This window comes from Chenopodium album, chromosome 26 (assembly GCF_948465745.1).
Source record: "Chenopodium album chromosome 26, dcCheAlbu1.1, whole genome shotgun sequence".
NCBI classification, from domain to species: domain Eukaryota; kingdom Viridiplantae; phylum Streptophyta; class Magnoliopsida; order Caryophyllales; family Amaranthaceae; genus Chenopodium; species Chenopodium album.
In genome coordinates this window covers 1561622-1704594 of record NC_137859.1, presented here as the reverse complement: position 1 = coordinate 1704594, position 142973 = coordinate 1561622, and the positions used below count along the sequence as shown (strand labels likewise).

The 142973-nt window shown below is 34.6% G+C and overlaps 14 protein-coding genes and 2 pseudogenes across 19 annotated transcripts; 10 read left to right on the top strand and 6 right to left on the bottom strand.

Moving 5' to 3' along the window:
• Window positions 1-7404: 7404 nt before the first annotated feature.
• Window positions 7405-8735, bottom strand: LOC145618332 (chitinase 2-like). The gene has a single exon (XM_081673110.1). It carries the CDS (start codon window positions 8668-8670, stop codon window positions 7777-7779), a length of 894 nt encoding a protein of 297 aa, XP_081529236.1. The 5' UTR covers window positions 8671-8735; the 3' UTR covers window positions 7405-7776.
• Window positions 8736-13926: 5191 nt separating this feature from the next.
• On the top strand, window positions 13927-20655 carry LOC145616276 (kinesin-like protein KIN-5D). The gene is made up of 23 exons (XM_081670972.1): window positions 13927-14140; window positions 14479-14729; window positions 14835-14964; window positions 15096-15251; window positions 15361-15837; window positions 15970-16067; window positions 16158-16314; window positions 16429-16498; window positions 16633-16709; window positions 16803-16856; window positions 16968-17048; window positions 17164-17275; window positions 17460-17546; window positions 17637-17812; window positions 17908-18069; window positions 18152-18259; window positions 18362-18520; window positions 18599-18682; window positions 18888-19093; window positions 19188-19289; window positions 19395-19504; window positions 19588-19739; window positions 20180-20655. Exons 2-23 carry the CDS (start codon window positions 14545-14547, stop codon window positions 20399-20401), a joined length of 3165 nt encoding a protein of 1054 aa, XP_081527098.1. The 5' UTR covers window positions 13927-14140; window positions 14479-14544; the 3' UTR covers window positions 20402-20655.
• Window positions 20656-22000: 1345 nt separating this feature from the next.
• On the top strand, window positions 22001-27926 carry LOC145616413 (uncharacterized). Of its 2 annotated transcripts, XM_081671125.1 has the most exons (4): window positions 22001-22333; window positions 22525-26737; window positions 27008-27071; window positions 27788-27926. In XM_081671125.1, exon 2 carries the CDS (start codon window positions 22662-22664, stop codon window positions 26676-26678), a length of 4017 nt encoding a protein of 1338 aa, XP_081527251.1. In that variant the 5' UTR covers window positions 22001-22333; window positions 22525-22661; the 3' UTR covers window positions 26679-26737; window positions 27008-27071; window positions 27788-27926. The 2 variants fall into 2 exon arrangements, with proteins under 2 accessions (XP_081527251.1, XP_081527250.1); XM_081671124.1 differs by lacking the exon at window positions 27788-27926 and having other exon boundaries at window positions 27008-27291.
• Window positions 27927-27936: 10 nt separating this feature from the next.
• Window positions 27937-36558, top strand: LOC145616130 (putative respiratory burst oxidase homolog protein H). Its single transcript, XM_081670831.1, has 23 exons — window positions 27937-28835; window positions 29669-29831; window positions 29926-29974; window positions 30071-30184; window positions 30256-30353; window positions 30475-30631; window positions 30749-30865; window positions 31006-31134; window positions 31235-31313; window positions 31456-31514; window positions 32906-33218; window positions 33553-33715; window positions 33826-33874; window positions 33972-34100; window positions 34217-34366; window positions 34806-34921; window positions 35033-35150; window positions 35325-35422; window positions 35523-35685; window positions 35776-35892; window positions 35999-36127; window positions 36242-36320; window positions 36449-36558. Exons 1-23 carry the CDS (start codon window positions 28625-28627, stop codon window positions 36556-36558), a joined length of 2910 nt encoding a protein of 969 aa, XP_081526957.1. The 5' UTR covers window positions 27937-28624.
• A 1577-nt stretch (window positions 36559-38135) lies between these two features.
• LOC145616129 (putative respiratory burst oxidase homolog protein H) lies at window positions 38136-43089 on the top strand. Its single transcript, XM_081670829.1, has 9 exons — window positions 38136-38353; window positions 38456-38539; window positions 40119-40236; window positions 40363-40454; window positions 40917-42156; window positions 42310-42426; window positions 42533-42643; window positions 42777-42855; window positions 42980-43089. The coding sequence occupies exons 1-9, from the start codon at window positions 38136-38138 to the stop codon at window positions 43087-43089; spliced, it is 2169 nt and encodes a 722-aa protein (XP_081526955.1).
• Window positions 43090-51472: 8383 nt separating this feature from the next.
• Window positions 51473-56093, top strand: LOC145618701 (putative respiratory burst oxidase homolog protein H). Its single transcript, XM_081673481.1, has 14 exons — window positions 51473-52172; window positions 52375-52537; window positions 52644-52692; window positions 52800-52913; window positions 53025-53831; window positions 53936-54031; window positions 54109-54224; window positions 54320-54422; window positions 54573-54664; window positions 54824-54980; window positions 55083-55199; window positions 55315-55443; window positions 55533-55611; window positions 55851-56093. Exons 1-14 carry the CDS (start codon window positions 51761-51763, stop codon window positions 55958-55960), a joined length of 2544 nt encoding a protein of 847 aa, XP_081529607.1. The 5' UTR covers window positions 51473-51760; the 3' UTR covers window positions 55961-56093.
• Window positions 56094-68192: 12099 nt separating this feature from the next.
• Window positions 68193-68994, bottom strand: LOC145618605 (embryo-specific protein ATS3A-like). The gene is made up of 2 exons (XM_081673381.1): window positions 68864-68994; window positions 68193-68771 (listed from the first exon to the last, which is right to left on the bottom strand). The coding sequence occupies exons 1-2, from the start codon at window positions 68969-68971 to the stop codon at window positions 68319-68321; spliced, it is 561 nt and encodes a 186-aa protein (XP_081529507.1). The 5' UTR covers window positions 68972-68994; the 3' UTR covers window positions 68193-68318.
• Window positions 68995-70982: 1988 nt separating this feature from the next.
• Window positions 70983-81610, bottom strand: LOC145617398 (phototropin-1-like). 2 transcript variants are annotated; one of them, XM_081672097.1, is made up of 23 exons: window positions 81233-81610; window positions 79470-80240; window positions 79150-79332; window positions 78183-78274; window positions 77316-77568; window positions 76884-77121; window positions 76693-76763; window positions 76391-76497; window positions 75737-75786; window positions 75490-75594; window positions 75183-75242; window positions 74997-75086; window positions 74741-74817; window positions 74569-74653; window positions 74197-74277; window positions 73827-73930; window positions 73329-73378; window positions 73114-73220; window positions 72860-72982; window positions 72530-72581; window positions 72070-72182; window positions 71749-71889; window positions 70983-71307 (listed from the first exon to the last, which is right to left on the bottom strand). In XM_081672097.1, the coding sequence occupies exons 2-23, from the start codon at window positions 80171-80173 to the stop codon at window positions 71209-71211; spliced, it is 2985 nt and encodes a 994-aa protein (XP_081528223.1). In that variant the 5' UTR covers window positions 80174-80240; window positions 81233-81610; the 3' UTR covers window positions 70983-71208. The 2 variants fall into 2 exon arrangements, with proteins under 2 accessions (XP_081528223.1, XP_081528222.1); XM_081672096.1 differs by lacking the exon at window positions 81233-81610 and having other exon boundaries at window positions 79470-80264.
• A 4405-nt stretch (window positions 81611-86015) lies between these two features.
• On the top strand, window positions 86016-88930 carry LOC145616128 (cation/H(+) antiporter 11-like). Its single transcript, XM_081670828.1, has 3 exons — window positions 86016-86210; window positions 86611-87660; window positions 87767-88930. The coding sequence occupies exons 1-3, from the start codon at window positions 86016-86018 to the stop codon at window positions 88928-88930; spliced, it is 2409 nt and encodes an 802-aa protein (XP_081526954.1).
• Window positions 88931-93163: 4233 nt separating this feature from the next.
• LOC145618395 (uncharacterized) lies at window positions 93164-94135 on the bottom strand. The gene has a single exon (XM_081673168.1). It carries the CDS (start codon window positions 94034-94036, stop codon window positions 93461-93463), a length of 576 nt encoding a protein of 191 aa, XP_081529294.1. The 5' UTR covers window positions 94037-94135; the 3' UTR covers window positions 93164-93460.
• Window positions 94136-101620: 7485 nt separating this feature from the next.
• LOC145618212 (GDSL esterase/lipase At2g31550-like) lies at window positions 101621-105354 on the top strand (annotated as a pseudogene). Its single transcript, XR_014107871.1, has 3 exons — window positions 101621-102245; window positions 102868-103129; window positions 105027-105354. The product of XR_014107871.1 is annotated as a GDSL esterase/lipase At2g31550-like (transcript).
• Window positions 105355-106564: 1210 nt separating this feature from the next.
• LOC145618259 (exocyst complex component EXO70B1-like) lies at window positions 106565-109042 on the bottom strand. The gene has a single exon (XM_081673035.1). It carries the CDS (start codon window positions 108814-108816, stop codon window positions 106909-106911), a length of 1908 nt encoding a protein of 635 aa, XP_081529161.1. The 5' UTR covers window positions 108817-109042; the 3' UTR covers window positions 106565-106908.
• A 1300-nt stretch (window positions 109043-110342) lies between these two features.
• LOC145616337 (PRA1 family protein B3 pseudogene) lies at window positions 110343-110966 on the top strand (annotated as a pseudogene).
• A 450-nt stretch (window positions 110967-111416) lies between these two features.
• On the bottom strand, window positions 111417-117538 carry LOC145617656 (sorting nexin 2B-like). 2 transcript variants are annotated; one of them, XM_081672380.1, is made up of 6 exons: window positions 117390-117535; window positions 116131-117232; window positions 115809-116018; window positions 115327-115587; window positions 113767-113853; window positions 111417-111807 (listed from the first exon to the last, which is right to left on the bottom strand). In XM_081672380.1, exons 2-6 carry the CDS (start codon window positions 117193-117195, stop codon window positions 111727-111729), a joined length of 1704 nt encoding a protein of 567 aa, XP_081528506.1. In that variant the 5' UTR covers window positions 117196-117232; window positions 117390-117535; the 3' UTR covers window positions 111417-111726. The 2 variants fall into 2 exon arrangements, with proteins under 2 accessions (XP_081528506.1, XP_081528505.1); XM_081672379.1 differs by having other exon boundaries at window positions 116131-117538.
• A 2063-nt stretch (window positions 117539-119601) lies between these two features.
• On the top strand, window positions 119602-131216 carry LOC145617664 (N-terminal acetyltransferase B complex auxiliary subunit NAA25-like). Of its 2 annotated transcripts, XM_081672391.1 has the most exons (19): window positions 119602-120004; window positions 120842-120998; window positions 121074-121192; window positions 121296-121370; window positions 121915-122008; window positions 122098-122216; window positions 122595-122665; window positions 122993-123131; window positions 123549-123724; window positions 124832-125034; window positions 125444-125574; window positions 126650-126726; window positions 127230-127304; window positions 127446-127638; window positions 128204-128323; window positions 128400-128538; window positions 128995-129032; window positions 129116-129376; window positions 130057-131216. In XM_081672391.1, the coding sequence occupies exons 1-19, from the start codon at window positions 119846-119848 to the stop codon at window positions 130744-130746; spliced, it is 3036 nt and encodes a 1011-aa protein (XP_081528517.1). In that variant the 5' UTR covers window positions 119602-119845; the 3' UTR covers window positions 130747-131216. The 2 variants fall into 2 exon arrangements, with proteins under 2 accessions (XP_081528517.1, XP_081528518.1); XM_081672392.1 differs by lacking the exons at window positions 119602-120004; window positions 120842-120998 and having other exon boundaries at window positions 121101-121192; window positions 121300-121370.
• A 5825-nt stretch (window positions 131217-137041) lies between these two features.
• Window positions 137042-139305, top strand: LOC145617451 (laccase-3-like). The gene is made up of 6 exons (XM_081672157.1): window positions 137042-137146; window positions 137256-137407; window positions 137496-137740; window positions 137831-137959; window positions 138072-139004; window positions 139120-139305. Exons 1-6 carry the CDS (start codon window positions 137042-137044, stop codon window positions 139248-139250), a joined length of 1695 nt encoding a protein of 564 aa, XP_081528283.1. The 3' UTR covers window positions 139251-139305.
• The last annotated feature ends 3668 nt before the right edge of the window (window positions 139306-142973 follow it).

The window sequence follows — 142973 nt, the reverse complement described above, 5'->3', positions numbered from 1 at the left end:
GCAGATTCTATAAATTCTATTTTTAGACAGGCTCTTGATTGTTGACTAAAGAGTAATTAGGTTTCAAATAATTTAGTACTAATATAAAGGTTGTTGTTTCATAAAATATTGCCATTATTGTTTAATGTCAATATATTGATGTTTTCATTTACTCACTAGTGTGTAGCCCGAGCGTTGCACCGGTTGCTATTTAATTAGACCTTGTGATTATCAATTATATACATTTATTTTCATTTTTATAACATATTTTATGATTGACTTAGATGGTTAAGTAACTATCTTTCTTATAAACTAGTTAATTAACATTTAAGTAGGGTGAAGAAAAGCTTACATGGCTGCACCCATTCAATTATGCAATTGAGGTAGTTTATTACTTCGTATCTAGGATTGTAAAATCTTACCTACCAAATATAAATAAATAAATAAAATGTACAACTTTATAATTGATCAAAATTTAGCTGTCATTATTATCTCAAAGACATAGTTATCTTTCTAAGCATGCTTCTTAATAAAAAGATGACTCTGTTGTTGCTTTCTTGATGCATGCTTGCTACAACTTTTATTTTTTAATCCTTTGTACAAAGTTTTACTTAAATGAAAATCATTAAAGTGTTGATTAAACCATTTATTATAACTTCAATATCCCAAATAGAGTATCTAAAACTTGAAATAGATAAATTATTTTCCCATAAATTGTTTGTGTAGGGGACCTCATTCAGCTCAGTCTCAGTGGCATCAGATTCACTATAATTTCAAAACGGGCCGGGTACCCACCCATATAAGATCTAAGTAAAGCTGGAAAACAATATACAGTGAAATGATGTAGAATATGGACTTTGAAGCAATATAGATATATAGGCAGGTACATTACATTACTAGATGATGAATATGATAGAGAGCAACTAACTAGATTGAAAGTACCTTGACGTTTCATTACATGGTTGGGCAACGACCATTTCACAACCAATCCGCTTCCAACTTCCTTTTTGCATGAATACTTACTTGCATTACATTACACATGGAGTAGAGTACAACCCTTTTTTATTTCACTGCACACACTTTCGATTAAAATTGAATTCACAATAAGGGTCTGTTCTCATACGATTATTTTCATTTCAGTTCAGTTCAGTTCAGCTTTTAATTTCCTTCTCTTATAAAATATTTAGTTTAATCAGATCTAATAAGTTCAGTTCAGTTCAGTTCAATTCAGTTTAGCTCAGTTCAGTCAATGAGAACAGACCCTTAAGTGTTTCCTCCGTTTTTTATAAGTGTAACATTATGACTTCATAATATCTTATGTTGTGCAATCGTGGTATAAGATATTATAATATAAGATACTCCGTAGTCGGTATTCTAAAAAAGTTATGTCAAAATAAATAAAAGTTAGAAAATATTTTTTTTGTTATTATTATTTTTATTGATAAAGTTATTCGCTTTTTCAAAAAAAAAAATGTAATAGCCAAATCCAGTCTGAAGGGGATCATATTATAAAACTTATTTCATGTCCAATAATACATTAAAATCATACAAGTATAAGGTTTAAAGCTACTCTAAAATTGTTTTATGTTTACTGATCTAATATTATTGTACACCCCATGAACACAAATGTACTTAAAGTTTTATTTTCCCTTTTAACCCATGTTTTATTTTTATATTTATTTTAATTTATTTTTCATGGTTTGTCTTGTCACTTTCATATAATTTCATTCCCTCCCAATATATTTTTGTCATTATAACAACTTGATCATTTGATTTGTCGCCCTATCATTGGAACGTTTTTCTGACATTAAATGATGGAGTTTTTTGCTGTTGATCTTGTTCATTTTTGCCAAATTTTTCTTAAGATTTCTTATCATAGATAGTCGTTTAATCATGACTAGAATATGAGAATATTGCAACATTATTAGGGTTTTGTTAATAATGACTACTAGAAATTGAAAATAATTATTCACCACACATTAGTAAATTCCCTTATTATTAGTTTTATTACTACTGTGCTACAAGAGAGAAGAAAAAAAAAAGGGAAAGAGGAAATATAATACAGTACTTCGTATAATGTACCACATTACGGAGTATTTAGTATTAAGTACTCGTATTTTGCGATCTCGACAATAATCATGGACATACAAATCAATATTAATGAAGGTAAACAAATTAAAAAGGGGTTATTATTATTCTAATTGTATATAATATACTTGTATAGTTGTATGTGACATTAATCTACCACATATAGTACTCCGTATTTGTTTCCACTAATTACTTTCAATTTTTCAAAAGTTATCAAGTAGTAGATCATGTTTAAATTTAAAATAGCCTGTAATTGTTAGTTGTTTCCATTAATCCATTAATTATGTTAATGAGTTGTAGATTATGCGTTTATTGAGATATTAGAATATTAGGTCATGGGTTTCATTCCATCACGGTCTTTACGGATTCCTCTAATCTTGTTACCCTTCTTCGTGGAGATGGTCACGGAAACATTGATTACCTTTGGCTCATCCGCAAGATTAAACGACTTGGAGAGACCTTTCGGTATTGCAATGTTCATAAGGCAGATCGTCACCGTATTCATTGTGCTCATCAAGTCGCTGCAAAAGCTGCTGGTCATTTAATTTGCTTTAGTATTAATATGTAGTGTGTTTTCTCCTTTGTCAAAAAAAAAAATAAAAAATAAAGAATATTAGATCGATAGCTTGTAAGTTGTAATGTTCTAGTTAGTATCTCGTGGGACACTATAAAAATATAAGAGAGCAATATGTAGTGTATGCCTAACGTTGGCCTAATTAAAGAGTTGAAGTGGAAGTAGAGAAGAGTTGAAAGGCAATATGACCAATTGACTAATATATAGTTTGGTAGAGTGTTCATTATGAATGTTTCTTGGGCATCATAGTGAGTAGGTTTGAGATTATGACTATACATATTATTGCTCCAAATGGTTTTAATCAATCTGTTTTTAGGTGAAGTTTGAGATATAGTTTCAATTAGCTTTCTCCATTTTAATTAATTAGGTCCTTCCATACTTGCGAGTTGCTAACATGAGTAACCATGATGAACCCAAAAGGTGGACTAATCCATGCAAAGCTTGATTATTAGACAAAGCTAAAATGTATTTCGCAAATCAATTGTGGAACACTAATCTAAATAAATGAAGGATGCAGGAATTAAGTCAGTTTGTATACGTACTAAAATAAGTCATTACTGACGTTATTGATGGACACTTCTCAATTTTTTTTGAAAATTTTTCCCGCCAAACTACTTATACCATCATTTTCTTTTTCATTTTCGTGCTTTTAGGTTCCAACACTCACTTCTTTAAAATTACAATGAAATATGATTACTACATGTTTTCCAAATAATGTGTAATAAGAACCATCTTCATAAAGCACACGAGTCTAACCTAATTATAGCTAATAGATAGGGGTATTGTTTTCAATATTAGCATTTTAAAAAAGATCTTTTCCCCAATCTTTTCTCTAGACTTTTAGTGAGTTTGGTCAAATCTATTAAACTTACGCTATATCCGCCACCGATCTAAATTAGTAATAATAATACGTAATTGTTATCTTTGAGAGTTGAGATGGTGATTGTAACATTTAACCTATGCCATTACATCATTTATTTCATCACTATAATTGGATAATTCATGACATCTATAAGTTTGATTTTATTTACTTCCTTCCTTTTTTCCAACAAACCTAATCACTAGTCACTACTTGTATAAAAGGCCGCATGAGCTAAATTATTTAAAGATGGTATTCGTTGTTACCTATTCACCATGTCTTTGTTTATACATTTCTTAATCAAAAGAAAAAACACCCATAAATATACAATACATCTATCTGTAGGTGTACCCAAAAACGATTAAGAATATATGATAGTCACTACCATAAATCTCAACTGAAATGGAAAATTTGGTTCACAATGACAAGAGTAAAGCTATGTATTAAAGGAAAAAGAAATTAGAAACATGTTCCTACCCCTATAATCCTAAAATGTAACCTAAGTTGAATAAATGCATACCCTATTCTATTGAGACTCTTAGCAGGCGCAAAGAGAAGGTGGTTTGTGGGCCTACTTTTCAGACTTTCTAGAGGATTATTTTTTTGAGGTGATTTGATTCTATTGCAATCAAATATGATAGATTGATAGTTAATATGGGCTTTCTCTGGCCCACTGGCCCAATATTCCGTCCAGTATGTTTGTGTTTATTTTGTCAAAATTAATGGGGTCAACAAGTTAACATTGACAGCATTGTAATCATTGAATTTTTTTTAATTTTAATTTTATTTTTCTATTTTTATTTTGAGAAGTCACCATGTGTTGGTATTTTAGTAACGGCAAATTCCAAACACAAGGCAATGCTGTTTTCATGAGTTCAACACAATATAGTGGATACCATAAAAACATGTGGATGTAATCACTTGTACTAAGGCCTGTTCACATTTACTTAATTTCAGTTCAATTCAACTCCAATCAATTCAATTCAGTTTAGTTCAGTTCAGTTCAGCTCGTAATTTTCCTCTCTCATAATATATTCAATTCAGCTCAGTTCAGTTAATTCAGTTCAGCTCCAATCAATCCAGTTCAGTAAGTGTGAACTAGCCTAAGCTTTTGAAAGAAGATGCATAAGAATTGAGTTGAATCTCGCCTACATAAATGTGAAAAACTTAAAAACTATAGGAAATTAAGAAAATCCAATGCTTGGCCAATATATACCCTATCAGAAAAAGTAATATTTATACAAACATGTATTGTAGTGAGAATAAAACGCTCTTTCTTCTAAATTGATTGTATTCATTTAAAGTCCAACACACACAAAAAAAAAAAAAGTAAAAAGAAATATTAAAAAATAATCGACTATGTACTAATGTGCTAACTACTATGGAGTAATTTGTAGTATTTCATACTGTAATGTTTTCAAGTAATAACTGGAGTAGAAAATGACAAATAGTATGATGAGTAATAATAATAAGAAATTGAAGCCACAATAATAAAAATAATGCATTGATATTCGGATCTTTTAAGATAAGTCAATGCATAATTTGTATAAATGGTCATCTGAGCTTCAAGCCTTGAAAATTCAGCAATTAGGCAATGTGAAAAAATCCCAAACAGACACACTGTTGTGCATTATGGCTTTGTAACAGCAATAACAGTACTCCGGATTTGCAAAATCTATTTGTCAAATATGTCCCAATTCATTTTTAAGTCTGTAATAATATACAAAGGCCCAAAGTAATGATCCTATCTTTTACTTGTATCTTCATTTTCCATCCGTTATGTAACGAATCTTTAAGCTTTATTATAAAGTAAGAAAATGAGAGTCACAAGGATAAATGATGTGGTCACACACAATTTATATGTATAACTTAGGAGTAAATGCATAGTAATATTAAGTATATTAGTGAAATACGAGTATATGATCAAAGTTACTATTCATATATATGATCAATTGTGTAAAAATAAATTAAAGTGTTACAAATTTACGGATCGAAGAAGGTAATAATTGATTGATCGGGTAGGTTTTTTTTTTCAACAAAGATAGTGATAGCATTGGAGGATAACAATTAACAAGGTCCAAAGGCCAAACAATAATATGCAGTAACAATCTTATATAGGAATTAAGATGGAAAAAAAGAGTCAAACACCATAGGCCGGTGGATTTAAGCATCCAAGTCAACGCCCCAAAATGAAAAGACAAACTTTTAAATTGAGTATATTTGTGATTTTCTGATTCTTTTTGAAGAATTTTAATTGCTTTGACCTTTCTTTTTTACTCAGTTTTACAGATTGATTGCTTTGACCTTTTGTTGCCTACTTGCCTTTATATTTTTTCATAATGTGACAACATTATAACAATGTATAATTTGAAAGACTTTGGTTAGTTTCTGACTTTGACATATTTCAATACATTGGTGAAGAATCAACAAAAAAAACAAGTGTCACCTCAATCAAAATTAAGTTGCTACAACTAAATTTATTTAATTTAAGTAAGAAAACGACTTTTTTTTTCTTTTTTTTTTTTAATTTTAGAAAAACGAAAACAATTTTTTATTTTTAACTAAATTATTATCCTTGTTTATTTAAGTAATTAAAATTTAGTCAAATAGGGTCAACGTGCTCTATAACATAGTTCCATAACCCACATTTAAAGACAAGAACAATATCATAAATTTAGGATTAATTGGCGCGATAATATAAAACACCTCTTTTATATCTTTCTCTTTCAATATTAGAAGGTTCTAATCTCATCAACTTTATTTGTTTCGATGGCGAAACATTTCATTTCATATGACACAAAATGTGCATTGAAGACGTACATTTAGGTTAAGATGGATGAAGATGAACTATCAAATCATGGAGCAAAGATATGTATGTGTGACTTACTATTGAATTATTCGACGCAACCTTTTTGCTTTCAACATATTGATCTCTATCTTGAATACTTCATGCCCTCAAATCATAGCAATAAAAGACTACCATGCATGATAAGAAAAGGACAGTCATTTTATTACCTTTAGAAAACAAAGATTAACAAGTAAATCACAAAAAGGCATTCATCTTTGTGTGATTTCTTGGGAAAAGGGTGTCAAATTCCACTTTCTCCTTCCAAGTTAAGATTCGATCTATTGAAAAGAAACCAAATAAAATCTAAATTAGGCACCTTACATCTAATGATTTATCACCATTACTCTAGTAGTCTTAATCAATACACAACGAGATTATGACAATGTAATATTCATCTTTTAAAAATAATACATTGTATTTAAATTATTTTTTCAATAAGTTTTATTAAAATAGATTAAATTTTAATTTAAAAAAATAATTAATATTCAGTAAAAATTCCATTTATAAGATTAAGGCTTTGATTGATTGATTTAGTAAAAAGTAATATAAGTTTAATTGAAATAATATAAGTTTGACAAATAATATGAGCAGGTGGAGAGAAGAGAACAGTGCCAAATTGTTGATTGAAAAATGATACCGATGACATGATGAGAGGAGCCAGGTTGATTGAAAGTTTTGCAATGTAAATATCCATAAATAAGGCCCAATGACCATCCAACTCACAAATGAACAAAGCCCAAATTGATAAACCTAATGATAATCTATCCAATTCTATTTTACGACACTATTAGGAATTGACAAAGCCTATATTCACAAACATTTTTTTTTTTTTTTTGGTGTTTAGAGAGCCTCAAGAGCAAACGATAAGAACTCTAACCATTTGAAGTCTTGAACCACCCCTCACTTTCCCCAAATTCACATACTTGGTAGTTTGTATGTAAATGCACACTAAAAGTAGAAACTTTAAAGAAGGAATTTAGAGTTGAGAACTTGAGACTAGTATAAATGATTTACTTGGCATAATTAATACACTCCAGGATACACAAATCAAAAGAAATTTCCAAATTTTATTGACTAAAGACTGTTTCAATAAATACAAGTACCTCTTATTATGTTCCAATAAATAGAGAGGATAGCATTAAATTGATTATTGAGCACTAACCGTTAATCGGTTACACATTGACGACATAGAAAACTAGAAATAACTTAAAACAAGCGTACATAGCACATAGTCACTAGAAATTGTTGTATTCCCAGGTGCACGGTGCATCCGAGTGAGTAAACATATACCCTTGGATGCACCGTACACTCGGGTGTATATACCAATCTCTCCATAGTCACATACTAATGTCACTCTTCGAAAAGGGTAAGTACACTACATGTAATTACCATAATTCAAAAGATAATCAAATGAAAATTATAATCTAATCAAGGAGAAGCTAGCAATTTTTGACCCTGTTTCTCATATCGAAAACCCAAATTCTTTGATTCATCAGCACACCAAACAAAAATCCCATAAAGTTGCTGCCTTTTCTTAAGCATCTCACAAGCTGAGAAAAACCCTTTTCCAGGAGCTAATCCTTTGCTACCATCACTAATAAAACTTGTTAAAATCTTACCCCCTTTATAATTCTCCCTTTGTTGCTCAAAATAATCGATAAATTGAGGAATTGTTGTACTATTATCATACGCATAAAACTGGAAATTAACATAGTCTATAACATGCCCATATTTCTTCCACAAAGCTTGGTAATGACTTTGAACATCTTGATCATCAAATGGAGCAATTGATGCATATTTCACCAACCCTTTTCGTTTAAGTATCGATATCAATTGTCCAATACATTCAGCAAAAGTCTCAGGATCGCCTTTGAAGTGCTCATAATCGATGTCGATACCATCGAGCTTAAAGTGTTCGACGATATGCGTCAATGAAGAAACAGCGTTTGAAACCCAGGAATTGATTGATTTTGGCTGGAAATAAGCTGGGTTGTTGAAGATACTGTCACCACCTAAGCTTAAACCAACTCTAACATTTGGGTATTTGTTTTTAATGGAGGAAACTTGGGTAGGAGAGAGATTTTTGGTGTCCCAAAAGATGTTGAATTTGCCATTTGTGGGAGTTGGGGATGATGTTGAATTTGTGTAATCGATTGCAAAAGAAAGAATGAAATCGAATTGAAGATTTGGGTTAATGGGTACATCTGAAAATTTGACATTAGTGAATTCTGCTCCTATGTATTCTCTGAATAGTTTGATGTTTTCTGCTTTGGTTGGTGAAAGGAAGATGGTGAAGATGATGAAGATTAGTGTTAATGACATGGTTTAGGTTTGTGAATGTTTAATCTGGAAATGGTGGAACTAACCTTTATACTCCATATAAAATATTAAAGAAATTAGAAATGCATAGTTAAAATTAAATTTAAGTTATAAAAAAAAATGTATGAAGGTCAAAATTTGGACTTTTGAAAGTGTAGAATTGTCAACCGACAATGGAATGTTCAATGTTGAACCATGGGATTGATGGATATGATATTTCGCATCCTAACGATTAATTACGGAATTTGAAATTGATTTTGACACACTCATTGTGAGAATACTACTCGTATTTTCTATAATTATGCTACAAGTAAAGAGGTGGCCAAAGTTAATTTTGATAAATTAAGGGTCTGTTCACATTTACTTAATTTCAGTTCAGCTTCAATCAGTTTAGTTCAGTTCAGTTCAGTTCAGCTCCAATCAATTCAGTTCAGTTTAGTTCAACTCCTAATTTCCCTCTCTCATAAAATATTAATTTCAGCTCAGTTCAGTTCAGTTTAGCTCCAATCAATTCTGTTCAATTCAGTTCAACTATAATCAGTTCAGTTCAGCTCAATTAGTAAATGTGAACAGGCCATAAGTGAAGGAGTAGATTTAGGATTGTTTCATCTAGATTAATATACTATGTATGTTGTTTCCCTTATTTGAAAACAATAGGTACACGTCACACATGGGTGAATATAAGGAATTTTCATACCTATATAATTCTTTCATTTGTAACCATATTAATTGCATATCGTGTTATAGACTAATCCATAAATCATTAATCAGTAGTCTATACAATGATAGGTTAAACTAAGATGATCGAATTTGTGACACCCGAAATTATGAATCAATTAATCAAATCGGCCTTCAAATAATATTGAAAAATGATTGTTTTGTACGTGGTTATGGACCTTATGGCCCAATTGTTACCACACAAAAAAAAAAATTAATGCTCCTTCCACTATTCCACTAGATCATTAATTCATTATATTTCATTTGGTGGAAGTCTCGTCACTTTTATTTAGAGAATAGTTTTCTAATTTGTATGAATTGTATCCTCCTACTAGTAGAGCTGACAATCTCTAACACGATACAATAATATAACAGAAATCGACATGACACGACACAAAATCAGCCCGAACACAACCCATTTAAAATAAGTACTAAATTGTACAATTATCTTACTAGTTTTTGCTAGCTCTACTCCTTAGTCTTCTCAATAAGCTACTTGTATATGCCACTAGTAAATTACTAATACATCAATAACATACTAATTAGAAAATTTTTACCTAATTGAAAGATGACTAAAATTTAGTTAAATGAATTGAAAGCCTATCGATACATGACAATGAGGGCAAACTAGATTGGTGCAGAAATCACATGACGTGATGATTGGAAACCAATTTAGAGATTAATTTTATAATTTAAATACTTATAATCCAGAAATTAATACTCCCGCTTTAAATCAAATGTTAATAACAATCTATAATATTACCTCAATCAAATTTAGGGACATGAGTTGGGTTTAAATAGATCAAGCCAGATCAGGTATATTTTAAAGCCGAGTCATGCTAAAGTATTGTGTCCGTACATGTCGAAATCTAAATCGGGTTTTCTTTTGGATCAGATAAATTTCAACACCTCATTATTTACATGGAGTGAAGAGTACGTTGCGGAATGTAATTATGTACTGTATGTACACGATTGAGTAGCAATGAAGTTATTATAAGAATGTCATCGCAGTATCGCACGTATTCCCCCCACCTGCTGCAGCATGCAAGTATGCAACAATATGAATGCCCTTTTTATCTATAGCCATGTGACATGTGATATTGTGAATTTGTGAGTTATCTACTTATGTTAGTTTAATTCCAAATGAATGTTTCACCTCTTTTCTTTCTTTAAATTCTATGAGAGCAACTCACCAACGAATATTATTCCACCTACTTTATCTCTCATGCAAATCATCGTATAAAATACGAAGAGTATGGTTTTTTATTTTTTCCCCACTCTTTTATTACCCCCTTACATATAATATAGTACTCGTGTGAAGGTGTAATAAATATATATCTAGCCATTAAAGATCGACTACTCAAAAATTTGTAACACAAAGATAATGTAACAATTGAGGTAAGAGTCTTACTTGTGCGTCATTAAAAAAACAACTAAAATTAACTTTTTTTTAAGGTGATAACACTACATATAATTACTATCCACATTCATGAGAAAGGGGATGATAAATGTATAGACAAAGTGAATCATTCAACGTATTATAGGGTCGGTCTGGAATCGTTTTTAGTGAGATAAAACTAATAAGGTCCTGCAAAACATCGAAAGTGTATTCTTTTTAATGTATAAATTAAAAAATAAAATTAAGGGTTTTTCTACATACTATCCTTGAGGTATTCACTTTTCTAAGCTGTGCCCATCCATTTTCAAAATTCTATACTGTAACCCCAAAGTACCTTTAGTGTCTACGATGTAACCCTGCCGTTAAGTTGCCGTTAACTATTACCGTTAGTTTTATGTTGCCTCCCTCACACCCTCACGACCCAGCCCTAAACACCCTAACTAACGCACCCAGCCACCGCCACACACCAACAACCACCACACCTGGCACAACCGCCACACACCAACAACCATGAAGAAAATTGAACCCAGCCCTAACCCTAACCAACCCCACAACAGCCACTGCCGGCAGCAGCTACTAGTACTCCCATACCCACCTACTCCAGCCGATGCACCACCTTAGCCCAACCCCAAACTCCGCAGCTGACGCACCACCCTAGCCCAACCCAAACACATCAGCCCCAACCACTATCGCGCAAAACCACGCACCCCTCTTTTCCCTCACCCTTTAAACGGCCAAATCGACCATTCGGGGTTTCAATGGTCGATTCCGGCCATTTTGAGGGTGAAAGGGTAAAGGATTGGAGTTTTTTCGTCCTTTAGGGTTCACGCATCAGATTTTTGGTGGTCGAATCGGCGGCGAATTATTGTTCTTTCGGCGGTGCTTTGTGCTGGGTGTGGTTCGCAGGGTGGGTGCGGTGGCTTGGGTGAAGTTCGGTGGCTTGGGTGAAGTCCGGTGGGTGGTTCGCTGGGTGGGTGGGTTTCGAGGAGGGAATGGTTGGTGGTGCGTGGGTGGTTTTGCAAGAGAGAGGGGGGTTTTTTTTTTTTTTTAAACACAAATTTTTTTAACAAAAGTTAACACCAGTTAACTTTAGGATTAGTGGGGGGTTATATCGTAGACACTAAAAGTAGCTTGGGGTTACAGTGTGAAATTTTAAAAATGGGTGGGTACAGCTTAGAAAAGTGAATACCTCGGGGGTACTATGTAGAATAACCCTAAAATTAAATTAAATGATAGGGTATTGTGAAAATTGAATAGTACGGTGTACAAATATTTGGCCTTGTTTGATAAAGAGCTTTTTGGAAAGCTTTTAGCTTATTATTGAGTATAATTAGATGTTTTACCATTTTAAAAAGCTAATTTAGGTGTTTGGTAAACAACTTATTTCAACGATCCGAATATCAGTGTATTATAATATGTGATATTCAATATTTGTATATAAAAATAGCGTAATATGATCGAACGTACAGAAGTAGTATTATACTTTAGTGTAGGTACAATATGTTTTACTTTGGGAAAATTTGTTTTGCTTATCTTTTCCAAACATACAATATAAATATAATTATATAAATAAACATGAACATCAGTCGTTTAAGAATTAAGACGTTGATAAGAAACATGTAGTGTAAGGTATATAGCATGTGAGTATGTGACTGTTAAGTCACTCTTTCCATGTAAATTGGCCATATGCCCCAAGGCCCGCAACCCTGCAGTGTCAATTACATCTTCACTCCCCTTTCATTCTTGCTCCCCTTAAAGACAATCGACAAAGGTCCATCCCAATCTTTTCTAATCACTTCTTTTAGATGTTTTGGCACTTTGAGACTTGGTGGTCCTTGGAACAATTTACGATTTCCTAATTTTCTCATACGGAGTATCATACTAATAGTCTCAGTTTATATGTAGATTATTTATTTAATACGGAGTACTCATTTTTGCATGGATCTCTATATTTTATTTACAGTATATGAAAATATCATTACATTCTTATTGGACCTTCATTTGGATTTTCAACCTGAGTTCAAATGACTTCTATCTAGTCGGGGCAATCAAATTTGTTTACATCACTTGTTCTAACATGTAATCATTTTTAATTTTTTGCATTATTCAAATAAATAGACCCTCGATCTCTTGTTTGATTGATGGACATATGAAGTTATGATGGATCTTAATAATCATAATTCACTCTGATGTTAAGATAAAACTTCATCTGGCTTAACCATACTCGTATTATCGAGAAGAAAAACTAGTCATTAAAATAAATTTCATTGAGACTAATTAACAATATTCAATTAAACTTTTTATGTATGTTCCTATTAAAAATCAGGATTAAGTTTCACAAGAAGAAATAGCCAAAGGTAATTGAGGCTTAAAGTCCATGTGTATATATATATATATATATATTTTTGACGGGCATGTGTATTTACCATTATCTCTATGGCTCTATCCCATAATTGATGTGCTACTATTTTAGTGATCCACATAAATGTTTATTGTTACCTAGTAGCATGCCATTACACTTTACACATGCATTTTTTATGGTTATCTGTAATTTTGTATCATGTTTTAAATGTCATAAAATATTGCATTTGTCTATTTTTATTTATTATAACACACCGAATTTTATACCTCATATAAAATGAGTACCTAAATACGTTTCGAATTTTATTTATTCCCAATAAAACTATTTCAACCTTTTTTAAAAAATTACACATTTACTCTATTACCCTTAATTCCGGTAAAAATATAAAAAGGATAACGCTTTCCATATAAAAATGAACACTATAATATTGGTTGAGGAAGTAACTTTTATGGAGAAAATTGCATAAATTTTTTTTTTTTTAAGAAAAGAAATTACATAAACTAATACTCCAATGATTATAATAATACAACTATACAAGTACAATTTTTTTACGTATATATTTTAAAATTCACATGATACTCTTTTTTATTTTTGTCTATTTCCACTTTTCAAAAAATTCAAAAACGACATCCACCAATTTTTATAACGGTCACAAAACCAAATATTCAAACGGACCACCTAATTCTAACGCCCGTTATTTCCCTCTTTAACCCATCTTCTTAACGACAACCCCCCTTCTTAAGTAACGCCGTCAATTTCTTGCCCTCTCTTTTGTAACAAACTCTCTCTTTAATTTCACTTTCCTACTTTCTCTCTCTACAAATTAAATATAAAAAATAATAAAAAAATAAAAAAAAATAAAATCACCAACTCATCATCTTCTCTGTTTATCTAACACAGTCCCACGCAGTCACATTCTTCCTTCATTTTGAATTCTTCTCCTGCAATTTTCCAACCTTTTTCTGGATTTTTGCCGGCCATTTTTGTTATTCAAGGTTTCTCTCTCTACATTTTCTCTCTCTTCTTATTATCTATTTTTTTTTTAATATTTTTTTTTTTGAATTTTTTTGATGTATTGATCGGAGTTGATTCAGTCGTTTTCGATCTAGCTGCAATGTCACTGTTATTAATCCATGTTGTATTTTTTTTGAAGAATTTGTTTTAATATTAGCTGTTTTTTTGGTTGTTTTCTGCTTATGATTGTTGTTTGTAGCTGTTAAACGCATCTGTAGTTTGAATTTTTGATTTTAGGGGAAAAAATTGAAAATGTGGATCGATTGTAGTAGTTAGGGTTTTGTGTTTATTGATCAATTTCTGGTATTGTTGATTTCAGTGTGAAATTGTTGAATTGATTATACGAGGAATTGTATTTGAGATTTTGTTGGAGTGAATTTTGGTGATGGAGAGGCAGGATAGCAGAAGGAGAGGTGGTGGTGGAGGAGGAGGAGAGATTAATACCGTGTCGCCGGCTCGTACACCGAAGTCCATGGATAAATCTACCAGAGATCTGAGACCGGATACCTCGAATTCGAGTAAGAATGATAGAGAGAAAGGTGTGAATGTTCAGGTTATTGTGAGATGCAGGTGAGATACATTTGAGTGAATTAGTTTCTAATTGTGGAATTTTAATTAAATTAACATAGATTTTATTGGGAGAATTGATTTTTAGGGTTTTTGATGTGATTTTAGGCCTTTGAATGAGGATGAAAGGAGACTGCAGATACCTTCTGTGATTACTTGCAATGAGATCAGAAGAGAGGTTTCTGCTGCTCAATTAATAGCTAATAAGCAGATTGATAGGACATTTACTTTTGACAAGGTAATGCATTTATCCATTTTCCATAATTATTGAACTGAATTTGGTTTGCCTTTTTTGTTTAATTGTTTCCATTGCATTTGCATTTTGGCTTTTGTAATTAAAGATGACAATACTGGTGCATTGGATTACAGGTTTTCGGTCCGACATCGAAACAAATTGACTTGTTTGATCATGCTGTGTCTCCCATTGTTTATGAAGTGTTGGAGGGGTATAATTGCACTATCTTTGCCTATGGTCAGACAGGTACTGGGAAGACATATACTATGGAGGGAGGAGCTAGAAAAAAGGTTGCCAGCTTTGCCTTTAACAGTTTTGTGAATTGTTGAACTCTGAATTGTAGTATTTCTGTGATGATGGTTGTTAGTATAGCTGATAATGGTTTTTTGGGTTTTTCAGAATGGGGAATTCCCGAGTGATGCAGGGGTTATTCCCCGATCAGTTCGCCGGATTTTTGACATATTGGAAGATCAACAAGCTGAATACAGCATGAAAGTTTCCTTTTTGGAGCTGTACAATGAGGACCTAACTGATCTTCTTGCCCCTGAGGAATGCTCAAAGTTCATTGATGATAAGTCCAAGAAGCCATTGGCACTTATGGAAGATGGTAAAGGAGGTGTGTTTGTCCGAGGCTTGGAAGAGGAGATAGTGACTACTGCGGACGAAATTTACAAAATCTTGGAGAAGTGTTCGGCCAAGAGGCGTACTGCAGAGACACTACTCAACAAACAAAGTAGTCGTTCACACTCTATATTTTCTATCACAATTCATATTAAAGAGTTTACCCCAGAGGGTGAGGAAATGATCAAATGTGGAAAGCTTAACCTTGTTGACCTTGCTGGTTCGGAGAATATATCTCGTTCTGGTGCTAGGGAGGTAAATTGCTAATTGTATACTGTGGCTATATGATAACATTCTACTAAAATTTAAAATTTTGAAGATTTCTTGTTCAATCACATAACACCATGTTAGACACAAAAGTTAACAATATAGGAATTTGTTGGACAGGGTCGAGCAAGGGAAGCTGGAGAGATTAACAAAAGCTTACTTACACTTGGTCGATGCATCAATGCTCTAGTTGAACATTCTGGTCATGTTCCATTTAGGTATGAATTCAAGTGGCCAGTTCATTTTATACCTAGTCAGCTTTCTCTTTTAATGTCTTCTACTTATTAAGAGAGTTTCCTGGTTATCAGAGATAGCAAATTAACAAGACTATTGAGAGATTCCTTGGGAGGCAAAACCAAGACATGTATAATTGCAACAATAGCTCCATCAGTACCTTGTCTGGAGGAGACCCTTAGCACTTTGGACTATGCATACCGTGCAAAGAACATCAAGAACAAGCCTGAGGTCAGTGATCTAATGACTTCTGTTTGCTGAGTCATGCTTATTAGTTTCTGTATTACATCATGTAATGGATTTTGGAGGTACAATATTAAAAAATTCATTCAAATACTTTTTCAGGTCAACCAAAAGATGATGAAGTCTGCATTGATGAAAGATCTGTACTATGAGATTGAACGGCTCAAGCAAGGTCTTATTCTTTTGCCTCATTCTTGTTAATTTTATCTATTATTACATATTCTTGCACCACCCTATGTGTTCCAAAATGAGAAATTTCACCTGGAGGCAATTATTTGAACCTATGTGTGCTTATTCTTAAACCAGAGGTCTATTCGGCAAGAGAGAAGAATGGAATTTATATACCACGAGATCGTTATCTTCAAGATGAAGCAGAAAAGAAGGTACATCTTCCACTCTCGATTGATATATAACTTGAGAGTTTGGCGCTAGCAATTTAACTTTTTATTAACCATCCTGTGATTCAACTTATCCAGGCATTGACAGAAAAAGTGGAGAAAATGGAGCTAGATATGGACTCCAAGGACAAGGTATATGCGATGGCTTAATTTTAGAAGTGTCGTGTCTTTTGACCTTCAAATCACTTATGGACTCAACTGCATGATGTTTACTAGTTGCCTTGTCTTTTTTGTTTTGTTTAGCAACTAGCGGAACTTCAGGAGCTCTATAATTCTCAACAACAGTTGTCTGCAGAGTTGAGCAATAAACTGGAAATGACTCAGGTATAATAATTGTAAAGCATACTACTAGTGATTATACTATAATAGATTAGCATTACCTATCCTTGTTGCTTTACTCTCTCTTCTGTTAACCCATTATATTGATGTATGCCACCAGAAAAGGCTTGAGGAAACTGAGCATGCATTCTCTGATCTTGAAGAGAAGCATAGGCAAGCAAATGCAACAATCAAAGAGAAGGAATTTATAATAACTAATCTCCTGAGATCAGGTGAGCAAATTTGAGAATTTTTCCTCAAGCATTGTGTCCCTAGAAGGTGGACTTGTGTTATTATGTTTGCTTACTGGTAGTTTCTAATAATCAAGTTTGCACTTTTTTTTTAGCTAAATAAATCTCTTATACATTGGATTTAGTACGATGAATATTGACGTAAAGTGTGGCATAATTATTTCAGAAAAAGCCCTAGTTGATCGGGCAATTGACCTTCGGACAGAATTGGAGAGTGCTGTGTCAGATATCTCTTGCCTATATGCGAAAATTGGTTGGTTATCTGAAAACTAAGAATGGTTCAATCAATATGTTTGTTATAAGACATATTATAATAGCTGTTAATCCTTAATTTGGGTTACAGAGCGGAAAGATAAAGTTGAGGACGGGAATAGGACCCTTGTTCAGAAATTCCAGTCTCAGTTGACACAGCAGCTTCAAGCCCTGCATAAAACTGTTGATGCTTCTGTTACCCAACAAGAGCAGCAATTGAAAGATATGGAGGATGATATGCAATCTTTTGTATCATCCAAATCAGAGGTAATGTCCAGATGTCCACTTACCCTGTCCCTGAATCCTGATAAATGAAAAATAAATTTCATTCAATAAATGCTTATAATACACTTTGCTTGTAGGCTGCTGAAGAATTAAGGCAACGACTAGAAAAGCTGAAAACCATGTATGGCTCTGGCGTCAAAGCATTGGATGATTTAGCAGGAGAACTTGAAGGAAACTCAGTGTTGACATTTGGAGACTTGAACTCAGAAATATCTAAACATTCATCAGCCACTGAAGAGGTAAAAGATGAGTCTGGTAAATTTGGGAGTTTCGTAAATTCTTAAAAGTTAGAACTTTCACTGATACAAGGCTTTATGACAGCTTTTCAACCAATTTGCTCATGAGGCTGATGCATTGTTGAATGGGCTTCAAAGAGGTCTGAATGATCAGGAAGAAAAGATAATAGCATATGCTCAGAAGCAGCGTGAGGTCAGTTTCACCTTTATAGTAAATATTGGTTGTACTTCGTCAGATCGTGTTCTTGGCAAATTGCCAATTGGCCTAACTGTTTGATCTGTGTAACTGTTGCAGGCTCATTCCAGAACTGTGGAGACTGCTCGTTCAATTTCTAAAGTTACTCTGAACTTTTTCAACACCTTAGATGCACATGCATCTAAATTAACTTGTATAGTGGAAGAAGCACAAACTGTAAATGAACAAAAGTTGTCGGATTTGGAAAGAAAGTTTGAGGTAATTTTACTTGTGTTTTTGACAGTACTTTATATCTCCCACATATCTGGCTCTAATATACTTTTGTTGCATTTGCAGGAGTGTGCCGCAAAGGAAGAGAGGCAATTATTAGAGAAAGTGGCAGAACTTCTTGCCACTTCAAATGCAAGGAAAAAGGAACTGGTTTGTTTCTTTTTCTTCTTCACTGTTGATTTGACTCACTTTTCACGTACATTTATAAAGATACCTGAGCTCACCTATAACTCTCGATGGATCCATCTCTATCTAATCCTATTAACTTTTGTGATATTTATGACAACGTGCATATTTGCTCTATCAATTCAGTCATGTTTCTGCTATTATCTTAAACATGTGCTACTTGTTGTAGGTTCAAGCAGCAGTTACTGGTCTTAGAGATAGTGCGGCCTCCAGGACTACTCAACTTCAGCAAGAGATGTCAACTATGCGAGAAGATACGGCAACTGTCAAGGATACCTGGACAGTTTATGTTGAAAAATCTGAATCCCAGTATCTTGAGGATACTTCTGCTGTAGAAAATGGAAAGAAAGACCTTGAAGGAGTCCTGCATAGCTGGTATCTTGTGATACTTGGTTTATGAGTATTATGGCTTAGTAATATTTTAGCTTTATTTTCCCAAGCTAATCATGTATTTTTTGAAATCCCACAGTATGGACAAGGCAAAGATGGGAGCACAACAGTGGAAGGATGCGCAACAATCGTTGCTGAGCCTCGAAAAGTGCAATATTTCTTCAATTGACAAAATCGTAAAGTGAGTGGCTTACTTTTATTTGATCAGTATTCCTGGTTTTATGGGTGTAGTTACAATTTTACAATTTGATGCACATATTTACAATTTTATGTTTTTATTTATCAGGGGAGGAATGGAAGCTAATCAAAGACTTCGGACAAAGCTTTCCTCTTCTGCGTCATCTACTTTAGAAGATGTAGATGTCACCAACAAGGGTCTTCTTTCTTCAGTTGACCGTGAGTTTTGACTATTATCAAATTCAATGTAGATCATGTTTGTCCTTGCCTTTATACTAACAGTTACGAGGGGTAACCTGCAGATTCTTTGCAACTAGACCATGAAGCACGTGACAATCTTGATTCAATCATTACACCTTGTTGTGAAGACGTAAGGCAACTGAAGAGTGGTCATCACCATAAAATTGTCGAAATTACCGACCATGCTGGAAAATGCCTTTTGACTGAATACAAGGTGAGAATCTAAAGTTATCTTCAAATACTTTACAGGGTGCTTGGAATCTTACACTTGAACCTACTTTTCAATTAGACCAAATTTTCAAGTTGGGGAGAATATTACCAGGATAACTTAAATAACAAAATTCTATCACATATAGCTAATATCAGTTATATCACCCAGAAAATGTAGGGTAGGTGGTGTCTTTACTAGGAATTGTAAGTCATATGAGGGTTGGTTCCAAATTGATGGCCACAGTGGCTCTGTCTAATTTCCTTCTTGAAAGTCGGTGTCTTTCTTAAGTGAGGGATCTTAATTCTGAAGTCACTGCTTCTTTCTCTGAGAACTGCTCATCAAGTCATCTGATTGTCATAAATTCAGAACATGTCATAAGATCATTTGAACTGTGTTTTACCAGGAGATCTATTGAATATCCCTAATTCTTCTTGTCTGAACAGGTGGATGAACCAACTTGCTCGACACCAAGGAAGAGATCAATCAACCTACCAAGCGTGACATCAATAGAAGAACTTCGAACACCTGCTTTCGAGGACTTGTTGAAGTCATTTTGGGACCTTAAGTCTGGAAAGCAGACAAACGGTGATGTGAAACATATTTTCGGACAAGAGGGTGCTCAGTCTGTAAGAGACCCTAGGCTTCCTCTCATTGCAATTAACTAGAGTGAGAGTCGGCATTTTGATTATTAGATGCAGCTATAGCAGTATGCAGAAACCATGTACAGTATGTATACAAACCATGTAACTTCAATTTCTTTATTCGTTCATTGTTTTGTTGGATGAATCTCAACGCGTGTAATCCGGGAACATTCTGTAGAGTAAGGTTTTCAAGGATCATTGTACTACTCTCTTCTTATTGATGTATAAGAGTTCTTACTAGTAATCTCGGTATTTTCACTTTTCCTTGGGGCAATTACACACTGATTTCATCAGGGATTACAAGAATTTCAAATCTCAGATTAGTGTGTGTATGATGCGTATCTGAGCCATTCATCCAATTTACTGTACCATACTATCATTTGTGGGATCACTTTTGGATGGCAAGTCAATGCTAATTTTCAAGATAGAATTCTGATTGGAAAAACTCTAAAAATAAGTTCAGTTAAGTTTTTAATTTCATTCTCTCATAAAATATTCAGTTTATTCCAGCTCTAATAAATTCAGTTCAGTTTAGCTTAATTTAGTCAATCAGAATAGACCTTAAGTATGTAATTCAAATTTTGTAAAAAAAAAAGGGATAAGTAATTCAAATTAACTTATTCGGTGTGGTAGTGAGATAAATCTTAAATACTCCTATCAATTTCAATAAAACGGTGAATAAGGTGACTTATCTTTAGTTCATTATCAATCATACCCATAATGTGGGTTCATTAAAATAGAGACTTTCACATTAATGTTGAAATTAAAAATCTATTGATTGATTTTCCTAATTGATCACTTATTGGTGGAACTTATGAAACTTGCAACCAATAGGATTGCAACTAAAATAAAGAACATACTAACAAGAGTGGGCTCAAGTGGTAAGCAAGTTGATGTCGCTCAAGGGGCGGTCTTGGATTCTAGCCTCACCGTAGGTAGAAACTCTTGTTGGGAGACTCACCCACCATGAAGCTAGGTGTACAACCCGGATCGAATTCAATTGTAGTCGAAACTAAGCTCTAGTGAACTAGGTGGGTATCGTAAATAAATAAATAAAATTAAACTATATAAAGAATATGACCTGCAATCTAGCCTATCTAAATTGGCTTTAGTGGCTTGCATAAATAAGATCTAATTATTTCATACTAATTGATAGTGTCAATTAATTATGGTCGAGGAAAAAAAACACGCCATACCAAGATAGCCACGTGTTCAACGAGCAATATAAGTATGTAACCATATGCATCATAATGTATGAATGTACGTAAAACACGTGTGATGTAACTGATGTACACATCATTCTATATTTTATCCATATGCCATATTATATTAATAATGCACAATAAATGCAATGTTAGTATGTTACAATGATTACATACCATCTCAAATTCTCAACACACCTTCATCACATTAACAAATCCGTTTAGAAGCTCACAAAAAAATAAAATAATATCACTACAAAATTAATAAAATCCAAAAAAAAAAAAAAAAAAAAAAAAAAAACCCCAAAACGCAGCGTTTAGCATTAAGAAAACTACAGCCCTCTGCAACGGTCTGGGCTTGGTATGAGTCTCCGTCTTTGTTTCTCTCTCGTCTTCTTTTCTCTTTCTTAGTTTCTTGGGTTTCTCTCTCTTCTGAAAATATAAACCTTTTCCTCTTTCACTTTCTCTCTCCTCTTCTTCTTTCTTCTCCTCTTTTCATCTTCTCAATTCATTCATGCCCTTTTTCGTCATTTACTATTAATCACACGCCCATTATTCCTCCACGTCTGCTTCGTCTTCTTCCTCCCCTTCGATGTTTATATAACCGCTTCTCCTCTTTTCTCTCTCTTTCTATTTCACTCTACTTTTTCTAGGGTTTTCTGGGTTTCGTTGCTTTTTCCGCATTCTTCGATTTCGTACTTTCATGGCTGCTCACTCCTCGTTAATTTGGTGTTTCTGCGAATCGTCAAATTAGGTATTTTTTTGATCTAATTGATTTTTGAATTGTGTTTGTTATTGGTGAATTTGTTATTAAGGCATTGTTGATTGGTTTTTTTTTCGTTTTGGGTGTGTGATTGTTTTTTGTTTTTGTTGTTTTTTTCCCGCTAGTTTGTTGTGTTGGTTTGAAGTTTTGAAAATTTTGTTGTTGTAATTTGTTGTTTCTAGGGTTTTTGATTGGAATTTCGATTTGATCAATTGAGGTCGTTTGGTTTTGGGGTTGAGTTGTGTGCCAGGGGATAGGAATTTGAGTGTGTTGAGCTGAGTTGGGGAGGAGGTTAGTGTGTGTTTAATGGTTATGTTTGATGGCTATTGAAAAGAACCACGTTAAGGCGGTGTCGCGGTTGGATTCGGAGTTTTCTGTGGGGAGTAGGAGTAGGGAGAGTATGTCGAGTGATGATGATGAGTTTCGTAGGAGGAATTCCGGGGATTCTGAGGATGATGATGAATTTGATGATGCTGATTCTGGGGCAGGATCGGATGATTTTGATTTGTTGGATTTAGGGGAAACCGGGTCTGAATTTTGCCAAGTTGGGGACCAGACTTGTTGCATCCCTTTTGAGCTTTATGATCTTCCTGATTTACATGGGATTTTGTCGTTGGATGTTTGGAATGATTGCTTGACTGAGGAAGAGAGGTTCGGCCTCACGAAGTACCTGCCTGACATGGATCAGGAGATGTTCATGCTGACCTTGAAGGAGCTGTTTGGAGGTGGAAATTTCCATTTTGGCAGTCCTATAACTAAGCTAAATCAGATGTTGAAGGGAGGGCTGTGTGAGCCCAGAGTTGCTCTGTATCGCCAGGGGTTGGATTTCTTTCAGATACACAAGCACACTCATTTATTGCGGAGGTATCAGGATTCAATGGTCAGTAATTTCTTACTGATGAAGGAGGCTTGGCAGAAATGCAAGGGATATAGCATTGAGGAGAAACTGCGTGTTTGGAATATAGCGAAAAGTCAAAAGAGTTTGATGGGGGAAAGAAATGAGTACATGGGGTCTGAGTCTTCCGAAAGGGAGTCAGGTGAGGCTTTGTTGAGGGCAAAGAGACGGAATACTGGGAAGAAAGCAGGATATGATCCTCTATATGGTGCCAGTCCTGCGTTTGATTTCTCTGGGGGAAGGGGAGCAACTGGTGATGTTACCAAATATGGGCAGCAAAATCCAAAAGGATTGTTGAAGGTGGCTGGAATGAGAAACCCTTCTCCTAATGTAGCATCATCACGTGTCCATTCTCGTGTCTATGGCCACCAGAACATGAACACTGGTGCCCATGGCTCAGACTTGGTTGCCTCTAGAATGGGCAAGGCAGCTATCCATGATATTATGACAACTAGTGGGGATGACGAGCAAGAGATGTATGGCATTGCTACCCAGATATATTGGAATGGTATGGATGGAAACATGATGGTTGGGGGCAGGCCTGTCAGGTCAACAAAGAACCATGAAGCTTTTGTAGATGATGAATGTGATGGTGACAATTATGCAAGTCGGCATCAGTCTTCAAAGCCTGATTTAGCTGTTCATGGTAGAAACTTGAACATTAATCAGCTGTCTGATATTAAAGTCTTAACTGCCAAGCCGTCTAATGTGAGAGGTTTGCATGATTCTTCCAGAAGGGCCAAGTATATTGATCCTGTATATGACCAACAAATGAGACCTGCTAAAGGCCGTTCTTCACAGCTTGCTTTGAAAAGGAATCTGCCTGGCTATGCAGATGCTGCGGAACCATATTGGATGAAGAATCAACAGGGAGAGGCATACTTAACTGATCCTTCGTTTGATTATGAGGGTATTGATGTTGAGACCAGGAAATTAAAGCTGGGCAGAGAATTTCCTGATCATAGATTTACATCTCTGCACGCTTCCCAACAGATGGAGGATAGAATCTTTCATCCAGAGAAGCGAGCTAAGCTTTTTTCAGAGAATTTTAGAGGGGCTGCAGTGCAAAATGGAGGGTCTAGTATGTTTCCCTTTAATGGTGACAGAGTGTTTCATGGAGGTGAAGAAACAGAGTCTGACTCATCCGATCAACATGAGGCAGACCAGGATAACAGTCCTTTGATCATGTCCAAGCGAGCAAAACATGGCCGTATGGATAATTCTCAGTCTTCCTTATCCAGGTCAATTTTTGACGAGAAGAAGGTGAAGCGGACTAAGAAGGGTGTTAAAGGAAGTATTTTGACTCGTGAAGGGATGCTACCTGACTCTAGTACAATGGCTAATTTTGAAAGGCATTTTCCTAGGCCAGAGATAGACTCTTATTCCTCAAAAATGAGGCAGAAGGCAAAGATGAATAGTCTGGATAGCTCACCAAACTTTGCCACAAGAGGGGCAGAAGATTATTATTATGGTGGTGGTTTTGGAAACTCATGTTTTGAAAGTGATATGAAATCAACTTACAGACTTGGAAGGAATGGCCAAGTTCTATCTGAGGTTGCTGGAAGTTCTCCTATTTCCATGAATATGCCCTCATCTGCGGAGAGAAGGCAGAAAGGAAATGTTGGCTATGAATTTTCCTTGCAGCCCAAGAACATGAGAGGTTACAATATTGAAGAGAATGGGGTTATATTTGAAGGCAATCCAATGGGCAGAGGTTCCAGGGACTTGGATACTACTACATTAGTCGGTTGCACTTCATCCGTTAAGAAGAAGAAGAAGAGAAAGGAAATTTTTGCAGAAACTAATGTGCGAGATGGATCTGATTACTTGACGTCTCATCAGCAGCTTTCTGATTCCATCCCCTTGAAGAATTGGGCCAAAAAAAGACTGGAGACAGAGTGTGGTTCCCCAGGTGCCAGTACATCAGAAGTACCTGTTCTAGAGGCTGTGATTGCGGATCCTGAGCCAGAGATTAAACCTCAAAAGAAGCCATTTGTTCCAATAACACCTACTGTACATACTGGTTTCTCTTTCTCCATTGTTCACCTTCTTTCAGCTGTTCGCATGGCGTTGATTACTCCCAGTCCTGATGGTGCTTTGGAGGGCCAGAAGCATAACGAGAACACTGGAGCAGAACCTGAAAATAAGAATGTGAAGCAAGAATGTGGAAATGGTTCCGTGGAACAGTTAGATATGAACATTCAATGTCCTGAAAACACAAATGTTCTATCTATAACAGTTCAGGAAATTGTGAGTCGTGTAAGAACTAGTCCTGGGGATCCCTGTATTCTTGAGACACAGGAGCCACTTCAAGATCTAGTTAGAGGAGTTTTGAAGATTTTCTCATCCAAAACCGCACCCCTGGGAGCCAAGGGTTGGAAGCCTCTGATATGTTATGAGAAATCTGCCAAATGCTGGTCTTGGACTGGACCAGTTTCACAGAGTTCAACAGACAATGAAACCCCTGAGGAGTTGACTTCCCCAGAGGCTTGGAACATATCTCGTAAAATGCTTGTAAAGTTGGTTGATTCATATGCCAATTGGCTTAAAAGTGGTCAAGAGACTCTGCAGCAAATTGGAAGCCTTCCTCCACCACCACAGGAGTTAATGCAGCTAAATTTTGATGAAAAAGAAAGGTTCAGGGACCTGAGAGCTCAGAAGAGTCTAACTACCATTACTCGTAGCTCTGACGAAGTTAGGGATTATTTTCGCAAAGAAGAGCAATTGAGGTATTCAGTTCCAGATAGAGCATTCTCTTATACCGCTGCTGATGGTAAGAAATCTATAGTTGCTCCATTGAGAAGATGTGGTGGTAAGCCGACTTCAAAAGCTCGAGATCATTTCATGTTGAAACGTGATCGACCTCCTCATGTTACCATCCTTTGCCTTGTCAGAGATGCAGCTTCTAGATTACCGGGGAGCATTGGTACCAGAGCTGATGTTTGCACTTTGATAAGAGACTCTCAGTATATTGTAGAGGATGTCACTGATTCTCAGGTTAATCAGGTTGTTAGTGGGGCCCTGGATCGTTTACATTATGAGCGTGATCCATGCGTACAGTTTGATGGAGAGAGGAAGTTGTGGGTTTACTTGCATAGAGAACGGGAAGAAGAGGATTTTGAGGATGATGGTACCTCATCTACAAAGAAATGGAAGAGGCAGAAGAAAGATGTTTCTGAGCAAGATGACCAAGTTACTGTTGCTTGCCAGGGGAACATAGAAAATAATGGATTTGATTTGAGCTCTGATCTCAATGTTGTGCCAACAGGCTTAAATAGTGAAAAAAAATCAGATGTAATTCATGATGATACAGGACAAAGAACAGAAGACAATGCAAAGGCTAATCACATGCCTGATGAAGCTGCTTCCCAGCAAATCCTGGAAAGTAGATCGCAATGCCAAGATGTCTCAGCTAAAGAAGAATTTATTGACGAAACATAGGAGAAAATTAGAGATGGGTCGGACTTGTTGGAGCATTCTCCTTAGTGGTCTTTTTTCAGGTATTAAATATGTATACTCTCTTTCCTGTACGTGTGTTAGATAAAAATATGAATATATGTTGTAAGTTTAGTAATATTTCAGAACTTATTGCTAATCTGCTTGCATAACATCTTTTTGTAATGCTGAACAACTTTGGACTGAATTGGAGCTCCCCCTTTACATGGCCTGGTTGTTATTTATGTTATGCATGGTCTCATTTTCAGTACCATCGTGATTGACAACTCATGCAATATTTTTTTTTGTTTTTTATTTTTTTATTTTTTTTGCAGGATTAAGCTCTTGTATGTTGGCCTTCCTGTCAAAGTCTTGAGGATGTATGATATATATTACGAGGTGCTACATTTTTTTTTTGTGTATTACTGATATTAAAGCTAATCCAAAAAGTAGAGGAAAAAATGGATAAAAAAAGTAAATGGTCGAAAATTGGTTGTCTTGTGAATACAGCTAGTAGCCTAGTACAGTTAGGCTTTTTTCAACGTCTACAGCTTGGTAAATAATGTATTTTGAATTGAATAGTATGATCACTTCGAAATCAAAGTGTGTCTCCATATCATATTCTTTTATTGTTTCTGGTAATGTAGTCTTCTTAGCATATTTCCCTTATCTAATGCTTGCTTCAGCATATGTCAAGTATTTACTAGACCAAAAAAAAAAAAAAAATTCACCTATATATTGCCATGCCTTCTTGATGTTGTGCTATACAGACAGTGAAAACTATCCTTGTAACATGTCATTCTGCACAGAACATATTCTTGCAAACCACTAGCGGACATGGTATGCCAGGTTCATGAGTTGGGGATGAACCAGCGGCTTCATTTCTGAGATTCATTTTTATTCTACCTCTTCCATTGATGAGTACTCTCATCAAGAACTAAGTGGGCATGAGATGTAACTCAGATGTGGGCTCATTTCATACAGATGTTGTCTGTTTTCTGTCTGAACAAGGGTGTCTTTAGTTGTGGTCGCTGCACGGCTGCACCCCCTTGAATGTTTAAATTTCATTAATGATTTAACATAAAAGCTTGAACATGTGAATATGCTATGCACAGGGATCCTGTTTTTCCTTGCATCAGAGTTCTTGTTCTATTGAATTGAGCCAAATTCGCTGATGTATTAGTGCAACGCAGCTGGTGCATGTATTGATCTTTGCCTGTCGCCATGGCTGATGGTGCCATGCTATTTATCACAGGTACTGGAGTGGTTACATTGATATAATATCATATCTTTAAAATTTCTAAAATTTTAAGCTTAATTTTATCAAAATTTACTAACTTGAGTGGTTTTTAAATCAATATTTAGTTGATTTAACCAATTACAAATTTTTGTTTGAATCTGATTTTTGCTGTTTTACTGGATTATTGGTAAGAGATTTTGCATGATTGATGCATTTCCTTTGGTAGTTTGGTACACTTTAGGATTTGGAACCAATTGTGTCAATACACAAAAAAGTGATTACCTTTGAATTTGCATTCTGTTTTACTGGATTATTGGTAAGAGATTTTGCATGATTGATGCATTTCCTTTGGTAGTTTGGTACACTTCAGGATTTGGAACCAATTGTGTCAATACACAAAAAAGTGATTACCTTTGAATTTGCATTGTATTTTACAGGCTACAGCTCACCTTTGACTTACTTTAAATACTTTTATTTTCTTGCTGTACATTGTTTGACGTCAGTTGCCTCCTACTAAGTCCTGCCTGCTTGACCAGGCTCTCATTTTTCTCCAGAAACATTCATGCTATTATATATTAAACTCAATATTTCAATTTTAGATGTGTTGTTTTGAGTCTCTCTCTCAAGCATCAACCTACCTACCTACCCGCATCGCAGACCTTGAAAACTTAAGAATCCGTCATTTGCGTGATTGATCGTTGGGTTAGTTCAGATGACCAACAAAAAGAGCAGAGGAGATTTATCAAACCAGATGCTGCTTGACGATAGAGATGTATTGGATCATATCAGGGCTCTGGCAAGGTCGCTATTATTCCCGACATTAACATTTATCAAAGGTAGTTCCTGGGAAGACACCAAGAAGAGGTTCAAAGCGAATGCTGTGGATGGCAAGCTATTCAAAGATAAATTTCGTCTTGTCATTGGTAAAATTGTTTACTTTTTGATTTGACTTTCAGATTTTCTGCTTTTAGTTCTATACAACATTGGAAAAATAGATGTTGTCATCAATTACAAAATCAATCAGTACTATCTACTGTACTAAACATAATAAAGGATATGGTATCTGTGTAATGTTCAATAAATACTGTAGTATGTTTTATAAAGTCATCTTCAATAACAGAGTATTTGGCAAGAGCAACAGACTAAGTCTATTAAAACAATGCAATTACATCTCCATTTTTTTTTAAATACCATCCCAAGTGAAGAAAAAGAGATACTTTGGGAGAATTAGTATTACGTTGGGGATGAACATTGATTTTATCACTGATTTGAAGCTCATTTATTTTATCACTTGCCAAATATGTAGTGCAAGTTACAAGGCTTCAATAGCAAACTCTTTGTCACTCACAGCCACCCTAACCATCACGCAAACGTCCACCACCACATCATAACTGACCATGACTGCAATACTCATGTTACCACTGCAACTAAGCTGGGCAGATCCAAAATCGCCGTAGCCCATCCCGTTTCAACTTTCATTCCTCCCAACTACAAGTGTTTGAAATCCTGTCAAATTGTACCAATCCCTAACCAAGAATATGATATGATTTATAGACTAGAAAAAACCACCTTAATTAAGTGATATGAAATCATTGGGTTTTTTTTTTGGAACCATATGGAATCATTGATTAGGAGGATATGATTCTTGGATTACGAGAAGTTGGTACAATTTGACAACTATTTTTACAGAGTAAGTACATATAAATAGTTATTTCACCAACACTTATCAAAAGCCTTCTTCAAAATCTTTTCTTAGGAATGAGCAATTCAGAAGAATTTGCGGGCGAATTGTATGATATGTTGGCAAGGCGAATGAAGTTGGATACTTTGAAAGGGATAACAATTGATGACATGAGAATGTTTTGGGAAGATATGACAAGTCAAGATTTTGATATCCGTTTGCAGATCTTCTTTGACATGTAAGAAGGCCATTTTTGTGCATCTCCCACTATTTTCTTCCTCTGATATGCTCCCAAGATATGGTCAAGTCTTGATGGAGTTTGTTCTTTGTAGGTGTGACAAGAATGGAGATGGGATGTTATCGAAAGAAGAGGTTTGCGAGGTAATGAATTCGAATGATTCTTTACTGGTACAGTTTTCCAACTGTAGTTAACTTTCATGCTCACAACTAACATTAAGTCCTTTATTTGAACATTAGGCAATAGTTTTAAGTGCCTCGGCTAATCAGCTTAAGAAAGTCAAGTCACAAGCAGAAAATTATGCATCTTTGATCATGGAAGAGCTGGACTCAGATCACCAAGGATATATAGAGGTTTTTTTTTTAGCTTTTTTCGCACTTCCTTTTTTAGCTTCTGATACTGAAGTACCATTGCAAATATACAGCTATGGCAACTTGAAGCATTTTTAGAGGAAATGTGGACTTCTACCAATCACCGAATCCATGGGATTGACTTGGATCGTCAACCAACATGTCCAATGATGTGAGAAGACTTCAGAACCATACTATAAGGAATAACATGGTTTCAGCATTTTAGTTTCCACTGTAAGAATCAATCTAAGACAAGATATGAGCCTGACTTTCGTAAATCTGCTGCTTTACAGTTTTCAAAATATAAACATTAAAGGCATATGTGGAACTCCAGAGAAGAGTTACAAAGAGTATGACATTCTCTTACTCATTGGAATCAGCACTGGAGCAGCTTTTTTCACCAGCATTCTCAAGGATCTCTTAAATAACTTGAAGGAAAGCAGCACACAGGTACCTAACTTAGCACTTGACTGCTGCTCAGTGCCAATTCCTTAAAGATCATTCTGAGATCTTCTAGGATCTTGTTTGAGTCATTGAGTGAGTACGGTATTTCTGAAATGAATGCAGGATATTGAGAGCAGAAAGAGGCCTGAAAAGGCGTACTTTTATTGGGTTACAAGTGAACAGGGCTCCTTTGATTTGTTCAAGGATGTCGTGGATGATATTGCACAATATGATTCGGATGTGGGTATTGCTAGACCAAGTAATTCATTTCATTTTTTGCAATTAACTTGTCATGTACTTCAGCACTTGGTCTATTTTTTGTCCTAGTATTGATCAATTAACCAATGTCCCTTTATTTACTTCGGAACTTCAACTAACAGAATGTGATAGAAATATGCTACTACTTGACTAGTGTCTATGAAGAAGGTGATGCTCGATCTGTACTTGTACAAATGGTACAATCATTGCAGTATGCTAGGAATAGAGTTGATGTGATTTCCGAAAGCCAGGTAAAATAAACTTTCCACCAGTCAGTTAGATCGATTACCTTAATACACGATCTCTTTTATCTGCTGTCACTTTGGTAAGTCTAACATAGAATTTGAACAGATAAAAACATATTTTGCAAAACCTGAATGGTACAAGGTAGGTGAAAAACTAGCTGCCACACACAAATCACAAAAAATAGGTAAATTTTCTTTTCTTTTTTTTTTTTTTCAAGTATCTGAATTCTGAAAGTGACCAGTAATTTATTTATGTTTGATTTTGTTATGCTTGACATAGCGCCTTGACTTATTAATGTTAAAATCTGTATCATCATTATATTGTAGGTGTATTTTGTTGTGGAAATCAAAGAGAGATTAAATTACTGAGGAGGTTTTGCAAATATGTTGGCCTTAATATTACCTTCCACTTTCACAAGGAGAACCTTTAGAGTTCAGATACAGCAAAAAAAAACCTGCACGGGAAATTACAAATGAATGTGAACCTGTCCAATTGATTACTCAAGATTCATCCCCTTCAAGCTTCTCATGATGTTCGAGGCTCTGTACCAATTTGCCCAGTTTGTTGAATTAAACTAATAATTACTTTCTGTTAGGATAATATTGTGAATGTTTTCATAATTTTTTTTGGGAATCATCTGTTATTTACTGATGATTTGTGTGAAATATGAACCTTCTTATATTTCCTTTCAGAAACAACTACCATTAATAAAATTCTGGTTTACGTAATGCCATGTAACCTTCATTTGTATACAAATAAAAGACGGGTAGTGTTTATCTATATCACATTCTTTCATTGTTTTCGGCATTGTAGTCTGATTTAGCATATACATACTCATCTAATGCTTGCTTACAGATCAAATGTGGGATCATCCCTTACAGATGCTCTTATCTGTCTCCCGTCTATGTGATGTAACCTTCATTCGTGTACACATCTAAAATTAATCTTTATCAAAGAGGCCTTTGATGCATTGGAAACTCTGACACCCTGAAAATTGATCAATGATCCCTTTTTAAGGCTTAGTTTATTACATATATCTTAACCACTCTAACATATTAAACACCTTTTAGCAATAATGATAATAAGGATAATTAGTTCTATCAATATAGGTTTCATTAGAGAGTTAGGAGATGAAATTAGACAAACTTATACAATATAGATGCAATTTCATGATGTGCTATGCTAAATTGCCAAGTGTTTTAGCCTTGATCCCTAATAAAACCCTTCAAGTTCCGCCACTGGATTTTAGGGTGGCGATTACAATATCTTTGAGCCATCAGGGGAAAAATTCAAAAACTAACAACGCGATATAAGCATGCACATGCCTATTGTTTTTTACAAAAAAAAAGTGTTCTATAAAAGCCAGCAGTGTTGATAATAACTACAATTGACAGATTTAGTGGTTTGCCTCAATAAGAACTAGAACGTGTGATCTACACTGTACTACTGCTTACCATTTCTCCTTTTTACTTTGTATAAAGTTATATCACTTCGATTTTATATAGCTGCTAACTGTACTTTGGTTGCCAATCTTGCATTCAGTTGCAGTGCATGCCCTGTATGGCTGTATCAAGGTTACTAACTCGTTGAGCCCGCTTTCATTCGAGCCATTTCTCTGAAATAAACTTCATACTATCATTAGTTAATCATCACAATGTTTTGACTTAGTCATTTCTTGAGTGTTTATCCAAAAAACCCTTTAATCTTTATTTTCAATCAGAAACTTTCTATCAGAAGTTTTTACTGATCAGAAATTTTCTATTGTTATTCTATCAGAAGTTTTTACCAACAGTAAGAGGAGGGGCAATGGAGCATGATGATTATGTTGAAATCACCATGGATTTAGATGGAGTTTCGGTAGTATTGAAGATTGATGAAAAAAATTCTAAAGTCAAAAGTCCAAAGCTTGATCTATCAGAAGGTAATTTTGCAAGAAACGTAGCTGAACTTCGTCGAATTATCCCAAATTCAAGCCTAAAGCCAAGTCTAAGATTTCTTGATGGCGTTCCCTGGAAATCCGTCGAAAAGAGGTTTAGAGAGAGTGCTGTTGATGGTGTGCTCGCGAAAGATAAATTTGGTGTTGTCATTGGTACAATTCCTACATTCTACATATTATTTTGTGTGTTTTACTGTTTTTATTTGTGTGCTATACATCGTTTCTTATACTAGTAAAAATGACATTTTTTAATTTTTCTTCAAAACACAAGTATGATCAACACTTATGATGCACAACCTGTAACACAATTAAGCAAATGACTTTTTATTGTGACCTCGTCGATTCTAAATAACAATACAATACATATGTGATTATTGGTTGAAGTTGAAAATCTTATCACCAATGTTTGGGATAAGGTTGTACATAAGTTCTATGCATGAATTTGTAGATTTGTTGCTAAGTTATGAATGATTATTTGGAAATGAAGGAATGGAAGATTCAGAAGAATTCGCGATGGAGATATATAATGTATTTGCAAAAAGATTAAGATTGAATACTTCAAATGGGATCGAAATGGAGGTAATGAATGAAATATGGTCACTGTTGAACTCGCAAGACTTTGAAGTTCAGTTGCAACTCTTCTTTGACTTGTAAGTTGGAAAATTGTTCTTTCACTCTATTCTTTCTCTTATTTGCTTTCTAAGCTAAAAAAGGTTCAATCTAGCTTGCTGGTTTGTTTTTGTTTTTCTTCGTTTTGTAGTTGTGACAAGAATGGTGATGGGAAATTATCAGAAGAAGAAATTTGTGAGGTGAAGAAATCAAATGATTTTCCTAAAAAATTTAGATTATAGTAAACTTTCTTGCACACCACTGACTTGACATTCCCTTTGTTTGATCCTACCTCAGGCTATCGAGTTAAGTGCCTCAACTAACAAGCTCTTTGATGGCTCGAGTAACAAGTTCAAGAGTGAAGCGGCAGACTATGCAACATTGATCATGAAAGAGCTTGATCCTGACGACTTGGGATTTATAGAGGCATGTCTTTCAATCTTATGCCTCATATTATCTCCATCCTATCAGTGACAAACTTTTCATTCCTTGCTGGTTGGTTAGTCTAGCTTCTGATACTGAAAACCATTGATATTATACAGATTAGGGATTTAGAAACATTATTCTCAAGGCATATGATGAGGACTTCAATCAACTATGAATCCCGTGTGGAGATGCTGAGAGCTTTAAAAAGAACAACATTTCCTGAAAATTTCTGGAAATCAGTATCTAGTACTAAAAATATTTTTCAGGTATGCACAATATATGATATATTATATATTTATGTACTTGTATTAAAGAGCTTAAAATCTTACATATATTTTCTTCAGATTGTTAATTCACCCTTTTTTAGAAGTTATGCATATCATTTGCTCTATGCTTTTGGTTGTACTTGGCTCTGATACCGTGTAAAATGTAATATAGAAAGGTACCTAAAAGAATTTGATTCAAATGTCATAAAATCATTCATCATCTATACTTTTCCATGGCCGACTCCTGATTATCAATGCAGACATGGATGCATCTCATGGTCCCCGTATGCTACAATGCTTATGACCGAGGACTAACATTCATGAATCTAAGTCATCCAGTCATGTTCGTGAAGGTCTTCTTCGATCTTTTTGTACTGGATGTACTCAATTTTCTTCTGAAAGTAGGGAAACAATAAAATTTTACCTCCACACTTTTCAGGTAGCCATATATCAAGGAAAAGTTCTTGTATTATACATGAAGAAACCTTATGGATTCAAGTACAAGATTGGAATGTACTTGCTCTTCAAGTGTCCTATGATCTCGAGCTCTGAATGGTAATTAAGCAAATTCGTATGATTTCAAAATTCTAGTTTTCGTATAAAAGATGCATATTTTCATTCAGCAGTTGATATAATCATTCAAAATTACATTCCTATTTGCAACAGGCATCCCTTTTCTATTGTTTCAGCTCCAGATGATGACTGCATATGTGTTCTTATCAGTACCTCAATGGGGGAGTGGGCCGCGACACTTCAGGAAATATTTGAAACGACCACAACATCAGTAAGCCAAGATAAATGCAATTCTATTAATCAATTGTCTTAATATGCTGTTCTTTTCCATGAAATCTGTCTGCAACCAAATGACTGTCCTTTTTTTTGTCCTAGTGGGTGATCTTCGGAATTAGCCCATTTGACTCCTGAATCTGGTTTCTTACAAGATACATCCTCAATGCAGCCTTTTGATCAGTCTTCAGTCAATCGTGATATCGGAAATGCAAGAGTAGAGAGTGATTCTGATCTTCAACCAAAAATGCGAGAGCAGTCTTTGAAACAGTACAATATTATAAGATGTTTCTGCATTTCACTTTCCACTGCAAGAAATCAATGTAGGAGTAAACTGACAGTCAAGTACCTGTTCTGTGTTTTGTCGTAGAGATGGCAATCCGCACATAATTATGAAAGGCCCGTATGGAGTTCCAGCACAGGACTACAAAAAGTACGATATTGTTTTGCTCATTGGCTTCGGCCTTGGAGCAACTCTTAATTTCAGCATCCTTCAGGATCTCTTAAATAACTTACAGAAAAGCAGGACACAGGTACTAATCCTGCAGGAAAACACTGCTTGACATCGATTCTTTGAGCACGATTATGTCCTGTAATTTTCTAAGATATAATGTTGAATGCAGGGTAAAGAGAGAAAGAAGGTGCCTTATAAAACTTACTTCTACTGGGTTACAAGTAACCAAATCTCCTTTGATGTGTTTAAGGGTGTCTTTGACGAAACTGCAAAATTTGATTCAGATGTAGGTGTCATTAGATCATATAGTAAGACCAATTCATTCTTATATACAAGTATTGATTGATTGTTTAACCGCTTTCTTTGTATCTACTCTGAATATTGATTAACAGAATGTGATCGAAATGAATAACTACTTGACTAGTGTGTATAAAGAAGGTGATGCTCGATCTGCACTTATAAAGATAGCACAGTCATTGCAGTATGCAAAGAATGGATTTGATGTGATCTCTGGAACTCGGGTATTTCAACTTTAACTTGCTCAATTCACTTAAATTGATTACCTTAATTAAAATCGAGTTCTTTATTATCTGCTTCTGCTTTAATTTGGTAAATCTAACATGAAATTTGCACAGATTAAAACACATTTTGTAACACCTAACTGGACAAATGTGTTAGCGCAACTAGCTACCAAACACAAATTACAAAAAATAGGTAATTTTTTTTCTGATTACCTTAAAAGTGACTAATCAAGTTTGTTATCCAGAATTTAAGAGAAACAATAATCTAGGTTGTTCTTGGTTAATTAATTCTATAAATTGATTACATTGTTAATAATGTAGGTGTTTATTATAGTGGAAGCAAAGAACAAATGAAACTGATAAGGAAGCTTTGCAAAGATTTCAGCCAAAACACAACCCATTTTCACTTTCACTTCCAAAAGGAGAACTGATGTGGATCATATCTTGTTTATTCTAGTGTGTAGGAAGACTAACATGGTTTTTACTCTTACTTTTAAAGTAGGGGCTTTTTACATGTTTGGACTTAGTTTTTATGATAATATTAGGGGTAATATGGGCTTCCATCTTGTATTATAGTGTGAACGTGTGATATAGATTCAAACCATACCGGTATGTAATGTACTACCTCCGGTTCATATTACTCGCAACGAAGGGGTATTATTTGTGAGACATAAAATATTCCTTTGTTGCGAGTAATTTGAACCAGAGGTAGTAATCAGGTTGGATTCTTGTAAAAATTACGACAGTTTGATGTTGATTGTATATTTGTAATATAATCAGGTTAGTTTCTTGTAAAAATTACAACACTTTTTTTTTGAGGACTTTTTTTTTTTTTTTTTTCGAGGAAACAGTAGTTTGATGCAATGTTGTGACCTTCTTTTATTCATAAAACAATCATATTGTTTCTAATTTTAGTGGTCCATAATAAATTAGTGTGAACCAAGTTTATTTAAGAATTTGTAGGCGACTACAATATCTTTAAGCCATCAGGGGAAAAATTCAAACGCTTAAGCGATGAGCCCATGATAAGCATGCACATATTTTTTTTTACAAAAATGTTTTTTTATTAAAAGCCAGCAGGGAGGTTTGATAACAACTAAAATTGTGAGATTAAGTGGTTTGCCTCAACAAGATCAATAACGTGTTTGGTATAAAACAATAATCACTTTGATTTTATATAACTGCCAACTGTACTTTGGTTGCCAATCTTGCATTATTATTGCATGCCCTGTATTAAGGCTACTAATAACTCGTTGAAACCGCTTTCATTTGAGCCATTTCTCTAAGAAAGCTTCATATATACTATCATTAGTTAACACAATAATAACGTTTAATTTTGACTTGGTCATTTCTTGAGTGTTAACCCAAAAAACCCTTTAATCTTTGTTTTTTTACTGATCATAAATTTTGTATCACAAGTTTTTACTGACAGTAATTAAGAGGAGGGGCTATGGATCATCAAGATTATGTTGAAATCACCATCGATTTAGTAGGAGTGTTGAAAATTGATGGTAAAAAAAAAAAGCCAAAAGTCCAAAGCTTGATGATCTATCAGAGAGTAGTGCGTCAAGCCTAAACCCAAGTCTAAGATTTCTTCGTGGCGTTTCTTGGAAATCCGTCGAAGAGAGGTTTATTAGAGAGAGTGCTATTGATGGTGTGCTCGCGAAAGACAAATTTGGTGTTGTCATTGGTACACTCCCTACATCCTACAAGTTTTTTTGTGTGTGTTACCGTTTTTGTTTGTGTACTGTACATCAATCGTTTTTGAAAAAATGGAATCCCTTAGAAACACAAGTATTAATCAATAAATAGTTTATTTAATTCATGTAAAAGGACATTTTATTGTGACCTCATCGATTCTAAATAACAATACAATACTTATGTGATTACTGGCTGAAGTTGAAAATCCTATTTCAAATGTTTGGAATAAGGTTGAAAATCCTATAAGCTGATGATTGAAGCCCAGGAATATGTTTAATGTTTTATACTCTATCAGTACATTAGTTCTATGCATGACTTTGTAGATTTGTTGCTAAGTTATGAATGGGTATTTGGAAATGAAGGAATGGAAGATTCTGAAGAATTTGCGATGCAGATATATAATGTATTTGCAAAAAGATTAAGATTGAATACTTCAAATGGGATTGAAATGGAGTTAATGTATGAAATATGGTCAACGATGAACTCGCAAGACTTTGAAATCCAGTTGCAACTCTTATTTGACTTGTAAGTTGGCAAAAAAAAATATACTTTCTCTTATTTGCTTTCTAAGCTAGAAAAGGTTCAATCTAGCTTGATGGTTTGTTTTTGTTTTACTTCTTTGTGTAGTTGTGACAAGAATGGTGATGGAAGATTATCTGAAGAAGAAGTTCGCGAAGTTAAGAATTTGAATAATTTTCCTAAAAATTTCAGGTCATAGTTTACTTTAATTTCTTACACACCACTGACCTACAGTTATAACTGTCCACTTTATACGATCAAAGAGGTTCCACCTCAAAATCATATGGCAATGAGGGGAGTAGCCCCTTAGCCTTATAAAGTGAACATAACTTTCTTGTTTCTTCAATATGGGATACACATCCCAATACAAACCCTTACTTATAAAGTCAACTAATGTAGGACTCACACCTCTCACATATGTGGGTTTTCTCATGGGCTCAACATTGTTTGTTTGATCCTACCTCAGGCTATCGAGTTAAGTGCCTTGACTAACAAGCTCAAGACAGAAGCGGCAGACTATGCAAGATTGATCATGAACGAGCTTGATCCTGACGACTTGGGATATATAGAGGCATGTCTTTCAATTTTGCAACAAACTTTTCATTCATGTTCCGGTCTTTTAGTCTAGCTTCTGATACTGAAGCTAAGAACCATTGATATATTATACAGATTTGGCAACTAGAAAGATTATGGCCGAGGCGTACGACGAGGACTTCAACCAACAACAAAACCCGTGGGGAGATGCCGAGAGCCTTAAAAAGAACAACATTTCCTGAAAAATTCTGGAAATCAGTAGTATCTAGTACAAAATATTATTTTTTGGTATGCATAATATATAATATACTTGTATTAAAGAGCTTAAATAATTCCGTTAATTCACCCTTTTAGAAGTTATGCATTTCATTTGTTAGTGAATATCTATGCTTTTGGTTGTATTTGGCTCTGATACCATGTAAAATGTAATATAAAAAATGTATCTAAAATAATTTAATTCACATGTCATAAAATCATTAATCACCGATACTTTTCCATGCCCGACTCCTGATCATCAATGCAGAAAGGGAAGCATCTCATGGTCCCAGCATGCCACAATGCAATGCAATGCAAAAATGGATGCATCTCATGGTCCCAACATGCTACAATGCTTATGACCGAGGACTAACGTTCATGGACCAAAGTCATACAGTCATCTTCCTGAAGGTCTTCTTCGATCTTATTGTAGATGTACTCATTTTTTTGTTGAAAGTTGAGAAACAATTAGATTTTACTCCTCACATTTCAGGCTACCATATATCAAAGAAATTTTCTGGTATTATGTATGAAGAAACCACCAAAATTTAAGTACAAGATTGGAATGTACGTGCTCTTCAATTGTCCTGAGATCTCAAGCTCTGAATGGTAATCAGTCTAACTGCTAAGCAAATTGCATGATTTAAAAAATAGGAAATTTTGCAAAAGACCACCTTTTAAATCTTGTTTTTCGCAAATAACCACCTTTTAAAAAAAATGTTGCAAAAGACCACAAATTTCAAAAATTTTGTTGCAAATTACCACTTTTTAAGCCAAATTTATCAATTGTTTTACATTGAATTGGTGGTAAGTTGCAACAAAATTTTTAAAATTGGTGGTTTTTTGCAACATTTTTTTTAAAAGGTGGTTAAATGCAAAAAACAATATTTAAAAGGTGGTTTTTTGCAAAATTTCCTTAAAAATATGATTTTCATTCAGCAGTTGATAAAATCATTCATAATGAGATTCCTATTTGCAACAGGCATCCCTTTTCTATCGTTTCAGCTCCAGATGATGACTACATAAGTGTTCTTATAGATACCTCCAAGGGAGAGTGGACCGCGGCACTTCAGAAGAAATTTGCAATGGATACAACATTAGTAAGCCAAGATAAATGAAATTCTGATCACTAATTTTGTTTCTGCTACCAAATGACTGTCTTTCTTTGTCCTAGTGGACCATCTTTGTTTCATCGTCGATGACAGTGTTATATATATGAAATGCAGGCTTCTGAATCTTTAGTCAATCGTGACATTCGTGAGATTGGAAATGCAAGAGTAGTCAGTGATTCTGATGAATCCGACCTTCAAACAAAAATGTGAGACGGCGTTTAAAATTGTTTTACAGTATTACAAGATGATTCTGCATTTCACTTTCCACTGCAAGAAATTAAATCTAGGAACTGACTTTCAAGTACTTGTTATGTTTTTTTTAGTAGCATTCCGCACATAATTATGAAAGGCTCGTATAGATTTCCAGCACAGGACTACAAAAAGTACGATATTGTTTTGCTCATTGGCTTCGGCCTAGGAGCAGCTCTTAATTTCAGCATCCTTGAGGATCTCTTAAATAACTTACCGAAAATCAGGACACAGGTACTGATCCTGCCTCCTTTTCGAAGGGATCTTTCATTTGGAAAGGTTTGGGTAAGGCTTGGTCCTTTTTCAAAGAGAGTATTGTTTGGGATGTTGGTGATGGTTCGAATATTAGTCTTTAGGAGGACAAATGGTTGATGCATTCCTATCTTCGTGATTTTTTTGTGTGGACCTGTTAATCTCAGCTCTTTAGCCCTCCCTCTTGCTGCTATCCATTCTTGTTCCAAAAATCAGATGGAGGAAAGGATCACCTTCCCTCTCTCGGATCAGTTGTTTGAGCTCATCCAATCAGTCTTCTTCAATGCAAGTAATGATTCCCATTTCTCTAGTTGGACCATAAAGGGTAAATTTGACTCAAAAAAAGCCAAACTTGCAATTCATTCTCTTGACAACACTCATGCACCACCCTTTAATTGGGATCTAATTTGGAAAATGAATACTTTGCCAAAAGTCAAGTCCTTTCTTTGGCTCCTAGCATGGGAGAGAATTCCTCACAGACTTAACCTTTCAAAGAAAATTCAAAATCTCTCCCATAAATGTCAGTTCTGTCCTAGTGAGGATGAGACTTGTTCTCATATTTTTATTCATTGTGCTCGAGCAGCTGAGTTTTGGAACTCTATCACTTGCCCTCCTCTCTTCTCTGGTAACGGCTCTTGGCTTGACTGGCTGTCCTATAATCTGAAGTTAGATTCAATCACCTCCTATTCGATCCCTTGGAATGTCATGTTTTGCTTTATCCTGTGGCATTTATGGTTAAGACGAAATGTCTGGCTCTTCTCCAAATCAAACACCCCTCTTTCTTCTGCAATCTCCCAGTGTATTTGGGCTGCTTCGGAGTTCTACTTCTCTACGAAGTGTAACAAAGAAAGTCTAAAGCCCAACCCAACACACTGGACTCCTCCCCCTCCAAATCTTTTTAAAATCAATTGTGATGCTTCCTTTGTTGCTTCCACCAAAGAATCGGGTTGTGCAGTGGTGTGTAGAGACAGCAGGGGCTCTTGGATAGTTGGTATAAGTTGGAAAGGGCACCTCCCTTCTAGCCATGAAGCTGAACTGAAAGCAATTGAATTGGGTCTGACATTGATCAAAAATGAAAATTGGCAGAATGTCATTCTAGTTTCTGATGCAAAGAGGGCAATTGATGAAATCAATTCCGATGCTTGTTTGGCTAATGCACCTTCACTATTATTAAAATGCAGGGACCTGAGAATGGACCTCCATCTGGATATGCTCTTTGAAAAGAGGGAGAGCAATGCAGTAGCTGATGTTCTTGCAAGGGATGCTCGCAGCAATATGAATCGCCTGAACGAATTATGTATTTTGCACCATCCTTCACCTGTCTGTATTGAAGCTTTTGAGAGAGATTTAACTCTTTGTAATCTTAACTCTAACTCTGCAACTAGTTTGCCCCCATTGACTGGTGATGTCCCAGCGAATATTGCTTGTAATACACTTATTAACTAATTAATGCATCCCTTATTTCAAAAAGGTACTGATCCTGCAGGAAAACACTGGTTGACATCGATTCTTTGAGCATGATTATGTCAGTAATTTTCTAAGATATAATGTTGAATGCAGGGTAAAGAGAGGAAAAAGGGGCCTTATAAAACTTACTTCTACTGGGTTACAAGTAACCAAATCTCCTTTAATGTTTTTAAGGGTGTCTTCGACGAAACTGCAGAACATGTTTCAGATGTAGGTGTCATTAGACCATAAAGTTAGCCCAATTCATTCTAATATACAAGTACTGATTGATGATTTAACCTCTTTCCCTGCTTTCTCTCTGAATATTGATTAACAGAATGTGATCGAAATGAATAACTACTTGACTAGTGTGTATGAAGAAGGTGATGCTCGATCTGCACTAATTCAGATAGTGCAGTCATTGCAGCATGCTAAGGATGGACTTGATGTAATCTCTAGAACTTGGGTGTTTCAACTTTTACATCTACAACACACTTAGATCGATTACCTTCATATCGATCTAGTTTGTTTGTTATTTCCTTCTTCTTAAATTTTGTAAGTCTAACATGATATTTGCACAGATTAAAACACGTTGTGGAAAAACCAACTGGACAGATGAGTTTGCGCGACTAGCTAACAAACACAAATCACAAAAAATAGGTAATTTTTTTTTTGTAATTACCCGAAAGTGACTAATCAAGTTTACTATCTAGAATTTAAGAGAAACAATCTAGACAGTTCGTTGTTTTGTTGTTCTTGACTGATTAATGTTTTAATGATGTAGGTGTTTATTATAGTGGAAGCGAAGAACAAATGAGACTGATAAGGAAGCTTTGCAAAGATTTCAGCCAAAACACAACCCATTTCCACTTCCACTTCCAAAAGGAGAATTGATGTGGATCATATCTTATGAAGTTTTTCTTCTTATGTGTAGGAAGACTAACATGGTTTTTAGTCTTTATACTCTTACTATTGAAGTAGGGGCTTTTTACATGTTTGGACTTAGTTTATATGATAATATTAGGGCTATTATGGACTTCCATCTTGTATTATAGTGTGAATGTGCGATATAGATTCAAAGCATACCGGTATGTAATATAATCTGGTTGGTTTCTTGTAAAATTCACAACAGTTTGAAAATTGTCATTGTAGTTGTTAGATTCATTCGTCACATTTTCCATGTAAAAAAGTTTTATAATTTTTACTAATATATAATTAACAATATTAATGGTCATAATTAAATATTGACAAATTTTCAATGCACCCAAGGACAAGGCATACCGGGTTCCGGGCACTATTTACGACTCCTAGACCCTTAAGACATGATGATTAAGGATGAATTAGATTGTTCCGGGCACTATTAATGACTCCCAAAACCCTTTGGGAACCCTTGGAAATACTTGGATGCAATATAATCTCGCCGGTTGAAAAAATGATATACGGAAGCAAAATATGAAGTAGGGCTGGCAATCCCTGACCCGACCAGATAACCCGAATGAACCCGACCCGAAGTTATTGAGAGAAACCCGAACCCGACCCGGCCCGAACCCGAATAACCCGAATTCGACCCAATTTGACCAAAATTTCATATTTCGTAATAATATCAAGTTTTACACTGTTTTTTTTTACTGTTTCTAAGCATAACCCGAAATTGACCCGAACCCGACCATCTGACCCGAATTGCCACCTCTAATATGAAGGCTATAATACACAAAACCGAAGCGATTGGGGAGGTGTCGAGACCCAGTGTCGGAATTTCGCGGAACATTACAGGATGCATCACAGGGTCATATAAAATTGTTTGTTTCGACATTACATGACCAATATTCGGCTACGTACAAGCCTTGTAAAAGCTTATAGCCAATACAAGAAGAGTGTACGAAAACGGGTAAACTGACCGTTTTAAGACAAATTGGATGGTTCCACCCACCAGTTAGACTCATGGACGGTGTTAGGCACCATGGTAAACATCTAGGCAATTTTTATTTCCGGACGAAAAAAGGTCAAAAAATTCCAAAATTGAAGGCTATTATCCACGCTTTTTGAGAAATTTTTGAGGATACCGGGCCCGGTGACGAAAAGCCTTGAGACCCTAGGGGATAAACTTAAAGTCATATAATACCGTTTGGAACAATATATGACCATTATATAACGTCATAAATGTCCGTGGTAGGCTTGAGCTCACGAAATCGGTACAAGTTGTGAACGGGGTAAATTGACCATTTTAAGGCAAATTGGATGGTTCCACCCACCCAATAGGACTCCCGGAGAATGTTAGGGGCCATGGTAAAAATCTGGGCAATTTTTGTTTCCGGGCGAAAAAAGGTCAAAAAATTCCAAAATTGAAGGCTATTATCCACGCATTTTGAGGAATTTTTGAGGTTATGGGGCCCGGTGGCGAAAAGTCTGGAGATCCTTGGGTCGTCTTAGGGTCATATAATGTCGTTTGGAACAATATATGACCATTATATAATGTCATAAATGTTCGTGGTAGACTTGAGCTCACGAAATCAGTGCAAGTTATGAACGAGTAAATTAACCGTTTTAAGGCAAATTGGATGGTTCCACCCACCCTAATGGACTCCCGGAGAGTGTTAGGGACCATAGTAAAAATTTGGGCAATATTTATGTTTGGGCAAATAAAGGACAAAAAATTCCAAAATTAAAGGTCTATCCATGCTTTTTGAGAAATTTTTGAGGTTACGGAGCCCGGTGGAGAAAAGTCTTGAAACCGTAGGAGATATGTCTTAGGGTCATATAATGCCGTTTGGAACAATATATGAACATTATATAATGTCATAAATGTTCGTGGTAGGTTTGAGCTCAAGAAATCGGTGCAAGTTGTGAACGGGGTAAATTGACCGTTTTAAGGAAAATTGGATGGTTCAACCCACCCAATTAGATTCCCGGAGGGTAATATGGACCATGGTAAAAAATCCGGGCAATTTTTACTTCCGGGCGAAAAAAGGTCAAATAAATTCCAAAATTGAAGGCAATACCACGGATTTTGATGAATTTTTGAGGTTACGGGGCCCGGTGGCGAAAAGTCTTGAGATCCTAGGGGATACGTCTTAGGGTCATATAATGCCATTTGGAACAATATATGACCATTATATAATGTCATAAATGTTCGTGGTAGGCTTGAGCTCACAAAATCGGTGCTAGTTATGAACGACTAAATTGACCGTTTTAAGACAAATTGGATGGTTCCACCGACCCTATTGGACTCCCGGAGAGTGTTAGGGACCATAGTAAAAATTTGGGCAATATTTATGTTTGGGCAAATAAAGGACAAAAAATTCCAAAATTAAAGGTCTATCCATGCTTTTTGAGAAATTTTTGAGGTTACGGAGCCCGGTGGAGAAAAGTCTTGAAACCGTAGGAGATATGTCTTAGGGTCATATAATGCCGTTTGGAACAATATATGAACATTATATAATGTCATAAATGTTCGTGGTAGGCTTGAGCTCACGAAATCGGTGCTAGTTATGAATGACTAAATTGACCGTTTTAAGACAAATTGGATGGTTCCACACACCCTGTTGGACTCCCGGAGGGTGTTAGGGACCATTGTAAAAATTTGGGCAATATTTATATTCGGGCAAAAAAGGACAAAAAATCCAAAATTGAAAGTTTATCCACGCTTTTTGAGAAATTTTTGAGGTTACGGAGCCCGGTGGCGAAAAGTGTTGAAACCCTAGGGGATACGTCTTAGGGTCATATAATGCCGTTTGGAATCATATATGAACATTATATAATGTCATAAATGTCTGTGGTAGGATTGAGCTCACGAAATCGGTGCAAGTTGTGAACGGGTGAATTGAAGTTTTCAGGCAAATTGGACGGTTCCACCCACCCAATTGGACTCCCGGAGGGTGTTAGGGACCATGGCAAAAATTTTGGCAATTTTTATTTCCGGGCGAAAAAGGTCAAAAAATTCCAAAATTGAAGGCTATTATCCATGTTTTTTGAGGAATTTTTCAGGTTACGGGGCCCGGTGGCGAAAAATTTTGAGACCCTAGGGGATACGTCTTAGGGTCGTATAATGCCGTTTGGAACTATATATGACCATTATATAATGTCATAAATGTCCGTGGTAGGCTTGAGCTCACGAAATCGGTGCAAGTTGTGAACGGGTGAATTGAAGTTTTAAGGCAAATTGGATGGTTCCACCCACCCAATTGGACTCCCGGAGGGTGTTAGGGACCATGGCAAAAATTTCGGCAATTTTTATTTCCGGGCGAAGAAGGTCAAAAAAATTCCAAAATTGAAGGCTTTTATCCATGTTTTTTGAGAAATTTTTCAAGTTACAGGGCCCGGTGGCGAAAAGTCTTGAGACCCTAGGAGATACGTCTTAGGGTCATATAATGCCGTTTGGAACCATATATGATTATTATATGATTTCATAAATGTCCGTGGTAAGCTTGAGCTCACAAAATCGGTGCAAGTTGTGAACGGGTAAATTGACCGTTTTAAGGCAAATTTTACGGTTCCACCCACCCAATTGGACTCCCAAAAGGTGTTAGGGACCATGGTAAAAACTTGGGCAATTTTTATATTCGGGCGAAAAAAGTTCAAAAAAATTCCAAAACTGAAGGCTATCCACGCTTTTTAAGGAATTTTTGAAGTTACAAGGTCCGGTGGCGAAAAGTCTTTAAACCCTAGGGGATACGTCTTAGGGTCATATAATGCCGTTTGGAACAATATATGACCATTATATAATTTCATAAATGTCTGTGGTAAGCTTGAGCTCACAAAATCAGTGCAAGTTGTGAACGGGTAAATTGACAGTTTTAAGGTAAATTGGATGGTTCCACCCACCCATTTGGACTTCCAGAGGGTGTTAGGGACCATGGTAGAAATTTGGGAAATTTTTATTTCCGTTCAAAAAAGGTCAAAAAATAAAGGTCAAAAAATTCCAAAAAGAAGGCTATTATCCACACTTTTTGAGAAATTTTTGAGGTTACGGGACCCGGTGGCGAAAAGTCTTTAAACCCTAGGGGATACATCTTAGGGTCATATAATGCCATTTGAAACCATCTATGACAATTATTGTAATATCCAAGATTTTAAAACCCGATTTATTATACTCTAATATTTATTCCATTAGCTTAATTAAGGTTTTGTCTCTACTTTAACAAGAATGGAAGTTTTGAATTTTATTTTAATATTTTATTATTTCAGAAGCTAATTATACGAAGGAAAACAATTTATTATTTAAAGTTTATTTCTAATACGTAAAATGTTTAAAGATTTACACCAAAATCTGTATTTTTATCGGAGAAAGCAAAATTGACCAAAATACCCTTATTCATACAAAAGGACTAAACCCACCTCTTCCCGTCACCCCTCTTTCTTCACCATTAAGTATTGAAGGCCTTATACTTGTTGCTTAATTTTATATGCCCAAATCAATCAAAGTTGATTTATTAATTTTAGTCCAATAGCTTATCCCCATGGAACAAAAGACAAAAGGCACCTCTTAACTTTAAGACCAAAGTATTGAAGAGGTGAAGTCAAAATTTTGCTTCTCAATGATTTGTTGCTCAATCTTTGTGATAATCACATACTACGTAAATCCTATTCTATTATTTCACTTCTTCTCTTTTAAGTTTTTAACAACAAACAAGCTATATATATATATACTCCATAACCTCCCTTTTGCCCAAGGCAATGCCATCACCACTGCCACAATCACCTTCACCGTACCCTGCCCCAGGTGACCAAGTTATTGGCTGCCGCCAACCTTCTCCTCCCTCCTTTTATAGCTTCGTGCTTGATTGCCATCTTGCCAAGCTCCTTGTTTTTGTTTAAGCCCATGTAAGTCTACTGTTTTGTAGGATTAATAATCCTTCACTTTCCTTATTGATTATAAAATATAGTAGTATTTGTTTTTCTAAATGATCATAGTATCATATATATGTACTTACGTACTAATATATATACCCATTTCTAATAAAAATGAGTATTTGACTATTTATGTTGTTTTCATACTAAAATAATTAAAAAGTTTATAATTTTAATCACTCTCCTTACTGATGCAATAATTTATACTTTTTTAAGAGGAATCGGACCTCGGAGCCTCAATAAGAACGATAAAATAAAGGCTTACAAGAAGGTTACGTAAATCGAGGTAACGACTATTGCTAGTACCCGCAATTCCCTTCGAAATGCGTTTATGAAAGGATGATGTTACGATTGAATTATAAGTAATTTATGGTTTTGATACATTTTATGATTTGCGGGATTATAATCGTGACTTGTCTGAAATCTTTCCTTGAAATATATGGTTTTTTGAGAAATCACAAGGATACTGTAATGATGAGTTTTATGATACACTGTAAATATTTTATAAAGATGTTATACTATTTTATAAAACTCCCGAAGGATGTTTGGGACCATGGTAAAAATTTGGGCATTTTTATTTCCGGGCAAAAAAAGGTCAAAAAATTCCAAAATGGAAGGCTATTACCACGCTTTTTGAGAAATTTTTTAGGTTACGGGACCCGATGGCGAAAATTCTTGAGACCCTAAGGGATACCACTTAGGGTCATATAATGCCGTTTGGAACAATATATGACCATTATGTATTTTCATAAATGTCCGTGGTAAGTTTGAGCTCACGAAATCATTGCAAGTTGTGAATTGGTTAATTGATTGTTTTAAGGCAAATTGGATGGTTCTACCCACCCAATTAGACTCCCGGAGGGTGTTAGGGAGCATGGTAAAAATTTGGGCGATTTTTATTTTCGGGCGAAAAAATGTCAAAAAATTCCAAAATTGAAGGCTATTATCCATTCTTTTTGACAAAATTTTGAGATTACGAGGCCCGGTGGCGGAAAGTCTTGAGACCCTAAGGGATACTTCTTATAGGTCATATAATGCCGTTTGGAACAATATATGACCATTATATGATGTCATTAATGTTCGTGGTAGGCTTGAGCTCACGAAATCGGTGCAAGTTATGAACTGGTAAATTGACCGTTTTAAGTCAAATTGGATGGTTTCACCCACCCAATTGGATTCCCGGGAGAGTGTTAAGGACCATGGTAAAAATTTGGGCAATTTTTATTTATGGACGAAAAAAAGTCAAAAAAAATTGAAGGCTATTATCCAGGCTTTTTGAAAATTTTTTGAGGTTACCGGGTCTGGTGACGAAAAGTCTTGAGACCCTAGGGGATATATCTTAAAGTCATATAATACCGTTCGGAACAATATATGACCATTATATAACGTCATAAATATCCATGGTAGGCTTGAGCTCACGAAATCGGTGCAAGTTCTGAACGGGTAAATTGACCGTTTTAAGGCAAATTGGATGGTTCCACCTACCCAATTGGACTCACGGAAGGTGTTAGGGACCATGGTAAACATCTCAATAATTTTTGTTTCCGGGTCAAAATAAGTGGAAAATTGTCTAAAATTAAAGGTTATAATGCACTATTTCGGATCAATTTTTGATATTTTTTCGAAAAATGAACTTAATGTGTAGGATGAGTCCTGGGGTCTTATAAAGATTCTTGAAACCATAAGACACACATAAAGATATCCATAAATTACCAATAATGAATTTTGACTCTATTTTTAAATTCATGAAATGGTACTGAGTGTTTCAAGTTATAACGTTTAATAATTGGGCTACAGTAATTCAATGATTGATACAAGTTTAAAGTTCAATAAAATGGTAGTGATTAACATTATGGAAGATGAATTATGGTTTCAAACTAACTTCTGTAATCTAAGAGAACTCCCCACACATTCACTTTATTTTTGCAAAATTATCTTAAAATTGACCCCAAAATGTGGATTATAGCCTTTATATTTGGACATTTTTTTTAACTTTTATGGGTCCTGAAAACAAAGAGGTTGGGGTGCTTCCCTTGAATCTCACGAAACCTCTGAAGACCATTTCGGTGATTAAGAAGACCTTACACTTTGCCTTTAAACTGTCAATTTAAATAGCTATGTATCTAATCCCTCCCCTACCATCAATAACACCTAGTGTCATTCATAATTTCATAAATGGTTCTATCCTAGACTTTATTTATAAATCTATTGGAAGACCTGTTATGAATTCTAACCGACTTTTATGACCCTAATTCTAAGCAAACAGATTGTGTACTATCTTATGGACAAGTACAATAGCTCAATATAAAAAAAAAAAAAAAAAAAGAAAAAAAGGAAGCTTTGAACCATTTGTGTCAAACGTCATTACCTCATGCTCATAATTCAATAACAACAAGCTTAAAAAAAAAAAAAAAAGACTTCCACAGATCACAAACCAAGAGGACAATATACAATCTAAAAATTAATATAAAATTACAGAAAACATTAAAAAAAATAAGAAGTAGAAGATGAAAACAAGAAAAATTTAGTGGAGAACCTCAATTAGAGAACGTGCCTACAACTCACCATTATTATGAGTACCAACCATTAATTTGTTTGAATTAAGTTGATTGTTAGACCACATACTAATTAATTCTGAAACTTCTGCTTTCTTTCCATTATTATTTTCTGTGATTTTTTGTTTGTTTCTTCCATCATCACTCTTTTTAATTCCCACAATTTCGTGAAATAACATTTTAATTTACTAACAAAAATTTGACATTTGCTCTAGTCGGTTAATTTTTTATACATAGATCATATGTGTATCAAATTAAATAATTAATTAACAATCAAGCCAAAATTTCGGCTAATTATCATCTAATTATTGGCTTGGACTAACTTATTCATTCGTTTTTTTAACTTTGATGGTTGTTGTATCTTGGTGAACTGTTTTATTTGACTAGCTTGATTTAAAATGCTCATTATCAATCACTTTGTACAATTAATCAATAAATGAGTTTTTTTTTTTTTTTTTTTTGAAACACCAATAAATGAGTTTTAATTAGTTATCAAATTGCTTTGTCCATCATTGATGCGAAAATCCTCATATTATTTGACGATGACTCATTAATTTTTTTTACTCTTTATATTATTGGTTTTACTTCTTCGTGACCTACTTGTCCCACTTTTACAATATAATACTCGTATTACTTACCTCATAGTGATAAAATAATTTTAAAAATAATATATATCATTAAAAAACGAAGGGAGAATGGCGTAAAAGTGCCACGACCAGGACTAGAAAAAACCTAGCATGTTTTATGGGATCTAAATTCAAAACTACAATGTGATGCGTCACCAAGCTCTTGCATGAACGAGAAGTAACAAGAGAGAGTGGACTTAAGATGAACAAACAAAAATGTTGCACCCCCTTTATATTATAAATCTATAATTAGATAATCAAACTAACTGTTTTAACTGTACCACTTGTATGTCATCGGCTCTCTTGCCTCTCTCATTGACCTCCCTCCATTTCTTTCTCTCTCCAAAATTGTTCATACAATTAATCAAATATAAATAAATTTATTTCATTGAAAAAAAAAACCCCAAAAATCAGAAACCCAAAACCCTTTTAAAAGATCTCTGTCCCCTTTAAATTTCCCTCCTCCTGAATTAATATTTTCATTGGGGAATTTCATCGAACAGGAGGAGGGCATTGCTGGGTTGATTCGATTTTCAGATGACCAACAACAATCACAAAGAAGGTGATTCCACAAAATGGATTCTTGATAGCGTTGAAATTGATCAAATTACAGAAACACCCAGAAATGAAAGCAGCAGTAGTAGCAGTAATATTAATAGCAATAACAATAACAATGCTCTGAAAAGTCCAAGAGGAGTGAATTTTAGTAGGATTGGCAGCAATGCCAGGAAAAGATTTGGGATACTTGGAAATGGTAATAATGCCAATAATGCAGCTCAACCTAAGATGGGTAGAATGCGATCAACTGCTGCTAGAGGGTTGCAGAGTTTAAGATTTCTCGATGGCGCCGCCGGAAAAGATGGTGATGCTTGGAAGCCTGTTGAGAAGAGATTTAAGACAAATGCTGTTAATGGAAGAGTTCCCAGGGATAAATTCAGTGCTGTCATTGGTAAATGTTGCTGATTTTTTCAAGTTTTAAGTTTTTTGGGTGTTTGACTTTGTGTTTGTGTTTGTGTTTTTGTGTGTGTTTGTTTATGAAATGCTGTTATTATGATTGAGTTGAATTGAATTTGTTTTTTGTTTGTTTGGATTGTGAAAGATTTGTTTTGAGTTGATTTTGTTTGATTTTTATTTTTTTGGGGGGAAAAAAGGAATGGGAAATTCAAAAGAATTTGCAGGGGAATTGTATGATACATTAGCTAGGAGAAGGAATTTGGATGCATCAAATGGAATTACAATGGATGAAATGAGAATGTTTTGGGAAGATATGACTAGTCAAGATATTGATGCTCGTTTGCAGATCTTCTTTGACATGTAAGCTGATTATTTATGTGTTTGATCATCTCTGTTTTTCTCTGTTTTGCCCTGTTTTTGCTTCCTAGAATAAAGGTCAAATCTTGATGGATTTTGGTGTTTGTAGGTGTGACAAGAATGGGGATGGGAAACTATCGGAGGACGAGGTTCGCGAGGTAATTAAGTTTGATGGTTCTCTAAAGGTTTTTGATGATGAAGTTAGATGTGCTATGTATTTGCTTAGAATTTACTTGAAGAAGTTCCTTTTTTTTTTTTGCATTAGGTTTTAGTGTTGAGTGCCTCAGCTAATCAGCTAAATAAACTCAAGTCACAAGCAGGAAATTACGCGGCTTTGATCATGGAAGAACTAGATCCGGATCACCAAGGATATATAGAGGTTAGTAATTCTTGCATATCATATATCAGAAGAATTATTTGCAGCCCATTTATGTCGCCTCATTGCTTTATGTTTTTTAGCTTCTTATGCTGAGCTATTGTTAATATACAGTTATGGCAACTTGAAACTTTGCTAAGAGGAATGGTGACTTCTACCGATGAAGGGACTAAGTTTAAGAGGAGCCAAACATTAACAAAAACCATGATCCCCAAAATGTTCAGGAATCCAATATCGAAAACTGTGAATAGCACAAAAGAATTTATCTTGGATAATGGGAAGAGAATTTGGGCAGTTGGGCTATGGCTAACCATAAATGCGTGCCTCTTCTATTATAAGTTCAATTATTATGAGAAGCATGCCGCCTTTCCAGTCATGGGTTATTGTGTCTGTGTTGCAAAGGGTGCTGCTGAGACTCTCAAATTCAATATGGCTCTCATCTTGCTTCCTGTTTGTAGAAGAACACTTACCCGGTTAAGGTCAACATTTCTTAGTAGAATATTTCCTTTTGATGATAATATAAATTTTCACAAGATGGTTGCTGCTGGGATTACAATTGGGACTTTTTTGCATGTTTTGATGCACTTGAGTTGTGATTTTCCAAGGCTCATTTTGTGTCCGAAAAACAAATTTATGATGTGGCTCGGTCCAAACTTTAACTTCAAGCAGCCAAATTTTCTTGATCTGGTAAGTAGTATACCAGGGATGACTGGTATCATCATGATCCTTCTTATGGCTTTTGCCTTCACACTAGCAACACACTCTTTTAGAAGGAATGTTATCAAGTTGCCGTGGCCATTCCTTCATTTGGCTGGGTTCAATGCCTTCTGGTATGCACATCACCTGCTGTTTGTTGTCTATATTCTCTTGATTGTTCACGGGTATTTCCTGTTTCTCACCAAGGAGTGGTTCAATAAAACGGTATGCATTTATAATTATCTTTTGTATCTATCATCAGATGCATAATCCTTTCATCAATATTTTGTACACTATGATAATTTTTTTTCTTCTGAAAATCATTGCAGACATGGATGTATCTTCTGTTCCCAGTTTTGCTCTATGCTAGTGAGAGAACATTGACATCCATCCATGACCACAACCATCATGTTAACATCCTAAAGGTCTCGAAACAATTGTCTTTAATATTTTAGCTGAAACTAGGGAAACTTTGGTTTAGTCTTACCATTACAGTTTGCAGGCTGTCGTATATGAAGGAAATGTCCTGGCATTATATATGAGCAAACCACCTAATTTTAAGTACAAGAGTGGGATGTACTTGTTCGTCAAGTGTCCAGATATCTCAAGCTTTGAATGGTAACTTAACAACCTGCTACTTTGCATCAATGTTATGAAAAGATCCTTAAAAAGGTGGTTTTAACTTTATGTATTGTTCTTCCTGTTTCTAACAGGCATCCCTTCTCTATTACTTCTGCACCTGGTGATGCCTATCTGAGTGTACATATTAGAGCCTTGGGAGACTGGACTAATGCACTTCGGGATAGATTTGCGAAGGTAACATCCATTTCTTGCACCTGGAACCATAGGTTTGGTAGAATTGAGTTCAAGTGTTTTTTTTCAATAAAATTTTCTTATTGTTGGTTGGGTGGAATGTGTGAATTTCATTTGGTATCTTACATTCTATGCCATTGCAATGAAATGCAGACCTGTGAACCTCCAGCAAGCCGTCCTGCAAAAGGGAGGCTCATGAGAATGGAAACCAAACAAATGAATGATTTCGATATACAACCACCAAGGTGAGAGCATAGCCTTCAGAATCATATTTTGATATATGTCTGCAGGACACTCTCCAGTGCATTTGCAAATTATCAATAAACTTGAACAGTATAGCATCTCAGGGTCATACAGGAGATTATATCATTCTGAAATCAATCCAAAATCTCATTCTATTGCAGTTTTCCACACATAATCATCAAAGGCCCATATGGAGCTCCAGCACAGAATTACAAAAAGTATGATATTCTTTTGCTCATTGGACTCGGTATTGGAGCAACTCCCTTCATCAGCATCCTCAAGGATCTCTTAAATAACTTGAAAGAAAGCAGTTCAGAGGTAACAAACCTGATTAATTTAAGCTGCACATTGTCGATTCTTTGCACACTTTTGTGAGATTTTCTAAAATCTGTTTGATTTGGTATTTTGAAACAAATGCAGGATATAGAAAGCAAAAAGGGGCCTCAAAGAGCGTATTTCTATTGGTCTACAAGAGAACAAGCCTCCTTTGATTGGTTCAAGGGGGTCATGGATGATATTGCAGAATATGATACTGATGTGGGTATTATTAGACCATGAAACCATATTCATTACCTGGTCACATGTATATATTATGTATAAGTATTGACTAATTAACCACATTTCTTGCATTTACTGTGATTATGATTTACAGAACGTGATAGAAATGCATAACTACTTGACTAGTGTGTATGAAGAAGGTGATGCTCGATCAGCACTTATTCAAATGGTGCAGTCATTGCAGCATGCTAAGAATGGAGTCGATGTGGTGTCTGAAAGCCGGGTATATATAACTTCTGTCATCAATACAGATTGATTTTCTTATTATTGATTACTCTGCAAGCTGCCGCGTCTAACATGAATTATGCACAGATAAGAACACATTTTGCAAGACCTAACTGGAGGAAGGTGTTTACACAACTAGCTGCCTCACACGAATCACAGAGAATAGGTAAAAAAAAAAAAAAAGAGTTCACCATCTGAAAACATAGAATTTCTTTTTAAGACCTGTAAAATATTTTCTTTTTAAGACCTGTAAAATATCATAGGCAGTTTATAAATTTTGTTCATAAGATTTCAGAAGTTTCTTGTATGATGTATAGTAAGTTGTATAATGAACACATATAGTAAGTACTGATTTTATTGTGCTGGACTACTAATGCTGAAATTTGTTGCATGATTATACTGCAGGTGTTTTCTACTGTGGAAGTCCGAATCTGACAAAACTGCTGAGGCAACTGTGCCAAGAATTCAGCCTTAGCAGTACCACCCGCTTCCATTTCCACAAAGAGAACTTTTAGGTGTAGCATAGATTTTGCTGGTGGTAAATCCAGTCTTGTAGATTATGTTGCATCTTATGTTAGAATGAGTTTTGGCCTGTTTTCTTTTCTTTTCTTTCCCACTCTTTGCTTATACACATACTTGTATTTACTAACAAGAGTAACAAAAACCAAGCTTTAATTTGTTTTGTTCGGGCCGGGATAGCTGGTAGATCTTGATACTAACAATATGAGCTATGCTTGATTTTTGCAATATTTAAGGCGTCATCGGTTAAGGGTTCATATCTGCTCTTGCGTCAAAAAAAATAAATAAATAAATAAATAAAAAAAAATAACGAACCTATGTTAGAACCATTTGGAGGATTAAAACAATAGGGAATGAATATTTTTTCTAGACACGTAATGTTGCTTTTCTAATAGTTTATTATCGCATCTCTACCAAACAATAGAGTTAACACCATAAAACTTTTGAGATAAGTGACCAACTGATTTAGGTTGTTCAACTATATATCTCTTCAACGATCGTAGCTTTGATGAAAAAATACTAAAGTAAAAGTAATACATAATCATGTTAAAGTGGAGAAAGACGAGGAGAAAACGGCTTAACCTTTTGCATTGATAATAATCACATATATATACATAATAAACGCGGGTCTGGGCCGCACCCGCAAACCAAGAGAGAGAGTTCACTTCACAAGTCTAAGGAGGTTCCATCCCAAAACCATATGGCGATAGGAGTAGCCCTTTAGCCTTATAAAGTGATTAACTCTCTCATTTTAAACCAATGTGGGACACTTACATGTGGTGATACACATCAACACTACCCCTCACATGTAAGGTCCCTTTTTTTTTTTTTTTTTTTTTTTTTAAACTCGAGGATCACTTGATCCAATTTAACTTGGCCCAGAATACTTAATGCCATTAAAGGTCCCAAACCATGGGCCTGGCAATATACTCAAGCCATTAAAGATCCCAAACCGTGGGCCTAGCTCTGATACCATGTTAAAGTGGAAAAAGATGTGGAGAAAACGGTTTAACCTTTTGCATTGATAATAATTACATATACGAAATATATAACTTGCCTAAATCTCCTAACCAATATTAACCTAAATACAATATTAACCTAAATAACCCAACCAAACTCTAATAAAACACATTTTAGAAATATAAATAAAATCAATTGCATGCATTTGTTATTGTTGAATGGGTAAGCTATGTTATAACAATGGATTGCTGTTTTGTCCCATGCATAATTTCCAGCGTTATTTCGTTGTCAAGTCTCTTCCAAAAGCCTGTTGTTTTTGAGCTAAATTTCCCCTTGTCTTCTGACTAACTTATCGATCTTTCTATTATTTGTCAGCTACATATAAAGTTTATAAAGAGGGATTATAAGAATTTTTTTTTTTTTTTTAAAAAAAGGAAAGAAAAAGAAAAAAAAATATAATTATATAAACCCTAATAAAAGTAACTGGTCACATATTATTACATACTCATATTAATTATATCCACTGAATAGTCATTAGTCAACTCTTATCACTGAAAACTCTAAAATAGGAAATGTAACATTTAATCAAAAGTACTAATACTAAAGACTTTTAAGACCTTAGCCATGTTTCTCTCTAACCCTTGTTAATTTGACAAATGCATGCATGCACGCACATGCCATGTGAGTACATACATACAAATATAGGAAAGAGCTAGACAGTAATACACAAAATTAAAAAAAAATAATTTAATAAAAAAAAAATGTTACCACTAGTGTAATCTGGAATTAGCTATCACATCGCCAGCTTAAAATACATCATCAAACATGACCATTAATTCCGAACTAATACATTGGTGTATGTTGGTTCTAAAGTTAATAATTTTTAAGTGATCATACAATAGAAAGATTGTCCTTGAGAGAGGACTTGTCTTTTATAGGAAAGAGCTCCAAGGTTTTGAGGGGTCTTCTAGAGGAATGTTCATCATCATCATCATCATGGTCGTCATGATTACCATGATGATTATAATCTCCTGATCTCATCGCCATCATCATCCAATCATCATGATCATGATTTGTTATCATTGGCTTCATTATTTCCTTTGCATTTTCCCTTCCATACTTTGCATTATCCGAAGTCTGCATATTCCAAGTTGTGTATGTATTCGCCATCCGTGGGACTACTACATCTTCTACTCGTATCTACATTTACATTACCAAAAAAAAAAAAAAAAATTAATAATAAAATAAAAAAAAAAAAATTAATAGAGAAAAGAAAAGAGCATATAAAAGTACAAGTAAATTGTTATTTCAAATCATTTAAAAATTTGACTGAGTTTAACTACTTCAACCCTATTTGTTTAATTCGTAATTTTATTTCAAAAAAAACTTATTTGAACATTGATATTTTTTATTGTCAATAAGACAAAAACATAATTGATATTTTAAAAGTATATGTTCAGACAAATCCAAAAAAAAAAAATCTCATTATAACATAGCTTTCTTATACATTGATGGAAATTCATGGTCAAATTAAGTTGAGGAACTTTGACTTCGAAACTAAATCCAACAAACAATTAGGGAAACGAAAAGGAACTCTGTATATACTACCTCCGTTAATTATTATGTGCAACAAAGGGGTATTATTTGTAAGACATAAAATATTCCTTTGTTGCACATAATCATTAACGAAGGTAGTATATACATTACATGGTAGGGTTTCTTCTTTTGATTTTGTTTTTTGATTTTAAAAAAAAAATGTCAAATAGTTTGATGCATTTATAAAAGGAAAAATACTGTTGTTGCAGCTTAACTTACTAGATCTGCCCCTAAAAGGTGAACTCTTGTCATCAATCATGTCTAACTTAACCACCCTAAGAGAATCTATTGTATTGATCTAGTAAAGAATCTTGTTAGTTAATATAAATTAAACCCTCAATGCCTCAACATATATATGCCTGCATATAAAACCGGAGAGAATATTCCGTCCTTAATGTCATTTTAAGAAATGTATTATTGTTACTTAGTACTATGATCCGTAATTACGAGTACCTATTTTTAATAAGTACAACATAATTAAGATCCGGTGAAATAAATATGCATTGAACCGAATATATGCATCCTTTTACAATATATATTACCTAAAATTCGTCAAAAAAAAAATATATATTAGCTAAAATTCATCACAAAAAAAAATAAAAAAAAAAATAAATAATGATAGTTAATACATGAATAATGTCTTTTTTGTTAAGTACGTGTACATTTAAATTAGTACTTTTATTAATTCTACCATAAGCTACTAGACATCTTCCTTAGTTCCATATTAGTTTAAAGTTAAGTGTACATAAAACCACAATTATTATTAATTGACAAATTAAATACATTAGTTGATCATAAACTTGAGTAATTCATAAAAAATATACCTGATGATGAGCACCAAAGCAAGGTGAGTTGACAGGAGGGAGCTGATGATGGAATAACCCAAGGGAAGACGATGTCGGACCGCAACAAGGAAGTGGTGGTGGAGGTGGAGGAGGTAGAGGTGGTTGATCAAATTGAAGATGATGGAGTAAACTACTATGATGATGAGGGTTATGATGTTGTTGAAAATGTTGATGATCAAAAGAAGGAAAAACATGATGATGAGAAAACATAAAATGTTGTTGTTGATGATGTTGTTGAAGTTGTTTACCAAGAAGTTTTTTCCTAAGTTTTTGTCTATCTCTAGCCTTATGATTTTGAAACCAATAGAAAACATTTTTACCTTCAATTTTACCATAAAGAGAAAGATGGGCAGTAATTTGTTGAATTTGAGATGCATTTGGAGTTCTAACACCACCTCTATACATTTCCTCTAATATCATCACTTGTTCTGGTGTTGGACACCATCTTGTTGAGGCTGCTGGTGACATTTTTTCCCTTTTTTTGTTTTTGTTTTTTTTTTTTTTTTTTGGGTTTGTTTTCTTTGTTTTTGGGTTCTAATAATAGTGATGTCTTTAGATTTGCCCTATTGGTGAGGTATTGGAAAGGGATAGACAAGATGAGGGCTATAAATAGATGGGAAAAGGGGGTAGCACAATAGGGAGCAAAAGGGAAAAAGTATGAAATAAATGGTATAGTTAATATTAAACTGACAAAAGGATGCAAAAGTTTTTGGAAATAAATGTGTGGAGGGGGGAATTGAAGTGGGTTGGTTTGATTTTTATGTCATTTTGGGAGTTGTGTTCACTTGTAAATATAATGAAAATTGTGGGATTTACATTGTTGTAGTTATAGATAATTAAGTTTATATGCATTAGAGACTTTAATTCTTAAATAGATAGCAAGTGTTTTTTTTTTAATAATTTCTTAAGATAGGTTAGGGTACGGTAATGAAAGAAAACTACGTACATAACTGTTGTATAGTATAACCTTTCTTTAAAATAATAAAGAAAATGTATGTCAAGTTAGTTTTACAACTAATTTATGTATTAGAGTTATAGAGTATGCCCGATCTTTGAATAATTATTAAGGCAATTGTATGTATTAAAGTGTAAAGAATAATTTGAAAAGGATTAAATTCAATTCTCTCCAGACCACTAGTAAATGTTCTTTCTCAATTAGTGAAATCTTTATTTATTAACAATCCGATAAAAGTCTATATATTAAATCATGAATGCACAAGTAATTGCCATTTGGAGAATAATCAGTACATTAATGTTTAGTATTTTTTTTTTTTTTTTGACGGGAATGTTTAGTATTGTTATTACACAAATTAAACTAAGATTTTCTTAATAAAGGAATGATATATAAAGTCTATTAGGGTTTTTAGAAAAAAGAAAAAAGGGAAGGACATTAGGAATAGTACAAGGAAAAGGACGCAGAGTGTGAAGTTGATGTTTCCTATCAAGGATGCATTCAGTATTATGTCTTCAGGAAGAGAAGGGACAGAATGAGGAATTGCAATGTGATCAATATGTGTGGTTGAGATATTAATGATTTCGTCATTATTACCTTGTTATTAATTAATTATATCCTCCTTTTTTATTAATATTTATTTTTTAGTCCAACTAGTTTCTAGTTTTGTTTTATGGATGGGATGCTTGGGTTGTCATAAAGCAAAATAGAATGATTGTTGTTAGTTGTTAGAGTACTCAGAGAGAGCCAGAACCCCATGCTGATTCACATCTCTTTCTTACACACCCACCAATTCATATTTTAAATTTGGATTTTTTTCATTTTAAGCTAGTACACTATATCTAGAGTAGAATACTAATCTATAATGTATCCAAATTAAACCACCCATAATTATAATGGGCCGGGGTTCCCTTTAGTTACTATACGCGCGAGTAGAAATAAGTAACGAAGGGTTTAAATAAAATCTGTGAAATTATCTAGTATTTGAATGGTAGGTCAACACATACACCTGATTATCCAATGTTATTCTGTTGCCCCTACAGTCAAGGAAGGGGGGAAGATAATGTGAAATGGTAATCAACACCTCTTAGTATCTCGGAGATATATTATGCATGATTATTTGTTCTAGGGTTCTAGAGTAAACTAATGGACAGAACCACATACTTAAAGAGTTAATTGTTGTTGTTTGAATTATTCTTCAAAAAAATGACATTATTTTCTCACTTTCTCTTTGAGATATATATATATATATATATATATATATATATATATATATATATATATATATATATATATATATATATATATATATATATATAGATCTAATTTGCATGTATATCTATTATCAATTTATCATCTTTCTTTTTCATAGTACTCCACTAATACTATAAAATAGACCACTACCAATGTCATGTGAGTCATGTCCATGGTTGAACCATCAAACCATCCCTCGTGAGTGGGGTCTATTATTACATGAGTTCTCCAATCTTCCTTGTTACATGAAAAAAGGCCTTATGATAAGAGTTCTCCATTTTGACCAGATAACAATAAGGTTTTATCATATGGTAACTTGAATTTTTTTAATCTTCCTTTTACATTTAAATAGGTTGACAATACATTGTGCATGACTTCTCACAAGGTTATCTATTTAAACAAAGTCTTTTTAGTCAATTTTTTGTCCTTGCTTGCTTGGATCCACATACAAGGAAAATTACGCACATCATTTCAATTATAGTTGTAGTATTAGTGTTTTGTTTGAATGTTGGACAATCCTCTTACATCCAATTATGTGTATGTATAGTATACCGTCCATACATAATAATCGAGATTCCACTACACATTATTGATACTCCCTTGGTCTCTATAAGTTAATTTTGGTTAAATAGTGATTGTCTTATCAAAAAAAAAAGTCAAGACAAAATTAGCCTTTAAAGACCAATAGGGTACAATACCGAATTAATGTAAGCACATTATCTTTTTAATCGAGAAATTATTGATTTTTTTGTGTTTTTCAGAGATTTTGTCATACATTGTTCTCACAATCGTTCAAATAACATATCATTGTACTATCCAATCACTTCAAGATCAAAACCGCGGAAATAGTGAACAATTGAAACAATAAGAGAATGCATCTAAGCTTTATTCAAACCAAACAAGTAACCAACAAAAAAATTTATGGCGCACATGTGAGGAAAAAGGGGGTAATATCAGTCTATGTTTTTTAACTCAAACCCCTTGCAACAAGTAAAAAAAAAATATTGTACTAATATATGGTGCAATTACTAATGCATTTATATAACAAGTAATTTTCAAAAAAGTGACCTGAAAACCTAAAAACTTAATTCCATCGATCAACTATATTTAGAATTCGAAAGTAACAAACATTTTGTTGGGTGTCAATTGACGACTGCCAACAACAACTTTTACATATTCTATCACAGTTGGTTAGAAAACGACTTTTCCTAGGCCAAATAAAATTCTAATTCATTCATAAATGAAGTAAAACTTTATACTACGTATTATATTTTGGGTTTCCGTTATCATATAAACTTTACCCTTTGTTCATCATATCATTATGAACATGCCTGCAATTTTTAATCTGTCTAGTCATTTTTCATTTGTGTAATTTGTTGTCCCCCTAATTTTTTTAAATATAAATTTATAAAAATATTAATTATTTAATTAATGAAAAATTGCAGGGGTTGCGTACGTCATAACTGGTGAAAAATAGAGAAGGTGATGAATGGAGGTGATTGGACTGTTCAGCTAAAATTTGTCTTTCTTTCTCACTGACCCACTTTCTGTGGGAAGCATTCAATTGTGTTTAATTTTATGCATCTTTTCTATTCTTTGGCCACTTCTTTGTTCGATTTTGTGAACATAAGGAGAAAGATCTTATTAAACCGGTATTCCTAATTGATAATTCAAATACAAATAATAATTACCGTATATATGTATAAAAATAAAATAAGTAATTGAATAACGTACAAAGAAACATTTTTGAAGAGGTAAATACGGAGTATTATACAAGTACTATTGCATCTTCAAAAGTTCAAATTCAAATTATAGACAGGATTGGCTTCATTTGTGATGTTGCATCTTCAAAAGTTCAAATTCAAGTACTATGCATCGAATACGAGCTGAGTAAAAAGTATGCTTTAACTTATTACAACATCAATCATCTTAGGATAAAAGTCAAAAGTCAACAAATGGCCGACCTAAATGCATTCACCAAGCAAGGCTAGAGTACATACTTCCATTCACTCGAAGTATAAATTATTCAATTCATCACACGCACTCACGTACTTTAATATTACAAGGATTACATAAAATTACCTAAACAGTGTGATAGAATTGTAGAACGACATTTTTAAAATCGAGGGGGCGCTCGAGCAAAGGCGCTTTCTCGAGGCTGGAGTACTTCCCTGGTACCTCAGCCAGCACCTAATTAGACAATGCACTTATTCATGGAGCCTTTAGTGGAAAACAAAATAAATCTCAAGCAATCCGAGGTATAGAAAGAACATTCATTAACCTACAAATGCTAATTGATTTCACAAAGTTGGTTTACAAATTCAGTGAATTCAGCAGCTCGGTGACAGCAGTTTACAGAAAAGAAGTGATTATAAAAGATGCAAAAGGAGAAAACCAACCACCGCATATTATACTCCCTCCGTCCCCTTTTGTTTCCCTTTTTTTCTTAAAGATTATTCTATACTATAAATGGCCATGAAGGATCACCACCCTAACATTCACTATAATTGGTCCCACCGAATTTGTTTCTTAACCAAAAACTAAATTGTAATTCAGCTCTATAGGCAACAAAGGGAGTACCAATCAGCATATATTGCATAAAATTAAAGGGAAAAAAATGACAACTTTGCTTAATCTTGATCTTGATCAGCCAAATAAATGTATATTTTAAATCATCTTTTACAAGAAAAAGAAATGTCAGGCTTAAATTGTTCTCTAAGAACCAATTTAAGAGATATGTCTTTTGCACTTACATTTGCAAAGCTAATTAACCATAATATGGTAATAAGTCTAATAACGATAAACAATACATTAAAGTATTAAACTAATTTGAGGAGACACCCGAGTAAATGAATTCATATCATAAACCAAGAAAAAACAATATTCCAAACATTTCAAAAGTTACTAGAGAGGTGAAAACTATGGTGAAAATAATGAAATAATAGTGTTTGAAACACATGCATGTCAAATTGTCAATTCATGTTGGGTTCGTACTTTGGTCGTCGTTTGTTGATGATTATGCTTCTACTCACTACAATGTCAAACTAGGTTAAACAATCCAAGAACTTACTTTTCTACAGTATGTAAAGTCAGCTAGCTAGACGTTGATTGTCAAATTATTAGAACCCTCTCGAGCAATTTATTTTTTCCCTTTTTCCTTTAATTAAGTTTTTAGATATTCATGCATCCTAGCTCCTTTGTGAGGATAAACTATATATCTACGTGGCACAAGACATTGCACTCATGCACAATCTATGGTACTACACTACTACATGCAGCATTGCAGTAAAAAAAAAAAAAAAAAAAAAAAAAAAAAAAAAAAAAAAAACTTTATGGAAGAAGGTTAGGGCCTGTTTTCTTCGGCTTATTTTCAATTCAGTTCAGTTCTTATCTTAATTTCCTTCTTTCATAAAATATTCAATTCAGTTCAGTCAATCAGAACATGCCCTAAATATATTATAAACTTTATATTTCAAAATTTATACAAGTTCTACGTACATAAAACAAGTTATTTTAACTATGTAGGAAACTTGTATAAATTTTAACTATGTAGGAAACTATGTAGGAAACTTTTCTCATTAATAAATGTAGAATTTATATTAGCTTCTTAAGAAGTACTATAATAACTTTATTTCAATGCATTATTAACTTCACAACATACATCTATTTAAATTTTTGCTAGCTTTTTAAAAAAGTTATATGGAGTACTTCATACAAATACAAGGTAGTTCTAATACTTATAAACTTTATTATACTCAATTCCTTACGTTAGTTACATAGATAAACTCACTTTCAAATCCAAACCCTAAATAGAGATTAAGATAAAATAAAATATGCATGCATCTTGACTGCATGGGTATATTCAATTATACAATATGTATGCTCTCAAAAAAAAAAAAAAAAAAAAAAAAAAAAAAAAAAAAAAAAAATGTATTATTTACAAAGACGATTAGCTAGCCATTATTATATTGTGTACTATATATCTTATTATTACGGAGTATTAATTTTCCTCGTTACGATGGTCATTTCTGCATGTGTAAAAAATATACGACAAAATACCCTAAAAACCAAAATTATAATGGTTAGTAAAAATTTTCATTGTTAATTAAAATTGTTTTTAAATTCTAAGAATAGCTTTAGTATGAGAAGACCATCATCAGATGCAAAAAAAAAGAAAAAAAAAAAAGACCATCATTAGCAAAAATTCACACTGTAAACTTTCAACATAGGAGACAATTCTTCCTTTTACACATTCATCTGAAACTCTTCACTCAAGACTTATCTCCTTGAAAGATTATTATACATGTCTAGTCATATTTTTATGTTAACATAGAAACTACTGCCAAGCTTTTCCACCTATTTTTGGCTATATTTTGTCCACATTTTATTTTATTAAATGATGCAACAGTAAGTCACAAAATTTGAGATGAAAAATCATGCATTAATTATTAAGCAATTCTCCCAATAAACTTGATTTGAGGTGACTTGATAAATTGACAATGACAAAGACAAATCGTGGGAAGAGTACTAGGAGCCATTCGTGTTGTCACTAGAATAGTATAATACAATATTGCAAATTATTATATTTGTAATAAATTAAAAAATTCCTGTATAAATTACTTTTTCTGTTTTGTTTTAGTTGTATATTAAGACAATTACAATATTCATGTTCTTCTATCTATTTATATTGGGTAAAATATGATCATGTGAGATTTTATTATATTCATCTTAATTTAATTTTCACAATAACAAATTGTAATACTATGTATTTTTTTATAAAATTATATGGTTGAAATTATGTGTATCAACAGTAAATATCATCATATTGCAATAAAAAAACAATTAGTAAAATCTAATAAAAAAATAATAGAAAAAACAAAAAAAAAGTTCAACGCCCGTCAGAAAATGAATTTATATTGTAACTAGCTATATAAGTATAGGTAGTAGGCACAAAATGCCAACAATAATAATCAGTTAAAAACTCTCGATTTTCCCACAAAAAGGGGTTGTTTTGGTACGTACTATACATATACTTCGGTTTTAGAGTATTATTACGGAATATAGCTTAAAAAGTTGAGGCATGCATTTCTTCCTTTTTTGCTGCTGCCGAATTTTTATTCATGCTAGCAGATCAATTTATGTTGTGTATGTCCTTGGTTTATGGATATTAATGCATATATGGCTTTTATAATTATTTTCAGTTCTTATTAATGGGATTTAATTTTAGCCTATTCCATTCATTAATTAAACAACTATCTTGTTGACACACGCGTACATGGTTGTTGTTAAGTATGATCAGTTATGAGTGAAGAAGGAATCATAGAGAAAGGTTGGATTGTGTGAAGGTACTATCCGAGTACGTAGGAATTGTGTTCAAGCTTTCCTCGGCGTCCTCTTATCAATAGACTCTAAAGTATACGGAGTATATATATAATAATCCCTCCATTTCTTATTATAGTGTGATTAGTGTCAATTCCGTTCCCTTTCTTATGATCAAAATTTAAAAACTTTAGCAAAAAAGACTCTTGGTAATATAGGAAATATAGTCATGTGGATATGATTCAAGTCTTCTGATGTGTGTAGTTTTATAATGTCAACATTTTATAATTTTTGTTAATACGTATGTATATAATATAAAGATATTGATGGTCGAATGTATGTCTTGAAAGTTGTTGAACAAAGTGAAAATAGACATTATATTACGGGACGGATGAATTGATGTAACAAAAAAGTATGTCCCATCTCCTTAAGGAAGCAAAGCTCTATGTCATAATTGATCCGAACCAAAAAGTCCAACAAAATGCAGAAGAGCTCATTGATGAAGTACTTCAATTCCCCCTTGCTTGTTCAAACCAAGTACAAGCAAGATACATGCATGATAGATGGGGATTGGGGGAATACTTCATCAAAATTTACTTTTATTATTATGTCACCAATTTATGTACCTTTGCATGTTCTTGGAATAACTTGTCACAATTATTTTTTCAGAGTAATCAATCTTGCATCAAATGTTATAAGAGTTCTAGTTCGTTGAACTTTGAGCAACCGTACCAAAGGACATTTCCCATCCCTCCACCCCCTTTCAATCTCTTTTAGTGATCAACCAAAGCCTTTCGCAAGGAGTGATTAATTACTACTCCGTATATCATTTGGAATTTGGTAGCCTCAGAATAAACCTATATATAAAAGGATGGTTAGAAATTCACATAATCCATCTAAAAGATGGAGGGGACTTTTATCATAATCAAAGCCAGCGTAAACTGATTTTTGACAACACTTTTGTGGAATTTTGTTCTACAGAAAAATCCATACTAATTTGACCTAGAGATAACTTTCTTCTATTGTCCCCCCCCCCCCCCCCCCAAAAAAAAAAAAAAAAAAAAAAAAAAAAAAAAAAAAACTTCAATGAGCAATAGTAGATATCATTATCTTTTGTGGTCTAATGGCCAACAGGCCCAATATCGATCATGGGCCTGAGGAGGTGGTAATGGGCTTCATAGCAAATAAAAGTATACATCATCAACTCATCAATCACATTATAAAGTGTGTATAGTTTTCTTAAACTACTCATTAGGATTTCATAAAATTAATATCATATAATACAAAAAGGAAGATGAGATTATCATACACATATTATACGCTTCATATTTATAAATCCAAACAAGGTAGATAGCAAAGCTGAAGCCTATCCTGCATGATCAATTACTTTACTTGTAACACTATATTTGCAACTCACTAATATATAAGCTAATCGAAAACTTTTCTTTTGTGCCTAATCCCAAAATGAGTGACCTCTCTGTCACACAAGTCATAACCATGCCAAACATGCCTAGGGAGATCACGGCGAAAATAGAAATAATCTGAATTGAAACGAGCCTCATCCAGAACCCGGACCTGTGCAAAACCAGGCCGCCAGTTATCAGTTCCTGTTAGCTTCAGATACAAGTAGCAGATGGCCGTATCCACACAGGGTCCATCAACCTGAAAATCATCCACACTGCAAGGTTGAAATGGTTTCCTCGGCACATCATCTAAGACACTCTGATCCATTTTATCCACCCATTTTATGTGCCTCCTGTTAAGGGGGTGCACTAAAAGGTCGTTGCTTTTCGAGTCTCCAAATCGTAGGCTGATATGATTCGACGTGCCAGCATCTTTGATGCAGCTAGTCTCTATGGTGATTACATAGGTGCAGTTCCCCTGCTAGCCAAAACGGCAAAAGCCAATCATATCATATATACCCAAAAGTCCAAAACAAAAGAAACATGCATTGATTTAATAGATTTGTGTACCTTCATTTGCTGTTCACCTCTTACGAACATCATACTCTGGAAGTCCAAGGAAATTGCAAGTAAATAAAGTAAAGTTGTTGCAGCGAAAACTCGCTTATGGATCACCATGATTATAGCTTGGATGTCCACAGGCTTTGGTGTTCAGTAGTGCAGGAATTAAATTAACTCATGTTGCATTTATACTACAGAAATCTAAAATTTGAGATTCATTCCTTGCTTGAAAGTATCAAAAAGCTCTTGATTCTATTCCTAGCAGCAGAATATTATAACGCTACGTACGTATGTAACATAAGTTGCTTTGCTTGGATAATACTTATACCAGTACTAAACTCTGACTTATTAGCATAATTACTACAGTATTACGATAAGTAAATCAATCAAGTCCCAAGTTTCATATATTCTTTTTCTCCCTAATGATACATTCATGTTTCTAAGTGAACTCCCATTGTATACTAGAAAAGATGCCTTCATTACCTTGGTTTCAAAAGTTAAGCACATTGTAACCTTATATTATGTTTGTGCTGAATCCAATCTTTTCCTGCAACACACTGAAAAATTATTTTAGGGTAACACTATATTATTTCTTATTTAAAGCACATGGCCCACTAAACTCCTAAGTCCTAACAACCACTCATGCACCCCACAGGCCCACATTTCTTAAATACTGTGAAAAAATGTGTGTTGCAAAACGGCGGAAGTACTTTGTATACACAAGTAATGTCCGATCAATTAAGAGGTGGATTAAGAAACGTAAGGGTATTATAGGTTCAGTTAGGAATCGTCCTTACCAAAAGGAATCATAATGCAGTATAAAGGATTATCATGAGGTGCAGGACTGCAGGCTGTTTTACCCTTGACAAAACAAAACTCAACCATACATTATTGAAGGGCAGGTAATATGAATGATTTATAAAACAATACAAAATCATCACTGCAAAAGATACCAAGTTTAATACTAGTTTATAACTCAATTAAATTGAGCAATATCTAAGAGGAACAAAAATTAAAGACATTCTGTAAAATGCATCATCCAACTGTTATTTTCGCTGCAAAAGATACTAATATCCATCGAAACATACGATTGCTAAAACCTTTCGTGCCGAAGTTGGTCGAGTTCAGCAAGAATCTGAGCAACCACAGCATCATCCAGACTGCGAGGAATACGAGCAATGCCATACCAATTAAATTCCTTAGCCTTTCGAGCAGCAGCAACAGAATCAACAATCAACTTAGGGGCACCAACGATAAGATCCATGTAAGTAAATTCAATCAAATTACGAACATTAATACGACTGTCTAATACAGCAATCTGTTCAGTCAACAGTTTCGACGCTTCCAAAGAATCAACAATCAATTTAGGGTTAACATCATTAGAAGTTGCATTAGCTTTGATAGCATCCCAGTGTTGGTTGCGCTCAATGATAAGAGCATCCTTTTCTTTTATGTGCTCTTCAAGGTGTTGTTGAGACTCCATTAACATAACTAGCGAGCATTGTCCAGCAGTTAATTCTGTGTATGAATTAGCCATATTGCAAAATTTTGTTTCAGAGGAAATTGAGATTAAGTATTATTGAGTAAATTTGATTGAGATTTTTAGAAAATATATGGTTCTTGAATTAAGCAAAGATTTCAAGAAGAGATACACTGGAACATTCTTGAATAGTCTTGCTTGATAAATCTTTTGAATTAAGTAGGTTTTGGATATGTATGGAAACTTTTTTTTTTTTTTTTTTTTTTTTTTTGGCAACAATACGATAGCCACTTACAAATTCCCTTTACCAAAATCCTAACCGACTCGTCATGACTTTATCTAATTATTATTAAGGAAAGATGGAACGAAATAAAATTGTTATTTAACTATGTATGAGGATATTAGAAGGAATAGCTTTGATTTCAACTATTGTAGTATTTCTCATGTTAAGAGGACCTGCTATACAGTTGCCCATAATGTCGCTAGGTGGGATACTAACAAATGTAATGAACATATTTGTACTGGTTCTTTCCCTCAAAGTCTCTTAACTTTGGCGGAACTTAATTTGATTTAATGCAAGTGCGAGCTACCTTTTCTTAAAAAAAAAAAAAAAAAAAAAAAAGTGTAATTTTGATGTACACTTAAAAATTGAACAAATAAATACCTTAGATATAAAAATTTGAACAAATCACCACAAACATTACAAGATATTTAGATATTAGATAAACACATCTCATTTTTTTTCCCTCTAAAAGCATATTATTTGAAAGAAGCTAAGCAAAAGAACATAAATTCAATGAGCAATTTTGATCTCATTTTCTAATTCTAGAAGTAAAAATTACATACAAAGCTCTTGAAAGAAGCATCCTCGATCTTAAAAGACATTTGTTTGGAGATCTAGCATTTCAGGGTCCATGATTTTTGCTTCCTTCTCTGGGTCAGTGGAGAATGGAACTTCAAGCTCAGGAGGTTTCTGCGAAAATTTCACTCCACATTTAAGATATACTCCGTATACTTATATCGAAACAGCAAACCACACTAAGAAATAAAAATTGATGTAATTAGTAATAGCACATGGATGGCCTAGAGCAGTTTGAATTAGATCATTAGTTGTCGTATTGTCTCAAACCCTCGTAATTAAGTGTGACGTGACTTACATAAGAGGCCCTTTACAAAAGCTTTATTATCTTTTGGTCAATTAAATTAGTGGCATTTTATTATAAATCATTACTATATTAAAAAACAGCCCGACTTTATTGTTAGACATCATAAAAATAGTACTGTGTACTACGTCTAATGACAAGAGGAAAACTGATTCTTAGGTATATTTTGTGATTAATTTCACTAAGAGCTCATGCATGATTTTGGTTATATACATTATATATATATGAAAAAAAGGACAGCGCGTATTTACCATGCCACGAACAAGAGCCCAATTGACTCCACGAAAGAATGGATGTCGCTTTATCTCATTTGCACCTTCAAATGCCCCCAATCTGCTCTTGGGGTCTTTCTGCAACAACTGATAAATCAGCTGTTTTGCATGGAGACTCACCTGCAGCATATACATCAGTATTAGCAAAAGTACACTCAATAAGGCTCTTCCAGTGTAAGAAACACTAGATGAACATAAACCAAGATTTTGACTTCTTTAGACATCAGAATACTGATTGTTGGTTAGGTCATGCTCTCAATTCTCAACTTAAAGTTCAGAGTTCTAAAGATTGGCTTTTACCTGTTTACTTGATGGAAACTTTAGATTCTTTTGAAGCACGTTGGTGAATGTTTTTTGCCTTGTTTTACCACGGAAAGGTGTGTACCCATAAAGCATCTCATATATAAGAATTCCTAAGAGCCAAAAACAATAAAATAGTAATGAATATGAAGCATCAAAATAGCTCATCAAGCATGACTCCTAGAAAGAAACAGGTTTCAAATCTGTAACTGGCTATTGCAATAGGGAAGCGAAAGCTAATTTTTTATTTGCATACTATGGTGCAAGGCAAATTAGCATTCTCCATAGAAAATTGCACTATGCAAAAGGTCAAGACAGGTACAACATTGTAGAGAACAATGGGCATGAATGCTGGCATGACAACAACTGGGCAAATCCATCAGAAATTCTTCGAGTAGCTAAACTGTTATTTTTAGGCACAAGGGATACAGTTATGTAGACTCAGAAAAAAGCAACTTACCTAAAGCCCACCAATCCACTGCACTCGTATGCCCTGCCCCACCGATAATTTCCTGCATTCGATTTAGAAAAGAACGTTATTCACCTTCAAGTCGTAAAGATAATGTGGGAGGATTACATTTACATTTGCCCAGAGAGACAGACGTTCATGCCAACAAATTTTGAATGAGGGATTCCTTTTCTAGAAAACTTCAATTACGAGTTATGACTAGACTCAAAGTGCTTCAAAACATAGTTAAGTTGTAGTTGACAGATTGAACACATGTTTGTCACATACAAGAGAACACATTTGCTATGAGGAAATTAGATCATAATATTAAAGAGCACATACCGGAGCTATGTATTCCTCGGTCCCTACAAAAGAATTTGATGCTCGCATAGGCTCAGCCAAAAATATAGGATTCTGTTGAGCCTTGTTTTGCCTTTTCTTGTCATTGATTTCTGGAAGAAGCAACTGCAAACAGCAGTCAAAGAACTGAATCATATAACAAAATGCCCAAAAGTAAAGCAGCATATTAAACTGTTCTACATTTGATCTCTTTTCATTAACACACATACACAAAGATACTACATAAGGATGAATACCTGTGGCATGCAAGATGTCATACATGAAAGATCAAAATCTGTCAAAGCTATATGGCCATTGCTCTGAATAAGTATATTCTCTGGCTTTAGGTCTCTATAGATTATACCTAAAAGTCAACAAAGAAGATTATGTCTCATTTGCTGCCATCCCCCATAGAAGAAAATTTAAAACATATTTATGGTCTTTAAAATAAAACTCTGTATCGTGCATGTACCTTGGCAATGAAGGTATTCCAGTGCTATAATCACTTCTGCTGCATAAAATCTGCAAAAGAATTGAGAATTTAGTTTTATGAACATAACTGTTGAGAACCAATCCCAGTTTTCTTTCTCTTTGGAGATTCGTGAACAGCTTTTAATCAATGAATTACAGTCAAATCAATAAGCACCTATTCCTGCATTTGGTATCTGGCTTAAAGCCTATTACTGCATTTGTTAATCTGGCTCAAAGTCTACTACTGCAGTTGGTATCTGGCTTAAATTACAGAATTGATCAGCTTTAGGAAGATTCGGTCTGCTAATATAAGATTTTGAATAATGATTTTGTGACCTGTATAAGTTGGGAATCTACATGTTACTTTTTGAGAAGGAAAAGTATACCAGAACATAAGGAAGTCTTCTCTCAAGACCGTGTGCTGGCAAATCTAGATAAAACTGTAAAATCAGTCATGGTCTACTATATACATGCAGAAGAGAGCACACTCAAAATTTACCTCACTGCATCTTCTTTCAAGACCTTTGTTGGTTGTCTATCCAGAAGTAAAAATAGCTCACCACCAGGGCAGTAGTCAGTTATCAGACAAACGTGTGTTTTTGTCTGCAAATTTTACCAAAAACGAATTTCAAGTAGCAGATAAACTAATCAGCATACCAGTCAAAGAATAAAGCCACTATGAATATGGCAATGCTTTTCTTTCAAACAAAGTTTTCTGATGTGGCAAACATTCAAAAAAATTTAGACTACAGTATAGTAATATAGGAGCCAATAGCCAACTCTTTCAGGTAATAGCCATATCTAACTCTAAATCTATCTATATTGCTTTCAGAAATAGCGCAGTACAGTGTGGAACTGCTTTGCCTTACCTGAAATGAAGCATATAATGCAGGGAGAAAAGGGTGGTCCAACATGTCAAGAATTTCCCTTTCTGCAATAGCTCTGTGTACCTACAACAAAATTGGCAGACAAAGTGAGCACCAGGAAAAATATCAAGACACAAGCTTCAGAGTTCAGAGTCAAAAGGTCGAGTTCCTTCAAGGATTAAGGAGTATAGCAAGCACTTCAAAATTTTGACATTAACATATATAACTAACTTATAAGTGACATCAGTAGTGCAGCATCCTATAATAAAAGGTCTATCATGGCCTTGTATAATTTGCAGCGGATTGGAGATTGGACTTGAAAGATTGAATAACCAAAATAACTGAACATAGTATACAGTACAATTATTTTGATACCTTATTACGATTGAGCATTGCATTTTTATCCATTGCCTTCATGGCAAAATGTTCACCCGTTCCACATAACTCCACCAGATGCACACTGCAGACAATTGAGGAAGTTAAGAGACAGTTATTAAAGCACTAAAGATTATAGTTGAATATTGCAACTCAAGGATTTAATAGAGACCTTCCAGTGTCACCAGCTCCAAGAGGCTTCACTGGATTAAAATGTTTCAAGCCTATTGGTTCTCCACTTTCAGTTACCTATAACAAAATATCGTTTTTAATAAATAAAAATTAAAAAATATAATAAAAAACATTAACAGAAAAAGTATGTTTGAATATTCTTATATGCTTTGTAATATTGCAAGTATGAACTTTATACAAAAGGATGGGTGATATAAATTTTTTTAAAAAAAATAATTATATCCTTTACTTCTCACCTTTTGAATAGCTTTCCATGAGGCACATTCCTTCCTATGTGGTTTAGCTCGTACAAACTTTGAATGATTTGCCCACAAGTCCTCAGGTTTCTGCAGATGACATTGAATAAAATTATATAGTCAAACTTACAGTTTGAGTTGAAGAGAAATAAACTATTGATCTTGCTATATACTCCTATTGCTGACCTTGTTGGCATCGGGAAGTTCTCTGACTGCAACATCAACATTTTGTGCAGTTTCTTTCACCTAAATTGCATACAGTGAGCATAATAAATTTTAGGCCATTTTTGCATAATTGATATCAGTCTACAGTATCTAACTAAGATAAAAATGCATATTATATATGTTAATATGTACACGCCATATCCTCAGTTGGCAAGCACGGGCAATCCCTTAAATCCGAGGATTGTGCTTACAGCTAAAAGTCAAATCAGAGCAATCAAAATTTAAACATTGACAGAAAAGAAGGGGTAAATTGATATGAATTACTTACCAGCTTCTCACTCTCAGTTACAGTAGCTACCGGAATGCTGTTTTGAAGTGGTTCGACATGCTGACTACCATCTAACTGTACCCCAATAAAGTACTGGACTTCTCCCTACTCACAGACAAACACACAAGGAATAGTTAGGAGAATAACAATGAATCAAATCATGACATGGGCTTAAGACAATATAAATTAATAATCAGTAGGAGACAATTTACAAACAAATTGTTGAAGGCAGTAAACAAAGCTATACCTTTTGGTCACGCATGGGCTGTAGATGGAACACATTCCAGAATTTTTTCCCTAAATTCAGAGGATCACAGTCATCAGCAACTTATTTACCAACTGATGCGGAAACAGAAGCTTGTTCCAAGGTTTATACTTGTAGATTTTAGATGATAAGAACTGATTTAGTGATAAACATACACTGCTACATAGAAACACTGGTAAATCCAGGCGTTTTCCCTTCAGTACTTTATTTCTAGAGTACGGATGAGTTTACATCATGCAAGTATTTGAATCAATATGGCAAAGATGCTTCAATACAGGAAACAAATGGAATCTTGCAATTACATGATTCATTTACAAGGATTATGTGCAGCTGAAGGTATCACGACTATACAGACATTTCAGCAAGATTATTAGTCACCTGAAGGAAAGCAACTAACTATTATAGCACAAGTAATATAGAGTAATATCCTTTTTTTTTTTTTTTTTTTTTTTTTGAATGGAATATAGAGTAATATCCTTATTGAGCCTCTTAAAGTTCATTGACATAAAATCAGTGTTTTAGAACATAGAAGCACTAGGAAATCCCATGCAAATTCCACCTAATCAATTCCCAACCCTAATGTAAGGGGATGAGGGTGAAGGTATAGTTGAGCAAAGTTCAGAAAGTAAAGAATACCAGTTTTTGTGTAGTTAATCAGCTGAACAGTAACATCTGTTTCATTATTAATTGCATCTCTGATTTTACGTACTGTTTCCGGATCAGTTTCAGGCCCCTGGAGAAACCTGTAAAGTTGTGTAATTGCAAAACAGTATTAAGCATAATGTATACCAAATTTAGCGATGATGTGAAACATATTGACTGATCATGTAGGTCAAATAATAGCAACAGTTGCAAATTTCAGGATCTGATACTTGAAAAAACTAAAGGTAACAGCATGGAACTAGATCATATTCATAAATAACTAAAGCTTGGCCTACCTGCAATTTCTTCCCAAAATCTCTTCACGGCTGTATTCTGTCAGCTCTAAGAAACTATCAGATGCAAATATCTGTAACAACACATATTGTGAAAATCAGTAGAACAACATTTTTCAAATGTTAATATTTTCCATGTTTGATATGGACTTATGGTCTTATGGATGAGTGATAAAGTATGAAAAGAAACTTACAATGGGATTATCAGGAAGCCTTGGATCAGTGATGACAAAATTTTTCTCTATACGTTCAAGAGTGGTAGCAAGATCAATACCCTTTCTCATTTCCTTTTTCCTAACTTTATCATCCACACTATCTGGTCTTAGATCATCATAATCAAAATCATAATCTTCATCGTCAGTGCTTCCTTTTTCATCAAAAGTTTCTTCACCATTAATAGGCTCCTCACTGGACTTAGTTTTCTTCAAAATCCTAAAGCACAATTACATAGGAATATATGTTACAAACTTACAACAAACCATGATTATAATTTAGTAGGAGGATGAGAAATATGAGATAGAAAAAAAAAAGTTTTGCTTAAAAATACACTTATCCTGTTTGATCCCATTGGTTATCATGGCAAGATTTCCTATAAAGAAATAGCTTTGAAAATAAGAAATCAGTACCCCATGAATGAACGGCGTCCAGATTTTTTGGGTTTCTTTTCAGGCACCTCACTAAGCCGTTCCAATGACATACGCCTAGCTGGAGGCACATGCTCTGAATTTCTCCTCATTTGAGACTGTGATCTGTCTTTTTCATCAGCACCACCTGATTTTCTCCGAAAGGGTCGATTCCCTGATTCACTTAGTGCCCGGGGCCTTTTCACTGCCTGCACTAGCTCATTGACCGAATTGGTTGCCATGTCTTTCTGGCGGGCTGCAGTCATAATATTGGCATTTGTCATGGTTCAAGCTTAACAGTATTGCATTATTAATAATTACTTAACATGAGTATATTGGAGGAATGATCACAGCATGCCTTAAGAAAATCTCATTAGCATGTACATTGGAAAAATGTGATCACTTATAGTAATAACCAATAAAAGTTGCTTGAAAATTAAACTACCTAGGGAAATTCTGATTACACAGCAACGATCAGTTCTGAACATATTTACAGCCAGGTTTCAGATTGCAGCTACATTTTTGAAGTATGAAGTATGAACCAAACATGGGTCGGGTCAGTCGGAAGTCCGTGTAAAAAAGTACAAGTTATAATTATGATTGAACAGAATAGAAGAAAAGCTTTTTAATTTGTTGTTAATGTATCTTTCAATTAAGGGACCAGTCCTGATTAGACTCTAAATGCAAAATGAGAGTATCAAATTGCTGGATAATGCTTGCGAAGATCTTTACCACTTTCTGTAGGAACTTTTAAACTGTCCCAATTGCTGAGTTGTCTGTGATGTGACTTTTTAAGATGATAAAAATTGAAAGGTCATTTACTAATGTTAAAAAAAAAAAAAAAGCAAATAGTTCTAGGATCAAACTTACCATCATATCGAATTAAGGATTCTGGCAGTCCATTGGGACGGACCATCTTATCCTTGTAACCCTCTGTGTGCTTGCTCACCTCCACTTGCATCCTGCCAAATCAGCATTCAATATACATTTTAAAAGATAAGTTTTGTATGTTCTATCATTTTCCTACATCTACTAATCAGCAAGCACAATCCAATTTACATCGCCGTTATGATAAAGCAAAGTAATTAATCATAAATGCTGGCATATAAGTTGGGGAATTAGGCAACATGACAATAAAGACTTAAGGCTCATGACTGCTTTATTTGAAGCTTATATTTTGTATCAAATTATCAATATATTCATAATTCTGCTGAGTCCTTTTACGTTTGACACGGTTCCTTGGAGGATATCTAAACTCAATCACCATCATGCAACACAAAAGTCAGGCAGATGACAAGAAATTTTCTGTCAAGTCGCTAAGCTAACAAGCAGACATAAAAATGGAAAGTCTTTTGATTTATCACAACAGGAAATTGTCTATTATGGCTTATTTAGTCGATACTCGATAGTGCATATTTGAGATCCTTTTTATGTAGGCTATATGTTTAAGGTCCCACAGGTCACATGAGTAGCTGCATATGTGTTGCTGGTTACAAACTTACAATATACTGTTAAATATTTCAACTCCTATGTGAACAGGTGACCTTTCGATTAAAAACAGAAGAACAAAATCTCAATCTAGTATTTTCCACAACTTGTTGACAAATGTTTCAGCAGAAATTACTAAAGTTCGGCCTAAATAAAAATAAGTGAAGTTCAATAATTAATTAAATAAAAGAAGCTTTAAAAAAAATAAGTTTAATACAAGGATGTTAAGTTTAGCAAATACTTCGTACGAGTATATGTTAAGTCGGCAATAGCTAAGTTTGTAACTAAATTTGCATGATTTTGTAGCCTATAAACAGAAAAGCAAAAGTACTATGAGTAGTATACTTACCCTATGTATTTAAGGACTTTTCCTGTTTCATCTTTGATGGGTGTCATAGTTAGAAGGTTCCAGAAAGGTGTACCATCTTTCTTGTAATTCAGCAACCTCCCACAGTAGTTGGTACCCTTCTGTAATGCTTCTCTAATTTTATCCAATTCTTCAGGGTCTGTCTCTGCTCCCTGTAAAAACCGGCTGGCCCACCCAATGAAAAATGAGATGAAATAAATTCCGTTATTACAGTTATTGGGATAGATAATTAATTATAGAAAAAAAAAATATATATATATATATATATATATAAATAAAAAGTACTAGAAGTGAAATCTTACCAGTTTCTACCAATAACCTCTCTAGAGTTATACCCAGTCATCTTAAAAAATCCTTCACTGGCATACAGAATTGGGTAATCAGGTTTGCTAGCATCCGACACAACAAAAGTTTGTTGAAATGCTGACAAGGCATCCTTCAAGTCTTCAGACACTCTTGGGGCGTTCCTGGTGAGCCCACCGTCAGATGAATCGCCTGAACTCCGGACTGAGCCGCCGGATTCCCTCCTCGAGCTCTCAGGTTTAGGATTTGGTTCATCCCCGCCTGAAGTCCTGACCTTCACACCCTGTGGCTTCCCAGTTTCATCATCAGTTTTGAGTACTAAACCCCACTCAGCTGCCCTTTTCTCAGCCTTGGCAGTACTAGGACCTTTAAGTTTTGATTGATGATCATCCTCTTTTGAAATGGGAATTGCTGGGATGGACTTGTAGACTTCTGGAGTTGGGTCAGGTAGAGCCATCCATGAGGTGATCTCATCAGACTTGAGCTGACTATAATTGGGGTCGAGTTTTGAGTCATCCTCCTTAACCTGCTCAAGCTTACTTCGCGATTCCTCCCAGCTTTGCCATGTGGATGGGGACTGAAAAATTGGGTTGGTTGGCCTAGATGAGTAAGTAGATGGGTTGAATACTTCTAGTGAACCTCGGGAGTCTTTTGGAAATGATGGAACAAGTGAGGACTGCTTGCTGGAACGATTTGATTCCATTAGCTGCTTAGAGGAATCAGAACTAATGTCGGTAAACCATTTACTATTGCTTCATTGATCAACTTAACTAGTTGAGCAAAAATAATTGGGTCAGTGGCAAGATAGGAAATAAAAAAGGAAGTAAACGAAGATACAAAGAACTCAAGTCGTAGGAATAACTCCAAAGAATTAGTGGGAAAACAAGAATGAAAGAAAAACTATTGTAAAAATAATGCAGCCAAAAATTGACAGAAGGGTGGTAGATGCATATCACAATGCTCGGACAACAAGAACAGGATTTATAGTCCGTGGGGTTGGCTAAATAGACAAGGATGATAAAGATATGGATGACATGGAATGTGAAATGGGCCAATTAGTGCCCACATTGCTTGTGATCACAGGCAGAAAATACAGGGTAGCTTTCACTTCCAAGGATTTTGTCATCCTGTGCAGAAATATCATTCACAAATAGCTTTATGTAATCAAGGTCAGTTAACCAAATATCGAAACAGAAATAGCTTACAATTTGAGCCATTAATAGACCAAAAAGTTTCTGTATATTCTAGATTAAATTTCAAGCTCGACTCTTAGACAAAGATATGGACATTTGACAATTTGTTTTGGACAAAAAAAAAATGGGTTTGGCATAAAATAGCCGAGTTTGACACTATGACACCAATACTTTATACTCAAGTCCAGATAACATAAGTCGGCATAGAAGAAATCATCTATATCTATACTTAAGCAAAAACAGAAAATTCTCTGGCTATTATGTATTACACAAATTTAATACGTATGCCCCACCTTATGGGCAAACCTTTTGGTGACACTTTCTCCATGTTGCTATGTGTTTTGGTCAGACAACATAAATAATGACAAAGACAGACTGGTAAAGAAATTGATCTGGAAAGAAATGAAAAACATAGCTTTACCATGAATTACATGACCAACAGTCAAAATCATCATCACATGATTGCAGAAATTGATAGCAAACATTACACAGTAAAAACTAATAAAGCTTGAGAGCTACTGCATTATGAATTGTTGCAAAATTAAAGCCAGTAGTAGTAGTAGTAGTACCTTGAGACTCAGACTGTGACTTGACTTGATGATAATACTCAGCTCAGGTAGTCCAGGTATATATATCTGACAATAAGTTACTCAGCAGAATATACAACATCAGCATCAAAAGAATAAGATTGATTGCTGTGAGCAATCAACGAGGATGGAGCTTCAGTGGATGATCAGAAAAGAGCATAAAAGGGCCACACCTCCCCCATGCTTTGCAATGCTAAACTTCACATGGCACTGCTTTCGAGTTCCTGCCCCATGCCCAAAAAAATTTGCACCAGATCATATGTTACAATTATAGTGTAGACAGGCTAAGACAGCTAAATTCCTACACTATCTCATCTAATTGGTTATGTTAATGTAATGCAAAGGAGGGGCAAATCACTAGTACAACTACCGAGAGTGGCAAAGACAAGAGTGGAGGGCCTTAGCGAGCACGTTGGACACACAGGCTCTTACCAGCAGTTGGGTTGCATTCAAAATGCTTCCCATCCTCCTACCTTAGATTAGTGTTCAGCTTGACTAGTCAGTTATCTTAATTACTAAACACCAAACTATGTAGAACCCATGTAGATTCTACACCACATGTAAGCAAGATACTTTTGGTATGTTCTGTAATTATCAACTGTTATACCTTCATTTTGGTGAAAGATGTAGTACAAGGCCTACTGTACCATAATATTCTGTCACCATGAAAAACTACTAATCACCACATGGTGATATATCACATAGATACAAGAAATATGAATACTTAGCCAGTAATAAATCATACAAAATATTACTTGATTCTTCTAGGAATCTAGGTGGTACATCTATGTACATTACTTCTATATATGTCTAGAAAAATTTCTCAAGGTTCGATTTAGGTCTCGGGTATCATCCACAAAGGATATACAAAGTAAATCCGTAACGTACGTATTTTACTTTAACATTACACATATGTCCTGAAATACATGCCTTCATATATCAAATTCACATAAACTTAAACAAGATTGTGTAACAAGAATATGTTATCCTAATTTCTAACCTCAACTCCCAAATTGATGCATGAAACTGATGAAGATATAAAGCTTAAGACTTGGTTCATCTAGCTATTGCAATCAATAATCTTGCATTTCTCCCAACAACTTAAACAAGAACTCATTAAAAAGCAATTACTTTCTACCAAATTAACTAATGATTTACAGAATGGCCAAAACACCACACAAATCCCACAATGAACAGTGGTTTTAAAGGACACATTTTGTTTACTAAAAAAATTTAAACAACAAAAATTATTTATGCTATTTTATAAAAAAAAAAAAAAAAAGGAAACTTCTAAAGAATGACAGGAACACACACTAAAATGAATTCTAGCCTCAAACATTATACATTAATACAAGTAACAGTAAATTTAAAGTAGTTGATAGATGGAGACACAACACTAATGCAGTAATACCAATTAAACTAGTTGACATAAACAAGTAGACTTGGTCATTTAACTCCATTAAAAAACCACTCATCTTATCGATCTAGGTACATTCAGGTGGGGTACGAGTACGACACTCTAGCCAAAAAAAATCCTACTCAGAGGGGTCCCAAAGCACGTGCAGAAATAAGAAAAACAGGAGCCTAAAAAACAAACCAAATAAAGAAATAGCATTGCCTCTTATCTCCTCCAGATTGTCCACTGCCTTTCTGCATCCACCATCACATCATATCATTCATGTGTTTTTTTTTTTTTTTTTTTTTTTTTTTTTTTTTTTTTGCTCCAAACATTCTCCATTTTTGCCACCTTCATCTACAAATAGAGGCCCAATAGGCCCAACTTATTTGGGCCTGGATTGATAAAGTTGGGCCTAGAGATTCACACTGAGAAGACCATTGATTTCGCAGGGTAGCCCTATTAGTTCATCATCACCTGAAAAAATTGATCAAAAACAAAATTCCAAAATTATAAATAAATCAATTTGGAGGAAATTTAAACAAATTGATTGGGAATATACTAAGAATTTACAGTAATAAATTAAGCTGCAACGAATTTTGTCGGAAATTAGGGTTTTGCTGATTGGGCGAATTTCGAATATGTAATTGGGAATTGCTGTTTAGGTCTTCTTCTGTTTACTTTAAGTGGAGACTGGTTGATTGTAAATGCGGAATAATGGAGTAGTTTGGTGTTGAGTTGCAACTTCATTTCTTTTTCAATTAACTGAATAACGTACGTAACTAATTGGGATAGTAGTTGGGCAGGGATCCAATTTAAATGACATTAATTAATTTCCTTTTTTTTCATTTTTTTAAAAGCCGGGTTTTGCAATTAAAGTGTCCTATTCATATTTTTTTCTAAAATGAGTTAAATTTATTTTTACTAAATATCTTTTTAGAGGTGATAAGAAGTTCATAACAGAGTCTAACAATATTTTAATATTTTTTTCTTTACAAGTAACTATTCCAAAAACACAAATGTTGGGTTAGTAATTTAGCACGATGTTTACTGTTTGTGGAGCCGTTAATTTTTCCTCACAAGAATGCAACATTTAGCAAAGAACTAATAAAGCAACAATCAAACATTGGTTTTTTTTTAGCCTACTTTGGTTATTTTTCTAGTATTAATAAGAAAATTGTTATATATAGCCTACATATAAAGAGCCAAAACTAGAAAATCCTAATGAAAATATAACATTAATTACACTTATTTGTACGTAATTTTGTCATACATTTTTAAATCAATTCCAAACTAGGAAACATATTAAATGCTTATTTATATTCTTAGCCAGCCTTAAGGACTACATATATAGCATTTCCCTATTACTAAATACTAGTAGTGTATTTAAATTAACTCCATGTTTTTCCTTGAAAAAAAAGTATTAACTCCTTGTATTTTTCTAAGATGATCATTATAAGAACACCAAAAACAATGACATACACCATCTCCGGACTAGAATGGTTGATCACTAGATGTGAGCTTAATCCAAGTCTATCTAGGCCCAGTCCGATTGTTGGCTATTGGGCCCAACATTGGGCCTATATGAAGCAAATTGAGTTACTACTGGGCCTACTCCTTTACTCCACCCTGGGTAATCGGGTATGCCCGAGATTAAGCTTTAGAATTAGACCATCTCCAATGGTGAGACTCAAGTGAGTATTTTTAGGAATGTATACCAATAAGTTGATATATAAACTTAGCAACTCCAAAAAAAAGTTGCTAAGTTTGGATGCTCAACTTTGAGTCTCATTTGAAAAAAGTGTGGGCACTTGTCAATATTCTAATATATTTTGTAATTTATTTGAGTTTTACCTTTTTTTTATACGTAGTATTATTTTTTAATCTTATAATAATTGATGGGTCATAAATTGAAAGTGACTTTATATATTTTAGAGAGTCTCACCATTGAAAAATTAGATTTTACATGTGTTGCTAAATTGAGAATTGGGTATGGTATCACCATTGGAGGTAAAAAAAAAAAAAAAACTCATTTTGTATTTCAATACTCAAACTTGTATCTCATCATTGGAGATGGTCTTACAAAAATGGTGGTATTAATCTCAAATAGACAAATACTGACTGTGACAATAACTTGAGTTAACGTTAACCTTGTTATTTTTTGATATAAAAAAAAATTACTTACTCTGATCTACACTATATAATGATTATAATCTTTTCTAATACTAAAATACTTTACTATAAAATTTCATGATATACATGGATAAAGATAATTATCTTAGATACATGTTCATGCTAACATAAACCAAATTGATGCTGCAATTGTAATTTTATTATTTTGAAGCATAATTTATACAAAAACAAAATTTTGAATTACATTGGTTTTTAATCTGAAACAAAAATAAATTTATAACAATACTTTCAATGCAACTTAAAATGTGATTTAAATTTATGGTTTTTCGAAAATTTGCCAAGCCAAATGGACACCATATAAATTAGATTACGTAACAACTTGGTATTTACTTTTATAGTTTTATTTTATATTTTTTTATTTGACAACGTATTTTATGTTTCTATAGTACTGATTTTAATTAATTGATAGGTTTTTCGCCACAACCTACATGTTGCTTAGCTTTAACATACATAATAATAAAACTAGAGGGGAAAAAATCTATCTATATATTTTGAATAGAAAGATGAATCATATGTGTTCAAAAAAAAAAAAAAAAAAAAAAAAAAAGATGAATCATATGTTATGATCTCAATTTTTTTTTTTTTCTATGGAGTTTTTTTTTTTTTTTTTTTTTTCTTAGGCAATTTTTCTACGGAGTTATCTACCATGAATATGGTATTCTTTATAGCACCCAAATTTAGTAAACTTTATATAAAGGCCAACAATTTTATGTCCAAGCTGTAATTACTAATCTATTTGACATTTTTCCTTTGGATTGTCTAGTTTGTTTTCTGTGATTGTCATCCTCCTTTCTTGTTTCTTCTCTCTTTTCCACAATCCTCTTTTTCGATAGCTCTTTCATTCACAGAGAAAGAAGAAAGATTTTCGTCAAAGAGGTTGCAAAATTACAAATTGTATATATTGTATTATTAGAAAGAAAATTGAAAGGGATATATAGCTTATTGAGGCTACCCTAATTGCCTAGGATCCCACCCCGGTTTGCATTCGGGGTGGGAAGGGAGGAGGCTATTAATTGGGCTAAAAACATTATACATGAGCTTGCCTTGTATGTAAATATCCCAAGAGAGGAACCTACAACAAGGCTCGCGCTCAACCTTTTTATGTATTAAGTACTTCTCCCGGTAATCTTGAGCATAACATTATTCAAGTTTTATAAATTATCTAACAAATACATCATGAAAGAATGGAATGCAACATTGTTGTCACCGGTTTGCCTTAAAGTACCACCATGGTACCCTAGAGGACATTTGGTGGAATTCCCTACTATAATATTGCTAATTCAAATGTTGGTTGTCTATTGTCTAACTCAAGCCATACATCATAGCTCCTTCAAGCGTTTTGGCCTTCCTCCTCTTGCTTCACAATTAATGGTATATATGCTCTTGAATTCATTTCCCATATTATTGTAACATTGTATGTATATATACTAGTTATGTACAATTTATTTAATTTTCTATGAATCAATTTGTGACTTTAGAAGATTTTGTTGTGAAATTTCTTTAACCTACCCCTCATGTTCAAGTAGATGAAATTCCTTGCAATTATATAGCCCTCTATAATATAAACATGAATGTTGTAAGATAACTAGCTTGACCTATAAGGTAGCATAATTAGCTAGCTAGATTAAAAGGGTAAAAATTGGAGCCATTTAAACATAAGAACTACTTTGAGACCGTTCAATTGTGATTTTTTTTTTTTTAATTTACTACTTGTTATTGTATTAGTGTCTACACAAATAATGATCATATACTATCTTTTAATGATGTATAGGCAGGTGTTGTTTTGACGCCGGAGATATGCACCACCCATATTAAGCCACTGAAGGAAGCTCATGAACTTGTATTTCCTTTGGCAAGTAATGAAGTATGGAAGTGTATATCTATGTTGGGTTTTAGTTTTTCTATATTCATTATCTCAGTTAAAACAGATTTTACCATCATCATGAAAACTGGCAAAAAACCCATAATAATCGGACTACTAGTTCCTACTCTCACAGGTGTTGTGAGCTTAGCAGTCTCGGCTTGGTATGGTGGATTTATTCGAGTAGTCAGTGATCATAAGGATTTAAGTGAACTTTCAGCTAGTGCATCAGTCTTAGCATTGTCTACGTTTCCTGTCATTGCTATTCTTCTTAGTGATTTGAAGCTTCTTAACTCTGAACTAGGTAGATTAGCTTTGTCTTGTGGGATTGTTGGTGAGATTGCGGGCATTGCTCACACATTAGCCTTGAAACGAATACTTAACACTATTGATCTTCTTCAAAAAGAGGAGACACGTGAAGTTCTTCTATATGTTGGACGTCGTGTTATTGGCCTTTCTGTGTTTGTCCTTGTTGTAGTATTCATGCTTCGACCATGGATGAAAAAAATAATAAAAAAGACCCCTAAAGGAAAACCTGTTAAGGATACTTACTTGATTCCTGTATTTTTGTTGATGTTGTTGGGAGGTCTTGTAACAAATATAAGTGGAGAGTTTGTGATAATCGGTTGTTGGGTTGTTGGAGCAGCGGTACCTGATGGACCGCCTCTAGGATCAGCTATAGTTGGTAAATTTGACACTTTTGTTTCGGGAATACTTCAGCCATTTTTCATAACAATGTCTACCATGAGGGCCAATGTGTTCAAAGTTAACTTTCATGACAAGGTCATTCATGGTGTAATCCTTGTCACTTTGTCTGGTTTCGCTACAAAGATTATTATCTGCCTTGCGTGTGGATTGTACTATCGAATGGAAATCTCAGACGCCTTGGCACTCGCTGCCATTATGTCCTCCAAAGGGATTGTTGAAATTGGGATCTTTAACATGTTTATTGATTCTAGGGTACGTATAGTAAGTTATTGTAAGTTTTCATGCATTTTTCTTCAAATATTTATTATATATGCAATCTTATATTATATAACTTGAGGTATTTTTCTACTTTTGGCAGCTGATTAGAATCTCAACATGCGCCTTTTTAATGGTTGTCACAATAATTGTTGCAATTGTTATACCGATCATAGTTAAGTGCCTTTATCAACCTCTAAGGAAGTATGCAGGATATCAGACTAGAGATATTGTGAGTTGCAACCTTGAAGCTCATCTTCGAATCCTTACTTGCATTTCAAAACCAGATGATGTACCTGCATTCGTTCATCTACTCACTCTTTCTAACCAAGCCACCAACAACATGATTGTAGATGTTTTACACCTTATAAAGCTAGTCGGAAGAGCACAACCAATATTTATATCTCATGACTTGCAAGAGGGAAATTTATCGGAAAACATGTCTTACTCTGAAGATATGATTTCAGCTTTTAACTCATTGATTCAAAGAGCTAACATGGAAGACCTCTTTATACACTTCGTCACAACAGTCACCCCACCTAAAGCAATGCATGATGACATATGCACGCTCGCACTTAACAATTTAGCATCACTTATCATCTTACCCTTCCATAGAAAGCTAAGTACTCTCGATGGATCCATCGATTTTGAGGATTATGGGCAAAGAACCCTTAATAACAGCATGCTTGAACGAGCCCCATGCTCTGTTGGGGTATTCATTAACAAAGGAACATTGAAGCTCCCTACACTCGACTCCTCAAACATGACCTCAGTAGTTGTGCAATCACAATCTGACCAAAATCAGTTCTCAGCAGCAGTGATTTTCATAGGAGGAGCAGATGATCAAGAGGCGGTAGCATATGCCAAGCGCATGGCTTCTGGACCAAAGGTATGGGTGCTTGTCATCAGATTAATTGCATTCGGAGATGAGACTGAGCTTAGCGAGCTTGATTCCACTACAATTTCAGATATCCAACAGTACAAAGAGATCAAACAACAATTTAACTACTCCGAGCAAGTAGTCCAAGATGGCTCACAAACAGCAAAAATGTTAAGGTCTATTGCAGAAGACTTTGACCTTATCATTGTAGGAAGATCACATAATCCAGAAAGTCCTCAACTTTCTGGTTTACAACAATGGAGTGAAGTACAAGAACTTGGTATCCTTGGAGATATCCTCGCTGCACCCGATTTTCCTGGCAAGACATCAATTTTAGTGTTGCAACGACAAAAGCAGTGGTTATCAAAAGGATTCAAGTATAGTTGAGTGCTAGTAAAAAAATTTTTTATACTTGTACATACATATATGTATCGAATTTTTTGGTATAATTTATCAGGTATAAGCTGATGATATTTCTTGTAAATCATAACACCGTGGTTTGATTAGTACAGAGTATTCTTAGGTCTAAACATGAAAATTATGTGCAGATTTTATTACATATGAGCTCATTGCTCATGACAAATTGTTCACAACTTTATTTTCTTGAAGATTAATCCACATTCTCTATATACTCAACCCTAGATTTGTCATCGAGAGATGATCTATATCAACTTTGTAGTCTTATAGAGGTGTATAAAGTTTATTGTAAGCTATTTTTTGCCTTTACGTTTATTTGCTAAACTTAGATGTGTTAAATCTAACTGGTCGAGGTGAGCTTGTTTTTTGTTAAAACCTATTTACTTTGTAATTTTTGTTGATATTATATCGTTTTCTTTTATTCAGTATTTGAAAAAACTCGAAAATTGAAAAACATCACATAAATTTTGGATCAGGTCAATTGAAACTTATAATTATTTTTCTAATTTCAAAAAAGTTTGTGCCAATGCACAAAATTCAAATGCTTTGTAAAATGCAACATCTAAACCTTCAAGCATTTTACATCTTGTTAAGTTAGTCGAATTCTTTTCAAATATAGTAAAATTTTTATCATTGCATTAAGGTAATTGTGACAATAAACCACTATTTTTAAAAATTATTTTTATGTATGTACTTGTTTTACGTGCTAATCTAATCCATAAATCTTAAATATGACATGATGATGTGTGTATTTTATAGAGTGGATTTAGTTTACTCTAGCTATAAGTCCATCCCCTTCAATTAATTATAGTTGACATAGTTGATTTATCAAGTTTTGACAAGTGAACGTGTAACAAGTGAACATGTATACTTGTATATGATCTGTTAAAGTGGTAAAAGCAATAAACCTTTCGAAGTTGTGATTTAGGGAATGAAGATAGAGTAGATATATATATAAATGATTACCAAAAACATTATTGTTTATGAAATTATGTGGAGGAGAGAAACTGAGAGCGAGCGACCCAAGCTGGAAGCTTGAATCCATGTGAAGACTCACTTCCATTAAAGGATTTGCCAGCTTGTTTGGCATTACATCATACCTTCGACTTGTCGTTATTTAACTACTTTTTGTGTTTTTATTATTTAACTTAGCTTCCTTATTATTATTATTTATTACAAGTATATAATATATACCCGCCAAAATATAAATTAAAGTATCTATTTTATATTTCAAAAAATGAAATTAAATTATTTATGCTAATAATCCCCTCTTTATAATTGATAATACCATCTCAATCATTAATCATATTAACCCATTGTTCCAAACTTTCCATATGACTAATTCAAACTTTAGCATCTCGATCTCTTATCTTAAAATTATTGGGTTTAATTATTTAGTAATCTTATTACTTATTAGGGGTTCGCATGCCTTCTAATTAAATTAGTATATGGCTTTTATTACGTCTAGTCAAACAACTTTTAAAATAAATATGCTTGATGAGTGATTATTCAAGCAAAATCAAAATTATGCAAAATTAAATTAATTATTAGAGCATGCATGTCCAATTGTATATGATTTACTAACAAGTAACAACCAATCTAATTTTATCAAACATCAATTTTTTTTCCGGTATATATTAAGAGTCATATTATGACACTGATAATCTCAACTTTAGGGTGTCACCCTAAAACGAGTGAAAGTAATTGCAGCCGACAACCTGTAAATAAAAAATAAATGAACAAGCCCAATAGTTAATCGATTGTCAAACAAGGGTATTAGGTACACTTAAGCTTCCAAGCAATTATACAACAGTCCAGGAGGAAAGTACATACAAGGGGCTCGATTATGACCTGAGCTGGATAAAATTCAATTCATAGATCTTTCACACGTTTACATGTAAAGGCAGTATCATGTATTATGTGCATTTTGTGCATCATTACATCACAATACTAGTAACATTCTTTGTATTATTCAACTTGATGATTAATTAATTTGATTATCTATACTATATATTAAAAGGCGTTCCTAAGAACGTCGATGTGCCACGTAGGCTCATTTTTTGTTGCGCCACATCATCTTCACAATGTCTAATGATGACACATCATCACTCAAACAATGCCACATCACCCAAGCAACCAACATTATTGAATATAAAAACGTAAGGACAAGGAGGATCGAACCCTCAACCTCTTACAACAAGAGTAACCATTTCACCATCTAAGCCAATTTTCAAGTATGTTATCAACATGTAAAAAAAAATCATATAAATGCAAACCACAAGATTTAATTAAAATAAAATATACTAAAAAAAACTCAATTTTAGTTTGACAATGATAATTACAATTTTAAAAAGCCTTTTAAAAATTTTATTGATTGCACGTCAACAACAGTAACAACCGGGGCAACGCCCGGGCTACTCACTAGTTAACTATAATAATGTGCAAGAAATGTAATATACGGAACACAAAATTGGAAGCAATGATGAAGACAAACTCCTGAGTTATATTACACATCTACCACAATTATCTCCTCAGTAATATCTGTAAGACAGTAATTAACAATTTTGATGATCATACAAAATATCCATGTATTCATGCATATCATGTAATCTAATTACTAGCTATATATGATTAATCATTAACTTTATCATTAACACCTATTTGATCCAACCAAGGGGTTTATTTCGACCACCCCAATAAATATAAGTATGAATTTACATATATTTTTTGGATCAAGTGATTTGAGAACTTAATTATTTTCAAATTCAAAACTATAAAAGTACGGAGTATAAGAATTCATGCCTAGGCGGCTAGGCCTAGCACATAACTCAAATGCTTTGATGGAGGAATTTATATTCATACATGACTTATGTTGACATATAGACACAAGCACACGACGACATTATGCACTTGATCCCTGACCAAATCTCAATCCGGACAATAACTTTTAGTTCAATATTTGTGGGTTAGGCACATGAGAGTAAAGAGGAGGGTGAGAGAATCACTACTCCCGAGCACCTTTATCGATAATTGATAGTATTTGAACATCAAAATTGTAAGATCAGATGTAGAAACTTATTACCAAGTGAGCTAACAAATTGTTGAATTGGTATTAAGTGACACTTGTACCGTGCTACAATTTTTTTTATTTTGTCATTTTTATTTTTTTTAACAATAGGATTTGAAGTCAAAGAAGGATGAATGATGACGTTGGCGAAATCAAATATGACATATGGACTATAGAGTACAATATTTTGTACTATATCATCCCTACAACTATATCATCCAAATTTGTTGACATAAAATAATCACTTTTATATTACTTCGTATTTGTGATGCTAAAGAAGAAAGTTTAATTCTTAGCTTGATTAACGATGTCCTACTTTGATCTCAAGTACACCCTTCTTTTTTTCCTCCTCATAATTTCATTTGGCATGGCAACATTATTTTACTCATTTGGAGACTTAAATAAATGTATTTATTTGAGTACACATAATTCTATAAGTACTTAAAACCACCAAAATTAACATTGTAGTGAATATGACTCAAAAGTAGGGTACAGTGGGAATCAAAAGCCAGCTAAGGTTGGTGCATAATTATTATGCCTAATGTCAACAATGACTGAATTTGGCTAATAAGTGTGTTTGCATTGTTAAATTAATTAAACATTATGTTGACTAAAAAAAATAAAGAGTAAGAAATTAAAATGAGCATTTAAAGTTTCAGTTACAATGTATTGTCACAACCGAATTGAATTACGTATAATAAAATACTATATTGCAAAAATAGCTGTCTTTGCCTTGTGTACGTTAAACATCCAATCATGGGTTGAATAATGTATATACATATTTTTATTGGAAAAACAATGGAAGATGGAGAAATGAAAGACACATACAACTGAGATTCAAAGCATTCAAGTTAAGATAGATCCACCAAAAAATTAAAATTATTCATGTAAAATAATTTTAGATGCTTTATTTGACTTTAAAATTAGTATAACCATATGAAAGCTGCGATTGATTTAAAACATGACAATTAACTGTAAGTGTCGTGTTATGTTTTTTCAATGATCATTTTCTTCACTTGAATTGATTTTTTTTCCTATCAACATATGTTCAAGTGAGATTGAGTTAAGCTATCTGACATTAATACATTATACATAAAACGCAATTAATTAACTCTAAAAAAAATCAAGAATAAAATCCGAAGTTCTCTGTATTTTTCAACTTATGGTATGCTCAAATATTTTGAGCTCTCTTTAAGAATTACTTGTACAATAATAAATCCAAAGGTGCCAATATTACAAAGCACTCGGAGAAAAATTAAACCAAAATGTAATGTATCCACAATAAATTATATATAACTCCATCCTCAACACCTTGAAATTTTTGACAAGGAAAAAAAGAAAGGCTTTGCAATTTGCATATAATTGCAAATCTCAAATAAAGGAGTTTAGAGATAATAAAATTTTAATTTAATATATTTAAAAATAAAAATAAATCACAAATCTTCAGTAATAATTTCCAAATGAGGTTGCCAAATACCACTTTTACCCCTGCTGCTTCTTCTCCTTTGATGCTTCCCAGATTTAGATTTAATCTTCAAATTTGTTTCACAAACTACCACATTGCTAATATTTTCATGATCACCTTCTAATTTCGACAAATCTATACTCAAAACTTTATTATCGTTATCATTATCGTTATCATTATCGATACTCTTGGACTTAGTAAGCTCCTGATCATCGAGTTTTTGATCGTGAGTTATACTCTTAACCTTGTTTTTCTTAGACGAATTAGGTTTTTTAGAAGGCAATGAAGAATCCGGTAGCAAGAAATAGATGCTACCGCGTTTAAGCTCGGAATCGGAGGATAAAATCATGATTTTCCTAACCATATTACCTTGTGAACAAGGTTTGCTTAAGACATGGTTTGGATAATCTTGAAGAATTTCACCAGCCGTTACGCCGGCCCTTGTGATCTCTTCTACGTACCCGTTTAGATGAACGATTCGGATCAAGTCGAGTGCACCACATGGAAGTACACAAGCCAAACAACACCTTAAACTATTTCCCATTTTTAATTTTTGTCAAAAATTTAAATATTTTTGGATGATCAAATAAAATTTATTTGAAGGTGTTTTTTGGGGGGAGCTTTGAATTTTTTGATGTGGAAAGTGGCGATGAAGAGAGTTTCAAAAGTGGGGGTTTGAGAGGGTTATTATATAAGAGGACCAACCTTATATTATAATAATATAATATGATCTAACTGTATGCTATGATTATATTTTTATATAATAATGTTTTAGTTAATTTATGCTTCTAATAGTGTGATTATTGTCCTTGTTGTTGAAGTTTTTAACTACCAGATTAGGTTATTATTAGGAAGCTTATTACTTAAGGGGAGTACGTACTACCACTTGGCCGTCATGCTTCAAATTAAATTTAATCTCTCATTAACCTTGTTGTAAAGCAATAGTAATTTACTTTTTAATGTAGTAGTATGTATTACGTTTATATCTTTTAAGGTAAGTGTGCAAAACTTCGTGTAATATGTTTTTAAGGTAAAAAAGATAGCTTTACTTGCATTACCCCAAGCTGATAAAAAAAATATTATCTACGTATTTGAGACTGCGTACAATTAGTTCTGATCCTTAATTAATCCGGGCTACATATTATGCATAACTCGAAGCAGAGAAGTAAAGAATCGTATCTATATGGCACCAAGCTAATTAGGTAGCACGTGCATCACACATGCTTATAGAGATAAGAGCATAGTCTTCCATGTGCATATCAATATAATGTTGGTTCAACCTGATTATCTTATCAACAAGCTAGTATATATCACGTAATCACATATATATATATATATATAAGTCGGTAAAAAGATTTGCAATAACTTATGATGAGACACTAAATATTACATATATACTTGGTTAATACCCGGTAAATAAACTCTTCTGTGAAAAAAAACATAATTTATAAATCAATACTAAGCTATTGAAAATAAATAAATATGAAGAATGAAACATATTCAAAATGCCATTGGCCGTCTTACCCAAAATACAGCCTTTTCTTTTGATATGCAGATATGATGAATCAAATCTTACACTATTTCCTAATCAATGCAGCTCAAGCAAGGTAAAATTTTAAAATATTACAATTACTGCATAATTGTATATTATATAGTTTTAGAGTAGAATAAATGAAGTTGACTAGATAAGACAAGCCTTGAAACTCACAGCTGAACTTTATATAATAACTGAAATAAACCTATCTTAAATTAAATTTATATATTGTCATAGTTTTAGGGGCTAACACATGATCATATAATTACTTTACAACACAAACAAAGGGGTGCTCTGTTTTTGCTAATTAAGTTTATGATTTAATTAAGTTGGCCAAACATGTTGGGTGGCCCACACAACATGACCCATTACGATTAATCGCGAATATTGGCAGAGTTGCGCCGATCCTAACGATTTATTTTATTATTTTATCATTTTTTAGCTAGCTTAAGACTGCATTTTTAGAGGATAGAGAGAAAAAAAAATTAATTAATTAAAGTGAAATTCAAAATAGGCTGAAATTAGAGAATTAGGTACAATGATTAATTAGAGTGGACAGCCTTGTTTATGATGTAAACAACAACTTAGATAATGTTTAGGTTGCTAATTATATAGCATTACCTACTTTGGTGTTAGACCATGATGATTAAGAAGAAAAGACTTTTGTATGACCATCTTATTGGTATATATCGCCAAATTACTATATTATTGAGAATAGTGACGGTTTTAGCATCTATTATCAATAACTTCATGATAAAAATAACAATTATAATGTAGTATGTCATAATCAAAATACTTTATAAAAAAAATGTTTATAAATGTTGTCCTAATAATAATGCCATAAGTTATCTTTATGAGCTACAATTTTAGTGATTAAAAAAAAAAGTATATTCGTATTTATGTAAATTAAAGCTAAGTTGATCGAAGAAATAAATCAGACAATGTATGAGTTTGCACGACTAATCGACTATGCATGCAAAGGTCAACATAACCTTGATGTTGCAATTGATACATAGTGTGGCACACTATGCTAGTGCAAAATAGTGTCCTTAATTAGCGAATTGTGATTGCAATTTTGAAGAATGTGCTTAGTGTTCGGGCATTCGACACTCTTGTAGTCTTAAAAAGTTTTTGTCTTGCATACACCATTTTAAGTTTTTAACTGTCATCATATCTTATTACTAAGTCAAAGTAGTTCAATTCGGTCAAATTTAGGTTTTGAAAAAAAAACATACTCGTAATTCTTATTATTACAATAGTGATTTTGATAGTTATTATTTGAGTGCCTTCGTTCCAAATTAAAGTTCCAAGTCTCATGTTTCAAAAAATAAATAAATAAAATAAAAATAAATTCCAAGTCTTAAAAACATCCTAATTGAATCATGGAGTATTATTGTTCTTTGTTATGGTTTTTTTTTATAAAAAAATTCTTCGAATTATTTCCACATGTTTATTTTGTACTTCCACATTTTAGTATCTAAATATGCCAATCTAATGCATTAGCAGTTTAGAACTACCATCCAAAAAGAAAAATTCAGATCTGGATGTGAAAATTATTCAAGACCTAGTATTAATTTGCTGTATTTTATAGCACTTTACAATCATTTTACGTGGAAATCACATGATTATCTACTGTAATTTGCAGTAAATATATGCAAATTATTATAAATTATAGCCTCATTGTTTTGTTTTTGTTTTATTTTTGTAAAAATTGCATTCTACGTTTAGAATTCAATGGTTACATTTTTATGTTATTATGGAATCATCATAGAAGTAGATACTCTGCCTTAGCAATAATAATACAAGTAAGAATAATGCCCTGCTATTTTTGGACCACTTCTTCCCTGCTCTTTTGGACCACTTTACCGCGTAACAAGTACAATCCTTTTGTACTTTACCCTGCTTAATTCCATAGTTTATGCAATTTGTTTATGTTTTCAATTAGATTGCACGAGGATTTAATTTGTTAATTAACGATGTGATTAATTCATAAGTACGGGCGATAATTTCTTCGTATAAGTTGTTAATTATTTACATTTTAATGTTTACTTAAATTGAGATCGTGGAGATGCAAATTAAATCATGCATGCAAGTTGATGAACAGTTGCATCACTTGCATGTAGTTTACAACATTAACGACGAAGACCAGATTTTCAGTAAAGTTGAATAGTTTAATTAGTTGTATGAAATGTATAGATAAATTATGTTCCAAGCATGTATCGACTTTTTAACTAGGTAAAACCCTTGTGTTTTAATTTTGAGCTCGGCCATGCACATACAAGTTAGTAGAGTTTCATCCTAAAATTAATTGGTTCATTACATGTGGAGTAGCTCACTAATACACTAATAAGTTAGTAGTCAAGCTCTTTCTTATCCTTGTTCGCGCATGGTACAACAAACTTATCCCAATTCTCATTTAGGTCATTATCTTAATATAGCCTGCATTAGAGCATAATTGTAACCATACCGAAATTTTGTGAACTTCATTTAATGAGTTTACTGATAAAAGTAGTTGAGAAAGACCAACGATAACATATTTACTTAGAAGAGTGCTTAAATTAAGATAACATATAATTGTACCTGGATGTACGTTTCCATAATTTGTGGACTATAAATGTATGTATAAACAGTACTATTAGAAGATTAGTAACAGTCCAATTTGGCTATTCTTTTAAGACATCAACAACAAACTTGCCAATACAATATTTATAATTAGTAATTAATTGTACTTAATTAATCTTATTAGAGCAACAGATATCTTCTAATCATGATTCTACTGCTAGATACGAAGCTTCGTAGCATGTAGGTTTTAGGCACCGCCCTTAATTAAATCCGATTAAGTACTATATAATTTTGTTTAGATTAAGTCCTAAATTTGATTAAAAATTTTAGACTAACAAATTAAAATTATTGAAAAATTACAAGGGTATCTGCACGAGGAGTTTGAAATTATAATCAAAGAATCTAATTTATTGGTAAGTTTAATTTTAATATGAACCCTAATTGAAAACAAAATGTGTACTGAACGAGGGACCGAAGAAACTATAATTGAATAACGTGAGTATGTGAGTTAGTGTCTGTTTTGACACCAAAGTCTAGGTGGAAAATTGATTATATTATTATCTATCGTTTAAACCATATTATAATAATTGAATGAATTATTACTAATCATCACCATATTCTTATATTAGTTCCTTGTAACTTAAAGTACACTTTTTTTTGGTTCATAATAAAGTAAGCTTGATTATAGCCATACAAGTATGCATGCATAAGAATAAAAGAAAAGATTTTGTAAGCAAATACCCTATTTAATGTAAAGAGCGTTTTTTTTTTTTCCTTAGACTATAAGTTCGGATAATATTTAACAGGTTTTCCCTTCATCCCATAGTATGCATGTATAGTGTCATTGATGATATGGATTGTAAACATGACTAAATAAATAAGAAGTATGATATGAGATTGGCATACATATCATATCAAAGTCAAAGAAACAACGTACTCTTGATCGACATAATCATGTATGTCAAATGATCAACTCTACTAAAAGGTTAAACGAACTATGATTGAAACTTATTCACGTGTTAATATAATGGTATGATTCCGTAAGGGATAATGTTGGGGATTACTAGTGTTGTAGCTTATTGAAGAACACATGATCATTAAACAGCTCTTTCCTAGCTAGACCCTGCCATAACATAAAATTTCCCACCACTTACCCTTTTAACGCAAAGCTATACTAAATCAGACCAATACTAACTTAGATACTGTTTCGCTGGCAAACCATTTCTCAACTGCGCCTAATACATTGCATTCTAGCTTGTTTTTGATTAATTTCATCATTTCAATCACCTAACAAAATCCAACTAAATTACGCATTTACTATATAATATAATTGACTCATATTTTCAGATGAGTTTATTTCTTCTATAATCAATCAAATAAAACAAACACAAAAACGCGTATTCTGTTGGAAATAAATGCTAAAACTATACGTAATCATGATTTTGTGAATAGGTTCTTGTAATTTTGAGGCCTTGAGTATGTTATTAACTTGCCAAATTAAATGGGTTCACTTGTTGTTATATGATTAATAATATTTGCTCAATTCGATGGAATATTTCTGATTTTTGGTCAAATATCCGTACATTGTACCGAAATATGTAGTATTGTAGTGGGTAAGTTGAGGTCAATAATTTTTTTGCATCCGATAAGACTTGTGCGTTGTCCCCCCTCATAATCTCTTCATGATATTATAAGAAATCTAAGGGTACTTATGTAAATGCACATGCATGTGTTATGTGTGTAATTCAAGCACCCTACGAGGGTAAGCCTTTCTGTTCGATCTAATGGACAAGGTTTAGTTAAGTTGATCAAGATAAGAATCGAAAGAATTCATTAGTGTTAGATAATAATATCGCGTAAGGAACTGCTTCAATCAATACTCCTATTTTCATCCAACTCAGCTCCAATGTATACCAATGCAAACGAGTTGTTTATTTAACGATAAATTTGCACGAAATAATTAGATCTTATAAGATACTCTAAAATCCTAAAAGCATGAACACATGATCCTCAAAACTTGTAAACATGAACAGGTGAAATGTATAATCCCAGCCTACACGTAACACGTTATACAATACGAATATGACAAACAACACAATCAAATAAAACTTTGTATTATACACTTATACCTTGATGGACTACACTGGTAATATATAGAATTATTACTCGTATACAACAAAAAAATTAACAAAGGGAATAAATATAATCTGTCACTGTGCACATAGCATCAAAATTACAATAGATTTTTCAATCAAATCACATAAAAAGATCACATTGAGATTTTTTAGGGCCACTATACCTTGGAAATGTAGCTTAATTGTACTAAAATCCAAAATAATTATCCTTCTGATTTCTTGAACAAATTAAATTACAGTTATAATATGAAGATTTCGAGATCAAACCCATTATTTATGCAAATATGAGAATGTCTTAAGCTAAGCTAATCATACATACATGATACATGCAATTAGGTGAGTTAACCAAGTTGATGAAATAATTGATAATATATGAGGCACGCATGCAAGTATATGCATGTATGCATGCAGCCGGCCATTGATTTGGTGCAGTACATAGAATCAGTAACCACGCCTACCGAATCCTGATATGCACGAGTGAGCCAGCGAAAATCATGCTAATTTCTACTTCACAGATATCATCTTGCATACTTACACCTAACACGTACTCCTTTTTGGCTTGTTATTGATCAAGATATTTTATAAGATTTTTACCCCTGGTTTTGTGATGTTAAGAAAAAGTTGTCGCGTAGTAATCCAAGTTAGGTGTTGTTTATTGATTAAGACTAACTATGGTAGATTTCTTAAGGTAACCTTATCATCTTTTCTTAGTCGAATCTTCCCTCCTAGTGTTCAACGGCAAATTACCGTTCATGAAGAGAAAACCGCTACCATGGATGCCATGCCTAGATGCATTTTGAATAGAGCCAGTAGTGTCCTAACTCCTAATCAATGGTGGTCGTTCAATTGGTGGCTAGATTGATTGATGACTTGGTGAGTGTTGCTACAGAGATTATGTGGAAATAGGAGCCAAAAAAAAAAAAAAAAAAAAAAAAAAAAAAAAAAAAAAACAAAACTGCCTAAGCCCAACATGTGAACCAAGGAGGGAAGTTGAGAAAAGATAACAAAACAAGCCAGTCCAGGCCCAGGCCCAACAAAATCATCCAAATTAAATGAATCACAAACTTTTAAATAAAACGGATGTTCAGTAAATTACTGAACATCCGTTATAAAGTGACAATAAAATACGCAAAAGTTACACTAAAACGCACAAAAGTTACTCGACATATATAAGAGTTATTTATGCTTCATTGATAAATTTGACAAAAGTGACACTAAATTTGACAAAAGTGCACCCGATGTACAGTAAATTACTGAAAACCGGGTGTATACAAAAGTTTTCCTAAATGAATAACAACATGATAATTACACTCAAGTTGTGCATGCACTAAATCAGAACCTAAACCTAAATTAGGTTATACTTGCATGTACAGATGTACTCGTACAAAAGTAGTGTGCAAAACTAAATCTTATATTCCATATTTTGTGTACCAAGTCATTATGAAGTCAACCTTTTTTCCAACTCGAAAAACAGTTTATACACATATTTAAACAGTGACACATACGAGCACAATCAGACATGATACGAAGTACAGTACAAGTATTACGCAGAAGACTGGGAACCAAATTCAATAATGTAAGAGTGAAAAGGTACAATCTCTTCGGTTAATTTCTAGCATTTAAATTTGTTCCATTAATGAAATTGAGTGTCTGTTTCTAGCTGCTGCTTCAGAGTATAAATAAATCTATGTTACTTTGCTTACTCCTTTTATATCTTGACACATAAACTAAGCTATCTATATCTGCTTATAGAATATAGATGAATAATCTCTTCAAAGCTACAAAATTTATCCAATTCTTGCCATTTGTTCTTGAAAATATATTAAGGAGTATAAACTTTCTATAAATTCCCATCCCATTAACTATAATCTACACCATACATCAACACCCCAAAAACATGGCTCCAAACATTTACTCCATCTTCCTAATAACAATACTGTTGCAAGCCTTTTCCAATATTAATGCATGTCACAGCCCAAGCATTATTTCCTGCAATCCTCGTTTTTGGTGATTCAGCCGTGGATACCGGCAACAACAATTTCATTAATACCATTATATCACCAAATAGAGCTGATCATCCTCCTTATGGTAGAGACTTTCCTAGCCATAAGCCAACAGGTCGTTTCTCAAATGGGAAACTTGTCCCAGATTTCTTAGCTGATACACTAGACTTGAAAGAGAGCGTACCCCCATTTCTGGATCCCCATCTTTCAGACAAGGACCTGATTACTGGTGTGTGTTTTGGGTCTGCAGGGTCTGGGTTTGGTGATTTAACGAGTAAGACAACAAAAGCAATCCCAATGTCAAAGCAGGTTGAGTACTTCAAAAAGTATATAGAGAGAGTTACAAGGATTGTAGGGGAAAAGAAGGCTAAGGAGATCATAAGAAAAGCTTTAGTTGTTATAAATTCTGGGACTAATGACTTTGTGATCAATTACTATGACCTACCTACAAGAAGACTGCAGTACGATATAAATGGGTACCAAGATTTTGTTCTCGAAAGACTGCAGAGCTTTGTTGAGGTTTTAACTCTTTTCTTTACTCCGTTCTTTCCCATAAAAATACACAGATTCAATAAGGCATAAAAGGGGCAGAGGGTAATGGTAATAGGTTTTAGTGCAATTTTGCAATGAAAACATATCTCATGTCAAAGTACATGATAATACAATTTCATCTCCAATTATGTGTTTTACTACAAAAGGTTCCATTCTCACTCAACACCAGATCTAATTCATCTAAAATGGTTGGGTGGTAATAGAAATTCAGTGAGAAAAGCACATATTTGAGAATGTAGTTGCAGAATTATTGACACCCTAAGTTTTTTCTTACATACACAAACCAATTAACATAACACCGTCATACTATTCCGTGTGTGCTAAGACAATCTTAGATGCTGTGTCACAGGTTGCAGGTTGTAGCTGACCAATATATGACACATCAACTATAATTGTTTTAGTATGACAAGGAATAGACCTCAAATTGATTCAACAATTTATACGAATTTCTATAGCTTAGAGATGATCTTCTTTGGCCCAAACTTAACAGCTAATGACCCATTCAAATTAATATTTCAATATCTTATAATTCTACATGACAATAACAGTAGTTATAACACACTAGTTTCTCAAAAATCTGAAACTGCAGGAGGTGCATGAACTCGGATGCCGTACAATAATAGTAACTGGGCTACCTCCCATAGGTTGTCTTCCGATTCAAATGACAGCAAGATTTAAACTCCCAAATGAAAGGAAATGTTTGGAGGACCAGAATTCAGATGCCATGTTATACAACCAGAAACTAAAGAAACTCATACCTCATGCACAAGCTTCACTTCCGGGAACTAGGATACTGTATGCAGACGTATACACACCATTTAGCGACCTGGTAAAAAATCCAGAAGAGAATGGTAAGAAAATATAAGACAACATGAAGACCAAATATTGCATAAACAATATTAGTATTTTTTGTGGGCCCCAAAAAGGGAAAATACTTTTAAAAAGGCGGTAACTGGAAAAATGAAAATTTGCTGAAACAGTCCAAAAGATGGGGAAAAGGTTGAGAATAAGAGGGGGATGGGTTTTTAACACTTTTTACATCCCAAATTTCCCTTATTGTGCAGGGATAGAGACCGAGAATATGGTGATTGACCCCAAAACAGGATGATTGTTTACATGAGAAAGATAGAATACTTACATTACAAACATGAGTAGTTTGTTCAATATATCAATCAACATAACACATCACATCATACCAAATAACACACATGTGAATAGTAACATGGTTATCCATGGTTACTATATTGTCAAATCAATCATCATACCATATCATGTGTTCATTTCCATTACTATTGCCAAACCACATCACTATTGTTGTTACATCACACCACTATTTTATCCATATCACATCACTTATATAGCATAATTATACTTTTATGACATCACTATGGTCAAGTCACGTCATATTATGACATCACATCATTAAAAATGTACTTTTATAATATGACATCATTTTAGTCAAGTCACATCACTTCAATATACTTATATGACATCATTATATTTATATAACATCATCTTTATAGTCAAGTCACATCACATTATTACATATATACACTTATATAGCATCACTATATTGCGTGAATTTTGAAATAGAGTCCAACCTCATTCTTAGTACTTAATGTACATCTTTGTCGGTGTCTTATGGTTTCAAACCTCCTTATATGACCCCACGAGTCTCCCAATACATTCAGTTCATTTTTTAAAAAATTGTCAAAAATTGACCCGAAATTATGTATTATAGCCTTCAATTTTGGACAATTTTCCACTTATTTTGACCCGGAAATAAAAATTGCCGCGATGCTTATCATGTACCCTAATACACCCCGGGAGTCTATTTTGGTGGTTGCAACCATCCAATATGTCCTTAAACGGTCAATTTACCCGTTCGTAACTTGCACCGATTTCATAAACTCAAGCCTACCACGGACGTTTATGACAACATATAATGATCATATATGGTTTCAAACTGCATTATATGACCCCGAGATGTATCCCCTAGGGTGTCGACTTTTCGCCACCGGGCCCGAAATCTCCAAAATCCCTCAAAAAGCGTGGATTATAGCCTTCAATTTTGTAATTTTTTGACCTTTTTTTCGCCCGGAAATAAATATTGTCGAGATGTTTACCATAGTCCCTAATACCCTCCGGGAGTCCAATTGGGTGAGTGGAACCATCTAATTTGCCTTTAAACGGTCAATTTACCCGTTTTCGTACACACCTCTTGTATTGGCTATAAGCTTTCACGAGTCCTTTACGTAGCCAAATAATGGTCATATATGGGTCCAAACAATATTGTAAGACCTCGGGATGCATCCTGTAGTGTTTCGTGAAATTCCGACACCGGGTCTCGACACCTCCTAAATCGCTCCGATTTATAGCCTTCATATTTGGCTTTCGTATATCATATTTTCACCCGGCGAGATTATGCATCCAAGTACTTCCATGGCTTGCCAAAGGGCCTTGGGAGTCATAAATAGTGCCACATCTAAGAAACTATATCAGATATCTTAGCTCTTTTCCAACCATGACTAGGGTACGTTGATAATACTCCACACAAATCTTAATATCTTCAGCTTACAAAGGTAATGAAAAGAAAGGTACCAAATTTCAAGGGATTGTAACAGAAAGATGAGTCTAAAATTCAAATAGAGGCTAGGCAGAATCATCCTTTTCTTGTATACTAGACTTCTTTCGTGGTCTCAATATCTCAACATGAGATCTAATCCTTTCTAACACAATTGAGTGCAGGCTCTTCAGTTGGAGACACTTGAGCGATATAGACGTGGTAGCCTTAAACCTAACTAGTCGAGAAATTCCTTAAAGCAGATAATACTAGAAGCACTATGAAGCAAGAGAAATGCAATATGATGCGAGGGAGACGGAGGGGGTTCACCAACTGCTCTAGTAGATGTTTGCTTCCAGTTGGCTAATGCAGGGCCTCATAATCCAGAGGATCAAGCATGTACAAGGAGCAGATGAGTGGCCTTTCAGACAAATTCATAAATCATTTCTCAAAATGCAGAACCTGTGTCCGTAGACCAGAATTCAATATCTACATCCTAGTTACTTGACATGATCACCTCACCCACAAAATTGATTTTGGCCATGTTTGGTAATTAGCTGGTTGTATTAGCTAGTTTGACTAATTGATTGTACTAACTAGTTTGACTCTATATGTGTAAAAGTGTTTGGTAAATAGCTGTTCATTGTTAACTGTTTAGTATATGAAACAACTTATAAGCTAAATGTTCAATAAGCTAATTCAAGAATGCTCATGTTTTGAGCTTTTTCAAAAAGAGCTTTTTGAGTCTAAACAGCTCTTTTAATATAAGCTTTATACCAAACACTAAAATCAGATTTTTGATAATGGCCAAACCTCTAATAGGTTCAATAAGCAAAAAGCTCTTAACTAAACATATCTTATGATACTTAATTAACTACTCTATAGTCTATACTAGCCTTCTCGGGTCATATTATTCCTCTGCAAAGGCATTAATGATCATACTAGTCGTTCAAGCAAGTCAGTCAAGTCATTGGGGCTAAAAGCGCAATTAGCAATTGAATATCAATCAAGAATTTTAATAAGTTGTTAACACAATCTGGCCTTTGATATGATAGGTGCAGCCATGGGGATCAACTGCTAAAAAGGAAGATTTTGCATCAAGAGACATGGTCTGCAAGATTAAAATCCACTTACAAGCAACTGGACATACAATAATCTAGTTGACTTCAGCAAATGATATACAAAATCAACTGACTTAAGTAACAGCTGGCTATGCAGATGCTTTCTGAGCACTATACAGGCAAGATAGTGGAAACTAACCCGAGAACAGATGGTTGAGCACATGACCCTTTGAATTACACAGTTCTGCATTCCCGTATCTCCAATGTGTAGACTGTACCACAGACTGGTCACTTCGTAAGTGGTAAGATCCTACAAAATCAGCACACATGACTCAGGTTACACATAATGTAAAGGATTTATAGCTCCAGATTACAGACAAATTAATAGAATAGAGATGATTCAACTGAGATATCCATCTGCATGCAAGAAATAAGCATTTTTCTACCTGCTCTGTAACCCTCAATTTTCTGCATACAGATTCACAGCTTGTATGGTGAAGTAATACTCTGACAGCACTTACAGCAGCTCCATGACAGTATATCATCATCATAAGATAATTTAATGTTACAAAAATACAGACTTCCAAGTTCAATAGGTAATAACAGGCAAGTAGGAAATTAATTTTTGAAATGCAATTTCTTGCTAAGAATGCTAACATTAACGATCAAACAGATTCGATTATTCACAATTGTATATAAATGATCAACAATTGTCCTTTGTGAAAATAGAAATTGATAGAATAAAATTTGGCTTTCAAACAAGGTAAAGTAGTACATAAGGGCCAAATCACACATCTATACACCCCAGTGGAAAATCTACCAGCACGCCAAAATTTTACACTCCAACGGGAAACGACTAATTGATCACCAAAATTTTGGAAGAGACCTACCATTTCAATTCACATTTTCATAAATTGATACATTGTTCTAAACCAATACAAACTTGCTTACACTGTTCTACAAGGATACAAACAACATTTTCTGCTCATCAATTCACCACCGTCTTTCATCTCCTTCCACCATTACTATTACCCCGAAACAGCTCATTGTTAATCTGAGCCTCAACATCCTCGACACTATACTTGATATGTTTCTCAGGGTTCCTTCCCGCTTCTACAGAGTTCTGGAACCTTCCAATGAAGATCCGATAAGCAGGCAACAGATTTTGAATAACAGACATCTTCAAATCCTCCCTCAATTGATCATCAAACACAACCCATGAAGATTGAATCTTTAATATCTCCTCAAAGTAAGCATTGAACATCTTAAATCTTTCCTTCAACGGCCTCGAATTCTGGCCCTCATTAGCATTACTCCCACCTCCACTATCCACCTTCAAAACCCCAACCACCTTATTCCAAGTATTCCTCTGATAATTCATCTGAAACTGCCTAACTTTCACACTATGTTTTCGAATCCAATCTTCCCCTAACAACAACCCAAGCTCACTATCCTTAACCTTCTGGACAATGTACCTCCCATTATTCATCATAAACAAAGAACTCAAAGCAGCATCCTTATAAGTCTTTGATTTCGCCTCCAAATTACTCTCTAATAACTCCATAATCCACGCCATTTGGACCGACAACGAGCTCATCCCTGACATCCCTCGTTCCCTCTCCTCCTCAAACACCTGCTCCAACGTCTGCTGCGACTTACACGCAGCTCTAATATAATTCATCACATATCTAGTAATCGGATGAAGTCCGCCACCAGGCACCGGGTTTTTCGCCGGATCACGCCTTATCAAATTCTCCAATTCCATAAAAATCCCTCTAATTGCTTCCCCAACCCTCTTCCAAATTGCCACAGCTTCATTCCTCAGAAAAACACAATACTGATCAGAAAACAATATCTCAAACTCCGGAATCAAATCCCTCAGAGTCTCATAAACATCTAGCACCTTAAACAATCTCTCCGGAGACCGGCTCGAAATCGCGACCGCATCGGCGAAATTCAACAGCTGAATAGCCGAACCGCGGCAAACCTCCATGAAAGCAAAATCCGAAGTCGACGGAAAACCGAAGAAAATCCGATCACAGAGACGCCTCTCAGAAGGAAACAAAATCCGAAGAGAGAAAACCGCCGATTTACACCACCGCTCAATCTCATCCTCAAGCTCCGGCCATGGAAGCTTCTGGACTTCATCAGTACTCAATTTCTGTAACCCTAACCTCGACAAACTCTCTTCTAGAAACTCCCTCCGACACGCGCTGTACACGTGCGAACACTCTCTTCCGTACTCCACCACCACCATTCGCCTCGCAATTTCATGGAGATCGTTAATCGTCGACGCCGGTAAAGCGTCGATAATGATGTTAAAATCCGTCACCGGATGCGCCACCGGAATCTCACCTCCGCCGTCATCTCCGCCGTAACCTCCGCCGTCATCGGAGTCGGAATCAGACGATTCACGAGTCAAATCGAAGGAATCAGCACCTCGTTGAATCAAACCACGAAATTCCTCCTCAAGCTTGAAAATCGCCGATTGCAGCAGCTCATCTGCGCGATCCAGCGTCACGGCGAGCGCCTTGTTGTCGCGCGCAAGAGGAGCGAAGTCGCGGATTGTTGCGATCAGCTCGTCGAGAACTTCGAGGAAGGCGGAGGAATCAGCAGGGTCAAACCATAGTGGACGGTCAAAGGAGAGAGAATGAGAGATCTGAGATTCGAGTGAAGTTAAGCATTCTTCCAAAGTAGCAACCGCCGACGACGGTTTATCGACGGGTTTAGGGTGGTTTTCCGGCAACATATTGTCGGAAACCGGTGATAATTTATCGCGAGAAAATCGACCGTCGAAAGTGGAGAAAATGTTGAAAATATCGTCGGTCATAGAATTGGAATGACCGAGAGATTTCGCAATTTGGCGTGCAACTGCTATCAATTTCTCTTCTCCATTGATGTTGTTATCAGCCATAATTAAAAGATTAAGTATAAATAAATAGAATAAAATTGTGGTCACATCAAAAAAAGAAATTCGGACAAATTCAAAGTGAGATTTTAGTGGTAGTAGAATAATCAAAGTGAAAGTGTAAATTAGGGTTTATAATTGAAAAGATGAACGCGGAAATTGAAGGAATTGGGGAAGAATAATAAAAAGAGGAAAGTGTGAGGAAAATGAGAAAGAGACAGTTTTTTTTTTGGTTTTTTGTTTTTGGAGTTTGGTTTTGTTTTTTCGAGTTTTCCCACTGTTTTGGTGTTTTTTGTTGGCCGTGTAAAAAGGTAAGTTTACTGTTGTTTTCTTGTTTTTGGATAATGGTGTTTTAATATGATTGCTTAGTCAGCATTTTCTAGATGATTATGTGTTTATGGTACTCGTAGTAATTAATCTATTCTCCCTTCTTGTTCCCCTATAAAAATTGCGTCACAATGTACACGTGTTTGTTTATTATATGTGATCACGAATTCTCGATTACTACTTTTCAGGTTGAACTAGTGTATAGTACGAGCGATGCCCCGAGTTGTTAGTCTGTGTACTTCTTTAATTTAATAACTATGTTGACTACTTGTATATAGTTAGTGTATGTAGTGTTTGAGGCGTTGCCTCGGGTGTCACTTTTTTTAACATCATATGTATTTATATTCTAATCTTGTTAAAATTAATGAATTATATTACCTTTAATTTACTTAATAAATCAAAGGAATACATATAATATTATGTGAAATTTGAAACATTAATAGAGGTTGGTTGAGATGATAAATGTATTAACTATATGAATCGAAGGTTATGGGTTCAAACTGAAAGGTTGTCAATTTAGCCATTTTAAATCACCGCTAGCGCTAGCCCCTAATGTAAAAAGTCTCAAAATTTGATATTCATTTTGTTTTAGTCACACTAACTAGATCTTCATGCCTTAGGCCCTTTAAATTTAAACATAAACTTTTTGATTTTAACTTTAGGGTTAATTTCAAAATCTAGGTCTCCTTCAACGTGTTTAGAACAATCCTACTACAATGTGTGCATTGGAGACTGAGGACATGTTTAACTATTTTTGTAAAATGAGAGTAGTATTGAAGCTTAAAGCCTCAGTGATAAATATCAACGGGCCAGGCTCAAAAGCCCAAACATGTTCTGACACAACCCAAGGATCAAACTTGGGCCTAAGTAGCATAGCACAACAGTTGGCCCATACAACTTTGCTTGTTGTCTCTTTATGAGTTCTGAAGCAACATTTGCAAGTTGGTGCAGTGGTCAACCTTTTACATGCATGCTTTCATACTGATGCTGTGATGCAGATGCAATATTTGAGTTGTAACTGATGCCACAAGCAAAGGGAGATAAGTTACCATTTCTGCAATCAACCATTTTTCAAGCCTTTTTCACGTTATAATTCCTGCATTAATCAACAACCTTTTAAGAATACTACTTTCAATACTTTCATACATTTATATCAACAAGTCTTAGCTCAAGTTTTTGCTTCTGCAACATCATATTCATATCCCATGTCCTCTCCTCTGTTACTCCAGATCCCAAAGAGTGTTTCTCTATCTCCCCCATTCCGCAACTTTATCTCTCGCATTGGCAATTCGATCTACCATGCATACTCTCGACAACGTCCATGGTCAGAACTCTTTGAATATGCTGCATGTTCTCGTCCTCATTCGATCTCTGATGCCACAACAAGGATTCGTAAGAATCTTTCCTATTTCGGGATCAACTACCTTACACTCCTTGGTGGCGTGCTTGCTTTTTCTCTATTGTCTCACCCACTCTCCCTCATTACTCTCCTACTACTCCTTTCTGCTTGGATCTTTTTTTACTTCTTTAAACCATCTGAGCAGCCATTGATCATCTTTGGCCGCACACTATCAAACAGTGAAATACTAGCAATCTTGGTGAGCGCCACAATTGTTGTGATGTTCTTTACCAGTGTTGCATCTTTGCTGATTTATGCTACACTAATTAGTGGGGCTATTGTGTGTCTTCACGGTGCTTTCAGAGATCCAGCAGATCTATTTCTCGACGCACAAGATGGAACTTCTTCGTCCAGTTTTTTTTCTATTGCTAATGCTGCTTCAATCACATCGGCTCATGCCTCTATGCGTGATGCTGTTTCCATAGTCTAGAATCTAATTTCAGATCTCATTATCTCAATGCTTCTCAGTTGTGAGGGTAGTAGTACGTGTAAGCTTTATTAGATGTAAGAGTTGATAAGCCCAACATCATTAAGAAAAAAAAAAAAAAGAGTTGACCCATACTTCATGTTATTATAGGTCTCATTTCTATTCTATAAGTTCTAAATAATACAGTAGGTTCTGTAAGTTAATTTTTTTTAACTTTTCCATCACCCTTTAAAATGACTATTTCGCCTTGATTCTACAAAAATGACCACAGCAAATAGTACTAAAAATCGTTTCACAGCAAAGCACGCAGTTGCAATATTAGTAACAGGTTTGACTTCCCTTCATAACGGGGTAGAAAAATCTAGCCAAAGAAGGCAATAACGAATCCACAAGTAATCAACTACCAACAATATACGAAGTACATCTCAACACTGAAAGTAAAACACAATGGAATTGATCAGAATGCCCTTGTTGAAAATCAGGCCATCCTTGTAATTTCTTATTAGTATGTCAGATGTTCAAAATGCAATCAGGCTAAAAAAATAATCCTGCCATGCGTGGAACTTTTTTTTTTTACAGGGATTACAGAACAAATTCCAGTGAACACATCAACTGATCTGAGTTCCTAAAAGCTATATTATGGGCTCCCATTTTTCTGTGTGTGATATGAACTTGTTTTGTCCTTGATTAGACAGTGGGAAGAAAAAATATGGAAGACACAAGAAGAAACTCTTTTTTGCGTTACAGCTATATACTCTTACACTTAGGAACTATCTTTCACATATCCTCTGGTATCTTCTGCAACCTTCGACCACAGATTAGCCATTTTCTCAGCAGAGCTTACCTAATCAAATCACAACAGTAAAAATTGTCTCAGACAATAACTTCGCATGGCAGTTAAGATGTAAGAGCAAAAGACAGCGTGAATTTAGTCATCCAGATCACCAACTTAAATACCCAAAAAACAAAAAACTAAAAAAAAGAAGAAGATATATGAGTTGTGTCACAACTCACAAAAACTACATGCAACTATTTTCCTGTACTCTAATATGCTACTCTGAGTGTATATTTGTATTGTGTGTGTGTGTTGGTGAGTGAGATAGAGAGGTTAACCTCACATATCAACAGGAGCAATTCTACCTCTTCTGATGCCTATAAAAATAACAGAAGAGTAGTAGGCATAATCACCGCCATGGCCCACATCACACCCCTGCCATAACAAAAGCAACTCCAAAAGCCCTTTACCAACAGCTACCTCCTATGGAAGGCAAAAGGGCAACAACATTGAATTATATAGCCATTCGCCATCCCAAAACTCATTTACTGCCTATACCATCAACACCACATCATTAGTTATGTAATCTACGGCCCCCACCAGGCAATCAATATGATCAATAACATACTCCGTAATCCACATTCATATGATTACATCCTCTAACAAGAAAAAGAATGTCCTTTCAAAGTGAAAGGGGATAGGTGAAAAAACAGGTGCTCAGGCTGGTACAAAGAGCAACCTCTGGTTGGACATAGAGAGACAAACAGATCATGTGCTCATCTTTGCAGAATTGGAGCAAATCAAACAAAGTATAAAGCAATCTTGAAACAAATGGGTATATTGGGTATGATGAGGGAAAAATAATTCATTTGTATCCTCGAATCAGAGCAGCAGACAGAAGTAAACATCCAACACAAAAAAACATTTACCTCTTTATTAAGGAAAAGATTGTCTACAAGAGTACCCAAAAAAATTTACCTCTTTATTAAGAGAAGATTGTCTACATGTACGGTCATCTGTTGAATTCTGTGAAAACTGCTGCATTCTTCCTCTTACTACTAGACGTCTAGAACTAGTAGCTAGTCTATACTACTTGCTAGTTGGCTACTTATCAATAATGCTTTGGACAATGAATCTACAAGCAGAAACCTCTTCCTCTAAACTCTGGTCTTCACAACTCTAACGGTGAGCAGGGATCAAAAGAATCCAAAAAACCCTTTTCTATCTTTAATTGTGAGATCCGACGTTGAGTCAAATTCTCGTCTTCTCGAGACTTGTCTTGAGAATTGAAACTTCAATTAGAGACTCCATGAGTCCCAAACTTTCACTCAAAATAATATTCATTACATAATTTAGAGTAAACAAAGAAAAGATGATCTGGCCAAGATTTCGCAGTCCCTCATCCATGTGCTGCTTTGTTCAGGTGAGGATTTTTTTACAGGACCTAACTGCTTCTGAAAACAAAGAGTGAAAGGCCCTTACAATGAAAGTCCTCTCAATTTATCATCTCTCTCCTAAACATTACCCATATGAGCTCCCCATTGTCGAAGCTATTAAATTATGTAAACTAGATCTCCTGTATCCACCAGCAGGGGGAATAGGGGATCCACAAAGGTTATTTATTGACTTAAGTTCAAACAATTTGCATCACCGAAAGAACTATTCTTCCCCTGCAATAAAAATTTCTGCTTCATACCCACTAATCAGAAACAATCTCCTCTGCTCAACAATAGAGCAATTATATCTCTCAACAGTATCAGAAACTTTCATCCCACCCAGTTACTAAAGTGATTGTACCTTTTCACAGGGTTCAAGAAATACCCTCTCAGCAGTGAGGAGGGTATGACTACCTAGTGTGCATCTGAAATCCAAAATGTGCACTAAGTGATACATTTTGAGTTTCTGAAACATAATTTAGCCCATGCAAAGCAAGACAGACAAGGAGTAATAAAACAGAGTATCATTACACTCAACAAAGAACTATAACAAAATCAAAATTACACATTACAAGGAATAACAAGGGCCTACCTGATCATTTACAAACCCCTTCAACATTTTCAGAAAATCAGTATGTTTTTCCCTTTCGAGTCTTTCAAGTTCAGTCCTATTATTTTCCTGCAGATATACCAGCATTGTTTTAGTTTCAACAATATTATGCTTAGGGAAACAGTAGCACTACAAGCAATTTACCCCCAACTTTGTTACAGAAAATTAAATTGAGAGCATATATCTACCTGGGCTGAATATTTGGAAACTTAAAAAAGAGTCAACAACCCCGAGCCACAAGTTGGTAACAATTTTTAACACACATAATCAATCATTATATGCCACAATTTTTTTTGTTTCGCAGGAGCACTATCTGCATGAAGCACACATCCAACAAAATTCTCTAGACTATCATGGTGTACTCTGCAAAATTCTTTAGCTGTGACATCCCAAAAACCCACAGACTGCATATTTCACATGGATAGTGTTTTATGGTATGGATATCCTTTATCTCTTTAACTAAACAAGCCCTCTAAAGAGTACAGCCAGTATAAATCTTACTGACAAACAAAACAGATGCAGATCAGAAATCATAACACAAAATACCATCAAACTGAAATGGGCCACATAGTGTTTTATACAATATGATTAGTCAATAACTTCATAAAAAACCACCATATCACACCAAGATTCCTAGTGATATAAATTATAGCTTCAGAAATCATTGGCCATCCAAAAATTTCAACTACAGAACTATAACTCTAATCAATAATTGGTACATTAGGAGACATTGACCAGCATTTGCCTCTAGAAACCTTTAATTCTCCAGCCCTAGTACCATCTTCACCATGTCTGAGAGCATTGTTACTAGATAGAATGGTAAATAACATCACAATTTAAACCTGCTTCTCCAATAAAAGACCACAAAAAGACTTCCAAATTTCAATTTTCAACCATGACCACAAGCAACATACCCAGATAGATAATCCACATCAACCTCCTTCTCCAGGACAGGACCACAAAGCGAATTTAAAATTCATTGCTTCTCTTCATCATTGGTTCCAAGTTCCAACCCCACCTTACGGCATACAAGTCATTTAAAATCTTAACTACTTTTCATCAATGGTTACAAGTTTACAACACCAACTTTACTACCTACAAGTCCACATTCCAAATTGAATCAAAGTGGGCAAGAGGTAACTACACCATCGATCATAGAGCATCAATTAGAAGTTCTTAATCTAGACCAAGCCTATCACAACTATTTAAACAGAATAGAAGCATCACTTGCTGAAACAATCAGCTAGACCACAGCTGCAATGCACTAAAAACAGTAGTTACCAAAAAAAAAAAAAAAATCATGAAAATGCACTCAATATATCTAAAGGGGAAATGATTAGACACTCTGGAAGCTGTTAAATAGCTGAAGCCACATAAAAATAAGCAAGATGTTTGATTCAAAGGGCACCATGCAAAGTTTGTATGTTAAGCAACAAGCTACAGATACAACATGCACTACTGTATGCAATGCTAGTTCATATGGAAATTGTTTAAATCCAATGAGCAACTTAACTTGGACCATGATTTAGACTGATTCCATACCTTGATTCGTTCATACTCTCTGACTGCATAGTTTTTCGAGTCTTCAGTGATTCTCATGGTTTCCTTTAACTCTTCCAACTTGTGATTTCTGGTCTTATCGCCACCAAAGACTCTAGATGATGCAGCCTCAAGTTTGTCAGCCTTCGATTGCAAAGAGGATACCTCTGATAGAAGTGTCTGAACAGTTAACAATGCATTTGCACGATCTGAATATGCATTGTGAGCAGCTAACATAGCTCCAAGATATCCATGAAGGGTTTCCTGTAAAACACAAAAATAAGCAAGTTATCAGCATAATTCTAAGCACTTTAATTGTACAAAATCTACAATTGGAATGATATTTTCTAGATAAAGTTTATGCATTGCAACGTCAGTATATAGACACCAGAGAACAGCCTTTATATGTCCAAAATTGATTGTCAAGCAAAACCCCAAAAAAGTAACCGCAATAAGCATTAATGAAAAGGCAGAATAGGAAATACCAGGTTCTTCACTGTTTTAGCATTTAACTCCCTATACATTCTGCTGCCTCTGACAGTAGCTGTTGCTATGTTCTTCATTTCAGCAGCACGTTTCCTTTGAGTATCAAGAATTGCTGCCTCATTCTCAAATTTTGTCAGCTTGATAAATGATAACCCCAACTCTCCCATTGTATCTCCCATATCATGCTGAGCTTTGACAAGCGATTCAGCCTGTAAATAATTAGATAGCTAAGCATTAGGAAAGGAAGACTTCTGCAAATCATTATAAATGAAAGTGTGAGAAACCAACGAGTAACAAAAGAAGTTGAAAATGCAAATTGACCTGCTTAGAAACATCCGTGATGCGGGTTTCGAAATCAAAGAGCTTCTCTTTCTTCTCCATGAACTCCTTGTCTTCTTCAACAGCTGGTGGCCTCGAATTTCCCCAGTCATTTGTGACAGACTGCTTTAGCTCTTTAAACAACCTCAGCAAATCCCTACCTCCTTTAGCAGGCTGAACCGCCTCATGTGGAATGACAACACTCCTAGAATCCCCAAATAATTGTTTTGGTAAATTAACAGCCCCATCTAGCATCCTTGATGCTACATCCGTGCTCGTGGACAGGGGAAGCTTCCCCTGCACTTGCAAAAACATTTTCAACTCTTCACTCGTCCTAATGACAGGATGAGCAGCTAATTTCCTCAAATACTTCTCCAATGCCACTCTTCTCTGCTCAACAAACTCCTGCTTGTGCATAACTTGACTCTCCACCACACTCTTATCAGGCCTAGGAGGTATAAAAAACCCTCTATAAGACTCCGATAACCTATCCGCTAATGTCACGACATCCCTAAACCTCCTTCTAACATTAAACTCCGACCCACCAAACCCACGCATATTAGTCTTTGTAGTGATCAAATAAGTCACATAAGTATTCCCCCCAGGAACAATCGAATTCGACGATAACTCCTGCTCTTTCTGGGGGTTCGAAACCTTAATATTCAAATAATCAGAACCCAAAGAGCTCAACGAATCCGAACTACTACCCGAATTCACTTTCGGACTCCCAACCCCATTAGCACCCCCACCATTAACTCCCCCAGTAATTGGACTATCAGACACATCAGAATAATCAGAATCCTCAAAATGCGAGCTAAAATCAACATCTTTATTTCTAATTTGATCCTCCTCTTGTAGAGGAGACAACAATGGATCTGAATCAACAGGTTCCGCCACAATCGAGGACGATAAAGGATGATTATTATGCGAATCAGACAAAGCAGTTAAAGCACTCTTATAATTAGCAAACGATTTAGAAGATGATAATGGATCATCCAAAACTAGGGTTTCCATTTCTTCATTAGGAGCAAGAGGATGGGCTCCCTCTTCATTCTCAGAGCCCATCATTTTCTTCCCAACTAATCACCTTATCCTCCAAATCAAACTTCAATCAAAAAAAAAAAAAAAAAAATCAACAAAATCAAAATCCAAAAAAACCCTAAATTCCACAAAATTTCCAAATCAATCAAAACAACTACAATCAACTGAAATTCAAAAATTAATGCGACAATGAGAGATCAGTGAGCTGCGAGATTACGAACCAGGAGAGAGAAACAGAGAATTAAGCCGGATTATTGAGGAGAGAGAGAAAGTTCGCCGGAAAAAGACGATTGACGGCGGAAGAACGGAGGTTAGAGAAGGTGGTGCATTGAAATTCCGGTGGATTTTAATTTTATTAAAGGAGAGAGAAAATTTAAGGCGTATAAAGACGACGACCCGCGAAGAAGTTAGCACTTGACATGATAGACAGACTATTGATTACAAAATAGTACTTGTACCTTTTTCTAACTCATATTAATAAGATTTAGGATTATTTTTTGTTTTTTTTGGCAATGTGGATGATTTTTTGGGTTTTGATTCGTTTGTGGTAGTTGCTTCTTTTGAATACACACGTTACAAGTAACTAATCGGTTCACTCTCTATACTAAAAAGAGATTAGGTTAAGCGTGGTTTGATTATATATTTGTGAGTGAGTATAAAATGAAATTTAAAATACTTTATGTTAAGATTTTATTTCTTATCCTCGATCGTAATTAGGGTAATGCCTTTTCTTTTCTTTACTTTGATTTAAAATGCAATCAATTTGTTAGGGTAGCCTATCATGAAAATTGAAACATATGCTCTTGTAATTCATGAAATTAGGTAATTATTGAAGAAGGATTGATCTAACTTTAAGATGGATGATCATGTTGATTTACCTGTAGTCATCTTGATGATTTCCTATATAGTCTAGGCTAACCTCCTAATGTATGGGTTGATTCATTAATGAATAAAATCCATTTTTATCGAGACAATTATGATACCCCTAAACGATTTCCAATTCGATACTTAATTGTGAATCTAATTTCACTTGTCTCACCAATGTATGTAGATTTCTAGCATTATTCATGAATAATGTTATTGCTTATCTAACATTGTACTTCATTATGATTAGCATATCATCTCACATCAAACCTATATTAAAGGAATATGAATCAAAGCACTAATAATCCCCTTGTTTGATTAACTTGTTTTCATTGACCTCTATCACGTTTATCAATGAATACGAGGAGCATCAATGTTTTCCATACATGTTATGATAAAAATGTGTCAAAATATGAGGTTTTAAAAGTACTAAGATGATTCTTTAATAGCAACATGTTGTATGTATACCACACACATAAACGCTGTACGCCAATATAAAACATTGAAAAATTACATTATTATTATAACCTATTTTTAAAAAAATGTATGAAAAAACACAATGACTAATAAAAGTTAATCAGTTTAAGCATGTCAGTTTTAAGTGATTTGTGGATATAAGTTATTCCAGATGCTTAAATTAGGGCCAGTTCACATTTACTGAACTAAGCTGAACTGAACTGAGTTGAAATGAATATTTTATGAGAGAAGGAAATTAGGAGTTGAAGTGAACTGAACTGATTGGAGCTGAACTGAACTGAAAATAAGTAAATGTGAACAGACCCTTAGTAAACCTGACCCATAATTTTTTTTTTTTTTGAGTTGTATATATATATATGGTATGTGAGTTCCTAGCAACACTTGTGATGTTTTCTGATCCATAAGGATAAAAAAGGTGGGGTGACCAAAGGAAGTACTAGTGCATACTGATATTCACGATATGCATTAAACAAACTCATGACAGGGTAGGTAAAAGAAGACTACAACGTGTGAAATCATCTTAACAATATCACTACCATTATTTTTTAAAAAAAAAGTTCAGAAGAATTCCCTTACAAGTTGAGGGGGAAAAATAAGGAATCCTACTTGCTTAGGGGTGACGGGTGAGAATCAAACCCCTTTCACATGGGCGGAACGAGGGCCTCCAACCACTAGGCCAACTTTGATTCTCTTATCAATACCATTATTTACATGGATCAAAACTATTCAAAAATGCATGTACTGTGACATGCATGTAGTACTTGTGATACTTGCTTGACATTATGCCCTACATGATATACATATATTTTGTAGAAAGTAAATACACAGTACTACGTGTTTAAAATACCTTGCACACATCGTCATAACTGGTAGAGGTGTTAAAAACTGACCCAAACAAAACTCGTTTCAAATTTCGAGTTTTGACTTAAGGTAAGCATGACTCGAATTCAAAGTAAATCAAACCCAATTTCACTAAAATTGACTTAAAAATCCGAACTGACAACTCTAGTAACCGGTAAGAGATTGATGACATATAAGAGGTTTTTCTTACTTGCCTAAAGCCTAGGCTAACCCAAACTCCCAAAAAAGTTGAAGTTAGGTGACACACCACTCTAACAGACTAATCCAAATCCTCTTCATCCCCAAAATTAGGTTTTTGCCCCATTTCAGTTTTCACACTCAGTCTTAACTCTCATTCTCTCAACCATCATATATTCGATAAACAAGCCGGCATTTCTCAATTCTCTCATTTCTTCCCAATTTCTTCACAAATTCTCTTCCCCCATTTTCTTTCTACAATCAACAATCTCAAAAATTAGCAGAAACGATTTCTTCGATGTCGAATCCACTCGCCGGAAAATTTGGTTATGCCGGCGGTATACCGGAGCGAAAAGTCCGACCCGTTTGGGATGCGATTGATTCGCGACAGTATAAAAATGCACTCAAACTCTCTTCTACTCTTCTCAACAAGTACCCCAATCTTCCTTATGCAATGGTCAGCTTTCTTCTTTGTAAATTCTCTCTTACGTGATTTTTCACTGTTTTTAGGGTTTTTCTTGGATGCTATTTGTTCATTGAATAAGATTATATTTGGTTAATTGTGGGTTTTTTGAATTGAATGTGTTAATTGAACGATATTATGTTTTATATCTCTGATTATTTTTTCTCAATATAAATGGTAGAGTGTGCATTAATTTACTATTGGGTTTTGTGGGGTTTTGTCAATTTTGATCAAGATTTTCGGATTCGTCGAAGATTTTATGTTTGTGGAATGTTTTTGTTGAGAAACTTGAATTGTCATGTTGATTTGATAGCAAGAAACTTGGGTTTTGATATTGGCGCTGTAATCCTTTGATTGATTGGTTTTATTATATCTTCTTTGTTAGAAAAATAGCGATTTCAGAGTTGAATGTGTAACCTTAGATTCATTTTCTCATTCTGATTGTTGTTTTTTAGGTTGTGAATGTACAATTGTTGTCAAATTGTAATATTTATAATTATATCACTGCAATGCCTCAGTATCGAATTGGACTTTTTAAGCTTACAGGAAAGTGGAAATAGTCTGTCAATTTAAGAAAATCATATTTTTTCGGCAAATTCAAATTTATGAGGATTGTATTTTGTATTGTTGTTTACCGTGTTGCATGATTCCTTTGAATAACTTGTCAATGTTGCTTGAGTATGATCTTTATGTTAACCCTCACATGCGTAATCATATGATGTTCCTTTTCGTTCTTAGTTTGTTACTGGTATAAATTTTGGTAACTTTTCAAAATTTATCTTTCTAGTGGTCTGCCAAACCAATTGAAGAAATGTCTTGAAACATCTACAGGCACTAAAAGCTCTTATTCTGGAAAGAATGGGGAAACTTGAAGAAGCATTATCTATCTGTATGGAAGCTAAGGAAATGTTGCATAAAAATGTGTCCTTGTTAATGGATGATCTTACCCTCAGCACGCTTCAGATTGTCTTTCAAAGGCTTGATCGCTGTAAGTATGGGTTTTGATGCTTATTACTAAATGGCGCAGTTGTTTTGTCTGACATGTCTTCTCTAATTTGAACAGTGGATCTGGCTACTAGCTTGTATGATTATGCCTGTGGCAGAATTCCAAATAATTTGGAGTTAATGATGGGACTTTTCAATTGTTATGTTCGTGAATATGCATATGTGAAGCAGCAACAGGTTGATGTTTTCTTAGGCCACCATTAATTTTTGTTTGAATCTCCATTCTTGACTTTTGGATATGTGATTCTTCTGGCTTAACACTTTCCTCATTTTCTCCCAGACAGCTATTAAAATGTACAAGCTTGTTGGTGAAGAGAGGTTCTTGCTCTGGGCAGTTTGTAGCATACAGTTGCAGGTTACTCTTTGATGCTTTCCTGAATACTATATAATTCATTTTCTTTTTTCTTGCTGGGAATTTGGTATGCTTGAGGATTTTTCTGATTTGTTCAGAATCTTCAGATTGAATATTATTGAATTATTGGAAATTGGTCAAAACAAAAGGAAGTGGCACTGTCACTTGTTTTGCCTAGTGGTTAGGTGTTATTTACCATAGCCTCTCTGTATGTTGAGCTTTTGCATTCTGTTAGACGAGTCTCTTTTCCCGTGGGCTACTCATGAAAATCCGCTTGCATGTGTTAGCTATGGGCATAGCCTTTGTAAACTACAGTATTCTGAGGCCTTCTGGGCTTGATCTTTTTCTTCGTGCACAGGGTAGAAAAATCTGTGTAGGGTCTCTTCTGATTAGTGTTTGATGAGGTTGATGCAGTCTATATCTGAGAATATATACTATGATGCAAAGGTGGATTATAATTGATGTGTTATTATCCTTATAAACAAGCCAATGGCTATTAAGTATATGTTTTCCAGCTGACCATTTTGTTTTCTTGGCTTTTTAACAGGTTAGCTGTGGCCAGGGTGGAGAGAAGTTGTTAGGATTAGCTGAAGGCTTACTTAAAAAACACATTGCATCTCATAGCTTGCATGAACCGGAAGGTCTGTATGTGATATCTTTTCATATGTCTGAATGATAAATCATGTAGTTGGTCTGGTCTTTTGTACTGAATGATTTACATATCTTGCAGCTCTTATTGTGTACATTTCTGTGCTGGAACAGCAAGGCAAGTATGGCGATGCTTTAGAGGTCTTATCAGGAAAATTAGGATCCCTGATTCTGATCGAAGTTGACCGACTTCGCTTGCAGGTTTTTTCTGAAGCTTATTTTTTTGTGCTTTGTTATTTTGTCTATTGACTATGGTGATTGAGTGCATTAATTTCCTCATATTGTTATCTTAAGCTTTGTGATCTTTCTATTGCTTTTATTACGAAAATGCTTGAAACTGTCCCCAGTTAATTGTTTTAGTAAGAATGTTCCTGCAGTGCTTCAAACAGTCCTTGGCGTATAATAATTGAGACCTTTGAAACTATGAATTGCAAATTCTGTGCAGTAAATCTCCGTGTCTGTTGTTTAGCATGCATAATATTACCTTTTAGGTTGAATAATTGTTAACATAGACATTGAAGCTCTTTTGATTTTCTTGCATTCGATTTCTTATTTGTTCTGTTTTACTTAAGCTGGCAGGGTAGACTTCTTGCTCAGTCAGGTGACAATGCTGCCGCAGCCAGTACATTCCAGAAAATCCTAGAAATGTGGTATGCTGGTGTACTCTGTTTTAGTGTTATCATTACATTGTCATTGCTTAGTAGAATGCAATTCACAGCTAATTAGAGTTGTCTTATGTGCTGACTGTCACCTCTCTTTTTTTTAGCCTTTGTAAAGGATTTTAAGCTGCCTACAGAGCTGAGGTCTCAAGGGCTGAGGCTGGACCTTTTTTTTTTTTTTTTTTAAATTATTTATTTATTTTTTATTTTTTATTATGCTTTAGCTCAATATTGTGCTATTATGTGGTCCTTTTGCTTTTTTGTTTTTTAACATCTCTTTTTCACTATTTAACCTCATTGCTCTTTTTGACCTGGCAGTCCCGACGACTGGGAGTGTTTCCTTCATTATTTAGGTTGTTTGCTTGAGGATGATCAAAGTTGGTGCAATGGGGTAACTAGTGAACCAAGGTGTCCGCCGGGATCTGTCAAAAAGCTTCCTCATATAACAGATGATGTGGTACGTTTGCTTCTCTAGGATTATCATGTGGTACGCCAGTATTATCATTCTTGAACTTCTTTTTATCAGCTTTCAGTGACCAGATAGTCAGATAAGTAAGTTAATATGGGATTGGCATGGAGCTGATGCAGATAAAGGTTATTAAATGTAGATTAAAAATATTGAAATTGTGTTTAGAGAGAATGAAAGAGAGAAAGTGTTTGGAAAAGAGAAAAAAATCAGTAGGACTGAGAAAGGCAATAGTTTTGTTTTTTGATGCTCCATAATTGCAAGTGTGTAGGTTTTTTTTATGGGATGTAGAGAGTAGCAGTTAGAAGAATCTTTCAGTTATGTATTTAATCACTCTTATGTTTGCTAATACTATTACTGCTTGGGAGCAGTTTGACAGACAAGAACTTATTTGTTGTAAAATTGCAGTTCAATTCTCGTATCCAAGATGCATCAGCTTTTGTTAGAAAATTAGAGACAGAAGCTAGTGATGATTCTAAGAGGGGCCCATCTCTTGCTTATCTTGAAATTGAGAGGAGGAAACTCCTACATGGTATTGGTGCTAAGGAGAAACTTATTGATGCCTTAGTGCTATACTTTTCTAGGTTTGTATATATATTACTTCCTCTTTTATTATTATTATTTAATGCAACATTTGGACTTTCACGCTTGCCAATGCACTACTTCAACACTAATATCTAATTTTCATTTAGTAAATATTATAAATTTGATATATTGAAAGTATATATCGAGAAAATATAAACAAGATCCCACATGACTATTTTTTTTTGTTCCTTTATCAAATGATGGTCAAAGGGTATTATGTGAGTAGTGTTAAAGTCAAAATGTTGCACTTGTGAAAAAAGAAGGGTATTATTAGTTCTGATGACTGCCTGAACTATTTTTTGCCGGGGATATCAATTATGTTCCTAATTTAATGTTGATAGAGGAGAAACCTTTATTTTTTTAAACAAAATTCTTTTTCTTTCTTCTAGTGACCCTTAGAAGTACTAAGAAATCTCTGAGATACAGATTGAGCTGGCTAGAAAGTGATGTGGGGGTGTTCTCTAGGAAGCTCTCATAGATAAAGAATGATATGATTGGGCTTTTTACTCCTGTCAATTTTTGTCGCATAACAATAAAGATTGTGCTGGATATAGGTGGACATTACTACCCAGGGAAACTTGATAAAACAAAAATAGGAAATTAGGAATTTTAAACTTTTGGAGAAAGGCCTTGAATATAAAATAATTTTCTTTCTTACTGTAGAGTTTGACAGTAAGAAACTTCGATACTAAGTATCTAGATGTCTAAAATGGGAAGAAATTAAGGCAAAAGCTAGCAATCTTAAGGCGAAGTGCCATTTTTCTTAGAGTTTCAGAAACAGAAAAGTTAAAATTTGTGACAGGATTCAAGTTTTTTTTTTTTTACCCCTTCTCTTTCCTTTTTGTGGAAACATATTTGTATGAATGCTTATTCTGATTTTAGAGTGAGGGATATTGTATTTTGTTTCCAGTAAACACAGCTGTTTGGTCTGAATGTCTGTAGCAACTATCAGTCATTTCAATTTTCTATGTGCTGTGTTAAAACTGCTGCATTCTACTCTAAATTGATAGCTTGGTGTGGCTTATTTGCTTCTTAAGTGCTATTTTACTTTTTTGAAAATACAGCTTGGTATATTGTTTGAGCTTTTCATGGTTATAATGATGCAGATTTGGCTACTTAGCTTGCTTCTGCTCTGATGTTGAAGTATTTCTGGACATCTTAACTCCTGATGAGAAAGTGGAGTTGCTGGAAAAGCTCAAAGAGAGCTCTGAATCCACGTCTATGGTACTAACAAAATCTCTCGGTCAGGCAATCAGTCTCCAGAAGTTACAATTGCAAATTGGCATCACATACAAGCTCCCTGATGCTGGTGTGTCTTCCTGTCTCTCCCATTTGTCATTTAAAATGGGTGGTTTAAGCAATAGCTTCCCCTGTTATTTAAAATTGCAGCAGTTTTCTTTTTAAGGAAGTTTCACAAATATTGCATCGTTTTTTAATAAAGAAATTCAACATCTTCTTTCTTATTGCATATACCCAATATACCTTTGTTGACATCATCTCAATTTTTTTTTCAAACATTTGTGGGTAATTCACTTAGTTTTTGTGCTCTCTCATTTGTTGCCCACTTTTTTTAAATCTCTGTGCGCCACGCCCCCCGCCCCCCCTCCCCCCCGCCCTCTTATGTTGCAACATATTTGGATGGAGATTTTGCTTATTTGTCTGGCAACTCATTAACAACTTAAACTTAAAGCGTATTGGCTATTTTCTATTTGTCCCAGAACTTGAAAGTTTGGCAGTGAAGATGATTAATATGTATAGTGAAAACCTTCCTCTTTCAAAGGATTTGGATCCACAAGAGAGTATGCATGGTGAAGATCTTCTTCACATGGCTTCCAATATATTGGTCCAAGTAAGTCTGCCCCCACCTTTCTTAATATACATTGAAAATTCAATGAGTTTGTATTCCTTTGTGGGGGTTGGGGGTGTTATGGGAATAGTTGCATGTATTAAGGTTAATGTGATTATTATGTTTTACTTTGTTTCCGTGCTCAAATGTACTTGTTTATTGTACATTTGGCTACATAAAATTATAAATTGCAAAATGTTCTGTAATAGAAAGAAACGGAGGAAATTTGGTCCTGTAATCGAACTACTGATGAATTTGGACTGATTATGCTTATTGAATGGTCCACCAGAGAATTAAAAATATAAATTAGTAAGGAAATTAGCTTTTTGAAAAGTACTCCGTAAAAGAATAAGAGAAGATCATGTTTCTACCCCTGCTTTGTCTGACCACTCAAATCATTAGTGGCTGGAGAACCTTTTACTGAACCTCATCAGCTGTGGACAATTCGTTTTGTGGCTAAATCGGGCCCTCGATTTTTATCTTTTCTTACACCACCCCAATTCTCTGCAGTCCTTATCCCTCTTCTCATCACCACCCTTTTCATCTTCTTACTTGATGAGGCTTTTTCTTCTACTAGCAACTATTGATTTCTTTCCTTGTGGTTAGTGGTTGCTGGAGACTGGAAGGTGGGGTGGATGGATGGATTGAATGGAGGTTGGGTTTGGCTGTGAGAGTGGGGTTTGGTGGGTCAAGGGAGAAATTTTCAAACTTTTTTTTTTTTTTTTTTTTTTTTTTTTTTTTTTTTTTTTGGTTTTAAAAAAATTTATTTTCTCAAACACAAATTTTGCAGCATAATATTCTTATGTTTGGCAGGCTACAAAATCAATACTTTCCTTGTTTATATGCACTTCAGTAACAATAATTGGACCTTGGAGTTCCATTTCCCCTGTTTTATTATATCCCATTCGACATATAGGAAATAATGCTCAGATTTGCTTTGCTTTATCGTTAGGCAATTATACTTGTTTGTTTGTGATGTGTGTTCCTTACCAATATTGATCCCTCTCATTATTTATATCATGCTGTTGCTACTCCAGTCAAGCTGATTTTTTTTTCCAATCTTTGTTGCTGCTTTCAGTTATATTGGAGAACTGGAAAGATTGGGTATTTGTTAGAGACCGTTATGATGCTGGAATTAGGATTAAGTATCAGGAGGTCAGTTTTTCATTATTGAGGTTTTCATTTTATTTATTTAATTTTATTTAAAAATTCGATTCTCTTGAAATTCCTTGATTTCTCCTACTCATATTTTGCATTATTAGAATTTGTTGCATAATTTTTAGTGCTGTAATCCATGCATAAATGCATAATTACTTATAAAATTGCTACTACAACTTGTTGCAGATATGTAGAGCATTACCCTTGTATCCCCCCCCCCCCCCCCCCCCCCCCCCTCTTCTAGTTTCTGAGAACTCTTTGTGAGCCGAGGAGTTCCTATGAAAGCTTCATAGTGTGATTGTGCTCATTTATTTTTCAGACGATTGGTTACCTTAACATATCTATAAAAATTTATGTATTTACATATTAAATCATACTTCATTGTTTGATTTCTTCGGATCCACTCCCTGACTTAATTATGCTGTACCAGACTGACTCTCATCTACTGAGTTTTGGTTGAATGTGGAGCTGACCATGGAAATTTTTGTTTTAATTTACAGATTTGTATCGCAGTATAAGATAATATTGCTACATTTGTATTCTCACTTGGGTGCGCTTCCTGTAGCCTATGAATGGTTAGTAATTTAATCAGAGCCAAAACCTCCTTTCATTGTGATTAGGTTGTTGGAGTGCTACAATATATTTTATATTTTATAGCGATAAGATAAATTTCACAGAATGTTTCTTTGACTATGAGAATTGTGTCAATATTTTAGGTTTCGTACTCTGGATGTGAAAAATATCCTATTCGAGTCTGTTTCACATCAAATCCTGCCACAGCTGTTGTTATCTCCTCTTTGGGAAGATTTAAATGATCTTTTGAAGGACTACCTGAAATTTATGGATGACCATCTTAGGGAATCTGCAGATCTTACATTTCTTGCTTATCGACATCGTAATTATTCAAAAGTAAGCTCTTATTTAGTTGTGCTTATATTAGTCTTGCTTCAGTAATGTGTTTTGGTTATTGCCTTATTGGTGGTGCCCCACTCTCACCTCTGTCATCCTCATTTTGTTTTAGGTATATGTTCCTTTTTTTTTTTTGGGGTGGGTGGGTGGTTGCGGCACGTACATATATGCTATTTCAAGTATCAAATTCTGAATATGTTTTCCCTGCTTAAATTTACTTTATAACACTCGGTGCACCGGCACAGTTCAATATCCTTGTGTTTATTTTTGGCACATGTTTTTAGGTTCAGTTCTGTAATTCTGTTCAATTATAAACGCCTATAACTATTGTTGCTGCCCTAATTCATCTTGCTCTTTTTGTGACTGTTGCCTGTATTAAATCTGGAGTATATACCGTACAGATAGGATTGTAGGTTAAAGTTACGGGTGCTCTAGGTAAAAGTATTTCATGGTTCTACAGAGTAGGTGTAGACTGTGGAGAGCCTGAATTTAGAAAATATTATCAGGGTTGGGACTTTTAATATTTATGGGCTAACCAGTGTTGCTTCTGCTGCCTATGTTTCAGGTTATTGAGTTTGTGCAGTTTAAAGAACGATTGCAACACTCTAACCAATATCTGATTGCACGACTTGAATCATCAATTTTAAAGCTGAAGGAGAAAGCCAACAACATTGAGGAGGAAGAGGTAATTTTTCTTGCAGGACGTGCCCTTAGCTACATACTGATATTTCTTATGCGTCAGTAACATGTTTTCTTCACAGGGTGTTTTTGAATCCTTGAAATGTGGAACTCAAGCTCTTGAGCTTGCTAATGATACGTTGTGTCAATCATTGACATTCAATGAAGAATTGCAATTAAGGCCTTGGTGGACCCCAACTCCAAAAAAGGATTATCTCTTAGGTGAGTGCATCATGCTCTTTGACCAGGAGTGAACTGCAACATATATATATATATATATATATATATATATATATATATATATATATATATATATATATATATATATATATATATATATATATGTATATATATATATATGTATATATATATATATGTATATATATATATGTATATATATATTCTCTAATTGTTACTTTTTTTCGCTTTCATGCTTATTGTAGAACAGGAGTCTGGTTGCCTTAATATATGTCGATGCCTACAGTATTTGTTTCTCCAACTTTTCAGCAATCAGCAATAGCTTTATGAGCTTCCTGTTTATAGCTGCAACTGTTGACTAGGCTCTTATAGATTATTGCTACGGTGCTGCCAATGTTTTTCTTCATATGACGCTGTTTGAGTCTTTTGAGATAGATGTAGTTATAATAAAATTATTAATCTGTGTTCCTTTGATTACAGGACCATTTGAAGAACTCAAACATCCAATGGATAACTTGGTATAAAAACTTTTTGCTGCTCATGATGGTACTTTTATTTATGACTATATGTACTGATTATGGTCCTTTGAGCTGTAATGCAGGATCATTGTAGAGAATGGGAAACAAATGTGCAAGAAATTGTTGAGAGGAGATCTCTTCTTCCTCGGATGATATATTTGTCTGTGCAGTGTGTGTCAGCTTCTAGTAAGGAGAACATAGATGTTAATGGGTCTGTGTCTGATTCTACCTTCTCCTTGGAGATGAAATCGTTGCTGGAGCGCTATGTGAAGATCCTTGGCTGTTCTATTGACGAGGCTGTGAAAGTTGTGCTCGATGTTGCAGAGGGTCAGAGACCTTTGGAGGTCTGTATTATTATAATCTTCGTTCTTGTTTATTATCTGTAGCGACTGCTTCTGATACTGCCCCTCTTTCTGGAACTATGATACATATGGTAGCATGTGCCTCTACTGGATTGAAAGCTATAATAATATACTGCATTACTTCAGGATTATCTAATATGAATTGTCAAAGCTATAATGATGTATAGTAGTATACCAGGGTATCTATCATCCATATTAAAAAAGTAATTATCATATGTTATTTGAATAAGAGATGCCCTGACTTATGAATGGCATTTTTTACTTTCTGTTGACAGTCATTGGACTAATGTATTTGGGAGTATACTCTCTTCTTCCCGTTATGTTTTGCACACTTGCTTGGTATAGATGTCCAAATCGTTTTTATTTATTACTGTATTATCCCCCCCCCCCCCCCCCCAGTGGCCCACTCATTCGTAAACAATATGTCCACTATTTATATCTGTGCCAAACCCTATCATGAAAAACAATTAAGGGCAGAGGGATGATTAGCTTGATTGAAAGGGTGAAATTTGCTGTTTTTTTTTTATTTTTATTATTATTATTATTATTATATATATATATATATATATATATATATATATATATATATATATATATATATATATATATTTTTTTTTTTAATTTTTATCTAAACTTTTTTCCTGTGTCGGCATTTGGCGCAGGCTTTGGGCTCAGACTTGATGGATTGGGTGAACTTTGCTGTGTTTTTGAACGCATGGAACTTGAGCTCCCATGATTCCGTGCTTCCAAGAGCTGAAGGGAGTACATCACTTTGGCATCTAGTAAATTCTTTGCTACAGAAGTGTATAGTACAAAAGGTCAGAATAACAGGTCCCAAGGTTTGTTCTCCAGGAGGCAATCTGCCAGTTTTGGTGCAATTGATTGCAGAACCTGTTGCTTGGCATTGTCTAATACTCCAATCTTATGTTCGCTCAACTATTCCTTGTGGCAAGAAGAAAAAGAAAATTGGACCCACAGATGGTTCAACTTCTGTGTTATCTCAGACAATCCGGGATTCAGTTTTGTCTCTATATAGCATTATAGAAGTTGTTGTGGAATGGTTGAGAGAAGAGGTTAATAAAACAGAAGATGAAGCAGTGGACCATATGCTCTCCTCCCTCACAAGTGACCCAAATGAAGGTCCCGGAAAAGTATACCAAGCTCTTAAAGAATTGTTGTCTACTGCAGATGAAGGAGAACTGGGTGACCGAATCTTCCAAGGAATCAAGTCCTGGTGTCCAACAGGTGTTGCCAGGAAGACATTTAAAGGCCAACATAAGATGATGTCGACCTTTCTACAAATATGTGACTCCAAGCTTAAGCTGTTGGAGACTGTAAAGCAGCAAATATAAGGTGCAATTAACCAAGTATTTTGCTAGCTCACTCTTGACGGTTGTGTTGGGTCATTTGTTTGGTTGGTATGTTTGTCGGCTTGGCACATTGAGCCTCCTGCCTTCATTCTTTTATTACCCTAAGGGAACTTCATTATCCAGGCACCATGTGCGTTTTTTTCTTCTTCTTGATACAAGTTCCCAATCTAATTGGCATGTTTCTCAATAGGAGAATTTCGAGCTTGAATCATGTACATTAAAGAACAATAGGAATTACATTTATCTTTAGTTCTTTTTGACAGGAGAAAAAAAAAGAGAAAAGAAAAGAAAAAGAGAGGCTTGTAACTTTAATTTTTTCGGAAATGAGCTTTGTCAATAATTTTTTTGAATGATAGTTTTAGCAATTTTACATGATTTTTTATGCCAAGAAAGGTTTTCTTGGTACCCCTTTTCGCCCAATACATGATGCCTTTCTGTAATTTTACTTTAAATCTTTCTCCTTGTATATTTACCGAATTGCCAAGGAATACAGTTGCAGAATAACATTTATGCATTTGGACTTCTTGCTGTAATTTGTGTTTTCAGCATAGCAGAGGGCAAAACTCGTAGCTCATTTTCCAGCCACTGATGTCTGATGCTTTTCCTTGAAAAGTCTTTGCTTATATACTTTTTTTGTGGACATAAAATCTTCCTCGAACTTGATCAAGAATCTCTTGCACGAATTGTCTGAGCACCTTGGCCTTCGCTGGCTCAATGGACACTTTTATTTCCGACAATGCAGGGCTCAATCAAGTCAATATTTCCAAAAGATAATCCACATCTCCATGACTCCATCAATAGGGGTTGGAGGACTGAAAGATAACTTGAGTACCTAATGAACATGTTGCGAATAATACTGCAATAACAGAGTCATCCGATTCTGGCTGTGCAGCAGAAATCCACAGTCATGAACTTGTATGATCCTTAGCTGGCCAATCTGACATCACTCTTTACTCGTAAGCAGCAATTAGAGATAGTTCAATGACAGTCACCTAAGAACTAGAGGGGCCATTAGCATGGAAGTGGGTAGTAGATGAGTAGATGACAATTGACAATTACCTTAGTCAACAAAGTCTCAAATAAGGTTGTTATCCAACACTTGAGATCAGATCACATCTAAATCTACGCCAATTTATTTATTACATCAAAGTAGGGATCAAATAACTCGTTGCAAGAAATTTTGTCAAAATTTTCATATAAACTTGGCATAAGACACTCCCTACAAACTACTTGACCAACACATGGTAAGTTATTGTAAAATAGTCTTCAATTTTGGGATTTTTTAACCTTTTTCGCCAGAAATAAAAATAGATGAGATGTTTACCATGATCCCTAATACGCTCCGGGAGCCCATTTGGGTGGGTAAAACCATCCAATATGCCTCTAAACAGTTAATTTACCCGATTACAACTTGCACTGATTTCATAAAATCAAGCTACACCACGGACATTTATGACAATATATAATGGTCATATATGGTACCAAACGTCATTATATGACCTTGAAATGTACCCCCTAGGATCTCAAGACCTTTCGCTACCAGACCCCGTAATCTCCAAAATTCCTCAAAAAGCGTGGATAATAGCCTTCAATTTTGGAATTTTTTGACCTTTTTTTCGCGCGGAAATAAAAATTGCCGAGATGTTTACCGTGGTCCTTAATATCCTCCGGGAGCCTATTTGGGTGGGTAAAACCATCCAATATGCCTTTAAACAGTAAATTTACCCAATTATAACTTGCAATGATTTCATAAAATAAAGCTACACCGCGGACATTTATGACAACATATAATGGTCATATACGGTTCCAAACGTCATTATATGACCCTAAGATGGATCACCTGGGATCTCAAGACCTTTCGCCACCGGCCCCCGTAACCTTCAAAATTCCTCAAAAAGCATGGATAATAGCCTTTAATTTTGGGAATTTTTCACCTTTTTTCGCTCGAAAATAAAAATTGTCGAGATGTTTACCATTGTCTTTAATATTCTCCGGGAGTCCATATGGGTGGGTAAAACCATCCAATATGCCTTTAAACAGTCAATTTACCCGATTACAACTTGCATTGATTTAATAAAATCAAGCTACACCACGAACATTTATGACAACATATAATGGTCATATATGGTTCCAAACGTAACTATATGACCCTGAGATGTATCTCCTAGGATCTCAAGACCTTTCCCCACCGGGCCCTGTAACCTCCAAAATTCCTCATAAAGCGTGGATAATAGCCTTCAATTTTGGGATTTTTTTGACCTTTTTTCGCTCGGAAATGAAAATTGTCAAGACGTTTACCATGGTCCTTAATACCCTCCGGTAGCCCATCTGGGCTAGTAAACCATCCAATATGCCTTTAAACAGTCAATTTACCCGATTACAACTTGCACTGATTTCATAAAATCAAGCTACACCACGGACATTTAAGACAACATATAATGATCATATATGGTTCCAAACGTCATTATAAGACCGTGAGACGTATCCCCTAGGATCTCAAGACCTTTCGCCACTGGGCCCCGTAACCGTCAAAATTCCTCAAACAGCGTGGATAATAGCCTTCATTTTTGGGATTTTGACTTTTTTTCGCCTGAAAATAAAAATTGCTAAGATATTTACCATGGTTCCTAATATCCTCCGGGAGCCTATTTGGGTGGGTTAACCATCTAATATGCCTTTAAACAGTCAATTTACCCGATTACAACTTGCATTGATTTCATAAAATCAAGCTACACCACAGACATATGACAATAATAATGATCATATATGGTTCCAAACGTCATTATATAACCCTGAGATGTATCCCCTAGGATCTCAAGACCTTTTGCCACCAAGCCCCGTAACCTTCAAAATTCCTAAAATCGTGGATAATAGCCTTTAATTTTGCCAAGACGTTTACCATGGTCCTTAATACCCTCCGGGGGCCCATTTGGGTGGGTAAACCATCCAATATGCCTTTAAACAGTCAATTTACCCGTTTACAATTGCACTGATTTCATAAAATCAAGCTACACCACGGACATTTAAAACAACATATAATGGTTATATATGGTTCCAAACGCCATTATATGACCCTGAAATGTATCCCCTAGGATCTCAAGACCTTTTGCCCCCAGGCCCTGTAATCTCCAAAATTCCTCAAAAAACGTGGATAATAGCCTTAAATTTTGGGATTTTTTGACATTTTTTCGCGCGAAAATAAAAATTGCCGAGATGTTTTCCATGGTCCTTAATATCCTCCGGTAGCCCATTTGGGTGGGTAAAACCATCCAATATGCCTTTAAACAGTCAATTTACTTGATTATAACTTGCACTGATTTCATAAAATAAAGCTAAACCGCGGACATTTATGACAACATATAGTGGTCATATATGGTTCCAAACATCATTATATGACCCTGAGATGTATCCCGTAGTATATCAAAACCTTTCGCCACCGGGTCCCGTAACCTCGAAAATTCCTCAAAAAACGTTGATAATGACCTTCAATTTTGGGATTTTTTGACCTTTTTTCGCCTGGAAATAAAAATTGTTGAGATGTTTACCATGGTCTCTAATATCCTCCGGGAGTCCATTTGGGTGGGTAAAACCATGCAATATGCCTTTAAACAATCAATTTACCTGATTACAACTTGCATTGATTTCATAAAATCAAGCTACACCACGGACATTTATGACAACATATAATGGTCATATATGGTTCCAAATGTCATTATAAGACCGTAAGATCTATCCCCTAAGATCTCAAGACCTTTCGCCACCGGGCCCTGTAACCTTCAAAATTTCTCAAAAAGCGTGGATAATAGCCTTTAATTTTGGGATTTTTTCACCTTTTTTCGCTCGGAAATAAAAATTGTCGAGATGTTTACCATTGTCTTTAATATTCTCCGGGAGTCCATTTGGGTGGGTAAAACCATCCAATATGCCTTTAAACAGTCAATTTACCCGATTACAACTTGCATTGATTTAATAAAATCAAGCTACACCACGGACATTTATGACAACATATAATGGTCATATATGGTTCCAAACGTAATTATATGACCCTGAGATGTATCCCCTAGGATCTCAAGACCTTTCCCCACCGGGCCCTGTAACCTCCAAAATTCCTCATAAAGCGTGGATAATAGCCTTCAATTTTGGGATATTTTGACCTTTTTTCGCTCGGAAAAAAAAATTGCCGAGATGTTTACCATGGTCCTTAATATCCTTCGGGAGCCCATTTGGGTAGGTAAAACCATCCAATATGCCTTTAAGCAGTCAATTTACCCAATTACAATTTACGCCATACAAACAAATATGGTATAAACAAATTCGTTTATCTTTTTCTTATTAATGGTAGCAATTATCCCATGTAGAAGATAACAATGTCTAATTATCATAAAAAAAAACTATAAGATGGAGTGATTGTCAACAAATATTCCTTTCAATAACCACAAATTTCTTGAGATTAGTTGCATGGTTGATTTTTCATGGATGCTTAGATTAATGACATCAAGTCCACTAAGATCATTGAAATTTCCAAACATATGGAAACTTGATAAGTCAATTAACGAACAAATAGTCAGTGATAAAATTTCAACAAAAGTAACAAAAACCCAAAAAATTTCTTTAAAATAAGATTATAGTTGTTAGAGTTGCTGGCACACCCAAAAGCCAAAAAGATACCTAAAACCGTTACCTTAGATTGTCAATAACAAAATTTCTTGTTTATTTCGTGTTGCATACGTTCAAAAGTCATTAAGTTTAGCTGGAGTTTCTTAATTTTTTTTAAAATTTTGATCAAGTAAAGTGAGGTCAACTAATTAAGTGTTAACATAAATTAAACCAGATACAATCAGTTTCATGTAAATAAATCAGTTTATATGTCAACATAACGCATGATCTGCTTAGGTTAGATACTCTTTAGTGATTGGTGAGGTTAGGCAAACAAATTTATATTTTTACCATAGATAAGTCATAAGTGACTTAAAATCAGTCAAAATTGAGATAGAGTGTATTATTACTATTATACGCCCTATGTACAACCTAGTGCTAGCCTCGACTCTCGAGGTATGTCAATGGTTACAACAAGATAGTCTTAATTGTACGTAGCTCAATTGACTCTATGTACATTAATGAAAGTACATACTTGTCGATGAATAATTCTAATACTAGTACTTAGTTAAGTATCCCTTATCGTATAGTTATTATGTCTTCATCATGAACAACATTAGGCTTATACTATACATGCACATGATTAGTGCTGTGTAATGAACTAATTAAGCCGGTGAAAGTAAGTTGATTCTAAATGCATTAATGGTTAACATATGTGAGATTGGTTAATTATCTCACAATAAAATACTTGACGTACAATAGCTTGCATATACAAAGCAACTCAAGTATTCAACCCTATATATAAGTATATAACGCTATGCTTGATACTCCGTAATGGTTATTTTTTTCATACAACTACAGTATTAATTAATTGACCATAAATACTATATTCGTACTGAATCAAACAAGCTAAATAACTCATCACCTGACTAGATTCTAAATTAAAATGACTCGAATTCTGTCATGCATGATTTGTGTGTCGTGTTTATATTCTCAACCCTAATACTTTGTATTGCAAAGTTCAATTTTTGTTGATGTTACTATACTTACGACATGCAGAAACAAGAAGACTACTTTAAAGTCGTCTCTTACGGCAATGGGATAATGTTGGAACAAGTCAATATGAACAAAAGAATATGAAAAAGCTAAGCCTTTGAATTTGTTAAAATGACCTTTACCTCAATTGATCAATCTGTACATATCTTTCAATGAAATTAATTAATTTATTTCTAAGAACACCTGGATCGCAACACTTGGTCAAAGGAGAAATTACCATTTCTTGAACAATTCAAAGATTGAGGTAAAAATAAATAAAGTAACTTAAGATAATTAGAAGTCAATTATACACTAATCTTTCTGTAAACTTGGACCTACCTCTACTTACGCACATATATTCCATCTTCTATATAGTCAGGGATAATTGGTGCACCAAATCTTCGTTATGGTTGGACTAAGTACTTGATTTGGACCTAATATACACATTAATTAATTAAACTCTTACATTATATTTCATCTCATTTTTCATGTTTAATTTTAAAGTATAGCATTAGGTTATGACTTTGTGTCATCGTATGTTATGTACGTGTGTATATATATCCAACACTTCTCTTCATACTACTCGCACACAATAACCTTATTACAACAACTTTACTCTAGGAAAGTATAGAGTGTAAGAAGCAAGATGAAGTTGAGCAGCACAAAATGTGGCCTCTTCATAGGATTGTTTGTATTTTTAGCATTCGCGGCTGACTTAGCTAGTGCGAAGATACATTATCATAACTTTGTTGTATGTATTTTGAGACTCTATTAAGTATCCTAAGTAATTTTGTTGTACGATTTATGTTCATGCATGAAATGTTGTTCATTTACTAACTATATTTGTATGATGAAAACAGATTCAACCGAAGCCAGAGAAGAGGCTGTGCAACAACCAAGTCATTATGACCGTAAATGGTCAATTTCCGGGGCCAATCCTGGAGGTACGAAATGGAGACACCCTAATCATCAAAGCCACTAATAAAGGCAGATACAACATCACCCTCCACTGGTAAACTCTCTCTTAAGGACCTATACGTGTAGGATGTGTTAAGCTTGTTGATACCGATAATTTAACATGTTATGCATGTTTTATTTAGGCATGGAGTACGTCAAATGAGATCACCATGGGCAGACGGGCCAGAGTTTGTAACACAATGTCCTATTAGGCCAGGACAAACCTACACATACAGATTCACCATCGAAGATCAAGAGGGAACATTATGGTGGCACGCTCATAGCAAATGGCTGCGAGCCACTGTGTATGGAGCTCTAGTGATATACCCGAAGCTAGGATCTTCTTATCCCTTCCGAAAGCCAGCAAAAGAGTTTCCTGTACTTCTAGGTAAGATAAATCCCCTAAACTTATATGCACATTTAATTTGTAACATAAAAACGTCGAGTTACAAGGGACTAAAATTTTCAAGTTTGACAGGGGAATGGTGGAACAGAGATCCAATGCAAGTCCTTCAACAGTCTATGGTTACTGGAGCTGCTCCAAATGTGTCTGATGCATACACTATCAATGGTCAACCTGGTGATCTCTACCGCTGCTCTAGTCAAGGTATGACGATATTCCCTTGTCAGAAACAGGCATGAATACTTACAGTTTAGTGATCTGTTATTGGACAAGAACACATTTTTTTTTACTGATGACAGCTTCGATTATGATGCAGATACAACAATATTCCCTGTTAGAGCTGGTGAAACATTTCTTCTCCGGATCATCAACGCTGCACTCAATCAACAACTCTTTTTTTCAATTGCCAACCACCAAATGACAGTTGTTGAGGCGGATGCAGTTTACACCAAGCCCTTCACCACCAATGTTGTGATGATAGGGCCAGGACAGACAACCAATGTCCTAGTCACTGCTAACCAACCACCAGGCCGCTACTACATGGCAGCTACAGCCTATGCCAGTGCTCCTAATGTAGCTTATGACAACACCACCACAACTGCAATCCTCGAATACCAAAGAGGAGGTTCTTCGAGGCCAATCCTCCCACAACTACCAGTATGGAATGACACAAACACTGCCAAAGCATTCACAGCGCGATTTAGGAGCCTCTCCAGAGGGGAAGTCCCAACTAGGATTGATGAGAACCTATTTTTTACAATCAACCTCGGACAAATCAACTGCTCACGCCCAAGTTTCCGTTGCCAAGCACCTAACAACACTAGGTTCACTGCCAGTATGAACAACGTATCATTCTCACTGCCAACAAGAAATTCAATTCTGCAAGCCATGTATCAAAACACCCCTGGTGTCTTCACAACAGACTTTCCTCCGGTGCCTCCAGTGCAATTCGATTACACTGGAAATGTAAGCCGCGGGTTGTGGACACCTGTTTCAGGGACAAAACTATACAGGCTGAAATTTGGATCTCATGTACAAATTATCTTACAGAACACTAATATTGTCACAGTTGAAGATCATCCTATGCATCTTCATGGTTACCATTTCTATGTTGTTGGTTCGGGTCAGGGTAACTTCAACCCAAAAACAGATCCTGCAAGATTCAATCTGGTTGATCCACCATTTAGGAATACAGTTGGAACTACACCTGGTGGATGGGTTGCTATTCGATTTGTAGCCGATAATCCAGGTGATTTCCCAAATCTCTTACAGTACTCACTTCATCATCTGATCATTACACTTATCTTACGAGTTATGATGATGGTTATGCTAATCTTTGTTTTTTTCCTCTATTGTTCATGCAGGGGTTTGGCTAATGCACTGTCACCTTGATGTTCATATTGGGTGGGGTTTGGCTATGGCCTTCTTGGTCGAGAACGGTGTTGGTGAACTGCAAACCTTGGAACCCCCTCCATTAGATCTTCCTCAGTGCTGAGTAAAAGAAAAGCATTGGATCTGCATTTAATACAGCTTAATGTCTAGGAAAATGATGTCTAAGTCACAAATTCGAGGGACAGTCTATTATTTTTTGTCACAAATAATGTATACCATATTGCATAGTTTTTCATTTACATGTACCTGGCTGTGGTACAGAATCAAGCTATATTGTCTTTGTCTATGAATCAATACAATTTAATTTCCATTTTGAAATCGCGAAACGTGTGCCTTTCTCCAACCTGTTCATATCTTGCCTATTTGTTACACATCTTATTCAATTTTTTTCAACACAGACAATAAGTTGATACCGAGTAACTTCGAAATGACATGAGCATCAATGTCAAATACAGAAATGAACCACCTATACTACAATCACCATATCATATCAAAATTTGGCAAAATTTGAATAAAAGCCTTAAACCCCAAACCAACAATTCACATCACCAAAAAAATTACTAGCAAAGAACACTGCAATATCCCTATTTTAAGTGAACAACGATAGTGTATGTAATAGAAGCTCAAAACCTAATAACACTGATGATAAATATCTAAATACAATTATACAATAGAAAGGTACACACAGTGAACAACTTAATTTTGTGAGAATTGAAACACATTGGCTAAACAAGTAAATATATCATAAGTTTTTATGTAAATTTAATCTACATTACAATTAGCAATGCTGAGAACCTTCCTAGAATATCTATGGTTAGACTTTCTTCCATTTTTCATCTAGTTAATTCCAATCACCTCTGAACATAAAAGTCCAGAAGCGTTATATAGTATATAAGACCGTGTAAAAACTGTCTTGATCAGAGTAATTTAAGGTCTGATGTCATTGATGGTCTAGTGCAGAGAACTTATGGAGCTATAAGATAGTGTACGAAACTTCCTTCAATTCTCAAAGAGGAGTCAGAGGACATCACAAACATGATTCAAGGTCTAACCTCACAACAGTCATCTAGGTAACCCGGCCTGGAAACGAGTAGGACTATAGAAATACTACCACCCACCTTATATCAACAATCTTTATTTCCATATAAACATTTTAATCATTTTTTCTACGGAGTAGCATATACGAAACGAGTTTAGCTTTCGAAACGAGTTGTACTGGGCTAATTAAGTAATTTCGGACGTAAGCAGAACAATGAACTTATGAACATGTCTCTTCCTCACTAGGAGAGTAGATAAAAGTATACTTAAACTAGCATAGTTGGTGTTGGAGTTGTTCGTGAACCTGGCCAGTACAAGTTTACGTTGTTCAACAAACTAATCCCACTTCATACTTGTATGTTGGAATTCTTAGAGCAGCAGGCAAATCTAAACTTGCTAACAGAAAGTGAGGTCAACTTCTAAAGCATAACAAAACAAACACATAAATTTAACAGCAATCATTTCTCAGAGACAAAAAAGAAATTTTTTTTATTTTTTTTATTTTTTTTATTTTATTTTTATTTTTTTTATGTGACTAGGTAAAAAGATACAACAAAGGCTAACGGATTGATGTTACATGCAAAATATATAGTCACTATGATTGCTTAAACTTGAATTAGTTGTCACATTATCTAAATTCCCTTATAATTGGGATGTACAGAGAAACATGGTTATACCAAAACAGTCCATACGCATCCCCGTGATTTAATCCAAACAGAGAGACTATAACATATTTCTACATACACTAATAATTGAAATTCTATTTTTATTTTTATTTTTTTATTTTTACTAATAATTGAAAATCTCATGAAAATGCTGTATTAATATTATCATAGAACTACCCGTCAAAAAAAATATAAACTCATATAATTACCAATACTTATTACCGACTACCAAACGAATGTAAATAATCCCATTTCATGGGTTTAGAAGTAACAACAATGGCAAGATTCTACCAAGAGAGAGCTCATTTGTTTATTTTGCTAGACCAATAGGCACCATTTGCTTAGGTTGGATTTTTTTGGCAACATTTAGTGGGTTGGGTTGAACCGTTGAACCTTCTACCAACAAAACTCTACACAACTCATGGTTTCAAATATACCATGATTGGCATTGGTCGTATCAATGTCTTCAGCAGTTGTACGATGTTAACATAAACAATACAAATTAACAAAAGAAAAAAAAAAAAAAAAAATCAATACACAACCAATACTTATTTTTGATACAATCATACCGAGTACAAAGTTATAGCCGACTTTCTTTAACAAAATAATAAATTTATTGTAAACAAACAAACAAACAAGAAATACTTCACATTATGTGAAGAACGCCAATTTTGCTTCCCTAATCTTTATGACCTTAAGATTAAGTAAAATACATTATGTCATTCATGAAAAACAAATTAACCAAGTCACTCATTTTCCTACAACTGGAATCCAAGTCACTTGGGTTCGTTTTAAATATGAAGGAGTGTTTAGATTTTGCAAAAAGTGCGGTTTTGTCGGACATGGCGACCGCACGTGTGTTAAATCGGATGCTACAATTAATTATCATTTGGAAAACCGCTTTCGTCACATCCACGAAAGCGGCGGACGTGTGCTATTTGGTCCTACCGATACGGATTTATATTCAAATGCTACTCGAGGTATCATTCCAACTCCTTCGAACTGGACAACCGAGCTTTGGTTCGGGTTTCATGATGAAGAGGATCCTTCGGAATTTTCTGATGATTCCCACCCCTCGGATTACGACACTTTCGGCAGTGGGCTTCCATATCCTTCATCAGCTTCGCGTTCAAGATCTTCGGCTTCACCGCATCCACACCGTACTATGTCTTCTATTCCTGGGCTCTTTCCGCCACCAACTGAGGGAGTCTATCGCAGCAGTGTTGATGAGGTTCTCCGGCGTGATTTGGGAATAAATCGAGCGATTAGGGAACAATTAGAGGTTCCTAATCATGAAGCTAGAAGAGCTCCACGTATCACTCATGCAGATAGAGATGGGGACGGGTGGCGCTATGTAGGGAGCTGGAATTTAGAGCATACACGTGGGGGAGTGCCAACACGTGATCAAGATGGTTTTTTGAGACAGGTTAGACGGAAAAATTTGGCTTCTTCTGCAAACAGATATGCTAGACCTCCAACTGAGACACCTCAAAGAATCTCACGTGATCTGGGCCGAACTGATGTGCTCAATAATTTAAGTGATTGGGCTTTGGATGCACATATTATTTCCACTTATATTAGCTCACCTTCTCACATGCCTCTAAATCAATACGGATCTCACTTTCCTTCGGAGTTGGGCCGGCCCAACTATCAAATGCAAGACCTCAATTTTAGCCCAGGTGATATTGTCTCACCTTCGGCTTCGGATCAGCAGGTCACTTCTAGCCCACTCAACATCCCTACCTTCTCCCCTCCTCCTATGGGTCCGAATGGGCCTGAGTTTGACGACCCATTTGGAGCAGGGCCTAGCAATTGGGCTGCAGGAGCTGTACAATCTTCTCCGGATCCTTCTCTTTCGGATTCTTTTCCAACTCAGTTTTCAGAGGAATCGGGTTATGTGGCCGGTTCTTCATCAGATGGGTTCGCGTTCGTTTCTCCATCAATCACCAACACTCCTTCCGTGAATCAATCTCTTGAGAACTCCTCTTTACAATTTTCGGTTGAAGCCCAAGTTCCTAATGACGATCAGTTACCTGTTGATTCTCAAGCTCGAAATTCAGCAGCAAATCAGGACCTTCCACTCACCGAGGATGAAGCGATTCCAATGGACTGTTCCCCTCCAT

Excerpts from the sequence above, each read along its gene's own strand:
- LOC145616129 (XM_081670829.1), top strand. The coding sequence starts at position 38,136 with ATGCATGACTTTGTAGATTTGTTGCTAAGTTATGAATGGGTATTTGGA. Across the intron at positions 40,455-40,916 it reads TCCGACCTTCAAACAAAAAT|CTCTTTAGCCCTCCCTCTTG; the intron begins GTGAGACGGCGT and ends TGTTAATCTCAG. Across the intron at positions 42,856-42,979 it reads ACACAAATCACAAAAAATAG|GTGTTTATTATAGTGGAAGC; the intron begins GTAATTTTTTTT and ends TTAATGATGTAG.
- LOC145618259 (XM_081673035.1), bottom strand. The coding sequence starts at position 108,816 with ATGGCTGATAACAACATCAATGGAGAAGAGAAATTGATAGCAGTTGCA.
- LOC145618395 (XM_081673168.1), bottom strand. The coding sequence starts at position 94,036 with ATGGGAAATAGTTTAAGGTGTTGTTTGGCTTGTGTACTTCCATGTGGT.
- LOC145617398 (XM_081672097.1), bottom strand. The coding sequence starts at position 80,173 with ATGGAATCAAATCGTTCCAGCAAGCAGTCCTCACTTGTTCCATCATTT. Across the intron at positions 75,243-75,489 it reads TAACTGAGAGTGAGAAGCTG|GTGAAAGAAACTGCACAAAA; the intron begins GTAAGTAATTCA and ends TATGCAATTTAG. Across the intron at positions 71,890-72,069 it reads AGTTTCCATCAAGTAAACAG|GTGAGTCTCCATGCAAAACA; the intron begins GTAAAAGCCAAT and ends TATATGCTGCAG.
- LOC145618701 (XM_081673481.1), top strand. The coding sequence starts at position 51,761 with ATGACCAACAACAATCACAAAGAAGGTGATTCCACAAAATGGATTCTT. Across the intron at positions 52,538-52,643 it reads TTGCAGATCTTCTTTGACAT|GTGTGACAAGAATGGGGATG; the intron begins GTAAGCTGATTA and ends TGGTGTTTGTAG. Across the intron at positions 52,693-52,799 it reads CGGAGGACGAGGTTCGCGAG|GTTTTAGTGTTGAGTGCCTC; the intron begins GTAATTAAGTTT and ends TTTTTGCATTAG.
- LOC145616128 (XM_081670828.1), top strand. The coding sequence starts at position 86,016 with ATGAAAGAATGGAATGCAACATTGTTGTCACCGGTTTGCCTTAAAGTA. Across the intron at positions 86,211-86,610 it reads CTCTTGCTTCACAATTAATG|GCAGGTGTTGTTTTGACGCC; the intron begins GTATATATGCTC and ends AATGATGTATAG. Across the intron at positions 87,661-87,766 it reads ACATGTTTATTGATTCTAGG|CTGATTAGAATCTCAACATG; the intron begins GTACGTATAGTA and ends TACTTTTGGCAG.
- LOC145617656 (XM_081672379.1), bottom strand. The coding sequence starts at position 117,195 with ATGATGGGCTCTGAGAATGAAGAGGGAGCCCATCCTCTTGCTCCTAAT. Across the intron at positions 116,019-116,130 it reads TCACGGATGTTTCTAAGCAG|GCTGAATCGCTTGTCAAAGC; the intron begins GTCAATTTGCAT and ends AATTATTTACAG. Across the intron at positions 111,808-113,766 it reads AGGGGTTTGTAAATGATCAG|GTAAGCTCTGCTGAGAAAAT; the intron begins GTAGGCCCTTGT and ends TGATTTGATTAG.
- LOC145617451 (XM_081672157.1), top strand. The coding sequence starts at position 137,042 with ATGAAGTTGAGCAGCACAAAATGTGGCCTCTTCATAGGATTGTTTGTA. Across the intron at positions 137,960-138,071 it reads CTACCGCTGCTCTAGTCAAG|ATACAACAATATTCCCTGTT; the intron begins GTATGACGATAT and ends ATTATGATGCAG. Across the intron at positions 139,005-139,119 it reads ATTTGTAGCCGATAATCCAG|GGGTTTGGCTAATGCACTGT; the intron begins GTGATTTCCCAA and ends TTGTTCATGCAG.
- LOC145616413 (XM_081671125.1), top strand. The coding sequence starts at position 22,662 with ATGGCTATTGAAAAGAACCACGTTAAGGCGGTGTCGCGGTTGGATTCG.
- LOC145616276 (XM_081670972.1), top strand. The coding sequence starts at position 14,545 with ATGGAGAGGCAGGATAGCAGAAGGAGAGGTGGTGGTGGAGGAGGAGGA. Across the intron at positions 14,730-14,834 it reads CAGGTTATTGTGAGATGCAG|GCCTTTGAATGAGGATGAAA; the intron begins GTGAGATACATT and ends ATGTGATTTTAG. Across the intron at positions 18,683-18,887 it reads ATGCAAGGAAAAAGGAACTG|GTTCAAGCAGCAGTTACTGG; the intron begins GTTTGTTTCTTT and ends TACTTGTTGTAG.
- LOC145618605 (XM_081673381.1), bottom strand. The coding sequence starts at position 68,971 with ATGGTGATCCATAAGCGAGTTTTCGCTGCAACAACTTTACTTTATTTA. Across the intron at positions 68,772-68,863 it reads GAGGTGAACAGCAAATGAAG|GGGAACTGCACCTATGTAAT; the intron begins GTACACAAATCT and ends TTTGGCTAGCAG.
- LOC145617664 (XM_081672391.1), top strand. The coding sequence starts at position 119,846 with ATGTCGAATCCACTCGCCGGAAAATTTGGTTATGCCGGCGGTATACCG. Across the intron at positions 127,305-127,445 it reads CTTCCTGTAGCCTATGAATG|GTTTCGTACTCTGGATGTGA; the intron begins GTTAGTAATTTA and ends TCAATATTTTAG. Across the intron at positions 128,324-128,399 it reads ACAACATTGAGGAGGAAGAG|GGTGTTTTTGAATCCTTGAA; the intron begins GTAATTTTTCTT and ends TTTTCTTCACAG.
- LOC145616130 (XM_081670831.1), top strand. The coding sequence starts at position 28,625 with ATGACCAACAAAAAGAGCAGAGGAGATTTATCAAACCAGATGCTGCTT. Across the intron at positions 30,866-31,005 it reads TTGCACAATATGATTCGGAT|AATGTGATAGAAATATGCTA; the intron begins GTGGGTATTGCT and ends TTCAACTAACAG. Across the intron at positions 35,151-35,324 it reads TTGAAACGACCACAACATCA|CCTTTTGATCAGTCTTCAGT; the intron begins GTAAGCCAAGAT and ends TCCTCAATGCAG.
- LOC145618332 (XM_081673110.1), bottom strand. The coding sequence starts at position 8,670 with ATGTCATTAACACTAATCTTCATCATCTTCACCATCTTCCTTTCACCA.